We start from the raw sequence: 144179 nt of genomic DNA, 5'->3' as shown, positions 1-144179 counted from the left end.
CCTCCCCATAATTTACTGACGTGTTTCCAGGGAGCGATTTTTTTTTTGTTGTTTTTTTTTTTTTTTTACTAAGTAATTAATGTGTTTTAAAATGTAGCGAAGTACAATACTTCAAACAAAATATACTTAAGTAAAAGTAAAATTACAGATTTAAAAAATTACTTTAAAAAGTATTAGTACACAAAAAAGCTACTCAATTACAGTAACGCGAGTAAATGTAATTCGTTACTTTCCACCTCTGGTGGTAATGCAACACTAACAGTCACAACAGGAAAAAGCAGAGGAAGCACCAATCCAAAACAACAATGGCGAGTTCAGACTGCTTGTTTTAAATCAGCAGTGTGGAAAAGTTTGGGGTTTCTAGAGATGCATTGGTCGACCGGCTGTAAATCGGAACCATTTTTTTGTGTTATTTTGGCCGATCTCTATTACAGAATTGCACACAAACTGCATTGTCATAATTTCCCAAAATTGTATTTGTGTGGAATTTATTATGAAGTCTGTAAAGAGGAGAAAGTACTGTACCAGGCAGATCAAGCTCACTGTTTGTGATGCTTGAAATACAGGAAGACAAATATGTGAGGGTTTATATGAATGTATCTCTGAGAGGAACTGACCATCTCCAGAAATGTTTTAATGGTATTTTATTTTCCTCTTACCTCCATATAATGCCCAAAGACAGAACCGTTACACCCCTAGTGTTTACAGTGTGTGTGTGTGTGTGTGTGTGTGTGTGTGTGTGTGTGTGTGTGTTCACTAATCACTGCTGTGTGTGTGCACTAGGATGGGTTATATGCAGAGCACAAATTCCGAGTATGTGTCATCATACACCATACACCTTGTGGGTGGTCGACAACTAAGCTGCACTAAAATACCAACTGCTTTATGCAAATAATCTACACGTTTTGTCCTTGTGTTCAAAAACATTTGTGATGAAGATCAGCAAGACTATACATATTCTTGCAATTAAAATGCTTCATTACCTCAAGGTAATTTTTCATTTCATGTATTTTCCTGCTGTGTTGATAAAACTGTTATGAATCCTGTTGGTCACAACATCTACGGTCCAGTGAGTGTCACTGAGTATTAGGCAATAAAAGCAAACCCTGATCAATAATTCCAATTTAATGAAACTGTATATGCGTCAGCACCATATGGATTTTTGCTTTATAGTCCAGACCTAGAGGTCATCGTGAGACAATAAGGGTCTAGTTGTCACGCCGAGGAACGCGGATTGAAGTCCAGACTCTCCTCCCAGGAGCTGATTTTGATGAGCTGTCAATGGATGCGGTGCAATGAAGCACCACAGAAATCTATGCTTGATGACACATTAATGTTATTATCTCCCTGTCACACTAAACAAGCCATTCACAGGAGCGGAGGAAAAAATTACAAGCACACTGAGGTAGCTCATTGCCTGCCCTTGCCCGTTACCTTAATAATAAGGTATTGATTGGATTTGCACAGACGGAGTTAAAGGTTCAAGATCAGGAAAAAAAATGGAACATGCCATTTAGAGAGTAAAATGGCTATTAAGAAAAGCACACTTACTCTTGGGGTTTACAATGGTGCACATAAATGTCACTCCAGGTTACGGCTGCAAAACGCTTTGTTTTCTATATATGTACCATGGTAAATGGGAATCTAGGGCAGGGAAAAAAAGTGGAAGAAGCAATAAAATTGTTCATTATAGGAATGGACCTTGTCACTGCAAATGGATATTTAATTTGCTTTTGTAGGTAGGTGTGTGTCAAGGTTTTGCTGGTTGGTATGGCCCAGTTAGCACATGCTGGTCAATGTTGTAACCACCATCTGGCTTCAAAAACACGTTTCTCAACCAATACCCTAATTCAGATCAAATAATTGCAAGCAAATATATTATGCTAATAATAAGTTTTTTCCTACACCAAAAAAGAAATAAATAAATAAATAAAATCGCCGCCTTGGAATGATAAGGTTCTATCTGCAATTAGGAGCAGTTTTGAGATATTGAGCTTCAAAGATTTTGCATTCCATATAGCAAAAGTGATATGGGGAACAAGTCTCTAAATGTATTCTAAATGTACAATATCAAAATCCTCTTAGATTTGTAATGGGGATTTTTGTAACAGGTCAAATGCAGATAGAACCTTCTATTTTCTGCTTGGAATTATAAGGTTCTATCTTGCAAAACATTAATTGAAGCAACTATTTTCAAGAAATACAAACTTATAATTACTTGTAAGTTTTACTTATAATTTTTTAAAACATAAAATTAGTGTTGTAACAATGTGTTGATGTTTATAAGAAAGGTAAATTGAATGTTTTTTCTGAAATATTTCATATTTTAGAACAAAAAAATTTTTTCTTGTTCAAGTGAAGCTTAAAAGGCAATGTTAAATATTTTGTCCAGTGCAGATTTTAATTTTATTCAGGAATATGGTGGGTAATTAAACACATCATTGCAGGAACCGTTTAAGCAACTGTGATACATGTGACAAGGACTTTGGGATCTGTCACTCTAGTGATCAGTATGGCCAAGATAACATTTATTGTTGTAATTAAGACCTCATCAATTAAAATGTTGACCATTTGACCTGAAAGGCTTAATATTGTAAAATGTAAGAAATTTTAAGACTTTAAACTGCAAGAAAACATAATGCTTTAGCAAAGCTGTTTGACAAAGTTTAAATATGTGAATGTAGCACCAATCATTAGCGTAAAACTCTCCTGATATTTTAATAACAATTGCAAAAGAATAAAATAAAGCCTATTACGTTACCTATTTAAACTATTTTAAGGATTCAATTTGAGCAGATGATTTTACTATCACTGTCATTGTCAGAGCGCACTTATTCAGCATCTGGCTCATGTTCGTGATCTCAAGCAAAACTCTCCTGATATTTATAAAGAACAAGTAAATAAGGAATAACAGTATACAAATTACAATCTTACGTGCAGGTATATTTCAATAGACAGTTTTGTATGTACAGGTAAATTATGTGCAAATTTGAAGTGTAGACTAAGTGTGTGTGGTAGATAAATAAGTGTGCGAGTGAATAAATAGTGTTGTGTGTTCCACAATAATTGTCAAGTGCTCATTAGATGGATTGCCTGAGGGAAGAAACTGGCCATTCTGGTGCACATGGCTCTGTAGCGTCGACTAGGTGGCAACAGTTCAAGGAGAGAGTGTGCTGGATGTGTAGGGTCCAGGGTGATTTTGCCAGCCCTTTTGCTCATTCTGGATGAGTACAGTTTTTGGAGATGGGGAGGGTTGTACCAATGATTCGCTCAGCAGTCCGGACTACTCTTCTGAGGTCAGATAGCTGAGCTGAACCAGACAGTTATTGAAGTGCAGAGAACAGATTCAGTGACAGCAGAGGAGAACTGTTTCAGCAGCTCCTGTGGCAGGTTGAACTTCCTCAGCTGGCGAACGAAGTACAACCTCTGCTGGTCCTCTTTAACAATAGAGTCAATGTGAATGTCCCATTTCAGGTCTTGAGAGAAAGTGGTGCTCAGGAATCTGAATGAATCCACTGAAGTCACAGTGCTGTCCATGATGGTGAGTGAGGGGAGTGCAGGGGGGTTTCTTCTGAAGTCCACGATCATTTCCACAGTTTTGAGCGTGTTAAGCTACAGGGTGTTAAGACTGCACCAGACAGCCAGTTCTTTAAACTCCTGTTTAATCTCCTGTTAAACAGCCACCATCAAATGACTGTGACACTTATATTTCATTGCATACAGTTATTGCTTTGCAGTAAAGCCATTCAAGTCAGTTAAATTTTTGCTGATGATATTTTGTTTATGCCTGTGGTAATTATGAATGAAACATCACATCGCCATTGTCTATGGAACAGTGACACTCTGAGGAATAAAGGTGAATTGCATTTATTGAGTCATCAGATATTTAATTATTGTTGCATAGAAAATATACACTTACACTATTAGATAGGCCTACCTCAGTCACTAGCAACACAATTCACTTTTTACAAAAATAAAACATAATTTTTTTATTATCTCTTCTTTATTATGGTTACTTTTCTTAAATTAGCCATATTTTAGCCGGGGAAGTCGTGGACTAATGGTTAGAGAGTCGGACTCGCAATTGAAAGGTTGTGCGTTCGAGTCTCGGGCCAGCAGGAATTGTGGGTGGGGGGAGTGCATGTACAGTTCTCTCTCCACCTTCAATACCACGACTTAGGTGCCCTTGAGCAAGGCATTGAACCCCCAACTGCTCCCCGGGCGCCGCAGCATAAATGGCTGCCCACTGCTCCGGGTGTGTGTTCACAGTTTGTGTGTTTGTTCACTGCTCTGTGTGTGTGTGAACTTTGGATGGGTTAAATGCAGAGCACGAATTCTGAGTATGGGTAACCTGAATGTCACTTCACTTCACTTTAATTACCTATGCAACCTTCAAATGCGACCTCCAGAGGACGCAGCCAATCGTTCCTGCTGTCACATGAAGTCTAGTGACATGACAAAAAAGCTGATCCTGATTGGTCCTGTGTGCATTCAAAGTGCTGATTGGCTCGTAGCTAGACCAACTGGAACCAAGTTAGAGTTTGAAGAGAGAACCTTTTCGTTTTTCAAATAAAAAATCCTAAAATGTACAACACTTAAAAAAAAAGATAATTATATACGTTTTTATTAATAAATAATTATTTTTTACTGTATGTGTTCTTCCTGTCCAGGGATCCTGTTCCACTCAAGCAATGTTCTACACTGCACTTTTCCCTAAATGGGACGGGAGAAGCCAGGAATTAGCACAGTCACATTCACACTCATCAAGTGGCTTTGTGTGATATTTCTGGAGGATGGTAAGAAGGGTAAATCACTTAGGCTAATGTAAGTACAGTGGGCGAGAGAAAGTAGGAGAGCTAGAGAGGAAGATTTCAAGCCTGAAAAATAATCACAAACTTGAAGCAGTAACACCACAATGACCCAGCAATAGCCTTCCCCCATACCTCATATTTATTCATCAGATATTGCTTTATGATCTTTCTATGGAAAACTCAAACATCTTTCAAATTCTTTCCTTGCTTCACGAACCAATCCGGCCATTTGAGTGTGTGTTTTTGCGAGTGAGTTTCCCCCGAAAAGCCATTTTGATCTATACCCACTTTTGTTCCTAATCGATGATCTTATTATTTTTGATGCACTCCCCTTACTGCCTGGAGTGATTTAGCTGATAAATACAAGTCCCTATATCAGTCACTCTTGCGCTCTGATCAATCTTTGTTCTGCTATTTGAGAGAGAAAAGCTTTAAACGTGGATATAATTTTGTTACACCAAAGAGACTCATGGATGCAGGAAAATCTTTGTTCTAGTAGATTTCAGACCAAACAAAGACTGCTAGAGGATTGAAATATTTGAAGCGTTTTTAGAAATTGGTTTCCATGGCCATTTGTACTGCCTGTTGTTTGTAGGCAGGACAGATAAGGCTTTGCAGTCTTTTAATAAGTTTTTTTTCTGTCATTTTTCCAGACTTGCCCAAATATTGGACTGTCAGTGCAGTATATCAACATTATTAATGAGCCGTTTTCTCTTGGGTAAAAACAAACTGTGTACTTGCCAACTATGATTGTCATTGAAGTATAAACGAGATACAGACTAGCTAGACTAAACAAAGGATGTACTGTAATCTTTTAAGGTATATTTTATTCTGCGGTGGCTTGTTTCCATTTCCAAATTTTACTTAGCTAACAATCACCAACCCGTAGGAAACCTTTACAGGTTTAATGTCTGTGAAGGTAATAGTTTATTCCGGGAAGATTGATTTTTAAAGTGGGTCTAACATCACAAGTAAAAACTCACACTAATGCATCTCATTAGGAATTCGAAGGCGTTGTTGTCCTCAGGCGGCAGGCTGGACTGCCAGCCATCTTGGCGAATCTCATTTTAGATTTATGTAAATATTTATCAAACCACTGATTTAATCACAGAGAAGCATACTGAAATGCAGCACTCACCCATTATCTTGTAAATCTTGCTGCACACTTCTGCTTTTTCTCTATAACTGCACACTGTAATGAGATGATGGCTGCCTGAAGTAATAATCTCCCAGCACGCTGAGTGGCCACGTGCATCCTCAAACGCTTTTTTTTTTTTTTTACAGCACTTGTCCCTGGCTGTCACATCTTATCCTGTATATCACATATCTAAGGAACAGAATTATTGGCTCAACAACTTTAAGTATTAAGTGTTAAAAAGAGGAATGGTTTAAAGCTGGTTTATACTGAAACATACAGTATACATAGATGTATGAAGAATGAACAAATTAGAAATTCAGAAGACCAATAAAAAAAATAAAAAAAAAATAAATAAACTTTTTAGCCTTCTGGAAAGTATGTTCATTTACTGTACATATACTCAATACTTGGTAGGGGTTCCTTTTTCTTTAATCACTGCCTCAATTCGGCGTGGCATGGAGGTGATCTGTTTGTGGCACTGCTGAGGTGGTATGGAAGCCAAGGTTTCTTTAATTTTTACTTGAGATGCACCTGTATATTATTTCATCTTATTTAGTTTTTTTAATAAAATAATAAAACAAAATAAATAAATAAAGACGCTATGATTTAAAGCACCATTAAGCTTTTGACTTTGTTATTAAGGTTATATTTAGAGTATTTTTACTTCAAACAGTATGGCATTTGAATGCATAGTACCTTTTTGATACATTTTCTGTTTTAAAGTATGTTGAAGTGCTTTGAGCATGTAAATGTTTTGAGTCTAAGGTTGACATGCGTAATGCAGAAGCTGGCATATAGCATGACATATAGCAGACACATCCCAACCCCAGACAACTTTCCCTGTCAAGCTTAAATCAAACTCCAACAGGCAGGTGAGATGACCTTTTAATGTCAATTCTTGATCATTTGTCGAACCTTGCTGACAAATTAGAAATGCGAAAGGTCGATCAGGCTAGGGTGGAAATTAAGAGGAACTCAAAAGGCTGTTTTTTTCAATGTTTGTTAATCAAAGCTCAAGTAAACTTCTTTTTATCACACACATAAAATAGGATACATCCAAAGTAGCACTCAGTAGCACAAATGGATCACTGAATCTTGGGTAAAGTCACATTGCATTGAGTTGAGCAAAGGAAGGTTATTAGTGAATTTTACTTTGAAGTTTGATGAGGTGACATCTCCAGATCCATCACTGGAGATGTTAAATATATAAATAAACATATATTCTTGAATTTAAATTTCTTAGAGCATCCTGACCAAAAATATACCACAAATTACTTTTGATTGTGCACCAAGCATACTGAGCATAAACAGCAAAATGTGTCTTGCTTTTAATTGCAACAACTAAACAGGAGACATTACCAATTCAAATGGCCAGACTATAGCGGCAGTAAATTAGCTTATAGCTTTGGCACCTTCCAAACATATTGACTCCTGAGCAGTGTGAGGTCTGAATAAGGGCTCCCATAATTGTGCGTGACACCAAATTTACATTTACGACCTCAATCCGATATAAATCCTCATATCTCCAGATTAGATTCATATTATGTCAGGCCAGAGTGCAATAAAGAGTCGATCAAAGGGTCGAACAAGCTGCATCAAGATCTAATGATTTATTATAAAGACCGAAGTGGTTTTTGCTGATGCCAATTTGTGAATGATCAACTGACACAACTCATTCTTGTAGCTAACTCCCTGCAGAACACCGAGGTGCAGCAATGATGTTTATAAAGCATTGATGTGCTCAGAGAAGATGCAGACCCTATAACTAATTCCATAAGAATCTAGTGGCTGATTTATGCTGTTGATAAAATAGAGCTATAAATTAGATAAGCCAGGTAATTTTCTTAGAAGGGTATTTCACAATAACAGCATATTGGTTCATTACGGTGTAAAGTATCAGGGGAGATATTACAGAGATGAGCTGAGAATATAATGTGCAAAAATCTATGCCAAAATCCCCCTGGCAAAATTGTTGTGAAAATCACCCCACTGTATCCATAATGCTTTTTATAGAATAGACCACAGTGTATGAGCATTTGTCCCATCCTGTTACCCAAAGACCAAAAGACAGCCATGCAATTGTGTGTTGAATTGAAACCTTTTAAAATTTTGATTCAATTTCTGAATTGAGGTAGCAATTACAGGATGCAGAATTGTAATTCAAATTTGAATGTAAGGAAGTAGAATTCAAATGCGTTGAAATACAAAGAAGTCTGTATGATTCATGAGATAGATAGATAGATAGATAGATAGATAGATAGATAGATAGATAGATAGATAGATAGATAGATAGATAGATAGATAGATAGATAGATAGATAGATAGATAGATAGATAGATAGATAGATAGATGGGTAGATAGATAGATGGGTAGTTAGATTGACAAATCGAATTGATGAATAAATACTGTAGAGGTAGATAGACACAACCAGATAGATAGACAGTTTTATAGATAAAAGGATGGATGGTTAAATAGGATTTGACAATTCCTTTTCCAGATTCTAAATCAACCTCCTGTGGGGTGTAGCCAATTCTGCATGTTGTTTATTGTGGAATGGTTGGGTGGCAGCATTGTGGCTGCTTACTGTGGATCTGTAATCCTTCCTAATGGCTATGAAGGCCAAACTCTGTCACATATTAATCGTCGGGCTGGATAAAAGGGGAAGAATTGGGGTGGGGGGCACATTTGGGATGATTTATGGCAATGTCAGGCAGATTGTAGTGCCTGCATGCTTGAGGTTGTGCCATGTAATGGAGCGTCATTAGCGAGTCGTGTGTTTGCTGTGGACGGCGCCAAGGCCTGGGCACAGGGCTCAAGACCACTGATTAGATATGCAGAAAGAGAACTGTGACTTCCTGAGGGGAAGGCACTCGATGTGTGGTCAAACGAAAATGAATTTAACAGGATCTAATGGGGTTTGAGCCCTTTCTTTCCCTCCCTTAAAGCCAATGGCATAGCTAATATAGCAGGAAGACGAGCGGTTCACAGAATGGAGGCTGAAGGGAGCATGGTAGGGATTCTGGGAGCTCTGGGTTCAGCGTCGCAACACGTGCCGTTTCTGGAACGAAGGCTCATAACATTCAGTAGAGTAAGGCTTTCGTCTGCCTCGATAGAACCACAGCATGAGTTATTGCCTTGAGTTTAGCTGATGCCAGTGTCATGCTGTTTAACGTGCAGGGCATGACAAGGCAGCCAAACTGCTCCGCATTACTGACTGCTGCCTCTACGAGACCTTGGTGAGACATTAACAGTATGGAAGTGGTATAATTGCCAACACTGCATATGGACAAGCAGAATGGACTCACCTTGAAAATGTTTTACAGCCAAATGGGGAATGAACCCTGGCAAGTGTACTTTAGTTCCCCAGTGAGGTGTTTAGCTTCTTTATGGAACACACATATGGCGTAATGGTACAGTGTTTGGTTTAACTTGTCATTAATGAGGAGGTCATCTTGTTTGATGGCCGAGGTCCACGTCAGAACAATGTTATTGATTCATATGAGAGCACTGCTGCTGTTGATAGAGCTTTGCTGCCAGAGACTTTTATTGCTTCTGCACAAAAAAAGGATGATGACAGCAAGACGAGGCATTAGGATGGTATTTTTTCTGAGAGGAAGATTGTTTGTATTTGTTTGACAGGAGCAACAGTTTCCTCTGTAATCATGGCTGTTGCCATGCAATTTCCGAGCCATTCTGGCTGGTCTGGATGGAGAGAAGTATCAAAACTCCTATTGTGAATGGCACTCCCTAATGACCATCAACATTGCAGTTGTTCTGTTTTCTCTTTCCCTATCTCTTCTTTTATTTTTTCCCCTTTGCCACCTGTTTGCAGAGATTTGTATGCAGTAATAATTATATATTATTAGGGATGCACCGATAGGTTTTTTAGGGCCAATACCAATAACAATTTTAACAAACACTTATTGGCCGATGCCGATACCGATATTTTGGCATTGAAATAGATCATTATATTACACAAAAAGAGTATTTTGATCATGTTTTAAATCAGGAAAGTTCAAAAACACCTGCATTAAATTATACTAGCAGTTTTATTGCTGCATCATCAAATAATTTTTAATGAACATGGATTGGATCCATTTAACATTCAGCAGTCCTACAAAAATACAACAGAACAAAGACACATATTAAATAAACAGTGCTTTTTAGGTAGGTTTAACAGTTTTAAGGTACAGAAATAAAGTCAACAAATGTAAAATAATACATAAATATACATATAAATTAAATGCATATCCTTCTTTATTCTAACAGACTTTATGATTAATATTTTAATTTGTTTTTGTATACATTTTCATATTTTTTGTAAGTATACATATTCAGAAAATATTTAGAATATTTTAATATTCTGAATATTTCAGAAATATTTAAATATTCTAAAATATACTGCATTTCGTTGCCTTGTACCTTACATGTGCAATGACAATAAAGTTGAATCTAATCTAATCTGTATGAGATCTCCTTTACTAAGGCGAGACTCTTATTTTGACAGGTTTTGTAATTAAAGCAGGCAGTTCTTCAGATTTAAAGTTTGTCAGCTTATTAAGCACCCCCTAAAAAGGCATGAGATCTGTATATATTTGTTTACTGTTAGTAAAGTGTTTTGTGCAATTCGCTGTGATTATAATAATGAAACGGAGAGCGAGAGTTTAATGTGCACTTCTCATGCTGTGTTTTGTTTAGCTCTAATGAAGATTTTTTGGGGGGAGTGAAAAAGGACGCAATAAACTTAATAAAACATCAGTAAAAGTTTGGTCATCATTCAGTTGAGGTCCGCTATACTTATTACAATAAAAAAAAGTTTAGTCAAGAATAGTGTGCCATCTTTTGTTATTTGATTAGAATTAAAGAGCAGACAGCAATGCTAGGATTATGCAACAGACATTATACACCTCAGTACCTTCACGCAGTTAATTAATAAACCATTGGCTTGTTATATCTGTTTTTTTCCCTTATATAGCCGATATGCCGATGGTTGTAAATTGAGGAAAAATCGGCCGATAAATATCAGCGGCCGATACATCGGTGCATCCCTATATATTATACCCAGTGGTGGCTGGTGAAAAAAATTTTAGTTAGGGCACCACACAACAGACAGCAAGCCTCACAGAGGAACGTGCGTGGTCGGTGCTAACCTGCTTGAATACGTTCAAGGGTCTTGAACTTTTTCAGAGGCTCCAGGGGCATATGGTGGCTGTGACGGCACTTACACCACTCGGCCTGTTACATATGAGACCGCTCCAGCACTGGCTTTATGGCCAAGTCCCGAGGTGGGCGTGGAAGCGTGGCGGAACTCACCGGATCCAAGTTACACCGGCCTGTCGCCACACCCTCACCCTGTGGTCAGATCTTGCATTTCTCCGGGCAGGGGTGCCCCTAGAGCAGATCTCCAGGCATGCTGTGGTTTACACGGATGCCTCCACCACCGGCTGGGGGGCCACGTACGACGGGCATGCAGTCTCAGGGGTTTGGACAGGCCCACAGCTGCAGTAGCACATCAATTGCCTAGAGTTGTTAGCAGTGCACCTTGCCTTGAACCGTCTCAAAGGTCTCTTACGAGGCAAGCATGTGCTGGTCTGAATGGACAACACGGCAACCGTTGCGTACATCAACCGACAAGGTGGTCTGTGCTCCCGTCACATGTCACAACTCGCCCGCCACCTCCTCCTTTGGAGTCAGAATGTTCTGAGGTTACTTTGTGCCGATGACATTCCGGGCCTGCTCAACCGTACAGCCAACGAGCTGTCTCGAGCAATGCTCCCTGACCTAAGGTACTCTCGGCATGGACGCACTGGCACTTAGCTGGCCGCGGGGCCTACGCAAGTATGCGTTTCCGCCAGTGAGCCTTCTCACACAGACACTGTGCAAAGTCCGGGAGGACGAGGAGCAAGTCTTGCTAGTGGTGCCGTATTGGCCCACTCAGACCTGGTTCCCCGAACTAGTGCTCCTCGCGACAGCCCCTCTTTGGCCAATTCCTCTGAGGAGGGATCTACTGACTCAGAGACGGGGCACCATTTGGCCCCCACGTCCAGACCTTTGGAAACTCCATGTTTGGTCCCTGGATGGGACGCGGAGGTTCTAGGTGACCTACCCCCAGAGGTAGTGAACACCATCACTTCGGCAAGAGCACCGTCTACAAGACACGCTTATGCCTTGAAGTGGAACCTGTTCGTCGAATGATGTACTTCTAGCCGAGAAGACCCCCGAAGATGCCCGATTGCGGTCGTGCTTCCTTTCTGCAGCAAAGGCTGGATAGAAGGCTGTCTCCCTACACCCTCAGAAGTCCAGGTTGCCGCTCTTGCTGCGTACTATGACCCCGTGAATGGAAAGTCTTTGGGTAAGCATGACCTCATCGTCATCGGGAGGTTAAATCCTTCCCGGCCACCCTTTGTACCCTCTTGGGACCTGACTCTAGTGCTTAAATCACTACAGCAGGGCACATTCGAGCCTTTGCATTCAGCTGAGCTAAAGTTTCTTTAATTGAAAACTCTGCTCCTGCTAGCACTGGCCTCCATCAAGAGGGTAGGGGACCTGCATGCATTTTCGGTCGACGATTCGTGCCTTGAGTTTGGGCCGGCTGACTCCCAGGTAATCCTGAGGCCCCGGCCTGGCTACTTGCCCAAGGTTCCCACTACACCCTTCAAAGACCAAGTGGTGAACCTGCAAGCGCTGCCCCTGGAGGCTTTGCTCTGTCCCGTCCAAGCATTGAGATGCTACGTAGACCGGATACAAAGCCTCTGGACCTCAGACCAGCTCTTTGTCTGCTACGGAGGCCGGCAGAAGCGGAGAGCCGTCTCTAAGCAGAGGATGGCCCACTGGATTGTGGATGCCATAGCCCTGGCTTATAGGGCTCAGAATGTGCCCTGCCCATTCAGGTTGCGAGCTCACTTAACTAGAAGTGTTTCATTCACAGTATTCTTTGACCTCCAACTAAATTGCTACATTGTTTTAATCACAGTATAAGGATGCATGTAAATGTAGCCATTGACACACCCCTGACCAAAGATTTGTGGACATTTAGATATTATAGAAACAATTGCTGGGGTGCATGTTAATGTCTGTTGTGTCTGTTGAGTACTGTCAGGTGCGAGTAGTACAGTTATTCTATAATGAGCACAGCAGACACAGTGAGCTAAGATCTGGAAAAGCATGTGGGGGTGGGGTGAAAATGGTCACCTTGATTTGCACCTCTTGCACTCTGCCTAGCAGTGAACTCATCCGAGATGTCAATTCTGTCTTCAGAAGCTCTGGAAACTGTCCATGTGTAGCAACACACCAAAGATATTTGCATGCATAAAAATACACACACATTGGCATGTTTGTTTTTCTGGAACACTGCCATGTTTGCAGAGCATGAATAAATAAATCTGTGCAGTCATGAATATGCAAAGGATGAATTGTGGGATCCTCTTCTGACTCGATCCACTTGATGGAGTCAAGATCATAAAAAGGTGTCATTGCCTCTCACTTAAAAGGTCAATGTTAATACTCAAGGCCCAGGTCACTGCAGCCGATGAATCTCATCTTTATAAGTCCAAGCTCTCTCTAGTTTTGCATTTTAATCAGTATCATTGTGTTAAATGAGAAAGTTCACATCTCCAGCTTGAACGCTATGTGCATGCAGTTCTCTGGACAGACTGGCTTTAAGCAAAAGTCTTTTTTTTTTTTTTGGCATATCCAAAGCAAATTTGTTTAAAATAATTGATCATAAATGCACTGCATCGTATTTTTCATCTAGATTAAGAAATGGATTTTTGTTTCAAAGTGGAAACTCTGATATGATAGTTTGCCTTGAAATGGGATTTAAAATGCAATTACTAAATAACTACTTTTTATTCTATGGGATACCTACAACAGCAAAAGAACCAAAACCCCCCAAAATATTTACCAAGCAAATAAATATAACCCACAATAGGATAAAACGACAAACTATTTCCATGTTTTCCTGACGAAATATCTACAAATAAGTTTTTCTCCTGCTGTTTTGCATTCAAATGCAAACACATAAGAATACTATCTAGCACTATAATAGTATGTAATTGTAATAGGAGAGGGGGTCCCAAAACATTATTTAGCCTATGTCACAATAAGAGGTAAATCCGGCCCTGGCAAAGATATATTTTCACTCGCTTTCTGAGCACTGGAGAGTTTCACTCATCATCTTTACAGCACTCTTCCCATTGATATTAAAGGTTGTGCAGCGTATTTGACATGCCGTAGTCTCTAGCGTGTAGGCGGATGACTACTTGTCACTTGGCTGAAAGAGCTTTGTGTTTCTCACACACATGCAAAGACAGAGAAAGCGGGAGAGTTTTGCATACCACAAAGAATTTACACGATATAAATTATATGTTTGTTGTTTTTTTCCAGTCAAAATGACTGAGTTTGGAATTATTCAGCTTTGAAGAACAAGCAGAAGGCACTGCCGGTTTCTTTGGTAATGGGCGGGGCTAATGCCCAAGCAGCTGTCCTATTAACTACTACTTATAATGGCAGTGAATGGTGGTCAAGATTCAGTACTAGGGCCGCTACTCTTCACGCTTTATATGTTACCCTTGGGAGATATCATCAGGAAACATGGTGTTAGCTTTCACTGTTATGCTGATGATACTCAGCTCTATATTTCTTCGCGGCCTGGTGAAACACACCAATTTGAAAAACTAATGGAATGCATAGTCGATATAAAAAACTGGATGACGAGTAATTTCTTACTGCTAAATTCTGAAAAAACTTAATTATAGGACCTAAAAACTCTGCATGTAACCTAGAACACTATCTAAGTCTTGATGGCTGCTCTGTCAATTCTTTGTCATCAGTTAGGAACCTAGGTGTGCTATTTGATCGCAATCTTTCCTTAGAAAGCCACGTTTCTAGCATTTCTAAAACTGCATTTTTCAATCTCAAAAATATATCTAAATTACGGTCTATGCTCAAAATGTCAAATGCAGAAATGTTAATCCATGCATTTATGACCTCAAGGTTAGATTATTGTAATGCTTTATTGGGTGGTTGTTCTGCACGCTTAGTAAACAAACTACAGCTAGTCCAAAATGCAGCAGCAAGAGTTCTTACCGGTCCTGTCAACACTGCACTGGCTCCCTATCAAACATCGTATAGATTTTAAAATATTGCTTATTACTTATAAAGCCCTGAATGGTTTAGCACCTCAGTATTTGAATGAATGAACTTTTACATTATAATCCTCTACGTCCGCTCTGTTCTCAAAACTCAGGCAATTTGATAATACCCAGAATATCAAAATCAACTGCGGGCGGCAGATCCTTTTCCTGTTTGGCGCCTTAACTCTGGAATAACCTACCTAACATTGTTCGGGAGGCAGACACACTCTTGCTGTTTAAATCTAGATTAAAGACCCATCTCTTTAACCTGGCTTACACATAACATACGAATATGCTTTTAATATTCAAATCCATTAAAGGATTTTTAGGCTGCATTAATTAGGTAAACCGGAACCGGGAACACTTCCCATAACACCCGATGTACTTGCTACATAATTAGAAGAATGGCATCTTCGCTAATATTAGTCTGTTTCTCTCTTATTCCGAGGTCACCGTAGCCACCAGATCCAGTCTGTATCCAGATCAGAGGGTCACTGCAGTCACCCAGATCCAGTACGTATCCAGACCAAATGGTGGATCAGAACCTAGAAAGGACCTCTTTACATCCCTGAAAGACAGTGGAGACCAGGACAACTAGAACCCCAGATACAGATCCCCTGTAAAGACCTTGTCTCAGACGACCACCAGGACAAGACCACAAGAAACAGATGATTCTTCTGCACAATCTGACTTTGCTGCAGCCTGGAATTGAACTACTGGTTTCGTCTGGTCAGAGGAGAACTGGTCCCCCAACTGAGCCTGGTTTCTCCCCAAGGTTTTTTTCTCCATTCTGTCACCGATGGCGTTTCGGTTCCTTGCCGCCGTCGCCTCTGGCTTGTTTAGTTGGGGTCACTTCATCTACAGCGATATCATTGACTTGATTGCAAATAAATGCACAGACACTATTTAAACTGAACAGAGATAAAATCACTGAATTCAATGATGAACTGCCTTTAACTGTCATTTTGCATTATTGACACACTGTTTTCCTAATGAATGTTGGTCAGTTGCTTTGACGCAATGTATTTTGTTTAAAGCGCTATATAAATAAAGGTGACTTGACTTGACTTGCATGCTAAATTAGAAGAAAAATAGTAATAAAACACAAATTTTGAGTAATGCTATTCAGTTTATTTGTCAAGAATTTTTTATTCAACAGTTGAAACAGAGATGTTAATTCCACGACGACAGGCCCATCTGTGCTACTGCACTTTGACACTTCTCAAACACACACAAATGCATAGACGAAAAAGCGATTTAATTCCCTTTGAACCCGGATGCTCCTCTAAGAGGGACTAGACCTGATTAACGATTAACACATCAAAGAACTAAAAAATTCACAAATGCAATCCACAAAAGTAAATAAACAATGCTACATACACACACACACACACACGCATAAACAGACATTGTCCACAGACACATGCACAGAAAATTTACTTCAACAAACCGCCTGTGGAAATGAGATTCTTTTCATGGCTTAAGAGCTTCTCCCAAATTTTGCACATTTAATCAGAGCAGGAGAAATGCTAGGCAGAACATCAGTGGACTGATTCAACAAAGCACAGCATATAATCGCTCTAAAAAGTTCAAGGCCAACTGAGAGAATAGTGCTTTGAGGCAATGACATTGACGTCCATCCTATTGAGAAATTGGCCAGAGGACATTTACAGGCAGCCAAGTCTGGTAATTCTAAAACCACCACAAGCAATAAAAGCATGACTAGAAGCCCACTGCACATCTTCCTCATCCTCTTTTGTCAGAAACACTGGTTTCTGTAATCTTTTAACCACTACAAGCATAGGATTTCAGACAATTCCAATGAGGTATGGCTTTATATAATTGGTATTAGCTACACAACAGCCAATAAAAGACTAGATTAAATTATATTGAGAGAGTTGTCCATTTCACAGATTTTAAAAGGTATAAGAAGCATTTAAGAGATGAAATCTGTTCCACTCAGAATGGACTGTTTTAGTATTGCTTGCTTTCTCTGTATGATTGATCGAGGGGAAAAAAATGAATTAAGCCAACACAATTAAACAGAAATTCTCTGGGCTGTATTCAGCCACTTTGATATTCAATCATGGAGTAAAATTGTTTCTGCCACTCACATATTGATTTAATTGTCTCATCTACTGTGTTAATTAACCAGACTTGACAGCCAAGACTGGTGCCCACCGTTCAAGGTTACCACCCTGAGAAAAGAGCTAAAAAGGAACAGCTGCACAAGAGCAAAACTAAAGCGACACATGGGATGCAATGTAACACTATGCGCATTCAAGCTTTGAATAAAGACTCAATACAAAAATATTACATTACATTTTAAATTATGTTAAAGAAAAATCAGTTTTAATTTTGAATTGTAATAATGTTTCAGAATATTTTAGTTTTTACTGTATGTTTTAGCCTACTGTTTTTAATTAAGTAAACGCAGCCTTGGTGAACAAAAGACTTCTTTCAAAAACATTTACAGCTAAAACATTTCCCACAGCCTTTTAATGGCTTATGTGTGTGTATATTACAATTTTTTTTTTTAATCAGATCTATCATTGAATCAATTGATCAATGGAAAGAACCTACATGTGGATATATGCGCATATATGAAACCAATATGCAGTGTATATGCACATATATGCTGCATATATGCACATATATGATAATATATATGCTGCATATATGCGCATATATGCTGCATACATGCATATATATACTGCATATATGCTGCATGTATGCATATATATGCCACATATAGGCAAAATTGAGGTGCATATATGTGCATATACAGGAAACATAGGTCTCCTGTATTGCTTCTTCATATCCACATATAAGCCCTATACATACAAGATATGTCTTCTATATAGCTAATGGCAGGATCTGGTCATTTTGTAGCTCATATCTCATTTTTGACTGTCATACATGATGCCTAGCTCATATTTTCTATTATCAAGGCAAAAACAAATTATGCAAGAACTTATGTATGTGCGAACACGTGAAATTGGTATCACATGTAATTGGCATGTTATGGAATTTAACTATGGCAATATATTAACATGATGTACAGAGCCGGACAGTTACGGAGTACATTTACTTGAGTACCGTACTTATTAAGTACAATTTTGACGGATCTGTACTTTACTCGAGTATCATTTTTGGGGAGTACTCATGACTTTACTCAAGTACATTTGAGAGGCAAATATTGTACTCCTTACTCCGCTACATTTCTATCCATAACCATAAGTACCCGTTACTTCTTCGGCCCATTCCACACGGAGACGGAGCTTACCCCCGATCTTTTTTTTCCCTCGTCTCAAGAAATATCCGCGTCCACAGATAATTACTTTGTTTTTAAATATTTCATTTTCAAATTGTTTGAAGGTGTATTGAAGTCTGAAAATAATTTACATTTTAATACATTCCCTATTACTTTGTTCTTACAGTTTTTGTCCCCAATATATAAGTCTCCAATCTTTAACTCAGGCAATTTAACAGACACACTTGAATACGTAAGAGTGTTTTGTATTAATTGTTTTAAAGCAAGAGGGATGGCTTTACACAAAGTATTAAATTCTCTAAAGGAACATTTTATTTCAAACTTCTCCATGAATGAATTATGTTGAATAATTTGCCCAGTTCCGTCTAAAAGGTCTATAAAATATACTGTAAAACATTTTTCTCATACCACTCTTGTTTGAATACTGTCTTTCTATTTATTGTAATGGTTCTGTTATTCCACAAGGTAGAACCATGCGGAGTAAAATTTTGTGTGAATAACATTTTCCAATAAAACAAAACCTGTTTTTTGAAAGCTTAATTGGCAATTTGGAAACCTCAAAATCACATTTCAACAAAAATTCTAACCCTCCAATTTCCTTGAATACATACTTTGGTATCTGAAACCACATTGAGTTTGGCTGTGCTAAATACATTTTAATCCAATTCATTTTAAGAACTCCAACCGTTGATTCAAATTCAGTGGCTTTTAGACCTCCATTTTTATATTCTTTAATCATCTGAGATTTTTTAATATAATGAGTTTTGTTTTTCCATATAAAATTAAACACAATAGAGTTAACCTTTTTTATCAGTTGAGGAGAAACATAAAGGAAGTAGCATGGGTAAATTAGTTTAGATATGCCTTCTGCTTTAGTCAAGAGGATTCTGCCCATAATAGACAGATCTCTCATAAGCCAATGATTAAGGGATTTTTTCATACTGTCAATTCTTTCATCAATGTTTACTAATTCTCGCGTTTGTATTTCCTTAGACATTATTAAACCTAAGTATTTCACTTCAGATTTAACAGGAATGGATTCTATATTATCTTCATTACATGAAAACAAAGGAAAAAGTTCACATTTTTTTAAATTTAGGCATAAGCCTGAAGCTCTTGAAAATACTGAAATAATGTTCAGGGCTTTTTTAACTATAGATTTATCTTTTAAAAATATTACTGTGTCATCAGCAAATTGACTAATTCGATATTCGTAATCAGAAATGGTTATTCCTTTTAACTGGGGATGGTTGACAACTAAATTAGCTAACATTTGAGTGCATAATATAAAAATTTTTGGAGAGATAGGACATCCTTGTCTAATTCCACGCAGAATATCAATTCTAGGTGTCATACCTGGATTAAGGGATATATAACTATAAATATTGTTATAAAACATTTTAATAACCTTGCAAAACCCTTCCCCAAACCCAAACATTCTAAGTGTTGTAAATATAAATTCATGCTCCACCGTATCGAATGCTTTAAAAAAATCTATAAATAAAATTAAGCTCTCTGATTGTATCAATGATTGATATCCAGATTATTGATATCTAGATTAGTCTAATATGGTTTTGAATATATCTTTCTTTAATGAATGCTGATTGATACTCCTCTACCAGTTTCCCAAGAACCTTTTTGAGACGATTAAGGGCAATAATTTATAATCTGTACATAATAAAGTTATTGGTCTCCAATTATCTAATAATATCAACGGTTTATTGGGTTTAGGTAGCAAGGTTATCAAACCTGTTTTCATAGTAGGTGACAAGCTTCCTTCCTGAATGCATTCTAAAAATGCATTATATAATAATTTCCGAATATCTTTCCAAAAATGTTTTAAGAATTCAGTAGTTAATCCATCTATAACTGGTGATTTATTATTATTCATCGGTTTTAAAGCTACATCCATTTCTTCTAAAGTCAACTCATCATCAATTAAGAATTTATCTTCTTCATTCAGTTTACGTATTTTATCTCTTATAATCGCAAATAATCAATCAATCAGCTTTTTTGTAATTAGATTTATAAATGTTAGAATAGAAAAGCAAAATTTCATTTTGAATTTCTTTTTGATCACCTGTTATAGTTTCATTAATCTTAAGCTTACACATGTTTTTCTTTGTTTGTCTTTGTTTTTCCAGGCCGAAAAAATATGATGAACTTTTTTCTCCTTTTTCAATCCACCACGCCCTTGATCAAATATAAGCGCCATTTGCTTTTTCTGAGTACAACTCATCTAGTTGAGATTGCAGTGACTTTAATTTTGCAGAATCTTCTGGTGATTCTTGTGTATTAACTGCCAATGAGTTTATTTCTCCAATCAGTTCCCTTTGTTTCTGTTTCCTCCTCACTGATAAATGTTTGCCTAAATCAACTGCTATTTGTTTAACCCTAAATTTAAATCATTCCCATTTATTTATGTTAGACATGTCTAGATTTTCAATCTCCTCGATAAGAGTCAACACCTTATCATAAAATCTATCATTCTTTAACAAGTCATTATTAAACTTCCAAATATTAGGAGAAATATCAGGTTTCTTAAAACTTGATAAGGACAGAGTAACCATACAGTGATCTGTAAGTGGGGCAGCTGTTATTTCACATTATGTGACAATTTTACATAGATCACAAGAAATAAGCCAATCATCTAATCTCGAACATTGACCATTTCCTGAGGAGTTAAACCATGTATACTGAGTGCTGTTTGGGTTAGATACCCTCCAGTAATCAACAACATTGACAGTTTTACAAAAATTCAACAGTATCATTATACACAGAATGTGGACCTCTTTGAGGTCTTCTATCTAGCCATAAATCAGGGACTATATTAAACTCACCTCCTATTATCACATTTTCTGCATTATACTTTTTTTTCCATTCATTTACCAATTTACCAAGTTTCTCAAACATTTCTCTATTAGTCACTTTGTTATTATAACCATAAATACAGAGTAATATATAACATTTGTCACGGCCGGGATCCAATGAGGCACGGAGATAGAACCAATAGCAGGTAAATCATTTATCAAAGGGTAATCCACAGGGGTAAACAGTCCAGGCAGGGTCAAAACCAGAATATCCAAACAAAACATAAACTAAACAAGAAGACAAGGCAAGGGCACGAACTGACGGACATGAATAAACAACGACTCCGTGACACATACTAAGACAGACCGGGTTATATACACAAGGAGAGACAAGCGCTAATGGGAAACTGACAGGGTGATAGGTAATTAGTGACAGCTGGGTGCAATAATTAAGCAGGGACGTGAGGAATGTGATTAATGAAGTGAAAGACACCGTGGAAAGAGGACATCTAGTGGACACCCAGGGAGCACAACCCAGACACTGTGACAATACCCCCCCTCTACGGAGCGGCTCCCAGACGCTCCACGACAAGACACAACACAGAGACAAGGAGGGAGGCGGACAGTTGGAGGCTCAGGGGGAGGAAAAGAGGGCCAGAAAAAAAAATCATGGGGAACAGATACCAGAAGTGCTCACAGAGGGGAACAGGCAGAAAACAAGAAACACAAAACATAAGTCCATAAGGACATCACGTGGTGCCCACCAGGGCGGAACAGAAGACCACCACAAACGTGTGATCAGGGCGGAAGCCCCCCCAGGGCGGAGCAGAAGACCACCACAACCGTGTGGTCGAGGCCGGAGTCCCCCAGGGCGGAGCGGAAGACCACCACACCCCTGTGGTCAAGGCGGAAGCCCCCCAGGGCGGAGCAGAAGACCACCACAACCTTGTGGTCGAGGCCAGAGTTCCCCAGGGCGGAGCAGAAGACCACCACCACCATGTGGTCAGGGCGGAAGGCCCCCAGGACGGAGCAGAAGACCACCACCCCCCTGTGGTCAAAGCGGAAGCCCTCCAGGGTGGAGCAGAAGACCACCACATCCCTGTGGTCGATGCACAAAGCCCCCAGGGCGGATCAGAAGCCCACCACTTCCGTGCGGCCGGATCAACGGGAGGACGAGACTCTGGTAATTCCATGGTGTCTCTACTGGACTCCAGAAGATCGGTGCTGGCCTGACACTGCTCATGAAGATCATTGGTGACTTGAATTTGCTCATGAAGATCAATGGTGACTTGCCTTTGTTCATGAAGATCAGAGGTGACTTGACTCAGTCCTTGAAGATCACCGGTGACTTGACTCAGTCCTTGAAGATCACCGGTGACTTGACTTGACTCTGAAAGGTCAACGGTGACTTGACTTGGCTCTGAAAGGTCAATGGTGACTAGCCCTGACTCTGGAGGATCAGCGGTGACTAGCCCTGACTCTGGAGGGTTAACAGTGACTAGACTTGACTCTGGAGGGTCATCTGGAACCTGACTCGACTCTGGAGGGTCATCAATGACTAGCCCTGACTCTGGAAGGTCATCGGTGACTAGCCCTGACTCTGGAAGGTCATCGGTGACTAGCCCTGACTCTGGAAGGTCATCGGTGACTAGCCCTGACTCTGGAAGGTCATCGGTGACTAGCCCTGACTCTGGAAGGTCATCGGTGACTAGCCCTGACTCTGGAGGGTCATCGGTGACTAGCCCTGACTCTGGAAGGTCATCGGTGACTAGCCCTGACTCTGGAGGGTCATCGGTGACTAGCCCTGACTCTGGAGGGTCATCGGTGACTAGCCCTGACTCTGGAGGGTCATCGGTGACTAGCCCTGACTCTGGAGAGTTCCCTGGCAACTGACTCGACTCTGGAGAGTTCCCTGGCAACTGACTCGACTCTGGAGAGTTCTCTGGCACCTGACTCGACTCTGGAGAGTTCCCTGGCACCTGACTCGACTCTGGGGAGTTCACAGGCACCTGACTCGACTCTGGGGAGTTCACAGGCACCTGACTCGACTCTGGGGAGTTCACAGGCACCTGACTCGACTCTGGGGAGTTCACAGGCACCTGACTCGACTCTGGGGAGTTCACAGGCACCTGACTCGACTCTGGGGAGTTCACAGGCACCTGACTCGACTCTGTGACTGACTCTGGGGAGTTCACAGGCACCTGACTCGACTCTGGGGAGTTCACAGGCACCTGACTCGACTCTGGGGAGTTCACAGGCACCTGACTCGACTCTGGGGAGTTCACAGGCACCTGACTCGACTCTGGGGAGTTCACAGGCACCTGACTCGACTCTGGAGGGTCAACTGGCACCTGAATCGACTCCGGAGGGTCAGCTGAGACTCTCATCCTGTGCAGCAGCGCTGGGCAAGCAGCCATCTAGGGCCATGACTCTGGACAGGTGGCCATCTTGTACTGTGGCGCTGGACCAGTGGCCAATTTGGCCATTGGCGCTGGGTTAGCGGCCATCTTGTGCAGTGGCGCTGGACTGACGGCCATCTTGTGCTGTGGCGCTGGACTGACGGCCATCTTGTGCTGTGGCGCTGGACTGACGGCCATCTGGTGCTGTGGCGCTAGGCTGACGGCCATCTTGGGTTGTGGAGCTGAACCGGTGGCCAATTTGGGCATTGGCGCTGGGCTGGCGGCCATCTTGGGCTGTGGCGCTGGAACGGTGGCCAATTTGGGCATTGGCGCTGGGTTAGTGGCCATCTTGTGCTGTGGCGCTTGGCTGGTAGCCATCCTGGGCAGTGGTGCTGGACTGACGGCCATCTTGGGTTGTGGCGCTTGGCTGGTTGCCATCCTGGGCAGTGGTGCTGGGCTGACGACCACCCCGCCGGAAGAGACAGAAGTGGCTGGGGCATCCCACCGAAACCGATGCTGCAGGTAGCGCACGAATTCCCAGAATTCCAGTGTCTCTAACTGCGCCATCTCCTCCTGAGACACTGGATCATCCAGCCCGCCATTAAAATAGTCCTTGAGGGCCGCATCGTTGTAGCCCATGCCCTCGGCCAGGGACCAGAACACCTGAGCCAGGGCACCCACTTCATTGCCCTCATGGCGGAGGGCGATCAACCGAAGGTACTTGGTTCGCCGCTCCACCATCTTGGCTGGGGAACGGAAAAATGACATACCGCTGGTTCCTAGTGTGACGGAGTAGTTCTGTCACGGCCGGGATCCAATGAGGCACGGAGATAGAACCAATAGCAGGTAAATCATTTATTAAAGGGTAATCCACAGGGGTAAACAGTCCAGGCAGGGTCAAAACCAGAATATCCAAACAAAACATAAACTAAACAAGAAGACAAGGCAAGGGCACGAACTGACGGACATGAATAAACAACGACTCCGTGACACATACTAAGACAGACCGGGTTATATACACAAAGAGAGACAAGCGCTAATGGGAAACTGACAGGGTTTGATGATAGGTAATTAGTGACAGCTGGGTGCAATAATTAAGCAGGGACGTGAGGAATGTGATTAATGAAGTGAAAGACACCGTGGAAAGAGGACATCTAGTGGACACCCAGGGAGCACAACCCAGACACTGTGACAACATTTGTCGTGTATTTCTACTGTTATCATTAACCAGTGGCCTTCTGCGTCCCCTTTATGAACAATTACAAAGCCTTCAAATCTGTTAAATAATACCATCACTCCGGCCGAATGTGAAGATCCATGTGCAAACAAGGCTAAATCACCCCACTGAACTTTCCAGAGAATTTCCAGAGTCTCTTGTAAGAAAACACAGCTTGCCTTTTGTTCCTTGCAAAATAAAAAAATAGCTTTACGCTTAACACTGTTTTTTAACCCCCTAGCATTCAAAGATAGAAAAGAAATAGACATAAATTAAATTATATGTATAACGTTCTCAACTCTCAGCACACACTCAGTATACACAGGAGTGAGCATGTTGTCCTTAACTCTATAACCAAACCAAACAAACTGAACATGTAGTATTGCTTTTAGTTAAACACCATTCTTAATCAGTTTTAACAGATTATTTCCATCTAGTATGCGGCAATCCTGAATACTTTAACGAGTCTACGTGTTAGTTACCTTGTGAACCTCAGTCACGGGTCAACTCTGAGTCCATCAATAAGTGCATAGCCTTCTTTTAGGAAAGCTCTCTTCCCATTTTTTTTCTGGCTTCTTGCACTTTTGGCCATAACTTAGCACGAGCTTCGAGATCTTCCTTTGAAAAGTCTTCTTTAAATTGAATGTTAATGTCTTTACACACCCTTGACTCTCTTGATTTTTTCCACACTTCATCACGCACAGTCCTCATTGCAAACTGGATGATCACTGGCCTGGGTAACTTATTAGTACCAGCGTCGTTTCTTTTTCCTAAGCGATGTACGGTATCTACCGATTACCGGAGCTTCTCCACTGACCACGGAATCACCCGGGGTTAGAATTCCGATCACCGTTTCTCTTGGGTCTTCATTTTCCTTTTCTGGAAGACCGATCAGTCTGAGATCCCATCTTCTTTTGTACCTGGCATGCTCTAAACACTGCTGTCTCAATGAGAGGTTCTCTTTCCTCGAGTCTGCTGCTTCCTTTTTCAGTTCACCAATGTCTTTATTCTTTTTAACTGCGTGAGCATTTTCCTCCATTGTCTTTTCAATGATTTTCAGTCTCTGATCCTGCTCGTCGAATCTCTTAATTAGAGTTTGAATTGCATCAAAAATCACTTCATTTCTTATTTCGTCTGTTTGTTTAACTTTGTCTTTAGCCTTTGATCTTACTTTCTTAGGATTTGGGCTGCGCAGAGGTGTATGATCATGTCTTCATTTTCTTCTTCATCACATGCCTCTGCAAGAGCATTTAAGTTGTAGTCATGCTCCACTAGCCCTTGATCTAATGTTACTTGGTTGGTGTTTGCCATCGTTTACTATTGGTTGGTTTTTTTATGTCAAAGATAACAATTTTAGGACGATTTTAAGCTACTTCCCTCAGAGCCTGCATAAACACAACCGTTCACTCCGTCATCTTGGAAATCTGATAAACTGATAAACCTTGCGCGTGGTACACAAACGAACATGGAACAATACATTTATTAATCCGTGTTAATGTTAGTTAATAAAAAATACAATCGTTCAGTGTTTGTTCATGTTTTTGTTTCTGTTACATGATGTAGTGGTGTTTGACTAGGGGCGAGACGTGGGCTGATGACGTTATATTTTCAGAAAATGTACGGATTCGCCATCCAGACGAAATGCAAAGGCGGTGTTTTCAAATATATCCACTCTGGGACCTGGTTTCAAAACATTGGTGTAATGATAAAAACCTTCATATTCATCCGGAAGAAGGAGGCGGGAACCGGCGGACAATCAAATGAAACTTTAATAATAAAAATCAACACAAAACAGCGCATCAGCCCCTCACGGACGATTGATGTGCATAAAATGAAACCAAAACACAACTAAAAGCCCAGGCCTGGTCCTCTCTCGTCCTTCACTGTCGTCGCTCTAGTTTTATATCCTTCCATCTCCTCTGTGGGACTCAAGACCGGTGGTGGGTCGCAGGTGTAGCGGATTTCCCAATCACTCCACCAGCCTCACTCGTGTTCCCACATCCCTCACATACCCCCATCACCCCTCGCAGGCCGGGGGGTACCCTCGAGACTGCGCTCCACTCCCCCCCCCCCTCCCTCCGGGGGGGACCGCTCATGGGGACCTGCGGGAACCTGGGGGTAGGACAGACGAGGCGAGAGAAACGGAGATGGAAGGAGGAGCGACAGAGACGAGAGAAGGGAGAGAGGAAAAAATAAAAAAAATTCCGGTTCCCAGACGCACTGCTGCTCGGCCCTCCACCGGCTGGGTGATCTCCTCCGCGGTGCCTGGCGGTGGCACTGGACGGCCCTCGGCGGACGGCACAACACTCCTCCGCCGCCCGGTGGACGGCGACGGCTCCTCCGGTATTGGGCAGCCGGCAAGCGTCCCCCGTTCCCTGCTCCTCTGGATTCCTTCACGGAGGCAGCAGGCTCCGGCCCCCTGGCGAACAGCGCCGACTCCTCCGCTCCCTCACGGACGGCAGCCGTCCCTCCATATCGTGGGCGGTCGGCAGTGAGCTCGCCCGTCCCCGGCAACTCGCTCCAGTTCCAGCTCCAACTCGGATTTCCCAATCACTCCACCGGCCTCACTCGTGTTCCCACATCCCTCGGTCCCGCCCCACTCGTCACAATCGGTTTCACTCTTCCAAAAAACGCCAGATCCGTGTGGACGAAAATGCTTGTCCGCTAAAAAATTTGTGCGCTGAAAAATAAAAGGAAAAAATACAAATCTCGGACACCCTATCAAACGTCATTGGATAGTGCAGGGAGGAAGAGGAGGAGGAGGCGGCGGAGGAGGAGGAGGAGGAGGAGGATGAGGCGCGTCATGACAGACCTTCAAAGAATAATAAATAATTTTTTTTTTCTGTTCAGCTTTTTGTCTTATTTTTGTTCTTGTACTATTTGATTGTTCTTGTAAATACATAATGTACATTTCTATATTTTGGACTTTTATTTATGTTGCCTAGCAGATTTTTTGTCTTATTTTTGTTCTTGTACTATATTTTTTGTTTTGTACTATTTGATTGATCTTGAGTAAATAAATGATGTACATTTCTACATTGTGGACTTTTATTTATGTTGCCTAGCAGCCATGGATTTAAATTTTACTATTTTGGGTGAAGATATAGGTGCATATATACGTGCATATATGTACCTATATAGGTATATGTATGCACATATATATGTGTACATATATGTGTAAATATATGTGTGCATATATTTACATATAATATAGGAAAACGGCCCATTTTATATATGTCACATATATTAAAAACCTATATCAAAACCTATATTGAAACATATATGTTTATATAGGTTTTTTCCATGTGGGCAGATGTGGCAGATTTTTAAAACATGAAACCTTAATGGTGCTTCTGCATCTATATTAAAGCTTGAATTATAATGAAGTTATATAGGTTTGAAACGACACAAAAATAAGTAAATAATGACTATTTCTTCAGCTTGCTTGGTTGTTCTTGTTTAGGCCATTTTCCACATCACTGATTAGGATAAGTGTAGTGAATCGGATCTCCAGTCTGGATCCTTACTGAGCATTCCACTTTAATCTTTCATCTATTTTTCCAAAGTGTCTTGTGTATAGTCTTTTTTAATTTTTTGACCCCGTCAGAGAAACAAGGCTGCAAGGCCCAGAATGTAAAGAAAGACAGTAGCATAGCATTTTTAAGTAGTTCATGTGATTTCGAATTTGTTTGGACTGGGCCGTTCTACCTGTTGTTTTTCTGGCTGTTCATGCATGCCTGACATTTGCCGCCCTGTTACTGAAAATATTATTGGAAAGCTAATGGCTCTGTGACATAGAGGGGTCAGGGGGACACAGGACAAGTGGCCCTAGACCCACATGAGAATAACAAGAACATCTGGAGTCACTTGGAGCCTGTGCAGTGCATGTGTATATCAGATCAAAGAAATGCATGTGAAAGATGTATAGAGTGAAATGATAAATAGGAAAATTTGAATCTTCCACTGAGCTATATTTTGATGCATGTGGCTTTGACCCTGGGAATAAACTTTGTTCCGAGCACATACAGTATGCACACACACAAGCACAAACATCTGTTTTAATTGCTCTTCCTTCTAATTGAGACTGTGGAGAAATTAAATTAGCCATATTCTGCATGCTAAGTGCCTGTGCCGCTCCACAAAAACAAAGGTTTCCAAAAACAAAGGTTCACTCTTCATTCACCGCAAACGGGTCCTACTATTGAGGTAAGGCTGATGACTTCTCAGTGCTAACAGGTTTGCACCAGCTCTCCACATATCATTGACATGTTAGTCATGAGCGGAGTTGCGTGTGTACTTTTTCACCCCACCTCTTATTACCCATGTCTATTCGGCTGCTACTCTAAACCTTTCATTGACTGAAGTGCCAATTTCAGCTCCGAATATATCATCCTCCACTTCTGCAGACATGGCTCGGCTAAATTCAGATATCAGAACAGATGATAATACACAGAGGACTTGTTATATATGGAGTGTAAATGCACTTGTGATGTTACCCGAAGTGACGCAGGGTAAAATCTGATGAAATATTTATTCAATAGAGAGCACATAACATCTTTGGCTTCTCTTGGCTGGCAAACCCAGACCACTCTATGTAAAAGTTACTGCCTTTTTCTAATTTTTTATTTTTATTTATTTATTAAAAACAATTTTGTCATAAAGGTTTTATAGGTATAACGAAATTAAAAACAAGCTGTAATGACTGCGTCTCTCAGCATGATTGAAACTCCATGAAAGTTTAAAGGGGTTTCTTGGCATGTCACAGTAGCCCACTTGCATGCTGACTCCTAAATAACTTCTTTCTCCAAAACAAACACAAACCGGTGCTCACAAATATACAGAAGTGCTTGGAAGTGACTAACTAAAAGTACCAGCAATTAAAAATTGACTTGGTTTAACATTGGAAAATGTTTATTCATTCTAGTGAATCTGTCCATTTGATTGGTTCATGAAAGAATATACAGTTTTTCCCTCAGTTTTGTATAATTTCTGTTCCCTGTACAGTATTTTTCTTCAGAGCCCAACACATGACATGCAGAAGAAAAAAATAGGTACCATGGACATGAATTGAGAAGTTGTTTCCACAACTTATTAATTTGTTCCCTGATTTGAGTTAAATTGTGGCTGGGTTATTCTATTCATTCCCTTGTTTTATTTAACAGAGGAATGAATTAGTACAAAATAGCCACAATTTAACTAAAATCAGTGAACATGGCAACAAATTATTAATTTGTGGTCATAATTGTCACAGCCACGCCATCATCTTCACTCGCTCCACCCTCTCGTTCACTCTCCCCTGAATTCTAATCACCCTCACCTGGCCATCTCATCATCTCATACCCTTTATAAACCACTCTCACTCACCAGTCATCGTCTGGCCTCGTCAATACCACTGACAACAGACTCACCCGCGCTACTCACCTCAAGAGAAAACCACTTACCTTCAGAAGCCTTCATTCCCGTTCGTCAGCCGTCAGCCTACCGTCCTCCTTCTGAGAACCTTACCGCACTCTTCCTCCAGCTCCTAAACCAGAGACTTGGGTTACCTCTCAGTTAAGTCACAGTGAACTATATCATCTACTTCATTACTCCCCTTTGCATCCCGGTTCTGCTGCACTTGTAAAAATAAATCTCATTTCTACTCACCACCTGTCTGCCTCTTGTGATTACCTGACAATAATATAGGTTTGTTTGTTTGTTTGTTCATGTCATTGGCAGTGCTTCATAGGAAAGTACTGTACATTCATATAATTTCATTTATATATATTTTTATATGTGCATGTCTTGTGCAGAACTCTGTACTTTCCTGTCGCATCTCCACTATCTTATCAAACACCAATTAATACAGTGTGAAAAAGCCAATAAATAAAAATGTGAATTTCCATGCAAGAAAAATGCACCTATAAAATTTTATTATACAGATAATAAATAAAAATAATATAATTAATAAATCAAAATAAATATATACTTGTGATCCTCATTTGAAAGCCACTTTGTATAAGCATCTGGCAAATTAGCATATATGTATTACATTTTTGCATTACATTTTATATTAGCCTATTTCTGCAAAAAGTTTTTTAAAAAATGTAACAAAACTGGCAAAAAATAAAGGTATTGTGGGGAAACCTTGAGATAAAATTCAAAACAATGCAATATTGCAATATTATCGAGACTGATATTGTAATTTGCTGCCTTCAAGTGCACCTGGAAGTTTCTACTTCCAAGATGGACATGAATTATTACAGTACGACATGTACGACATGTATTAGACTTTAAAACACAACATGGAATTGGAAAACAGATCCAACTCTATTTAAAGGCTGCATTACCATTGCAAGTATTGTCTGTGTGCAAAGGATTGTGGGAAATCATGGGATCAAATTAGAAATGCATCAAAGTCAACATGATCCTCAAAGATGCTATCAGATGCTGTGTGTGTGCGACACATCTGTGTAAATGCATGTGTGTCTGATTAGACTGAGATGAATGTATTACCCCTAATGAAAGTTAATTGTTACTGTTATGTCAGAAAATGTTTCTTGATTAGCTATGTTGCGAGGGGTTCAACCCCACTTCAGTGGAACAGATCTCATCTCATCATTTAGTCGATTCCTCAACACAACCTGATTCCACCCACTGCAGACCAGCACTACGGTAGGCAAGAGAGAGACAGAGAGACAGCCAACACTGAGGTAGAGTTAGGCCTCCTTGAAATCCACAGTTTTACATCAGGGCACCATGCAAGAAAGGCAGAAGGCAGAAAAGCCCCTTCCACATACCAACTTATCCATCTTTTTGCATGCATAACATGATTTACACAAGTATGACACAGTCTTGGATCAGCATAATTTCTTTGTCCTACAACATCTCTGTAAACCAGTCATAGATCTAACTGGCTGCAGTACTGCTATTAAAATATTACTTTTTAATTTGCATAGCTTCATTAACCTGCGTTTATTTTTATTTATTTTTACTGAAAATCCACATATGAAATCCATTCCTGATTTGACATAAAACAGGATGCCCTCTGTTACGCTGTTTAGTGCATAAATGGCAAGAAGAAAAAATTTTTACACTTTGACCATTTCATGTGTTCTATTGTCCTTTAGTGTTATATGATCAATATTTAGTTAAATTCAGTCCCATAGTTACAATCACAACGCATCATACACTGGCTGATTTTATTTATTTGGCATGTATAGACATGTACATGGACAAATGTGATTCAACAGGCTTTCCTTATGATCATGTAGCTGCCTGTTTTTCATTCAAAAGAATAATAAATTTGCAGTGAATCTTTACTTTCTGTCAGATCTTTTAAATTAACTGCAAAACAGGTCCGAATTATTTGCTTAATTATTTGGTTAATAGCTCACCAAAGGGGAATAATAACAGTGAATGACTTGAAGTTTAGTCTTTTCTTCAAACAAAACTCAGAAGACTTGAAATATAATGCACAAGCTGCATAGGCCATTTTAAAGATGCTTTAATGTTGTTTTGTGTCCTTTTTGAAGTGTTAATTACCAAGAACTAGGTTTTTAATTGGCTTGAAATAGTTGTTTGGTTTAACAGCACTTCAAATTTCTCTTTAATTTTTCTACACCCTTATCCACATTTTGTACTGCAGTGTAGCATCTTTTTTTTATATTACCTATGTGTACTAGATCTACTGTACACAAACTGATGATCATCAGGTTTAAATCAGATAATTAGCAGACAAATCTTCTCAATCTCTCATTCCTGCATACACACATAAAAATAAAAGCTAAAAGAGCATCGTACAGTGGCTACCCAGTGATTTCTCCTTGTCCAGCCACAGCTTTCTGATTATGTCTGCACATGGAAGATGCTTGTTTGGATTGGGTCGTCTTTCCCACACAAAAGGAAGGACGCTCTCCACAACACCATCTACTAATATAACAGGGGAAATGAAAGGATCATACGGAAGTTCTAAGCGGCCATGCATTATAATTTTTTTTCCTTTTTGTTTTCTCGTTATAACGACTTAATTTTCTCGTTATCTCGACATAACGAAAGTCGTTTTCTCGTTATAACGACATGACAGTTTTACTGTTGCTATAGTAACGAACTCAATTTTGACAGGCATCTGATGGACAACCATGCAGGCGCTCTTACTGTAGCATATATTTCAGCAAATTTTGCTTCACCTAGGTAATAACGTCTACAATACTGAACATAAATAAAGGCTGATCAATCACTGTTGATTTTTCCAGAGACAGTACACCAAACGTTTTGTTTTTGTAATTAACATGTTTAAATGGCAACACCGCGAACACAGAAGGAGTGCCTTCAGAAGGATGCAGAACTATTCTAAGATCTTGAGCTGCTTGGATTAAACTCACTTTTAATTTTCCATTTATTTGAAATAAAATTATATATAATTTGTAATTTTTATTAGTCATTATATGCTGCGGCAGATATCATGTGCGTTACAAGCTTCTGTTAGAAAAGATCGTTCATGTGCAGTGTATGTGTGTGTGTGCAGGAAAAAAACGATTAAAACATTATAGAACAAAACTGAATTAAATTAGCCTATGCATTTTACATATACATCACATTTCTCATCAATATGGTTAACAATAAAGATTAATAATAAGGAAAAAAAGCACATCACAAATAGCCTACATTGTTAAATCCTGTCCTACTGTAGATACACAGAACATTTCCGCTTATTAACTACCTAATCATGTGCCTAAAAGAAGCACAAATGAAGATATAGGTGCAAACAGAATACAGTGACATCAACCTTGGTTTTGATAAGCAGATATTTTATGACCCAGAACGCGTTGGTGAAACTCATGCATCTAGCATGAACTTAATACACAAAATAATCATGTTGATTAAAGCATTTAACATTTATGAATTAATTAAATGTCAGTAATGAACAAGACTGCACAAATTATAGTGATATATAGTGTTATAATGAGAAAACGACTTTCGTTATGTCGAGATAACGAGAAAACAAAAAGGAAAAAAATAATAAAGCATGGCCGCTTAGAACTTCCATAGGATCATGAATATGGAGAAAGTAAGAAAAACAGAAGAATGAAAGCGTAATATGAAGTGACACATCAGTGGTGGGCACCGAGAGAAATGGCGTGCCACTGTGGGGGAAGGGGGTAAAATATTCAAATGCTCCTTTGTTTGTGCCCTCTGAATGTGGCATAAGCAAAAAAGCCACTCATACACTCATCAGTCTGGAAATTTAAATGCCCGCAGCCAAACCCGAGCATCGAGCATGAGCGATAAGCACAACATCTGCTTGCTGTCTCCTTTGTATGTGATATCAGCTGTGGAGAAACCCTTTCTGTCCGAGGCAAGCAGCTTCTCAGATCCCTTTTTGGAAATTAAGCTTACCCTGACTAGTTTCTCTCTTATGAATATTTAATCAGGCTTTTATTATAATAGCAATAACTATGTAAAAAAAAAAAACATGATAGAAATTCAGGCTTAGGGGTGCAAAGTCCTCAACAATGTTGGTTATCAACTGATTTACTTCAAGACCTGAGTTTTTGAGTTGACATCAAATTGCAACTCAACATAGTGTTACGCAGTCTGGTCTCTGTTTACCTGGGTGTCCACTCGTGGGCTCACTTCCCCTTAGGCACCTCACCGTAGGCACTACAATTCCCACTAGCCTTGTCCCTTCATCACAGTAATTGCACTCCTGTTAATTGCACCAGGTGCCTTCACTTATTAGTCATTATCCTCCCTATATTAACCAGTCTTTTCCTGTTGTCTGCATGGAGTCCTTCCCTTCCGTTTTCTGCCATACCCAGTCTTCTCGTCTCCCGAGTTCCTGTTCCTCTTTCCGTTCCTGTTCCCTTCCTGTTCCTTCCTTGTTTGTTTGTTTATTTGGATTGTTTCTGGTTTTGACCCTGGCTTGTTTGGATTATGATTTGGATTACCCCAATAAAGGACATACTGCAATTGGATCTCTCTCTCCCTGTGTTTCACTGGGTCATGAACGTCACAGAAGGACTCCATCTACTAAGATCCAGCAGTATGTTTTTTGATGTTTACTCCCCAGCCACCGAGCGGGATGGAAAGAGTGGTTTTGAGGGAACCCGCCTGGTCGTTTTTCGTGGGACCAGGGGAGGTCGCAGAGGAGTGAGTTGTCGAGAGGAGGTCCGGCATCGCTCTCCACCATGGCCCCCCTTCGACCCTGGGCTCGTGAGGGACGGATCGGAGCCCCCGTCTCACCATTGCGGACGGAGAGGGTAGAGGAGGCGCACATCTGCCGAGTCAGCGCCGCTGCCCAGGATGGCCGCCAGCCCAGCGCCACTGCCCATGATGGCCGCAAGTCCAGCGCCACTGCACAAGATGGCCGCCAGCCCAGCGCCACGAGGTAAGATGGACACCAGCCCAGCACCACAGCACAAGGTGGTCGACAGTCCAGCGCCACGATGCAATATGGCCGCCAGCCCAGCGTCACGACGCAAGATGGCCGCCAGCTCAGTGCCACAGCACAAGATGGCCGCAAGCCCAGCACCACTGCCCAGGATGGCCGCCGGCCCAGCGCCACTGCCCAAAATGGCCATCGGTCCAGTGCCACGGCCCAAAATGGCCGCCAGTCCAGAATCATGGCACAACATGACTGCTTGTCCAGTGCCTCTGCACTGAATGACAGCCAGAGTTGACCCTCCAGAGTCGAGTCAGGTGCTCAGTGACCCTCCAGAGTCAGGGCTAGTCACCGTTGACCCTCCAGAGTCGAGTCAGGTGCTCGTGGACCCTCCAGAGTCGAGTCAGGTGCTCGTGGACCCTCAAGAGTCGAGTCAGGTTCCCGTGGACCCTCCAGAGTCGAGTCAGGTTCCCGTTGACCCTCCAGAGTCGAGTCAGGTTCCCGTTGATCCTCCAGAGTCGAGTCAGGTTCCCGTTGACCCTCCAGAGTCAAGTCAGGTTCCCGTTGACCCTCCAGAGTCGAGTCAGGTTCCCGAGGACCCTCCAGAGTCGAGTCAGGTTCCCGTGGACCCTCCAGAGTCGAGTCAGGTTCCCGTGGACCCTCCAGAGTCGAGTCAGGTTCCCGTGGACCCTCCAGAGTCGAGTCAGGTGCTCGTGGACCCTACAGAGTCAGGGCTAGTCACCGTGGACCCTCCAGAGTCAGAGCTAGTCACCGTTGACCCTCCAGAGTCAGGGCTAGTCACCGTTGACCCTCCATAGTCAGGGCTAGTCACCGTTGACACTCCGGAGTCAAGCCAAGTCACCGGTGAAATTCATGGACAAAGGCAAGTCACCAATGATCTTCATGGGCAAGGTCAAGTCACCAGTGTTCTTCATGGGCAAGGTCAAGTCACCGACTATCTTCATGGGCAAAGGCAAGTCACCATTGATCTAGATGAACAAATGCAAGTCACCAAAGATCTTCATGAACAAATGCAAGTCACCAATGATCTTAATGAGCAGAGTCAGGCCACCAACGATCTTCATGAGCAGAGTCAAGTCAGCATTGATCTTCTGGAATCCAGTCTAAACACCATGGGATTACCAGAGTCTCTCCACGTCTCTGTGGAACTACCAGAGCCTCCCCACGTCTCTGCTGAACTAACAGAGCCTTTCCACGCCTCTGCTGAACTACCAGAGCCTCTCCAAGTCTCTGCTGAACTACTAGAGCCTTTCCTCATCTCGGCTGAACTACCAGAGTCTTTTCTCGCCTCTGCGGAACTTCCAGTGCCTCGTCACGTCTCAGCTGAACTCTCTGAGTGCTCGACTGATCCTGTCGTGGCCACGGAGGCTACCCTCAACTTGTTCATATTCTCTGTTTCAGACTTGCCTAAACAGACTTGCTCTCCTGTTAATTCGATCCCACTGTGGTGGTCTTCTGCGCCGCCCTGGTGGGCTTCTGTCCAGACCGCACAGATGCGCTGGTCTTCTGCTCCGCCCTGGGGGGCTTCTGTCTCGACCGCACAGATGTGGTGGTCTTCTGCTCCGCCCTGGTGGGCTTCTGTCTCGACCACACGGATGTGGTAGTCTTCGGCGCCGCCCTGGTGGGCTTCTGTCTCGACCACACGGATGTGGTGGTCTTCTGCTCCGCCCTGGTGGGCTTCTGTCTCGACCACACGGATGTGGTGGTCTTCTGCTCTGCCCTGGTGGGCTTCTGTCTCGACCACACGGATGTGGTGGTCTTCTGCTCCGGCCTGGTGGGCTTCACGTTATGTCCTTCCTGGACTTGTGTTTGTTGTTGTTTTTTTTTTCTTGTTTTCATTTTTGTTTCTCTTCTGTCTGTTTCCATCTGTGAACCTGGCCCTGCGTCCCTCCCCCTGATCCTCCACCGGTCCACCTCCCTCCTGGGTTCCTTGTCTTTGTCTTTCTCTCTGTTTCCCTCTTAGGACCTGGCCCTCCGTCCCTCCCCCTGATCCTCCGCCGGTCCACCTCCCTCCTGGGCTCCTTGTTTTTGTGTTTGCACTGTTTCCCCATTTTACCTGGTCCTCTTGTCTCTGTTTCCCCATTTTACCTGGCCCTCCGTCCCTCCCCCTGGTCCTCCGCCGCTCCACCTCCCTCCTGGTCTCTTTGTGTCTTTGGTTTCTTCTTGGGTTTGGGTGGAGCATCTGGTTGCTGCTCCGTGGCACGCTGTCTGGTCTCTATTTCCCTGGGTGTCCAGTAGTGGGCTCACTTCCCCTTAGGCACCTCACCGTAGACACTACAATTCTCACTAGCCTTGTCCCTTCATCACAGTAATTGCACTCCTGTTAATTGCACCAGGTGCCTTCACTTATTAGTCATTAGCCTCCCTATATTAACCAGTCTATTCATGTTGTCTGCATGGAGTCCTTACCTTCCGTTTCCTGCCGTACCCAGTCTTCTCGTCTCCCGAGTTCCTCGCATTCCGAGTTCCTGTTCCCCTTTCTGTTCCTGTTCCCTTCCTGTTCCTTCCTTGTTTGTTTATTTGGATTGTTTCTGGTTTTGACCCTGGCTTGTTTGGATTACGATTTGGATTACCCCAATAAAGGACATACTGCAATTGGATCTCTCTCTCACTGTGTTTCACTGGGTCACGAACGTCACACATAGTTTCAAAATTGTGCAAAATGTCCTTAAACTCATATTCAAATATTGAAATATTTGAATATGAAAAACTCAACATATTGAAATTTATTAATTTCACCTAGAACTAGGCTCTTAAAAATAAAGGTTCTTTGCTGGCATCTATGGCTCCATGAAGAACCTTTAACATCCATTACGCCAAAAGTATATTTAGATTTTTAAAAAGTTCTTCCAACTATGAAAAAAAAAGATATATATTTTATTTTTAAGAACTCGACAGAAAGGATCTTTTAATAACCACATTTTTTTTTCTTTTTTAGCACTTCTTTTTACTCTCCAGCAAAAAACTAAAAATAAAATAAAATTGGGCCAGAATTGAAAATTACTGGTCTAAAGTTTTAAAGTCTAAAGTTTTTCTTTTTAAGTAAGTACACTTTCAATAAACAAGACTGAGTACTGAAACAAACAAAATGTGGATAGGAGAAGCATAGAAAAATGCAGTGGACATGACTGACAAACAAACATCATGTCATTTGATCTGTGAAATAGTGAAATCCATGCAATCGTTAAAACATTCAAGGGAGTCGGGACCAATGAATTCCAATATATCTTCAGTTTATATTCCCAAGAGTTTTCAATAAAAAATGGAAAGAATAAATAATCACATATTAAGTTGGCTAACAACTGTGTTAATCACAGAGGGCTGCATCCCTTTAATTAAAATGGTTTGCAATTATCAAGGCAGGAATGGTGTAGGTTCATCCATAATAATATCTTAAGGGTAGTTTTGCTTTTATTTAGAAGAGACTTGTTTATTTATAAGTCACACCAAGAATGTTTTTAAGTGCGGACGTTTTTGTGATCTCTGGTGAAGGAGTGGATGCCGAGTTGCCATATTTAATCAAATATGGCCACTATTAATCAAGTTTTGGCAAGAGTGAAATGTGTAACCTTATGTGCGCTTATGAGATATTAAAGAATCCTGTTCTACCCTGTATTTCTTTTCCTCAAGATTAATGTCCACATATTATGTGTGTGTATCCAACCGTGATGATAAGACACTCGCCAGTGCTAGAAAGCCTTGAATTTTAGATAAGTTCTCTGTGTATGTGTGTTAGTATCTGTCTGTACAGGGAGAAGCTCAGACAGTCCCAGGACAAACGATCAACTGCCAGTGTCCAGCGTATCAGATATACGTCTTTGGAGAGTTTATCTAGGTTTTGGAACCAATCAGAATTTTGTTGACTTATGACTGTCAGGGTATAACTGTGGTTGATTTTGAGTTGTACGGGGGGCGGCCTACGAACTCCGTCGAGAGTATTGAAGCTGACTTCTGCTGATGAAATTGCAAACTATTTTCTTCAAGTAAAATTATTATTATTAATTGAACTCATCTCTGACTCCTGGTCTTCATTGCGACATATCTGGTCCTTGGGTTTTAACTGTAAATTCCCCTACACTGGCAACAGAGTGCCTTTTTGTAGTGGGGAAAGTCTGTAATCATCCATATGGGTGCTGCCAGTCACAAAAATGGTGTGTTTGCTACAATAGTAAGGGCTTCCCTTTATCTACCAAAAGAATACGGTGTCTGATCTGATGCCAGAGTTGTGTGGTGCACAGGGGGAGTGCGAGAGAGAGCAAAAGCAAGATCCAGTTTCCCTTTATCCGCTCATTTTTATCTAAAAGCCTGTCTCTCCCCACATTCTGGTTAGCAGTGGTTGTTTCGCGCTCTGAGGTTTCAGTGAAGGTCGATAAATGGAGCTACTTTAACACTAGTCATTGAAAGAACCAGGGAGAAAACACTGAAAACATAAAAGCTACCCATTCATTTATGAACACAAAAGATAAATCACTCCACAGTTTCCATGTACGTGTTTGTGTTTTATGTGCATGCATGCTTTGTGAGAGAAACCAGCAGGGTCACCACCTCCGGGTGTCGAATCCCTTTAAGCATGCAACTAAATTCACTGGCCATACAACCTGCATTTGCTGCACAATAGAGATGTTTAGACAAAGATGAATGTAGGGTGGCAAATTTCAGCTATTTGTTATTCTTGATTACAGGCACCCACTGGTGCTAATTGGCTTCTTTCTTTCATTTTTTGCTACTAATACGAAGGCATTTTGCCCCTCAGGAAGCCAGAGGCACTCCAGAGACCATTGTTGTTCTATTCAATTTAAGTTTCCTCTCAAGTCTGCTAAAACATCCCGAGTTGTCCATGACTTAAGCCCTTACTGGTGACTTCCTTATTGTCAGCATTTGCTGGATAACTTTTTGATACCAAGCACCTCCAACATATGATGATTTTTATAATAACAGTTACATTTACATTTAATCATTTAGCAGACACTTTTATTCAATGCAAATTACAAATGAGAACAATAGAAGCAGTCAGGTAAACAGGAGAACAACAACAGTATACAAGTGCCATGACAAGTCTCAGTTTGTCTAGTACAGAATGCATTGCCAGGTTTTTTTTTTTTTTATCACACATAATATTTAAATTATGTGTGTTTATGTTATAGTTATGTTTATGTTATATGTGTGTATAAATATTATGTGTTAATATTTAAAAGACACGTTTACAATAGGGATGCACCAAATTAAAAATTCTGGTCGATATGCATGATTGAAGAAAGGCTGATACTAAAAGTCTCCACTTGTCTGAAAACAAATTCTACAAAAGACTGAAACTAACATCAATTATTTTTAATTCTCCAAGTGAATTTATGCATCACAACATTATAATGTACAACCTTTTTATTTTTTAAGTTTTGGCATGATTACAACACTTGTAATTAAATTAAAAGTGTTTTTAAATATTAACTTTAAGTGTGGTTAGATTATAGCAAAGTAATCTACTTGAAAAATAGTGGAACTGGGCATAAAAAAATGATATTGCAGATACTGGCAACAAATACAAACATATGTTTGAAGGAGGAAATGAGAAATGAACACTTGAACACAATGAAGCCAACAACCATATGGCTTTTATATCATGCCGTTCAAAAATAAGGATATCAGTCAAATAAAATAGCTGTAATTAATCTCACAGTTTCAAGCCAGTCTTTAGAAAGCAAAAATAAATTATATATATATATATATATTTGGTATGTGTCAAGATATTATTTAAATGTTTTATGCATTAACTTCAGTTTTTTGAGGACCCGGACCCCAGTTTGAAAAGTCTTGGCCTCGATAAATGGATGATGGGATTTTTAGTGATTCCATCCTGACCCCTCGACTCTACACAGTTCATATCAAAGCCATTTAGTCCTACCTGATAGCATCTCTCACTTGCTTACACAGCACATGACAATCTTGCTTGAATGAGCGGCAACACTTTGGGGACCTTTTGCACCTCCGTCCGCAGCCCCTTCCACTCAGTGGCCACCAGCAATTAATCAGGTGCATTGAGCACAATAAAAATAAATGAGAAAGAAGAAGAAGGTGAGGCATTTACAGGGCCACTCCTGCTCAGCAAAAGCTCATAATTTTTATTGACTCTGCTTTTAACTGCCTCGCGACTGTCTTGCAGAAACTGCATTTCTTTATTGGCTTTAAACTATCTATAAAAAGCAGTGGAGCCAAAGCAACTGCATATCTGCTGAATAAATCATGCATGCACACATCACACACACATATACAAAATTGGAAATGGACATAAGCGCCAAGAGCAAAAAGTAAACCAATTGTCTCAGAGAGTCTGAGGAACATGGTGCCTTAAGGTATGACAGACTGGTACTGTATCATTTATCTAAATCAGTTGTGGGATTAGGTAGAAATATGTTTGTGTCATTTCAGTGAGCCAAGCTAGGAGATTTTGCAACATATGATGTTGAACATTCATCAAATTTTACCCATCAGGTGGAGATATACAGAAACAAAAGCAATATCCTACAGTGCAATCTGTCAGAATCAATGTGCAATCAATCAGGGCATGGACAGCAATATATTTATATGTACAGTGCTCTATATGTATACAGACCACTGACCTGGTGTCATTTAGTCCAACACTGTGAGTGAGTGATATCTCTGTAATCCAGAGATCAGCTCTATGAAGCCCCTGAGACAATGGGCGGCTCTGGTGTCCTCTGGGATTAGGTGTGAAGCTCACATAACCAACACAATGGCCTCTTATTGACTCCCGTGTTTGTCAGAAAGGTTTGTGACCCACCAAAGCATAATTTACAGGGGTGATACAGGAAGTCTTGGACCAAAATGGCCATAGATAATATCGATGACCGGATCTTTTTTTTACTTGGCGCTCCCTCGTTCTTTGTGGGAATTGATTGCATGGTTCATTAACCGAATGAGTGGTGCTACAGGACGTTGAATAAGGCAGAAGCTTGAGTAATGTGCTCGTGAAATATGAGTGAAAATGCGTTTGAGGGTACAGTTAAGTAGACATTAAATACACACTGGAACTGCAGTGGACCAATGATAATAGGAGGCTCCTGTCTGTTTAGATAGAGATATAAAAGGGAATCATGATGGAGAGGAATAAAGGTCTGAGATTGTGTTTGATTTACTCAACTTCAGGCCAATCTGTGCATGTGTCTGTCTGTGTTGGGACTGAATAGAGGGCAATATTTCATTATGACCATCCCATATCCCATACTACCTACTTTTTGAGAAAACATCATAAAGAGAATAAATAATGTCTTATCATGAAAAGTGCCAAAAAGTATCAATAGGAGGTATGGTTATTATTAGCTTAACATATGAACAATTCAGTAGTCAATAGTAGGGCTTTACCATGATATAAAAATAAGATATGTGTGTGGTCATGGTGGCAAGTAATGGGGACATCACTGAGGGTCAACCTTGGTGCAATGTTTGTCCTTTTAAAGAAAGGACAAGGAGACAAACTGCTGAAATCACTGAACATATCTTCTTTGGTGTGTGTATGTGAGGTTAAATGCCATCAAATCCTTACAATCAGACAACTAATAAAGCCGCTCGCAGGTGTCTCGAAATAAATGGAAAAACACATCCAGCTGCATGTGATTATACCAGACGTGTGATGTGTGCTGAAATATAATACACTCCTAAATATAATAGAGCGCAACCACTTACCTTTGTGGAAGTTATGCTTTTGGAAGTATTGTTTTCCGTTCCTTTTCTCCATAGTGATCTAAAAGAGTGAGAACATTTCTGTGCCATGAACCAAACTGACCAGCAGTGAGATGAATCGCAACATTACAAACAATAAAATATGTTGTAAGATTTTGTAATAGTTGGTTCTTTTGCTCACCAAGGCTACATTTATTTGAATATTTGACTAAAAAATAAACAGTAATATTGTGAAATATTATTGCAACTTAAAATATCAATTTCTATTGTAATATATTTTAAACTGTGATTTATTCCTGCTGATTTGTCTCATGAGACATTTCTTATTATCCCCAATGTTCAAAACAGTTGTGCTGCTTAATATTTGTGGAAATGGTGATAAGTCAGGATTCTTTGATGACATTCAAAACAACAGCATTTATTTGAAATAGAAATTATTTACTACATTTTAAAATAATTTACTTTCACTGTTGATCAATTAATAAAAAATGTACTTTCTGAATAAAAGTACCAGTTTCTGAAAAAAAAGATCTTACTGATTCCAAACGTTTAATAAAATAATATATAAATCTAAATATTAATATACAGAATTTGTGTTTAGTTATAGTTATTTTTAAGAATAAATAGCAATGTACTATAGTTCTAATGTAGAAGATACAATTTGGCTATTATATATATATATATATATATATATATATATATACACACACACTATGGTGCTTTGGGATTATCATGAATAAAAGTCAACATTGCTTTCACAAGTAATAAAACAGTAAACTGTCCTGGAATAACAATAGGCCTATACATGGGCTTGGCTCATTAATCAGACAATATTTGAGAAATGTATTTTATTATTATTATATTTAATATACTGTATATGTGTGTGTGTGTGTGTGTGTGTGTGTGTGTGTGTGTATATATATATATATATAAGCTTGTATACTATCGATTCATAACCTCAGGGCTCAAGGTAGATTGGTCTTGTAATGTTTATGGAGAATCATTAACAACCAATTTCTCTATTGAGAAAATTAATAGGATTTTTCTTCCAGAATCCTGCATTGGCATTACAGCACAGCAACACAAACACACACTCCCCCATTTCCAAAACACACATATTTATCCATACATAACCTCAATTACTGAGGTCAAAAGAGGAATGAAGCCAGGTCTTTGGCACACTGAAGTAGAACACAGGAACATTGAGGCATTTGATTAGGCATTAAGAGTGTGTGAGAGAGAGAGTGTGTGCGTAAAAGACAGGAAAGACGATGAATGGCAGTCAGGGCAATTTAGCACTGACCTCTTTCCCACAAGGAGACTAAAGCCTAGCGCTAATGAGCTAGTCAAGACAAACTTATGTACATTCATACTTACAAAGCGCGTACAGGCAGGAAGTCACCCTCAGAATGAAGTTGAATCCTTGCCATCAAACCCGGGGTACTAGGAACCTTGTTGAGCCACATCTTTATTTAAAACACTTTGAATGACAAAAGAGAGAGTTTAGTTCATCCAGGCACACAATGTATTAAAGACTGGATTACTCCAACTTCCTGCTTGCAAAAAAAAAGACAAAAACACAGTTTTTATTTAAGAACTGCTTTGCTGAGATGCATTGTGTATTTCAAACAACACACTAAGGTACTACAATGTCTTGACATTTCATTAAATGGGCTCCTCTGTTCTCTATAGCTGGTCTAAGCTGACAATATTGGCGACACAGTGCCATCTATTGGTGAGAGAAAGCTGAAAGTTGGAACAGGTTTCCTCTTATCTTCTCTTTTACGAGTTTATAGAGAACAAGTCTACAAGTTTAAAGCCTAATGGGATAGTTCAAACAAAAAAAAAGGAGAGTTTTGTGAAAAAGAAGACATGCTGAAGAACAGTTAAACAATTTTTGTACAAATGTAACAACTACTCCACTTAACTTTCATTGTATGGACCAAAAACTCTGAGACATTTTCAAAAGATCTTCTTTTGAGTTCCACAGAATAATGAACGTCATACGTTTTAAACAACATGAGGGTAACTAAATTGTCCAAATTAGCTTTTTTATGGTGAACTATACATTTAAGAACACAAACTCACATCTTTGTGATCGTCAGTTTACCAAGAAGAATGAAACATTAATTTAGACCAACAGCAGAGGAACCCAACAAGTGATCAAGACATGAAGTAGCTTGGCTAAAGCTCCTCAATGGAAACAAGGTTGCTGGTTTGATTCCTACAAGAAGCAACTAATTGCACTCTTTTACAAGCCTCTTAACATCATTTTACTCTAAAGAGTTAAGTGTACTGTAAGTTGCTTTGCATAAAACAGTCTGAAAAGTGAGTATTTAAGAGGGAAGCACACATGCATGAAAATAGCACACAGTTTGAATCTGACTGCTTAGTAGAGAGACCACTGTATCCTTTAGCTTAGCTTTTGAAGATATATCATTTTGGGAGGTCACTGAAAATCGATGTTGACTGCACAGTGTAATCATCGCCGCAAATGCCATTAGCATATCTTAGCATGGATTGAGTTGTCTGGCTGGCGGGCAGAGGGGGGAGGAGTGATTAGGGATTGATTGTTCTGGCTGGAGAGGCTCCGGGATCGGAGGACGGTATGGGAGAATGTTAATGAAGGCTGAATTGGAGCCCACTGCCCCCCGCTTCTTTAATTACCTGAGCATATCTACATCTCCAGGGGGCCCAAGCCTGCTCACAGTGTGTCCGTTGGTGTCCGATAAACATGAGCGAGTGTGTGCGTTTGACTCAGGCTCTGATTCGAGGGTTAAGACTCCTACTTTCTAGATGCTCTCCCCTCCCACACTTCCTTAATGCGGAGTGCCTATAAACTCCCTTTCTTTAATGACTAGTTGGTCTGCAGAGTTTGGATAGTCTCGACCAATGTGCCTCTGGCTGCATTAAATACTGGGCAAACTGGAGTTGTTTATGTCCCTCCCTTTATTCATGAAATCTGCTATACAAACAGACAGTGTCTCCATCTGCTATGGACCACCAGCACTTCCCCATGATGCTTCAGTTTGGAATTGGCGTAGGTACGCGCCACAGACATTTATTAATATTCATTGGATCTCATCTGCCTGTTATAATCTCTGAAGCAGAGTTAGAAAACTAATCACATAACGTGCTCTCAGTGTTAAGACCCATGGAAGTGGAAGTGAAAAAAAAAAAAAAAAGTGAAAGGGACAGTGAAGTGATGCTCATTTTATGTAATGTTATATTATAATTTCTTGAAAAAACAGACAAAAGTAAAACAGCAAAAATCATAAAGAGCACTCTCGAAGACCCTTGTGTGTGTGTCTAGAGCAATAAAAAAACATAATATAATAATTTGACCTTTTTATGACAAGGCAAGGTTCATTGAATGTTGCCAAGCGGTAGTGCAATTTCCCACAAACTTATCATTGATTAATTATATTTGTAGAAATAAATACATAAATTATTTATCATATTTATCATATTTAAAAAGCGTATTATAAAAATAGTCATTTAGATGTGTATACTCAAATGTATTCAAAGTGCAACAAAAAATATTTTTATTGATCATTGCACCCCATGACATTTTTACATTCAATACATTTTAAATGTTGAAAAAAAAAACACATGAAACCAGCATAAATACAAATGTTACAATTCTAGGAACATGGCGCAGCTATATTACAAATGTATTAATTTGATCATAGACATTCTTATGCCAATAACCCAGGTATCGTGATAAATGCAGTTGAAACACCCCTAACAACATGATGTCTTTGGAGATGCATTGTGGGAACAGACTGAGACAACCTTCTTAAGGACATGCTTTAATTGTTGTCTTCTGCCTTATGCATGCATGCTCTTGGCAACTGCATTTTTATTTAGTTCATATAATGTGTAACTGGCATTTGTCACATTTGATTAGCTCTAGCCATTTGCTTGACAGGTGCTATGTCCATCATTGTACACACCTCCACTGATTTAAGACACAAAGCATGAAATCCAACAGACATCCCCAAAGAACACAAGCTACTGCTAATGCTAATATCCTCTTACAAGCACAGCTGGACATTTGAATTTGGCCCGGTTTACTAAGAGTTCACCCAGCCAAGCTATCAAAGCAAGGACAGCCAGCATACCACCACCAATGAAGGGCAGCCTGCCCATAATTAAAGAAGGTCCCAGCAGACATTCCCAAGCCAAACTTACTCCCCTTTGAACACTGAGACATCAGCCATTCCGAGACCGGTGCCTCCTGTTGTCTGGGAGGCATTGGATGGTGGCAGATGCAATGGTTAACTGTAATTAGCGAGCTCCATGTCCTTGAGATGTGGATGTTTCTTTCCAATAGTCCCCAACAAATCACATGCACTGAACAACTCATAAACACTGGCCAAAAATCTTGCACCATCTTGCATGGTTTCCAATTGCCTGGTATGTTTCTTTTCCGCATCCCCCAGGCTATGACAGAATTACTTAAACCAATCTGTCCAATTTCTCTCTCCTGTTTCTCAAAATAGCATTTCGCACCATTCCAGATGGATCGGTATCTTTGAAAGAGGTGATAATATAGAAAATATGAAATTGGAAAAGAATCTGTTGTCTGAGCATTCACACACTGAGGTTTTCCACTAGGATACAATTTCTCTGCCAAGGCCTGCAATGCTGCTGTGATAGAGGCAATATTGCTGTCTGTGTGTTGATCTCCTACTCCCTGCTGTTTAAGACTCTAGGATAATCAGGATGTACGTAGTATGGTGGCACATAGGTTGTACTTATGGTGGTGTGAACATACTGGTTTCAACTCAAAAGTACAATGTGAAAAGAGACAAGCAAGGGGAGAAAGGTGAAATCAAAATCGGTTCAGAACAGCAGGATTGTTCACCATTTAGAAATTAATTGAGAATGCCTGGTAAATTTTAACTCACTTCAGGAATTTGAATTTTCAAGTCAGATGTACATAGAGTTAAATTTAATTGAAATTCAAAGAAATTCTACAGAGAGCTCAACACAAGGAAAGAAAAAAAACTTGCAAATAGAAAAAACACCAAACATTGAGAAACCACCACTTTGAAAACAAATGCGCTACGAATACTAACAACACATCCAAATATAGAAATGAGCTGCAAATATGCACAATGCGACCAAATAAAAAAGAAACAGTCTGCAAATAAAAAAATGCAATGCAAAAACTCCAAATACCAGGGGTGGACTCACCCATTAGGCAAAAGTAGTCAACTGCTTTTGGCCCCCTAAAGCCAGGGGCCCCCTGAAATGCTTTAATAAAGAGGATGTAAACGACTTCAGAGGTTGGAAGGAAGAGGACGAGGGGTCGGCTTTACTGCTGACAATTTTAATCTCAAAAATATAAAACAAAGACGGTTCCTCTCGCACCATAAACAGAAAACTCCGTCCTGTGCAGCTTTGGCAATCACGCTCGTCAGCAGCGGGTCTCTCTCGTTCTACTCCTGTTTCTCCTGGCGTTAAATACTCTCTCCACGCCAATTACTGAAACAAGAGACAGGTGTTGATTATTTCCGTTCAGCCCGCTCACTCACCGTTCGTCTCCCAATTCTCTCTCCGGCTGCAGACTTCGCTAAACCACGCCTCCACCTCCACAGAGAAGTTGCACATTAAGCGCTGACACATGAATGGTTGCTATTTACGGTGTTTATTACCATGAAAAGTGTCCGAGTCCATGGCGCCTGCAGGTGTATGGCTGTACACACTGTGATTACCATGAGCACTCAGACTGACCTCCGATTTGCCCTGCAAACATTTCAGCCATGCCATTTATTATTAGGGTGGCCATATGGTCCGGGGCTGGACTCGATGAGGGCCGGGTGGCCGGGATCTAGGGAGAGGGACATGGCGAGAGAGAGAAGGTGTGGGAAGAGAGAGAGGTAGAGGGTAGGGGTTCGCCGACCCCTGGGCACGCCACCATGTGGTCCTCCGCCAGATGGATGGCCGAGTCCAGCGACGTGGGGCGGTGGCACTGGACCCACTCGGCCGTCTTCTTGGGTAGGCGAGCGACGAACTGCTCCAGCACCACCAGGTCGTCGAAGACCAGGAGGTTCGCCACCGGGAGCTGTTGCGCGGCCACCTGAGCTTCGCCGGAGAGCAGGAGGATGAGGCGCACCGGCCACTGTTTGCGGGGCCACCCACACGCCTCCGCCGATTTCTGGAACAGCTCAAGGAACGCTTCCGGATCATCCTGGGGCGCCATCTTGTGCATTGGCAGATGCATGGGCGCGGCGGGTGGCCCAGCGGCCTCGGCGCGAACCTCCCGATCGATCCAGCTCCGGAACCTCTCGCGGTCCTCCTGCTGGGCCTGGACGATGGCCTGGAACCGCCTCTCCTGGTTGGTCCTCAATTCCAGCAGTGCCTGGTGTTGTTCACGGTGCAGGACTGCGAGGGAGGCGATGATGTCCGCAAGCGGCGTGGCTTTGCATGGCAGCAGGGGCGGTCCTTCTTCCTTCCCGGGTGCCGGCACCAGTGTAAACGACTTCAGAGGTTGTAAGGAAGAGGACGAGGGGTCGGCTTTACTGCTGACAATTTTAATCTCAAAAATATAAAACAAAGACGGTGCCTCTCGCACCATAAACAGAAAACTCCGTCCTGTGCAGCTTTGGCAATCACGCTCGTCAGCAGCGGGTCTCTCTCGTTCTACTCCTGTTTCTCCTGGCGTTAAATACTCTCTCCACGCCAATTACTGAAACAAGAGACAGGTGTTGATTATTTCCGTTCAGCCCGCTCACTCACCGTTCGTCTCCCAATTCTCTCTCCGGCTGCAGACTTCGCTAAACCACGCCTCCACCTCCACAGAGGAGTTGCACATTAAGCGCTATTTACGGTGTTTATTACCATGACAAGTGTCCGAGTCCATGGCGCCTGCAGGTGTATGGCTGTACACACTGTAATTACCATGAGCACTCAGACTGACCTCCGATTTGCCCTGCAAACATTTCAGCTGTTATTATAGGCCTGTGTGGGTCCCATATTTCTGTCGACTGAATCAGCCATGCCATTTATTATTAGGGTGGCCATATGGTCCATTCATACGGGACACGTCCCGGCCAGGATTTTAATATTGCCTAAAACATCCAAAGCAGTTTGACCAATAACATGCAGGTATTGTTCATAAATGACCAATTGCGGGGCTGCGCATGAGAAGGTGAGAACTACAGGGAACGATCAAAGCAATGCAAAGCACGTATTTGTTTGGTCATTTGACTTGAATCGTTGCTGCACACCGATCAAAAAAAGACACCAAAGGAGGTTCACGAGAGCGAATCGAAAGCATTAGGAGCTGTCTGCTCTGCTCTCTATAGCTCATGAATGTCACACAACATGGATACTTTAGGTAATATTAAAATCCTGGCCGAGACATGTCCCGTATGAACGGCGCATGTGGCCACCCTATTTATTATGAATTTATCAGTCTTTTGCATACCAGGGTCCTCTCTCATCCTTCACTGTCGTAACTCCTCTTTTTATCCTTCCGGAGCTCCTCCGTGGGGCTCGAGACTGGTGAGAGGCGCAGGTGTCACTCATTTCCAATTAATCCACCTGCCCCGACCCGTTTCCACGGCTCTCGGCCCGGCCCCACTCGTCACACATTTAAACTAACATTGTGATTTGCTTTAACTGTTTTATATCTATAGATTTTATTTTAGGCAAGTCATGATGATTTGAGAAGGCTAAATTGATCCAACATATAGACTATGATCAATTCACTGTCTGCGACTGGCTGTTTAAAAAAAAAAAAAAAAAAACTCAAAGCTCCAAACATTTTTCTAAATTTATTTGCCATTTAACATGTACATGAAAAATGTAGAAACATTGGACACAACTATGGGGCACCATTGTGCTGCAGCAAGCATCAAAACAAAAAAGGAACCTCAAGGTTGATCTAAAAAAATGTGTGGAAATGTATAGAACCCCAGTACTATATTTTGCCTGGGGTCCCCAGTTCACTAAATCCACCCCTGCCAAATACAGAAACACTATGTAAATACGCACAGACCACAACAGAATGTGTAAGGGTACCGCAACAAGACGTTTATTAATATCTGCTCTAAAAAATAGGATTTTGCCACATTAACCATAGTTTAACTATGCTATTTGTAACTTGCTACACTTTATTGTATTTGATCATGTCGTGTGTATTTGCAAAGCTTTTCTGTATTTGGTTGTATTGCAAGAATTTGCAGCACGTTTCTGTATTTGGTTGAGTTGTGAGTATTTGTGATTCTTTATTTGGTTTTGTTGTGAGTTTTTGCAGTGCATTTCTGTATTTGGTTGTATAGCGAGTTTTGGCAGTGCATTTCTGAATTTGGTTGAGTTGTGAGTATTTGTGTTTCCGTATTTTGTTGTGTTGTGAGTATTTGTGTTTCTGTATTTGGTTGTGTTGTGAGTTTTTGCAGTGCATTTCTGTATTTGGTTGAGTTGTGAGTATTTGTGTTTCTGTATTTGGTTGAGTTGTGAGTATTTGTGTTTCTGTATTTGGTTGTGTTCTGAGTTTTTGCAGTGCATTTCTGTATTTGGTTGAGTTGTGAGTATTTGTGTTTCTGTATTTGGTTGAGTTGTGAGTATTTGTGTTTCTGTATTTGGTTGAGTTGTGAATTTGTGTTTCTGTATTTGCTTGAGTTGTGAGTATTTATGTTTCTGTATTTGATTGTGTTGTGAGTTTTTGCAGTGCATTTCTGTATTTGGTTGTATTGCGAGTATTTACTGCACGTTTCTGTATTTGGTTGTGTTGTGAGTATTTGCAGCATGTGTTGTCAAACTGATGATGTTTTCTTAATTAGCTGGTGTCTTTTCTATATGCATATGCTTTCTTAAGTTGCAGCACGTAGAGCTCACTTGGACATTGTACAATTCATATAATTATAACTGAAAAGTCTTACTACAAATCTAACTTTGTCAAGACAAACTTGAATATTGGATTGACAGTTGTATTTGAAATGTTAAAAAGTCATTACTACAGTAAATACTATGCAAGCAGAACAATCTTTAACTTGACAAACTTGGAATATAGAAAAGTTTTTTAAAAGCTTTATTTGTAAAGTTATAGTAGTTAGAAAGGTTTATTCTAGCATCAAGCATTCTTAAATAGGTAATGTAAATATATGTAAATACACCTGCCAAGAACCAAATGTGAGCAAAAATTGCCTTTGATAAGTAAAGAAAAAAAATCTCCTAAGTAAATAAATTAAAATAAAATCATGCAAAATACAATATCATGGCTGGTTGAAAATATAATATAATATAATATAATATAATATAATATAATATAATATAATATAATATAATATAATATAATATAATATAATATAATATAATATAATATAATATAATATAATATAATATAATATAATTTTTGTTACCATTAGTACATGTAGTAAAATTTTGGACCATGAATACATGCCATTGGCATATATTTATGCACTTTGACCAACGGTAACTGGTACAACAAGTCCATCAGTGACATAACATTTCTGAGAAGCACAACTGATCAGGTTCTTGACTGAAATCCAACTTCATGACGTTTGTATCTTCATGAAGATACAACTCTGACATCTGAACTACAGTAACCTCTTTTAACTAGCCTGTGCCTATTAATCCAATAAATAGCTGAGGCTGTGGACAGTAATAAAGAGATGGGGCTGCTAAAGCATTGGAGAAATGTGTGTTTCTCCTCGTCAGATCATCCAGTGCATAACTCAAAGTGATGACCAAAACCAGTTCCAGAAATCAAAGTCTTCATTCAGCTTTCCAATCCTCTGACTGAAACTGTTTGAGTGGCTCGGAGAGACTTCAAAGTGGAAGGAAAAGGGAGGGGTTTTTAATTTCAGATAAGGTCCCCTGAGCTGAATGTGAACTGCTGGAACTCAAAAATGTCCTAATCGACGTGACCAGATGAATTGTGGAGTGAAGAACTCATCTCCAGAGCCCTCATCTCCTGGTCTCTTTTTGCTCTATAATCTGTATAATCAAAACAGGACTGAGTGCCTTCAGCAGAAAGAGAAGAAGAAAAACACAGCTACTCTCACTGAAACGCAGGCTGCTGAGAGACTTAAAAATTCTTATGTAAGGAAATACACATTTGTGTTGTTGAGCTGGAGTAGCATCAGGTTCATTGGTTTACTGTAATGCTGCTATCATTGTTGAGCCTGGATAAATCTCTTGTAAAGCAACCAGTATTTTCTGATTTACTTGGTTACCACGTTTTTTTTTTTTTTTTTTAGATAAGAATTAGATTATTGAATTTCAATTACAGGGAAAAGTCCATAAGTGTGTATATTTAAAATAGAATTGCCAGTATTACTTTTTAAAAATCAATTACTTAAAGTTATAATAACACTCATAGGGCAAAGAAGCAAGAATCATTTGAGTTGATTTGCAAATGTAATGCACTGCATTCACATCAAGTGCATATTAATTTATACGCCTACAGTACTTGAATGCAATAGCAGTTGACAGAGCATAATATGATTCATTAGGCCTTTCCATGTGCTCAATTATGCTATCTACTAGTAAAAATGTTTCCCCCAATTACCCTCCAAATATTGAAGAATTAAGTTTACTGTTCCACTTGATAAGTTTTACAGCTCACCTGAATGTTTCAACAAAACATATATGATTCTTACATGATTTATTCATCATGATAATCTTCATAAATGAACGAAACTTCTGTGAATTCTGAAGCCTAAATACAATTGCCAGAAGTGATGCAGATTATAAAGGGGGAGGGGAGTCGTGGCCTAGTGGTTAGAGAGTTTGACTCCCAACCCTAGGGTTGTGGGTTCGAATCTCGGGCCTGCAATACCACGACTTAGGTGCCCTTGAGCAAGGCATTGAACCCCCAACTGCTCCCCGGGTGCCGCAGCATAAATGGCTGCCCACTGCTCTGGGTGTGTGTTCACAGTGTGTGTGTGTGTGTTCACTAATCTGTGTGTGTGCACTTTGGATGGCATAAATGCAGAGCACAAATTCTGAGTATGGGTCACCATACTTGGCTGAATGTCACGTCACTTTCACTTTAAATGAACTGGACCACGATTACATGACCAACTCTTTTAGTCTATATTTAAAAACATTTTCCCTGAAAGTCTGAGTTTGAATAGTTTGCAAGACTGTGATTATGAACATAGTAAGACTCTGAAAATGAACTAGTGAACTAGCTTGATGTTGTTTAATGCCACAGGCTTCTTCAGTCCAATTTAGCTACTTGTTAGCAACCACATGTTTTCAAGACAAGTAAAAGCCTTAAATTATGGACACAGTTCACTGCCCAAGTATAAATTGGTATTGGTGTGTCTCATATGTATACTGTAAAAAGTAGTAACAATTGTTAACAAGCTATTTCTACCTGATTTAAATAATATTTAATCAGCAATGCTCTACCACTTGAGCTACAGGAACACTATATATATATACTTCATATAGATGGTACTGTTTTTAGGTTACCAATTCTTTCAGTGTATATCAGTTAAAACATGACTGAAACACAGTCATGATTTACTCCCATTACCCTGATTTCACTCTGTATGTAAAATACTTGTACTGGCGTTCTGGCAGTCTGTTTGCATTTGGATGTCAAAAGCAACCTGACAGTTTCATAAAATTTCATGGAAACACAATTCCCCTGCATTGTCAGGTTGTTATAATAATCTCATTTTTATTGTTTATTTTGAGACTGCGCCACGACACAACACCAACCATAGGGAGGAAAATTTGGAGGGCTCTCCTTACAATAACAGCAGCTCAGTGTGAGAGTGTAGTGAGCAGATCAGCTAAGGGGTTTTCTGTGCAGAATAGAACTAATCCTCCTCCCTGAAGCATTGACCAAGAGTAAAACAAAGAAATTACTCTGAGCTGATTCAGCTAGCTGCAGTGCTGGGAGTAAAAAAAAAAAAACAACTCAAATATAAAAAAATGCTACTGCAAAACAAACTATTAACTAACATAGAGGGTAATAGAAACCATGTGAGTAGGCACAGACCTGACGATTTGAATTAGAGAGGGGTAAAGACTCTTTAACAACATCTCTGTATTTACCATTTTCCCTCTCTTAGCGGTGCTTATCTTAAACAATAAAACAATGCAAACCGGCGTGTGCCTATTTCTTGTCTCCATGAGACAAGAAATTAACTGAAGACACTGTGTCCTTGCCTGCCTGGAAATCTCAGACATCATTCATTGTAAAGATAACAAACAAACAAAAAATCTGTTTACAAAAGGACAAAAATGCTGCACATTAAAATAGCCCAAGCTCAAGATTTTAGAAATTAGTGTGTCCACACAAATGTTTGAGCTGAATGGATTCTGAATGCAACTTAGTATTTGAAAATTATGTAGGTTTTTTTCTGAAATGCAGTGCATAAATCACCTACTTGTTAATCAGTCCAATGATTGTGCTCTAAGCTTAAAAATAATCTTCTACAGTTTAACTAAAATGAAAAAATATATCAAAAAATGTAAATGAAAATGCATAGTTATCACTGCTGTCAAGATCAGATCGAATTTTGGTGGATTATCAAAGTCATATAAATATAAATATGCTGGGAGTTAATCTTATTTAACCTTTTCAAAAATTTGTGAAGTAAAAGCATAGATCTTATGCTATTCTACCCTCCAAGCACTTGTTTTCTGCTCTCTTTCCATTGCTGAAGGCCTCTGAGTTTGTTTTTGCAGTAACAAAGTGTGGTAAAGCAGGCCCACAGCAATCATAGTCCAGCGGTCTTTGGCCCCTTCCATGGCGTAAATTCATGCCTCATCTTTCAAAGCGGTTGTTCACACTTCAGAGGAGTTAGACAAGCTCCTGGAGGCTCTGGGATACCGCAGAATCCACAAGCATGAAAATAAGAGTACATGCAGACAAGCTGAATGGTTATGAACAGAAGGGCAGTGGTATGAGGGGAAAAAAATCTTTTCAAGCTGATCCGGTCTTTGTTTATTTCACGCGTGGCGGTGCTCTTCATGACCTCTCAGCAATCTAGACGATCTCGGTGGAGAATCTTTTATGTTCTCACAGTGTAGCCAGAATGCATTTACATATATTTGCCAGTTTGCTCTCAGGATTGTTTAAATTCAGTGAATGCTATGTCAGTGTTTTATGCCATTTAGTTCATGAGTGTTAGCTTTGAGGTCATTTATATGCCAGTGAACTCCTAACTATGACTATTTATTTTTATTTTATTTTTATTTCTACTGTATACACAAATGAACAGTCTCTCTTATCCAGTAAACAAAGACCAAAATATTGATGACTTATCATGCACTACACAGTTTTTTTGTCCAATTAAATGCTTTCAACAATGACAATGACCCTCCCTATGAAGCCAGCTCCAACTGATTAGCAAATAGCAAATCATAGCTCACGATTATCAAGTATGTCAAGTTTCTTTCTTTCATTCTTTCTTTCATTCTTTCTTTCATTCTTTCTTTCTTTCTTTCTTTCTTTCTTTCTTTCTTTCTTTCTTTCTTTCTTTCTTTCTGTCTTTCTTTCTTTCTTTCTTTCTTTTTCTTTCCTTCTTTACTTATCTGTGTAGCTTGTGTGGTGCTTCACATAAAAATTAAAGCCTGATAGATATTTTTAAAAAGCCCCTTTGATATGTTCCATCATATTGTACTGTTTCCCCAAGTAATTTTTATGTGGTTGTTGAGCACTCAAATGCATAAATGCTAAAAAATTAAGACAGCTAATGCATTTTAAGCACTAAAATTAGTGGGTGGAACAATTACTAATAATAATCAGACAATAAAAAACATTTTTTTGTGCATCTAGTAGCATAGAGGTCATGTTAGTCAACTGTATGTGCTAGTGTTTTCAAATGTTGTCAAAGCTGACAAATGTCATACAGTATTTACCAGATATACAGATTTAAATTTTACAGTCTTCTGCCTCTGGGAAAACAGAGCAAAAACACTGATGACACATCTTGCACTCAGTGGCATATGCAGTACAAAGGAAACACATCAATACATGATGAAAAATGTCTCAGGTTACAAATGCAACCTTTGTTCCCTGCGAACAGGGAACGAGAGAATACGTCATCGACGTTATGGGGAACGCCTCAGGCGTGACAGGTGTCTGAAATCAAATATCAACTCACAGCAATCATGTTGACTGGCGACAGCTGTGAATCATCAGCTTGAATGATGAGCGTGCGACCTGGATATATAAAAAGGGCGCCTTGAAACCATGACAATATCCTTTCGTCTGAAGGGACTGTTTGGCAGGCAGACCCCGAGGCATGGCTGGGAGACGTATTGTCTCGTTCCCTGTTCTCAGGGAACAAAGGTTACATTTGTAACCTGAGACGTTCCCTTTCGAAGGGAACTTCGACAATATGCCATCGACGTTATGGGGAACGAAATACCCATGCCGCCATGCTAAAGGGAGTGCATGCCCAATGGCAGTGATAACTGTCAGAACCAGCAATTCAATGAACGCTAGAACCACTCACACTCAGGTCACACTGGGCTGTCAGTGACAGCACTCCCTACGGTCATAGCCCAAGCTATATGATACCACAGAAAACCTCCATAAACATAGTTTAGTGAAAGGTCTACCTGGGCCTGGTCAAGGGCCTAGGACCACAACTTCAACTTCTTAGAAGGGATCCCTTCTAGGGAATGTGGCTAGGGAACCCGAGGGAACCCCAGCCAGTCACTATTCAGGGGAACATGCCACCTGAAATGCCACCAGGCAGGCCTGACCTGGTGTCACTACATAAGACACTACAGTCTGGCCACTTCCTGTCTGTCCGAAGACAGAGCCTCTGGACACTTGCCTTTAGGAAGGCATCCAACCCGAGGAACTGTGGAGCAGGCAGTGAACCACTCGGCCCGGATCTCAGAGACGGGATATCCTGGAGAGTATGACTCAGCATAGTGCTTTACAACCCTTGCCAGCGAGGGGAGTTTCTCTACTCGATCCACGGATCTACCCAGTGTTTGTGTATTAAAACACTGAGGAGGCCTGTGAGGGCCTAAGGACTGATCTTACTGGGAGGCCTCATGAGAGGCCTACGACCGACTCACCAGACTCAGGAGACCGCATACTCATATTGACCCTCGGTGAGGGGAGCATAAGATCTACCTGGTAGGCAACCAGGCTGTAGCAGGATAAAGAGGGTCCAGGAGGGAACCCGTAGCAGAGAATAAAAACTTGAGTCGAGCCAGGGCGCAAGCTCACCTTTGGTAGCTGCCTGATAAGGACTGCTAAACTGAAAGTAAGCGGCCACTAGCTTACAAACCCCCAGCATCACTGTGAAACTACTCTCAGGGAGACCTGGAGAGGCCTACTACCTGACAACCACAGTATGTGGGAGCTCACCTTCAGAGAGGCCTGGTGAAGCCTACTACCTGATAACCACAATATGTGGGAGTTCACCTACAGAGAGGCCTAGATAGGCCTACTACCTGTTACCAGATAACCACCTTAAGTGGAAACTCAAAGTATGAAAACCATGACATGAAGGAGCTTACTTTCAGGGAGGCCTGGAAGGGCCTACTACCTGAAAACCATAGCTGATAGTGATAGCCTTATGAGGCCTACTACCTGAGGCCCAAAAAAGCGGGAATTCAACTTCAGGGAGGCCTGTGGGGCCTGCCACCTAGTAACCACAGTTTGTGGGATTTAACCCTCAGGGAGGCCTAGTAAAGCCTACTACCTGACCACCACAAAATGTGGGAGCCCGCCTTCAGGGAGGCGTGAAGAGGCCTACTACCTGAAACAGTCTAATCAGCTGGATGTGACTGCTGCTGGGGACTCGCCTAACAGGGAGGCCTGGTCGAGCCTACTAGCTGATAGCGAGTCTATTCTGCTACTTTAACGAACACTGCTGGAACCATACTATTAAAAAACTTTTCCTATAATTTTGTCCTAGTGTATGTTCCACAATGTTGTGACCCACCTCAGAGGAGGCCTGTTAAGGCCTACTACTCGACAGTGAGCCCGAACTACCAGGGCCAACCACCGAAGGTGAGCTGGACTAGGAGCCCTATTTGGGGGCTATCTGGTCAAGGAGGCCTGCTGGGGCCTACTACCTAACCGTGCAGCCTTCGCAGCAGAAAGCTGTTACTACAGCATCCTGGTACCTAATCACATTGCCAAAGGCAGTGTACTCAGCAAAAAGCAATACCCTTATAGCAGGGGAGTACAACATACGCCATTCTGCCTAGTGGAGGCCCCATTGGGGGCCTACCTACTAAATGCATAGGCGTCAGCCCATGGCAATGCTCTGGCTTCAAGGGAGCGGAGTTCAAAAACTGGAATGAAATGTAGTTTAGAACTCCCTGCTCAACCGGAGCCATCGTGGTGTGAGGTAGATAAATACAGGGCTGAGAATGGACTGCTCAAAACTACCCTGAGTTAGCGGGGGAGTAACAACCATATGCCCCTGCAATGTTAGACAGGGAGCTGGCCTGCAAGTGGCTCCAAAGGGTGACAGGGATTTGTCCTGCGCCCAGCCTAGGGGAGCGGGGGGCTAAATTGCAAGCCAACCCACTTCAACCCATCGGTCGAGCGATTAGCTCAACGTGCTGAGTGGAGCCAGCTCTAGAGGTCCAAACATCTCTGTTCGGCAGGGTCTGACGAACTGTCACTTCGCAGAGCGAAAGATGGCCTAACCCTGCCAGACTGATCCTACCTCAGCTACCACCCTGCATTACTCTATCACCCCTGAATGCAGAGAAAGGGGCGGGCCTTGGCCAACAACTCCCATTTAACGGAGGAGGCTGAAATCTAGGGGAGGAAGCCTAACACATAATGAATGTGGCAGCTATACTTAGCAAAACGCCTCCAATATCCCTAGCATAGCCTAGGCCAGCTACAGAGGCGGCCCGGGTGAGGGCCCACCTACAAGCATAGATCTACCTGAGGGCTCGGAGGAGCCACAGCCTACTTAATTGAGAGGCTGTGAAACACTCAACCTACTGAAACCTTACAGAGCTCAGGGGAGCGATTACTCAGGATACCAATGTCACAAACCGATAGGCAGGACATCTATCTGAAGATCTATCTGAATCGCCAGCGTCAGTCTAAACCTAAAGCAAAAAAGCTCTCCTTTTTTCTTTTTTTTTTTTTTTAGGAAGACCAACTATTCTACCCCTGGGTGGCTAATAGCCCTGAGGCTAAACAGAAATGAGCGGTGGCCCACCACGCATATAAAATGTTATGACAGGAAGGCCATCACATACTCAGCACGGAAGCCAAATCTTCTTTGAGCTTCTCCCTAATTCGTTCTAGCCACCAACTGGGGGAGGCTTCAGGGCCCTAAAGTCCAATACTTTAATTGCTCCTCTAAGAATGACCCCCTAGGTCTATACAGGGAACAAGGTCTGTAGAGAAATACAAATCAGTGTTAGTTATACACACAGAATTTTTTAAAAACCAATAAGTTCACCTGCGGCTTGCGGAGTGAAGACTCGCCAGAGAGTTCTTAATGAACCTGGGGTCCACCACTTTTGCATGCCTAAAAGAGGCACTTACATCAACCAGTTGCTACGGTGGGCCATCAGAACATAGTTCTCATCATAAGGCCCATCCCCAGGGCTGGTGTAACGTAAACGCCTGGGGAGTCAAGAAGAGGGAGAGGGCTGGTAGAAAAGGCCCTCCAGGGACATCAAACCGTACTTCCACTGAGCGTTGCTGCGCTTGTGCTGAATGACCTCCTTTAAGTCCCTCTTCTTGCGTGAGGCTCGCCTCCTCTGCGTCCTACTCCTCCATGGAGGGGGCGCATGAGAGGCGACACTAGACCTCTGGTCCTGTCTATGGTCCTCAGACCAAGACAGACCAGGTCCTCCCGGATCTCAGCTGTATAAAGGTCTTAAATGCAGTTGAGCGAGCCTTCGCCTCCCTAAACTTTCCAACCACCGCCTCAACGGAGTTGCCAAAAAGTTTAGCAGGCGAAACTGGTGACTCAAGGAGAAAGGATTTTTCTTTCTCCCCGATATCAGCCAAGTTGGGACACAGATGCCTCTCCGTGGCCACCATCGCCGCCATCGATCGGCCGATCGCGGCAGCAGTCTGTTTAGTGGCCCGGAGAGACAAATCTGTGGTCCGGCGCAACTCAGCGACTGCCTCAGCGGACAGCCCCGCCCCCTGGTCGAGATCCTGCAGCAGGTCAGCTTGGTAGGCTTGGAGCACTGCCATGGTATGAAGGGCAGCACCAGCCTGACCTGCTGCCGTGTACGCTCTGCCATTCAAGCAAGCCGTGGCTTTAAGGGGCTTGGATGGCAGAGTCGGAGCTTTTAGTGTCGACACCCACCCAGATACGAAATAGTTCGCAAACGTCTTGTCAATGGGCGGCATTGACACATAACCATACTCCCCGATCCCCTCAACATCAGCAAAATTACCCCGCTGATGTCGAAGAATACGGGCAGAGTACGGTTTCTTCCATGCCCTCTCGATCTCTGAATGGAGATCAGGAAGGAATGGAAGGCTCTGCTGAGCTGGTGGTCTATGTTCAGGGAGAACGATGTTCATCGGCACGAGCGGGACCCGATCCGCGAGGACCAGATGCTGAATTCTCTTCCCTTTAGAAGAGAGCCCGACGAGAGCGGAGCGTTCTCATAGGAAAACGCTCACAATTTGCACAGGACGCTCCCTCAAGAGCATCCTGTGCGTGCTCTTCACCCAAACAGTACACACACATATCGTGAGTGTCACCCGGCGACAAATATCTTGGGCACGGGTCAACACATTTCACAACATTTTTAGGACTTGCCTTAGATGTGCGTTTCATTTTCGCTGTAAGCAGACGTTTAAATCAGACAAAACAGTCCCTGAAGACGAAAAGGATATTGTCATGGTCAAAGGCGCCCTTTTTATATATCCAGGTCGCACGCTCATCATTCAAGCTGATGATTCACGGCTGTCGCCGGTCAGCATGATTGCTGTGAGTTGATATTTGATTTCAGACACCTGTCACGCCTGAGGCGTTCCCCATAACGTCGATGACGTATTGTCGAAGTTCCCTTCGAAAGGGATCTGCATGATCTCATTGGGCTTTCCGCCGCATTCCACATCATTAAAATTTTAGATGGAAGCAACAGTTCTAAGCTTTTTTACTTCACAAGACATTAATAGATGGACTGGAGTTGTGTTGATTACTTTATTACATAAAGTAATCACATACATTTATTATATCATTATTATGATGTTTTATCAGCTTTTTAAACTCTCATTCTGATGGCACCCATTCACTCCAGAGGATCCATTGGTGAGCAAGTGATGCAATGCAACATTTCTCCAAATAGGTCCAAATAAAGAAATAAACTTCTACATGCAGCACTTTATTTATTTATTTTTTGGGGTGAAGTATTTTTTAACTATATAGAGAGAGACTCTTTGGAATGCCTCTCGACCAATCAAATTTAATAACCAGTACTAAATGTTGTAAAGGTAAGACAAAACTTTATTATTATCATTATTACAGTGAATTTCAACAATATGTAAAAACCGTTCTTCAACCTGTTGTTCATCAGGTGTGTTCTCTCTTTCTCTCTCTCTCTCTCTCTCTCTCTCTCTCTCTCTCTCTCTCTGTCACTATTACTTTTGGTGTCTCACACACACACACATACACAAGCATATCTCTTGATTCATGTCAGCCCCCAACTATTATTCACATCTGATACTACAAATAAGAGCATTTTGACATCCCCACGGTCTCTCCAATGCCTTCACTCCCCCACAGTGCCATTCTCATTCCTCTCTCTCCCTCTTTTAAAGTCCTTGCCATTTTTCTTGATTTGGTCTCAGGCTCTTTACATTCCTGTCAGTTCAATCGTGATGTCTAAGGTGTCATTTTGCAAATAAATGTGGACATTCCTTCAAGCTTTAAAGTTACTCATAATGGGTTGAAAAAAGAAAATAAAACAAATCATACTGTCAGCACAAGTAATTTTAAAAGGCCAGTTTCAGCTGTGAAATATAATGGTGCGAGATTGCATCTTAAATCTTTGCTCACATGGGTATTATTTTTCAAAACCTTACAATCATAACATTACTTTTCCCTAATTGCCTATCAAATGAGCATGGCATAGCAGTGCCCCTGAGGTCCCTACAGAGAACGCTTTGATTTGATTTCAAGGAGATTTGTTGGCTGGATTCAGTGGGCTACTGAAAGAGGATTAAAGAGGTTATTTTAGGATTAAAACAGGCTTGTCATTTAATTTTCTTTCTCTGAGGCAAATGAGATCAAGCAACATTGCCCAGGAAGGTCTAACTCTTTTACATATTAAGTGCGCATTTTGCCTATTTACATGGCTGAGTGGCACAAGGCAGTACTTATCCCAGTGTAAGATTTGGCATTCAACCCAGAAGATCTCAAAGGTGCAAACAAGCTTGTAAAAGTCATGAACATGTGATAATAAATTTGTCCTGTGTACTTAATACAACCGAAGTCAGGGTATTTTCATTTAAATCTTTTAAAATAAATTGTTTACAATAATATAAATCAGTATTAGTGAGAGAAAAATTTGTGAGAGGAACAGAGATAATATATAAACAGCCAATTTTTTTTTTTTAGCCTTGTTTTATTTTTTTAAATGTTCCCTAAATAAACTAAAAAAAAATATTGTGGTCTGTAGAACCTATGAAACAAATATTGTAGGTTGGTCTGTTTTTTTTCTGTTCTTTTATGTAAAGCTTTATTTTGACATTTTGAATATATGAAAAAACTAAAAAGTTAAAAAAAAATTAATAATTACACACAACTACACATAAACTACACACCATGTTTTCATAACTTTTTTAAAATTATTTTACATGTGTTTTTCATATGTTTTAGAATAATATAAGTATAATGACATAATGGGTGATGAATAATAATAATGTAATATTACATTAATATAAAAATGATAAACTATAATAAAACATCAAAACTACATACCTTTACATTTACATTTAAAAACAACATGAATCCAATACCCAATAGTTTGTTGAATCTTTTCAGGTTCAGGTGTGGTCAGTGTTATTTTCATAACATTGAGTTAAAGTTTAAGTAATTTATGAATTAATGATGTGTGAATTAATAATATTTTGTCACTTTTATAAGTCTCTTTATAGTTCTAGTTTTAGTTAACTGTAATAACCCTCAGATAGGAGATTCCTACCCAGTTAAACTACTTCATCTTTTTTTGTCAATTATAAATGCTGTGATGTCTTTGATCTGGACTAGTTCGGTATTTTCTGCATTTTTCAATGTCAGTTGAGACATGCATATTTGGCTTGGCCAGTCAGCTGTGAATATCTTGTGTCTTTCCTCAAAAGCTGAAAGTGGCTCTGAGAACAAGGACGCTTCTGTGACTGAGGACTACACTCACCTCAAGTCTAAATTAAAAACCAAAATGATTAGTCCTTAAAAGAGATTAGAATGAAAGACGAAGCTCCCAACCACCACCAGATTGATCTGGGACGCAGTAACACTGACAGACAGCATGGGTCTTTTAATGAGACACTCCTTACTGGTAAATATTCATATTTATTTGCATTTATTCTCTTGGCAGATGCTTCTTACCAAACTGAAGCTGATGACATTTCCGTGGCAGGTAGATCAGGATGAAAACAGAAAACAGAAACAGTGCCAATAAAAACATTTACAGGAGGGTTGAGCAAAAGCTTATTATAGAAACAAATGATGAACAATATATCTCCACAGAGAACAGCATCTGTAAGAGAAAACATTCTGCTGTTACTCTTCTGATTCTATCAAACAGCTAGTTCAGACAGACCTTCTTTTTCTATCCAGCAGCTCAAAGCATTGAAAGTCCCGATAGACCACATGACAAAAACTCAAAATCCCAAAGTTTTATCCTGTCAGCATGTCTGGAGCAACAGAGACTTGCACAGCATGTGTGCCTCCTATCTGTCATAAATCACAATAAAAAGAGCTTTTTCCCCATGATAAACAACGACGGATATGTTTCTTTTTAATTGTTTAGGACCACAGAAATTTTTTTGATGACTTGTCAGTCCCAACAACATTGTCTGCTTTTACATCAAAACTTGGATTTCTTAAAAAGTTTGGACAGCTCAACAGTGTCAGTTTATCTGAAAAAAAATAAAATAAAAAATAAATAAATAAAACCCCGGTAAAACCTTGAACCAACCATCTATAGATACAATTACATAAATCTGCAGCATTTTAAAATGATTTAATAAGAAACTCTTTAATTATAACAATTTTGGCAAATAAGTGAGGAAAGTGATAGATAGGGCTGGGCGATAAACAATATCATACCAGGATTTTGATCAAATTTAAGTCAATAGCAACGATAGGATCTGAACAATTTAACTCAATATGGATTAATCTAACAACCTATCAAATAAATGTGACAACTGCCACGTTTTTCTGAGTGTCTCTGTGTGAGGGATTGGTTTAGTTTCATCTACTACACAAACTCATGCTCACAGTCTTTTCAGTGTCTGCCGTCTCAATATGAGGACATAAAAGTTTGGTTTAAGTTGAAGAAATTATGAAATATTTGACTATTTTATAATAAAATGTACATCTCCAAGAATTAATATTGTTCTCATTTTTTTAAGAATCATACAACCCAGATACAACCCAATTTTTCATCTATGTTTTATTTTATAAACCTTGGTTGTGCATCATCTTATTTGACCAAAAATAAAAATCCAATGTTTTGTGGTAAATTAATTGTTACATTTTAATTTTATTACATTTTAAAAGATTGATTAAATTGTTAAAGTTAAATTAAACATTATTTCTGCTGATACATTTGTCATAAGATCAAAATGTCAATCATAAAATGCAGAATCCAGAAAAATAAAATGAAAAAACAAAGGTATTGGGGGCGGGGGGTGATTTCATGGGGACCTAAATTAAATTTAGCTTACTCTGTGGAGTTCAACTGTTGAAAAACAAGTTACGTTTAAATTTGTTCTCAAGGTCTAAAATGTGAAAAGCATTTCCTTCACCAAATGAATATTGTGATATTGTATGGCATGGGTAAAAATATTGTAATAAAATTGTTGGCTATATCACCTAGCCTTAGTGGGTTTTGGAAGGAAAAATAGAAAGGTCCTTTTACCATGTTGTACTTGAAATATGCCATATTTATTTGTCTCTGCTCCCAATACCTTACATTTGTGACCCTACGAGACGTAAGTGGCCCGGCTGTTGATTAATTTTACAGTAATGCTAGGTAATATTTCTTTGAGTTTTTGAGATGTCAGAGATGTATGATGAAGGAGATTAAATAATTGCCAGAAGAATCAGAGGTCTTTCAAAAATACTTGACCCTCTATTTACAACCATTCAACTCCTCCTTTGCGCACTGATTGCACTTGTTAAGTGCACTCCTTTCCTTATTAATAAGCAGATCGGCATGGCCTCAAATGACGATCCAAGAGAACGGTCAAGGCCTGAGACACAAACAGCTTCCTTCCCTCTCCAGTGTGCCATAGAAACAGAGCAAATCTATCATTACTGTGACATCACCGCATCCTGCCTGCATTCAAACTGATGATGGCCTTCATAGAGAGCTCAGATGGAAGTTTTATTCAAATTATATGCCATGCACAGAGGGGAATCAGCCATGAGGAGAAATTTTAGATAGTTGAAATGTGGACCTTTGTGAAAGTTGATTAAATGAAGCTTCTCTTTATAAATGAGTATAAAAGCACAGTCTCGCACTTTACACCCGTATATATCTACAGACAGTGGGGTCTAAAAGTCTTAGACCACATGAAAAGATCTGTGATTAAAACACTAATTTAAACCTTATTATCATTATTATTATTACTGTATTTTTTTTATCATATTTCTAAATTATATTTTACTATAATTATTATTATGTATTAAGTGTTATATAATTTAATTTAATCTAAAAAAGTTAATGGATTTGGACAAATTTAAGAGCAAAGGAAAATTACAGTGTGAAATAATAATAATAAAAGAAAAGCAAAACCTCAGACCCCACAGCATGCATAAAGCTTTGATTTCCATTCTCTCCTAATTGTGACCAATAGGTGGTGCATCCCAGAGGTCCACTTTCAGCCCAAACACATTTGTAATAGCCATCACTGCCTGTATTTAACAGCACTGCTGTGATGACTGTGAATAAGTGTAATAAGTTATTTAAGTTTCTTAGTGCATAGAAAAGCCAATTAATCTCCTCTTATTCAGTTCATCGATTGCATTAAGTGATAAGTCTGAAAAAGCCATTTCAGAAACTAATGCTGACACTGGCTGTTGGCTCATCACATCTTAAAACTGCTTAATGGTCTTTTAGTATATCACTAAATACATAGTGAATGACATCTGTCTTGATTGTCTGTCATGGATGGATCGATAAACCCTTGGAGATTCTGTTCTAGTTCTCGGCCTCAAATTTCATGTGTACCTTTATATTACAGTACATGTGGTCGGGGAGAGGTTTTATTGCCCATTTTAATCAGTCTCTCCATTTAAATTAGACTGTGAAACTATTTTAGACACTGCAGATTAAAAACTCCTGTTTGGCATCAACCAAATACACAGATTAAGATTATTTCATAACAGAGTAATACTGGACAAACAAGGCAGCTGAAATGTAAAGATATTTGAATTGAGTTGAATTTTCAACTTTTAACTAAAAAAATTGACTTTTTTAATATGCCAACATTCAAATTAGTTTAAATAGTGAGAAATGTGAAGGTTTTATAGCCCAAACAGACAAATGATAGACAGACAGAGGGAGAGAGAGAGAGAGAGAGAGAGACTCTGTGATATTTTGTCCCTTAAGAGGAACTCAATTATTTACCTGCTGTTGTGGGGGTTTGTTGAGACCCTCATGAAGTTGCTGAGACTGTCTGCTCTGGAAGTGTGTGCTCTCTAATGATGGCAGGACAGCATGAGAGTCTGACAGCTAGGCACACCTGCGCCAGGCTCACATGATGCCAATTCTGACTCTTTATGAGCTGATTGAGGGCACTTCAGGTTGTTAAAAGGGTTCAAGCATAAACACCCACCAAATTTTAGCTCAATTCATTGCTTTTTCTCAGTTGTACTTTTCTCTGTCTCACGAATCAGCCTCCAGACACCTGGCTTGTTAACTTCACAGCAAGAACATTCCTTGTTTAATGTAACTTCTTAAAAAATGAGCTACTATTTGAATTAATCATTGTGGTCCTTGGGTTGGAATACATCCAGAGCCACTTATATCTGCACCCTTTCATTGAGTCTATTCTTTCTGAACACTTTTCTCCGCTACTCATTCATTCCATTGAAGCTTTAATAACGTGTTTAATTTTACCAGGTGTGTGTCATGATAAATGTGAATGTTTCTCATCTATAGCTGCACCAGTTAATTATTTCCACTAATTATAATACTGCTACTTTGCAGAAGGAAAATCGCTACTTTCCTTTATGTCTTTGACTCTGTGTGCTCTCGTTTTCCACAGTGTGGACCAGAATTAGCTATAAAAAGATATCAAATTAGCATGTGAAATATTGCTTTGCACAAAACAAAATCCACTGAAAATCATATTTTTTCCCCATAAAATACATTGTCAAGCATTAATATGTTTTATCTCATCAGTTTTTTTTTTCTAAAATGTTCAATTCACACAAAAAAAAAACTCAAGCTATTGAATTAATAAGCCATTGTTAAATTATTACACAATACCATTATTAATTTATACAACAAAATTCAGTTGTGAATATGTATTAAATTACATCATTATGAACAATCAGTCAGTCAATAAAACAATAAGTAGGGGTCAACTGATGCAAATTAAATGTTTATCAAATATTTGATATTTGTTAAAGTAAATGTTTATGTTGAGTGCAATTGAAAGAGGAGAAAATGTTATAGCGTTTGCCTTTCTGTTACTACTAATACAAAAGTAATTTCTATAACACTTTTTTTGTATTCCTATTAAGTTCTGTCTAGCAATTTATTATACAGAACTGTTAAAAAAAGACGTAGTCTAGTTTTGACAGAATTCAAACGTCTGCAAGAGGTGTGAATCAATTTAGCCCAACTTTACCATTTCTCTTCAACTTTATCAGACACCTCCACAAAGTGCTGTAAAATGTACTTTCTTAGAGACAGCTTGCATTCACAGTTTGTTGACATCTACTAAAGTTGATTTTAATTTCGCTATATTACCTCTGAGAGATACTCTGTCATATGAGGTTAAACTAACCATAATGAAGTCTACAGACAGGCAATTTGCCAAGCCACAGTTTAAATTGCTTCTAATTCTACAGAAGGATGCGAGACAAATCAAACTTTATAGACATTATGAGAAAGAGAGGCGTTTTCCTTAAGTCAAACTTTGCTGAGTAGCTTTTAATCAAAAGAAAGAAGCACATGTAAATTGAATAAAACGTTATCTAAGAACCAGAAAGTGGAGGTGGAATTTATGGTACATTATGTTGCTCTGATAAACAGACTTGATCTGAAATTTAGCCCACATATGTCGTTCATCAACCATTGCTCAAACTCCTCTCTCCTACTCCTCACTTCAAACCAGCTTGGAACACTGGCCAAACTGATTTTATGCAAAGTTCAACAAAACACTGGAGACTTTCGTAGTGGTGAGAAGCACTTTTCATTCATCAGGCATTGCATTTTCATTTTTGCTTTTCATACTTCAAACGCAAATACAAAAAAAAATAGAATTCTTAAAAAATCTGTCGTTATGTACCCAGGCATGAGTTCTAGAGGGTTTTGTGCTGTATCACATAAAACACTTAAATTATTTTTCTCTCTATGAAGTATTTTATTTCTTCTGCTCTGTTGGAATTGTATTATTATAATATAAGAGCTTTTATTCCTAGTGTAGTTTTATACTAATAATGACACATTCTGCATGAAAATTAATAATGATGAAAATGACAGATCTTCAATAATATGTGTGTCCAGTTCTTCATTTATGATTTTCTCTCTGCTTTTTAAAGTCGGGAATGCAGATTGAATGTTGCATCTAATCGTAATGGCGGATAATAAACTATTCTGATGTTTGCATATTTGCCTTTTAAAACCAAAGAGTTTCTGCATTGTTCATCTGCAGACATTCAGATGCACATCACAGCAGATCTCCAGCCTACAATATCCCAAATCTGCCACGAGTGGAAGACGAGAACAAAGTTAGCACACAAAGCCTTAATAAATAGTCTAGCATTGGTCCTGGAAACCAGAATTTTTTAATATAGTCAATTACTACACTACACTATTTCCTCATCCATTGCTTTGCTTCATTTTTGTTTTATTAATTCCAATCTTAACCATGTTTGGTCACTTCTGCCAGGGATGACAGTAATCCCTGGTCACTTCTGCCAGGGATGACAGTAATTGAAGGTCCAGAAGCGAGATATAAAGATGAAGTTCGGTGTTCAGTGGTCCAGATAGGTTGCCCTAGTGGCAAAGACTATCTCCCCACTGCCTCTTCACAATTTCCTTATCTTCATTTAACCTTGAATCAGAAGATAGAAGCCCTCGTATGTGGTCTTAGCCCCCGATAGACACAATTTATTATCTTTTCGCTTTTCATGCACTTTCATATTTTCCATCATTTCTTCTCTTCTCTCCAAAAATAAATTCAACTCAAACCCCAGGCTCAGTGTTTCTCATTTTGGACAGTAAATTCAGAATTTGTTCAGAAAGCTATCGCTTAATCTAATGTTAAAAAGTGTGTGGAATGTGTTGAAAGAGCAGAGGATGGATGAGGCCGTTCAGTTTTGATGGGATTCTTAGATCATTAAATTGTGCTGGATTTCATTGGGTGAGAGGGACTGAACTCATCTCCCTTTCATCTGCTACCATCCTCGCCTTTGATATTCGCCCCCAACATGAGAGTTTAAAATAGACTCTTGTAATTTAGCTGGAAATTATGGAAATGACATTTAATTTAAGTAAAAGTTACGTTTTAAGTTTTGAATCAATTCTGAGTTTGTCATAGTTTAGTGCAGTGGTTCTCAGCTGGTTTTTCCAAGACCCAGATTTAAAGACCCAGATCAGCTAGCGACCAAATAACAACAACTTCTCCTTAAAATTGCAAATTAAGAATTTTATCAGAAACTGCTTGTACAGTACATAATGTTATATTCTATAAGTCTTTTTGTTTGTTTGTTTTTTAATTTCTTAAAGTTACAAAAAAATTGTGGCTTATGCTCTAAAGTAAAATATTTACAACAACAATTTTAAAATGTTTTGCTATTTAATAAAATTATATTTAATATTAATACCTAAATGTTTTTGAATTATTTAAATATATTGCTTTATAGCACGAACTCTCAGCACCTGCAGTCCTTTTACGTGTTGCAAAACATAAAAAAGTAAACTTAAGCAAACGTATCTTATATCAGCCGGTTGCCATGGCAACATTTCTCATTTTCATTAGGTTTAACATGATGTACTAAAATAACTTAATAAAAGTTACAACTATTGAAAAATTACAAAAACACACAAAATGACTAAATAAAATGAAAACTGTAAAAAATGAATATAACAAACTATGAATGTACATATGAATGTAAATTATAATCTATACTACAACTGTAACTAACTAATATATTAATGATACCGTTTCAATAAAATACAGATAAGTGCACAGAATTCCCAACAAATGAAAAATTACCAAAAAATAATTAAAAAATTGAATTACTCACTGAAATGCAAAAATTTAATTGTAAAAGATTCTGGAGATACATGGATCCCAGATTCAAATCCCAATAACTCTTAGTTATTGTTAGTTATTAAGGCTCGGTATGTTTCCAGGTGGGTAAGCTAAAATCCAAATCCTACAGGGTTTCTTACTCTTATGCTTAAAACACCTTGTTATTCAAGCTACCATGGCCAATCAGAGTCAAAATGTGTAGTGTTTTTACACTGACCTCTACAAAGGCAGTGCTGAAGCATTTTTTAATGTGATCACTCGCCGTCCCTGCCCTGTCCTCCTGCCCTTCTATTTGTGTCCCATCTTGCTTGCCAATCATCTTTCCATTAGTATTCATTTATCTCTTTATAGCTTACTCCCTCTTGGCCTCAGGGAGGTCTCGCTCCCATCTTCCTCTCATTGTTTTTATCTGCCCACATCGACATGCTTGGCAACCTGCCACTCCACCACATCTCTCTCTCAACAACACACACACTAAAAGCTCATAAATTCATGGTCTGCTTGCACAGGGATGCACAAACACAGACTAATACACTCCCACCATATAAAGGTATATACTGTAATTGGCATGTGTCATCCATATATTTTATTTATTTTGCTGTGACTTTATTTTGCTAACTCGTGTTCATGTGCTTTAATTGGGCTTCAGCTTTATGTGCTTTAATTGTTATTTGCCAAATGGCACTGATTACAGTATTCCTTTGATTACACAGATGATGGCGAGATTGTTCAAATGGCATCCTGGCCTGTTGCACAGCACGGTTTGATGAATAGAAATCACATTTCAGTTGAGTTCTCATTTGAATTAAATGATTGCAAAACATCCTTTTCGTCCCTAAAAATTAGCTGCCATGTGACAAAGATGTTTTCAAGATGATTGTTTTTGGGCAGCGCACCTGGCTTCAATCAGACTAATCAAACAGCCCCCGGATGTTAAAGTTCGTTTTCTGTCTTTGTGCTTCAGTTGGGTGTAAAACTAGCCGTCTTGAGGATTCACTTTTTTCCAATCTGCAAGTGACAGCCTTATTCCTGATTTATGGCTTCTGCTCAAGTAGAAAAAAAGTGAAGAAGAAGAACAGAAGGACAATTAAACAGATCAGACTGAGTACATTTCACTGAAGTTGTTGTCTTGCTGCTTAAAAGGCAAGAGTTTGCACAAGAAATTATGAACCACTCGATGTTCACAGGTGACAAAACTTTATGAAAAATAGACAATTTATGCAAAACTAGGAAAATGTGCATTATGCCTGTGTATACCTTTATTTTAAAATAAAACTACTATACAGCAATAGTCATACAACCTCTAATGTGCAGGGTAGATATTTCCTGTCATAAATGGCCCACAATCATAACACACATTAAATTTTAGCTAAATATTGTCAATTGGAAAATACAGGTTCATGCAAGATGCTAACTATATTACGTTTTAGGAAATTGGTGGCTAAATTGTACAGTCTCATTTGTACCTTTTCAAATGATCTGCTTTCATTAGTTCTTAAAAGAAGTACATTATATGAATGCATAACAAATCACCACGTAAAACCCACAGATTCTCACAAGCCCTGACTATGAATTTATTTTAAAGTATTTTCTATATCGGGTTATCTGTTCTCCTTAAAATAATAAATGACAAAATAAATGGGATTGTTAACAGATACCTTACTTCACAAATTATAGATCTTTTTGACCCCAACCTGAGTTGAAACTTTTCAAATTTGTCTCTGTAGTCCCCTACACTCATTATATACACACAAACAAGACTCTGCATAAGAAAACATCAGACATGCAATATGATGATGCACTCAAGATTCATTATATGTGACTACATGTAGAGTGATTATACATGGCTTCTGCTGTGAGTTTGATGGAGACCCATTTTCATTGGGGAGAAACACAGTGTAAATCGAGTGTGCAGAGCAAATTAAAAAGTGCCTTCTCGTGCCGGCTGACACTGCAGTGAGAGGATAAAATGTAAAGCGGACCCTGGAGCGCTTGGCAACGCTGCAATAGAGGTGTCAAACACGCTTATGAGAGAGTTTTACTGCATCTCTAGCCCCCACAGTCAATACAGACAGACACTAAAGGATTCACCAGCTTGTGTTCCTATTGTGCCTCAGTGGGACTTGGCTGTCAATTCTTCAGAGATATAAATATACATTCACAAAAGTGCAACAAGAAGTGGCCCCTGCTCACTCTTCGGTAGGCTCATCAGATGAAGACGTAGCTGGTTGGAAATACTTTAGGTGGTTGAGTCCACAACATACCTAAAATCACTTCATTACCGCTGTATCAAACTTTTCAGCTACACAGTGATCTATTCCTTGCGAAGTGTCCTCCAGCTGTTTCAAATGAAGAAGAAGCAGTAACAACCGCAGCCTTTTTATGTGTGATTTACATTCAGTGCAAAATGGTTATAAATAAAATTATTATATATGATTATAAAATTGTTAATTATACAACTAATAACATCTTTTTATTTTAATTTTTTTTCTAGTTGTGCTTTAAAAAAAGACCAGATGGAGGGGCCAAAGTACCTAAGTAAATGAATGTTCTATGACCTAAAAAAAATTAAAATAATATATAATATATATATATATATATATATATATATATATATATATATATATATATATATATATATATATATATATATATATATATATATATATATATATATATATATATATATATATATATATATAATTATAATTATAAGTCATGTTTTTTATTTTTCATGTTTTTTAAAAAATTTTACACAGTGAGTGTGATTCATATATATATATATAATTATAATTATAAGTCATGTTTTTTATTTTTCATGTTTTTTAAAAAAAATTACACAGTGAGTGTGATTTAGTGGAGAATGGACAGAAATGCCAATTTTTCATGAGTACATGTATACAAATGATGATGAATTAATATTTCTATAAAATGTATAGATTTTTATAAATGCGTATTTTTGGACATAAAATGTCAAATGGATTTTATTTACTAGACCATTTTCTAAACATCATTAATCAGCAATAAATGTCCAGTGTTATAATGTTCACACCTGACATTATATAATTGCTGTAACTTTGCGATTGTAAATTATCTTCGAAATATTGAATTTTGAGTCTTAGACCTTTTAAATTATCTTTTTGTATCTATTTATAATGATACATTTCACAGTTAAAACATTAATTAAATGCATTTTTAAGAGTATAACAAAGTGCACTAGATCATAGTAGCCTGTATGCATTTAATTCAACCTTTAGCACTCAAATAATTTATTTATTTTCTACCTAATTTTTACCCATTATTTCAATAATGATTTGCCAACTAAAACAATACAGACAGCACACACAAACAATACACACAAGCCCTATAGTTTGTGTTCCACAAAGTCGTTTCATTCTTTCTCAGTAAGTTAACTTCAGGTCACACTCAGCACAGAATGGAAGAAACTGATTTTTATACTCAGCACAGCTCTGGATAGCTTATAGCACCCAGAGGCAGGGGGAACTAATACAGTGTGACCCTAAAGTCATGTATACATTCACCAGAGGAATTAAAGAAACTACCCAAGAGTGAGAGCGGTCACATTGCCAGGGAGATTAGCACAGTGGGCTTTATGTGTGCATCAGTGTAAGCATGAAGATGGCAAAATAAATAAATAAAAGCCGCAAAATGGAACATGATTTGGTGTTAAATCTGTAAAAATGAAATGCTAATGCCTGCTCTATCTCTCTACCTTCCTGTCTCTGTTTTTTATTCATACCTTCCTCTAAAAGCTGGGCTTGTTTGCCCTGCTGGGATCATTTCAAAGTATAATTTATTTGTAATGAAGCCGGGAAGCTTTTATATGGCACTGTGAGTTGAAACCAGGGAACAGTGAAGAGAAACACCACATTTCTGTACTACATGCAATGTGTTTACATTTCTCTGCCCACCTCAAGACACATGCTATACCTATTCATTTGTAAAGAAAAATATGGTGAAGGTGAAGGGAAATAGTATACTATAGAATATGCTATTCATGTCATAAAGATTAACTTCATATGGAAAAATATCAGACATTCACATTTTGAATAGTTTGTTTAGTCTAGATTGTATATTAGCTAGACCTGCTTGAAAGAAATGCAGTTTTTAAGATTTCTGATACTATTGCTGTTTTATTGATGATGATGTACTTTACACCTGCAAATATTCTTTGAGAAAGAGTCAAAGCACAGATCACCGACTATTGCATGCCATATTGGCTTTTCTGTAGGAAGAAGAAATGTGTTTTCTCTCTTTTCAGTCAGCACATTATGTGTTTTCATTTCACAGCTGTCATGTTTTGAACTGATTCAGAGCTGTTAGGATTAAGATGAATGCATTTTGATAATTCATAATCCGGTAATGAGACTGGGCAACAGGGCAGAACGCATCTGTCATGTAGGTTTCTCATATTTAACCACTTCCTCTTAGATAGGGTGAAAAAATGTGCCAGAAAATGTAGCTCTCAATCTAAGGGCCCACATACTCTGAACAGACTCTATACGCACGCTGAGGCCCAAAATATCCACAGCCTCCTCAAGACATTCCACATCCACGTTCGGCTGACTCATTCAGGGAAATTAACATGAATAACTATAATTGAGAATGCTATTTTCACTGTTATTCTTTGCTTTAAAAAGCTCAGCACAGGTTTCAAAAACTGTAAATAAGATGCATGTGTTTTATTCACCTAGAATTTTAAAAGAAGTGTATTTTCTTACCAACATGATAAAAATAGGTGATAGAAAAGAACAAAAAAAGATTGTATTTTTGTATTTTATTTTATTGAAGTTTTTATTTTATTGAAGTGTCAAGAGCTTTTAAAACAATTGTGTTAAAGTCAACAAGAAACAATATTCACAAATCATTTTATTTCCAAATTATGACATATTTCAGATTGAAACAGCAAATTAAACCATGAAAACTTAGGGATACTCATTAGGTACTATAGCTATTATCAGATTATTTTAGAATTTTGTAATTTATCAGTAATTGTCAGTTATTATTATATTAGATATTTAAATGTTGGTGTTCTTTTTTTATTTAAATTAGCTTTGCTGCTTACAAGCTAATCTTTAAAAACCTTAATAATTTAATAACATTGTTCGTATATTTAGCAATTCTCAAAATATAAATTTTTCAGTATGAAAAATAGTCTAAATAAACTTTAAAAAAGTCTAAATAAACTTTTTAATGGTTTTATTTTTTTGTATTTTAGTTCATTTTTATTTAGACGGAAATAGTTTTGCATTTTAATATTGCACCTTTTATTGATTTTAGTATCAGTACATTCCTAAAAAGTAATAAGTAGTAAAAAGTTGTCAGATCATCAAAATGTGTCTGGATATGTACCTACAGGAAATGCAGGTACAAGACATTCTCTTCATGCCAATGTGATATAAATAGGTGATAGAAAAGAACAAAAAAGATTGCTCACAGTATAAATGTCAAGAACAGTATTTATTCAATATGTGGTTGTGCATTTAGTAAAAAAGGTGAATTATGATTTCATGTTTCAGTCATCTTTTCCAGCTGTTTTGATCTTAAATTGCTCTCATTCTTCCTGCAGACTGCATAGAGCGATGACAAAACATCTCAGTCTTTTGCTTGCCGTTTTGGTCATTGACAATAAAACATTAAACACTGAAGAGGAGCTGAAGGAAACTGGGTTTGGATATCCACCTCCCTGACACGGACTTGCCCTAATTAAGTGGTATGTGTAAACATGCATCAACAATAATATGGTGGCTCTATGTAACCCTGTGGCTGGAGAGTTTGGGTTCCATGTGTCCCTGCTCCCTCAGCTGAAGGACAAACGCATATACTGTACAGTCCTTCACCATAGGAAACCTTCAATACCGAAACTCTAAGATCTTCCCTATGAAGTGAGGAAATATTATGATCCACATAGTCATTGTGTTCCTTGTAGCTCAATTGGTAGAGCATTTTTTTTATTTAATTGTGAAGCTCAATAGTAACAAGAACATAATTGAGGAGATCTACATATCAGAGCACTATAATACTCTCAAGACTTTTCAGTTAGGAGCCTCTTTCATCAGTGACTTAAGATGGTGCCAGAACTCAATGCAGAGGGTTTTTCCAATAATCTCTCAAAACATTTTTACATAAGATGTTCCCCACAGCTGAGCTCATTTGCACTTTCAGTTTACTAGAGATTTTGTTAACGCCAGCTTTCACTTTTGGGTTTTTCTTCTGTACTAGCCCACTTTATTCCACCTCCTATTTTCATTCTCTCCATCACATACCACAACACAATTTTAGTAACTTTCTCCATGAAGCTTAATGTGGACTTTAGACCTGGGTTTACCTTTTCAGCAACGTGACTAATTGTTGCCTACATTTGGTTGTACCTATAAATATGGTTTTTAAAGGTGAAGTGTGCAGTTTCTTCTGCCCCATCAATATGTAGCCCGACCTCTTTTTGTATGTTTGGATATACACTGAAAAATATGATATGAATAAACTAACAGCATTTTAAACATAAGCAAATTTACATAATAATAAAAAGTGACATATTATATCATACATATATTTTTGTGCCCCTATCCTGATCACTTCTCAACCATATAAAAAAATGTTATAGGCAGATTGACATACAATGGCAATAAGTTTAGTTACCAAAAAATTGTAGAGTTTTTCAAACATTTAGTAAGAGGAAAAACTGTCTCAACCTCACTACTGTACAACACATTAACTATAGAGTTGTGAGTGGACATTTGATATCAATCAAGGGATATAAATGTGAACATTACATTAACACATTATTAATGTAATGTGTCTATAATTTAAAGTACATTAAGAGTTAAGATACGTTAAGATAACAAACTCCAAATCTTCTTCTTTATCATAAGAAATCTAATATTAACTGTCAAAACACATCACAGCTCATATATTTGACAAAATCTTTATAACTTTTACTAGCACAACAGACAAGCGAATGACACGCTTAATTGCCTGGCGGTTATTTAAGTATTTTATTGTGTTATGATTAGATGTAGTGCTGTATGAAGGGCATTATTTGCATAAATACATTACAGTTGAAGAAGACGTAAATGGACAAGACAAGTCATTCTAGGGGACCTTTCAACTGCTGTCTATGTTTGAAGCACTAATGTACATGAAATATGTTTTTTTTTTTTTTTTTTAATTGTAGAATCAAATGATGTATATCTGTATACAGTTTGTCATATTAATCACTTTATTCACTTTAAAGACTTTTTTATTATTTTATTTACAGTCGATGTAAATTGTAAATCCTTCTTTTATTTTTATAGCCTTTTGTTGTTCCAAACAACCGTGCAACTTATTCCAGACCTTCTGAATCCATATGATAGCTTTGTATGATAAATTTAAGTTGTTATTTGAATTTTTTATCAGCCCACCTTCTTTAAAAGTTTGCTACAGCCTACCTGTCAATGACTCACATACAAATGAAAGGGAATTTAATGAGAAGCGAAGATCATAGAATTAGATCTAATGTTTCACTCAGTCTGTCCAGGGCAAAAAGCTGACATTTTTGGGGCTTTTTTCCTGTCACCCCTTTCTTTTTTTCTTCTTCTTTTTTTTCTCCATTTTTCTGTGCAGTTATATGGGGAAGTCAGGAGCACTTTGACGGAATTCTAAAGCAGCAGAAAGAACAGATGTCTTGGGATGATTAATGTGCCTCTCTTCCTCTCCTCTGAAGAGCAGTGCGTCTGTGCCTCTTGCACCCTCCTCTCCAGAGTTACTGTGCAGAGTCCCTCCCTCCCGTCCCCCACGTCAGGGCCACCCTCTCGCTCTTAACCGAGGGATGGTGGGACTGTGAGCTGGTCAATGGGGAGACATGATAATGTGTCATCTGAAAATCCAGTGCTCGTGAAACTTCGAGGGCAAGATAGCTCAGTGGAGACCAGGTTTTAGGTGAAGGGCCTCTGAGAGATGAAGTGATTCTGTGAAGATAATGAGCAGTACTGAATATTTCAGTTCTATTTTCTCATTGTATGCTGTTTTGAGAGAGTGTGGACGTCTTTGTGATGGTTTTGAGATACAACCCGAATTCCGGAAAAGTTGGGACGTTTTTTAAATTTTAATAAAATGAAAACTAAAGGAATTTCAAATCACATGAGCCAATATTTTATTCACAATAGAACATAGATAACGTAGCAAATGTTTAAACTGAGAAATTTTACACTTTTATCCACTTAATTAGCTCATTTAAAATTTAATGCCTGCTACAGGTCTCAAAAAAGTTGGCACGGGGGCAACAAATGGCTAAAAACGCAAGCAGTTTTGAAAAGATTCAGCTGGGAGAACATCTAGTTAATTGATATCAGGTCTGTAACATGATTAGCTATAAAAGCTTTGTCTTAGAGAAGCAGAGTCTCTCAGAAGTAAAGATGGGCAGAGGCTCTCCAATCTGTGAAAGACTGCGTAAAAAAGTTGTGGAAAACTTTAAAAACAATGTTCCTCAACGTCAAATTGCAAAGGCTTTGCAAAGCTCATCATCTACAGTGCATAACATCATCAAAAGATTCAGAGAAACTGGAGAAATCTCTGTGCGTAAGGGACAAGGCCGGAGACCTTTATTGGATGCCCGTGGTCTTCGGGCTCTCAGACGACACTGCATCACTCATCGGCATGATTGTGTCAATGACATTACTAAATGGGCCCAGGAATACTTTCAGAAACCACTGTCGGTAAACACAATCCGCCATGCCATCAGCAGATGCCAACTAAAGCTCTATCATGCAAAAAGGAAGCCATATGTGAACATGGTCCAGAAGCCCCGTCGTGTCCTGTGGGCCAAGGCTCATTTAAAATGGACTATTTCAAAGTGGAATAGTGTTTTATGGTCAGACGAGTCCAAATTTGACATTCTTGTTGGAAATCACGGACGCCGTGTCCTCCGGGCTAAAGAGGAGGGAGACCTTCCAGCATGTTATCAGCGTTCAGTTCAAAAGCCAGCATCTCTGATGGAATGGGGTGCATAAGTGCATACGGTATGGGCAGCTTGCATGTTTTGGAAGGCTCTGTGAATGCTGAAAGGTATATAAAGGTTTTAGAGCAACATATGCTTCCCTCCAAACAACGTCTATTTCAGGGAAGGCCTTGTTTATTTCAGCAGGACAATGCAAAACCACATACTGCAGCTATAACAACAGCATGGCTTCGTCGTAGAAGAGTCCGGGTGCTAACCTGGCCTGCCTGCAGTCCAGATCTTTCACCTATAGAGAACATTTGGCGCATCATTAAATGAAAAATACGTCAAAGACGACCACGAACTCTTCAGCAGCCGGAAATCTATATAAGGCAAGAATGGGACCAAATTCCAACAGCAAAACTCCAGCAACTCATAGCCTCAATGCCCAGACGTCTTCAAACTGTTTTGAAAAGAAAAGGAGATGCTACACCATGGTAAACATGCCCCGTCCCAACTATTTTGAGACCTGTAGCAGAAATCAAAATTGAAATGAGCTCATTTTGTGCATAAAATTGTAAACTTTCTCAGTTTAAACATTTGCTATGTTATCTATGTTCTATTGTGAATAAAATATTGGCTCATGTGATTTGAAAGTCTTTTAGTTTTCATTTTATTCAAATTTAAAAAAACGTCCCAACTTTTCCGGAATTCGGGTTGTAGATATTTTTGGTGATCAATGGGCTTTGGTCAGTTAAGGAGTAGTTTGGAGGGCAGGTTTGTATGCTCAAGGGATTACACCTAAATCCCATAGAAAGAGAAGGGCAGAAAGATGAACAGAAGCCAAGTGTGACTGTGGTTATTTCTAGTGGTGAGGGTTGTCGCAGCCGAAAACACTCCCATAGAGCAATCCTGCCCCCTTCTGGAACATGTTGGAACTGTATCTGAAAACAGCAGTATGTCTGACCTGCCAGAATAAAACAGCTTGTGAAAAGCACCCAGATGACGTACAGTACAACTTCTGATGAAACTCTGAAGTGTGCATCCAGTGAACGCTTTTCTATCATATGAGGCCATAGGAGAGGATTTGTGAATGACAGTGAAGTGACAAAATTAATGCTGGTAGGCACATGACCTACATTAAATTCATGTTAAATATTACATGCCTTCATAACAGTAACAAAGTAATTAGTGATTTAAAAAAAGTAGTATGCAATTTAGATTTTTTTTTCTCACACCAATTAGTTTTTATGTATAGAAAAATACACAGTTTACACTGTGCAAAAATGAATCTTATAAATATGTCTAAAATATTATTTGGTAAATATTTAGTTTCTATTCATTTTATTATGTTATTATGCTGTATCCTTATTTCTTTCTTTTTATTTATTTAATTATTTTACAATAATTATTTTCATTTACTCGTGTATTTAATTTAAATTTACACTGTTTACTCTTTAAACTTTTCCTTGGACCACCACGTTCTTGCATCCCCTGGGGTCCCTGACCTCAGTTTGAAAACGTTGCCTTAGACAGCTTCTTATTAAATTGTAACCATTTGATGAAGGAAGAGAGCTGGTATTAAATATTAATGCTTAAATTTTGTATTATATAGAAATGCAATAGCAAGTGCTCTTAAACATGACTTCAGACATCTCTGGATATTAAAATGTAAGGTTCTCCCTGCCCAGTCTTCATAATCCTCCATTTATTCTACTATATCTCCCAAAACTCTTGGTTTTTTATCAACTGATGTTATGACAGGTCAGCCAAATTGAACAGAAGGGCCTGAAACTTACTGAAATGTAGATCATGAATCACACTTATAGATAATATGAGTCTATTCAGGAAGGAATTACAGTGAAGAAGCTCTACAAGTGTGTGTGTGTGTGTGTGTGTGTGTGTGTGTGTGTGTGTGTGTGTGTGTGTGTGTGTGTGTGTGTGTGTGTTCTCTGTTTCAAGACCTGATCAGACACACCCACTCATGCTATCATAAACAGCTTCTACGCCTCCTCTCTGTGGCAGAAATGGAAATGAGCCTGAGGCAACGAGCCCAGAAAGCTGGTGATGAAGCGGGCTGCCAGACTTGAGTTTCAGGAGGCAGTAGTAATTGATCGGCCGGGAAAAGAGCACGAGTGAAGAAATGATGTCTGAGAGACTGTCTAATGGGCTTCATCTCTTCTCACACGTGCAGGCTCATTTTTCTTCACCATCTCTCTATCTATCTAAACCACATTTAAAGAGGAATCTATGTTTATATCCTTTTTTTTTTTAAATCGAGACTGGAGAGGAAATTAATTGACTATGACTTATTATTTTCAAAGTATTTTACAATGATTTAAAAATATAAATACATTAATAATCTAATAAATGTAAAATATTTAAATTTTAAAATTATTAATATTTGCTATAAATTATCCTCACATGAATAACAAAATAGATAGCAGTGTTATTTTAGTATTATTGAGTTACTATTTTAGTTTTTATTACTGTTTTGAAGCTATTTTATTTTATTTTAAGTTTTTATTTTTATATTTTCTGTTTAATTTTAGTTAAATATTTTGTAATTTTTTGTATTTTATGTATTTTTTATAGTTTTTTAATATAAATTATATTACAAATAATTAAAAAAAAGTATATATATATATATATATATATATACAGTACGGAGCAAAAGTTTGGACACACCTTCTCATTCAAAGAGTTTTCTTTATTTTCATGACTATGAAAATTGTAGAGTCACACTGAAGGCATCAAGGGCTATTTGACCAAGAAGGAGAGTGATGGGGTGCTGCGCCAGATGACCTGGCCTCCACAGTCACCGGACCTGAACCCAATCGAGATGGTTTAGGGGTGAGCTGGACCGCAGACAGAAGGCAAAAGGGACAACAAGTGCTAAGCATCTCTCGGGGAACTCCTTCAAGACTGTTGGAAGACCATTTCAGGTGACTACCTCTTGAAACTCATCAAGAGAATGCCAAGAGTGTGCAAAGCAGTAATCAAAGCAAAAGGTGGCTACTTTGAAGAACCTAGAATATGACATATTTTCAATTGTTTCACACTTTTTTGTTATGTATATAATTCCATATATAATTCCACATGTGTTAATTCATAGTTGTGATGCCTTCAGTGTGAATCTACAATTTTCAAAGTCATGAAAATAAAGAAAAGTCTTTGAATGAAAAGGTGTGTCCAAACTTTTGGTCTGTACTGTGCATATATATATATAGTTAACATTTATTTTATTTATGTTTTAGTTTCAGTTAGTTTTATGTAACTATAATAATAATAATAATAATTTGCCTGTTTCTACTATAAGTCTATTTTAACAGATAATAACTCTTTGTTACAATTATTTCTCTGAAAACATTTAAGTATATCAGGACCACAAATTTCATGTACTTCGTTAGAAGGATGGAACTTTATGTCACTATAGAATCTAAAGAACTGGTTATCAATCTGATGGAAGTATTCAAAGTTACCTGACAAAATAAACTCAGAGACATTGCAATCTCCAAAACAGCTGAGCCTGACGAAATGTTTCCCATGTGGCTTTTAAATGTATAAGGATGGCAAAGGACGGTCAATGTCAGTGTACTGTATGATGCTGAAATACAACTGAAGGTCAGTCCAATTATCTGTAATGGAGCCCCTCCTTTGCGAGATGCCCACCGCTCCAAAATATTAACAGTCCCTTGCATGAATATGAATTACAGTGAGGGTGGGTTGGACAGGGTGATCCTGTCCAGCTCCTGTCAGAGCGCACACAAGCATCACAATGTCAAGTCAACGGGAGAGGACACTGTCTCCATTAAGTTATAGGGTGCGTTTGGTGGACGATGGGGCGCATTTACATGAGAAATGAGAGAGGAGGGAAGCATTCTAATCACATCCTAATCACTCGTTCACTTATCTCATTCAGACAGAGTGAGATAGAGCTCTGATGACACCAGGGTCATGATTAGAATGCATTAAGCATTCATTTAGAAAAATCAGAGACAGAGATGTGTGCGAATCACACTCTTATATGCTAGTTTTTCTATTTTCCCGGCAGTGATTTGCTGATTGTCCCATTCGGGCACCCATCAGGGGGCTAATGCAACAGAAATGACAAGGCAAATGATGTTCGATAAATGGGGGAATTTTATTTAAGGATTTTATAATTTCACTCTCTTAAAGGGATACTCCACCCTAAAATGAAAATTTTGTCATTAATCACTTAACCCCATGTCCCATTGACCCCCCCAAAATTAAAAAGCCTTTGTTAAAAATATTATTAATTATTCATTTAAATTATATTTACATTATGACTGATAAGTAAAATAGATATTGATAATGTTTTGGTTGTTTAGTATTAGGTTTTAATATGTACACTTTAAGTACTAATATGCACCTTAAAGGTACCCTTTAGGTACAAATATGTACCTTTTGAAAAGGTACTGCCCCAGTGACAGATGTTGTACCTTTATAAGTTGCCCCTTATGCATGTGCCTTTCTTTTGGCCTCTTTGCTATATCTTTGCTTTTTTATATACAAATGTAAAAAAAATTGTGAATTTATAATAGTAATTTTAATTTGTAAATAAAAATATTTGTAATTTTAATTAAATATTTGTATTTAATTTATTTTTTCGTTTTTTAGTTGATTAAAAACCTGTTAAAACTGAATAACTACCACTTTAAAAAATAAATAAATAAAAATAAAACATAAATAATACATTTAATTTAATTTTATTTAGGGATTAAAAAAATTATGAAGACCCAAGACTCTTAAGGGGAGACACTAAGTTTGAGATTTTGGGCTTTTTGATTTTCCATACAGTGTTTTTCAGACTAGTGGAAAAAAACATTTTCTTAATTATGGAGTGACAAAAATTAAAAACTCTGTAAAAGCTTTTTTTATAATATGTCAAATATGTCTAATATGTCAAAAAATGTAAACAAGAATTTTGAAAATAACATCATCCAGTGTTTTGATTTTTGTCCCAGAAATGTATGCAATTAGTACATATTTCTAAACCTAACATTTCAGAAAACTTGTAATACAAAAAAAAATGTTTGCAATTATCAATGTAATAAATTGGCTGGGTAAGGAAGGCGATGACTAATCATTCGGTTCGTAAATTCTTTACCCTATTGAACTGCGTGTCTTGCCTTAAACGTATCATCCAGTAATGAGCCATTTTCGCCAACATGGCAACACCAAACAACAATATAACAAAAATGTTTTTTCACTTTCTTCAATAACAGCTTGTTTGTTTATAATACAGCCCAACCAAACTTTTCTGTCTCTCTTCCAGACATTTTCTCGTTTAGGTTGTGTATCAAGTTTATCAGATTTAACTTTTATTTATTTGTTCGAAAGCCATTGTTCTTGAAATAGCACTAATGCTAATATATTTGTCTCACAGTGAATTATGTCTCTTAGACTGACTAAAGTGGAGCTAGATCAGTTCTTGAAAGAGATATTGTTGACAGTCTCTACTATTGACAGTTTACTGTTTTAATTACGTTTACTGTATACTGGCATTTGGTATAAAATCCTTTGGGAAGTTGATGCTTCTTTTAGTATGGCATGCAATATTCCATCTAAGATTATTTTAAACATGTTTATATTGCAAATTACTGTATAAATCTTCTATATACTGTGCATTAATTGAAAGACAACATGCAGTAAATATTGTTGAGGTCAGTATTCCAGTTAAACTTTATGCTGTTGTGTGTTTATTTACTTTTTTTCCAGTCTGTCACTGATGACTCTGTCGATTTGGGCACCAGCGTCAGGCGCCCTAGTGTTCTTGACAGCTTGGGAAAAGCACCTGTCAAGCCACTGAAGAAGGTCTCAGCATCTGTGCCCTGGTGGCAGGATGATAATGACATTGAAGAGGGACCAGGTGAGTGCTGGTGTTACCTGGGTCAAAAAGGATTGAAGAATTCTCCAGCTAAAGCTTTAGCATAAACTTTGGTCTGGGTTTGAAACCCAAAAGATTACAGTTCATGCCTTGCAAAGTTTCTGAGATCCACTAACAACTTTTTGCCTTTGAGCAAGTCTCCTTATTCCAGATTTCCAGGGATGCATGCTCTTCTTGTGTGGTTTATTGTGAGTATGTTTTAGTGGGAAGGTGTCAATACAAAAGTGTCTAACAATAATACTGAGGGTTTAAGCAACAAAAATTGTAATTTAGCATTTGTCCATTTGAGGGCAGCAAGCACAAAGCAGTAGACAAAATAATTTATGCAAAATCAGCTGAAGATTCAGATGTGTCATCAGGGATCCCCAAATGCAGCTATGAACTGCACTGCATTTGTTTCTAAAGGACTTGTTCAATTGATTAATTTTAGCAGCAAAGTTTTCTGAATAGAATAGTTAATTAGATCTGTTTATGTTGTTGACTTACATACAGGGTATTATATAACTCAAAATTCTACATATGAACTGATGCATGTGTTTTTTTTTAATATGTTTAGACCTGATATAATCTTCACCTGATGTTAGTCATCTTGGCAGCCTAATTGCTTCAGCGATGGTGGAGTTGCTGTTTTCTCATTATTCTCGGCTCTTAACAGGCTTGTTTTGTTTTTTGGGGGATTTGGGATTCCCAGCGCCTTTGCATTTGCTTGCATGTTAAATTAACTTTGAATTTAATCATTTAGCAGATGTTTATATCTAAACTGACTTACAAATGAGGAACATAAAGCAATTTATCATAGGTGCTATCAACACCTAACACAAAATATTGTTGGAAAGTATATTGAATGTCACAAGGGCATTTATATCTAAACAACAGTAAATCAGCGTGGCATAATAGAAAAATACCTAAACTAATTATTCTACATTGTTCTGCCATCAATTCCCCCAATTCCAGTGACTGAGGTGTTTTTTACTACATGAACACATTACTTGTTTCTTATTAATTATAAATTATTCGGTTATCCTGAATTTAAGAGGTATAGAAATGAGTCCTGATATTTTGATGCTCAGCTATATATTGCTTTGTATTTCCTCCCAATGCATCTAGTTTTAAGTTTTGTATACACAATGTTCTGTCTCAGCAGTAAACAGCAAGTATTGTCTGATAAATAGCAATTTTTAGTTTTAGTTCACTTTTCCTTTGACTTCTGAAGTGCTGTTCACAGTGTAATTTGCTGCTATTACTGTTCAGCGTTTCAATGGATGAAAAAGTCTGTCCCACAGGGACATCAAGCTGTAGTAATCCTCTCTTTCTTTGTATCTGACATAACAAATCATCTGTCACCTGTCTGTGCTTTTTCTTTTTTTATCCTGCTTTTCTCTTTTTTCATCACTTCTGCAGAAAAAGCCACTAAATGCCATTTAAGTGGACACTTAGGTGGAATCCAGACAGAGAAAAAGCCCTCAACTGCATACATTTTATTAATCATAAAACAATTATGTACCTTAAGGTGAAGTGTGTAATTTTTGTCCCAAATAACATAATTGCAATTAATATACTACACACTTCACCCTTTTACCAACCACAGTATACTTGGATATACCATTAGATTTCTAATGGATGTCAATGTGTGTCCTGTATTTTATTCACACTTGAAAACAACTAATCTAGATTAACTAGCTAAAGCCTCAAGTGTCATTTTGATTTTACTGAGCATTGCATGACTTTTTAAGTCTTATCTGGTGGTGTCTACCTGTTTTACGAACTTCTTTCGTGTTTGTTTTTTCTTCCTTTGTTCGACCCCTATAAACCATAGTCCTTAATTAGCCCACCCCTAAACCTCGTAGCAAAGCCCTTGATAGGGTGAATCAGAGGTCATCCCCCAACATACGTCCTGAACATGATGCAGTAGATGAGAAGAGGCTATCACCTGATCGTAGCTACTCTTTAGAAGAACAGAGGATCTCAGAGGAAGACCCTCGCTGTGCACCAACTCCAGCGCCTCATAACTATTCCAGTACATCAGAACACAAGAGTCCCATTCACACTGGTTCTGATGAGTTGTCTGTCTGTAGAAAGCAATGCTAGTGATTCAGTCAACAGATAAGATGGTATCTTTTGGTGTCTTTAGATTGTTATTTAGATTTTTAACATGTTTTGTGGAGGTGTACTTAACATTGTTGTTGTTGTTGTTTTTTTTATTCATAATTTAGTCAAATGCATCATTCTGTGCAATAATAAAGCACAGCTGACCAGAGGTGTTGTTTTGGTTATATGTAATTGTAGCTGCAGTGTTTACAGCACCAGTTTTTGCTGTAAACATATCCTTCGAATTTTGCCTGTTTGTAGAACATGTACTGTGCCAGTTAGTAATTTCTCTGAAGTCTAGTTAATTGAATATGTGCTGCTCAGAATGATAATGTACCACGCAGAGGGCCAGTATATCAAACAGCGGATTTAGCCATAATAATGTTCTTCTATTTTTAAAGAAGTCTGTTAAACTGTGTAGACATTCTTTTGTATGTTTTGGCCATTTGGAATTCTCCGAAATGCACGTCACTGAATAGCATCTATTTAGTGGCTAGTGATACAAAAGGCTGTTCTGGATAGTTTGACTTATCTGAAGTGTAACGAAAAGACAACAACTTTTATGGTACCTGTATGTTGCACTTTTTGCCAGGCAAGTCTTAACATGGAACCCGCAGGGCAAGCAGAAAAGAGGCAGAAACACATGGCGCCGAGAACTGGAGGCAGATATAAAGACCATGAATATTACCTGGAACCAAATAGAGAAGATAGCCCAGGACAGAGACTCTTGGAGATCCCTTATCGGCGGCCTATGTCCCAAAAGGTAAGTAAGTAAGCACTTTTTAAACAAAGCCTGGTGTGGATAAATGGCCTATTTAATACTTACAACATGTTTCCTTGACTCGTAGGGATGTCATTAACTGGAAAGTCCTTCCTGAAGTCTCTGAGGAAGACTCCATCCATTAAGTGGATGAAGAACAGCCGAAGGAGCTATTCTTGGAGGATGAAGGGAATAGAGACCAAGTCATATTTAGTAGAGACAGTCTTGAGACTGAAGGTAAGTCAAACTTTGTTTGAACTGCACCATCTGTAATTGCTGCTTTAAAGATTCTGTGTTGATGTCTGGTATGGTACCAAGTGTATGTGCTCTAGGGCTGGACACATTGGATGAGGATGAGAATGCCAGGTTTTTATTCAACCTGAAGAAAGATGGGACTTAAAGCATAATGAATTGCATGGATGCTTTTAGTGAAGGAGTATTTGCATATGTCCCTTCTTTAGATTTAGTTTTACTGTGTTCTTTTCAGAGGAGAAGAAATGGATTCAATACATGAGGAAGAACAGAGAAAGAATAAAGACTCTGCTGGTAAGAGCATAGAGAATAAGAATTTGAAAGGGTTGTGTTTTGTTGTTATTGCTTTCTAAAGCATTAAAACACCTGTATATTGCTTCTATGTCAGCATCTCCTGCACATAGTGAAGATTTTGAGAAATAGGCCAGTGAGAAAAGTGAAGAGGTGCTTCAAGAGAAGGTGAATATAAATTTTCAATGCACTTAATGTGCCCTGCCTTAAAAACTGGTGAATTCAATAATGCATGGGAAAAAAATGCAGGTCTATCTGTATTTTGCATCACATGCTGGATGAAAAATATACTGAGTTAATATTAAGCAATATTTAAAGAGTGCTGAACAGTTAATTAAAATATAAACAAAACCAATATTTTTAAGTATGACAAAATTGCTTTTACAACGATAAAACTTGCAAAAGAATACAATTTAATGGTGCCATAAGTAAATTTTTGCACATTATTATTTATAGATTTTTTGTTTTTACAGTTAACAGTAGTCTCCTTTGTTCTTAACTAATTTCATTTATTTTTAAGTTGATATATATATATATATATGTATATATATATATATATATATATATATATATTGTGACGCTAACAATGGAGGACAGGAGGCAGATGCAAGTAAAGATAGTTTATTGACAGGAGGTGTGATGGATGAATGCTGGTGAGTGACGCAGGAACCACGATGGCAGCACAGACAGGTGAGTAGGTGATTTGAGTGCGTTGGTAGCGATGACGGTGGTGGTAGATCGGTGATCCGTGGTGATAATCCGTGAGTGACTGTGATAATCCAAAGGAGACCGAAACAGGAAACAGGGCAAGGACAGGAACACAGGAGCACGAACAGACATCAACACAAGGACCTCAAACAACGATCTGACAAACAGGAGACGAAAGACAGGGCGTTAAATAGGCGGTTGGAATGAGATGCACCTGCCGCTGATTAGGCGATCAGTGGCAACACCCACATGAACCAATCAACATGACATAACATGACTACAGCTGGAGACGGTGCATTCACGAACCGTGACAGTACCCCTCCTCCTAAGGACGCCTCCTGGCGTCCCCAGAATCTCTTACCTGTCGATTGTAATCATCGATAAGGGAGTGATCCAGGATGTCCCTAGCAGGTACCCAACTTCTCTCCTCCGGACCGTAACCCTCCCAGTCCACCAAGTACTGAAATACGCGTCCCCTCCTTCTAGAGTCCAGAATTCGATTTACCAAATAGGTGGTCTCCCCATCTATGAGACGCGGCGGGGGAGGAACCGGGGTAGGCGGATTAATGGCAGAATGAAATACGGGCTTAATTTTGGACACATGAAAGGCGGGATGAATTCTCCTGTACGTAGGAGGGAGTTTAAGGCGGACTGCCACCGGACTAATGATTTTGGTGACAATAAATGGGCCAATAAATTTGGGAGCCAATTTATTAGATACGGACCGGAGAGGAATATTCTTGGTAGAAAGCCACACCTTTTGACCCACGACGTATACGGGAGGCCTAGACCGGTGGCGATCGGCCTTGGCCTTGGTGCGCGCCCCCACTTGGAGTAGAGTCTCACGGGCTCTGGTCCAAGTGCGGTGGCACCTCTGGACGAAGGCGTGAGCGGAGGGGACCGCAACTTTGGGTTCCATACTGGGAAAAATAGGTGGCTGGTAACCTACACTACACTCAAAAGGAGATAGGCCCGTAGCTGATACTGGTAAGGTATTGTGGGCGTACTCCACCATAGACAATTGTTGGCTCCAGGAGGAAGGATTCTTGGAGACCAAACATCGCAACACCCTTTCCAAATCTTGGTTGGCTCTCTCGGTTTGACCATTGCTCTGGGGGTGAAACCCTGAGGACAGACTTACAGTCGCTCCCAGTAGTCTACAGAATTCTCGCCAAAATTTAGCCACAAATTGGGGTCCCCTGTCGGAAACCACGTCTATTGGGAGGCCATGTAAACGAAAGACGTGGTCTACGACGGTCAACGCTGTCTCCTTGGCTGAGGGTAATTTGGGCAAGGGAATAAAGTGGGCCGCCTTCAAGAACCGGTCCACCACGGTTAAAACTACCGTGTTGCCCTGGGAGGGCGGGAGGGCGGTAATAAAATCTAGAGCGATGTGGGACCAGGGTCTCGAAGGAACCGGCAGCGGTTGGAGTAACCCATCAGGGGGCCGATTGGAAGTCTTACCAGTGGCACAAACCGAGCAAGCCAAAACAAAACTGTGAATGTTGCGAGCCATAAGTGGCCACCAGAATCGTTGCTTGACTAAAAATCTAGTACGGTTAACCCCTGGATGGCAAGCTACATTCGAGCAATGTCCCCACTGGATAACGTTGGACCTTAATCCCTCCGGCACAAATAAACGGTTCGGTGGGCACCCGGGCGGAGGCGTTACCCCTTCTAAGGCCATTCTGACCTTCGATTCGATCTCCCATGTGAGAGTGGAGACCACTAATGTCTCAGGAAAAATACACTCGGGAGTGGACGGGCGTTCGGAATGGTCAAAAATACGCGACAAAGAATCGGGTTTGATATTTTTGGAACCCGGGCGGTACGAGATAGTAAAGTCAAAACGTCCGAAAAAAAGTGCCCACCGAGCCTGCCTGGAGTTCAACCTCTTGGCGGTGCTAATGTACTCTTAATTCTTGTGGTCAGTCCATACTATAAAAGGAACCCCCGATCCCTCTAACCAGTGTCGCCATTCCTCCAATGCCATCTTAACTGCCAACAATTCTCGGTTACCAATATCGTAATTTCGTTCTGCCGGAGATAAACGATATGAAAAATACGCGCAAGGGTGGACCTTGTCGTCTAAGGGAGAACGTTGAGATAACACCGCTCCTACCCCCACCTCTGATGCGTCGACCTCCACCACGAACTGACGTGTAGGGTCAGGGGTAATCAGAATAGGGGCTGAAATGAAACGGCTCTTCAGTTTGGCAAACACAGCCTCAGCTGTGTCTGACCACCTGAACGCAGTCTTGGCGGAGGTCAAGGCGGTCAGAGGTGCGGCTAGTTGGCTGAAGTTGCGAATGAAACGCAGGTAGAAGTTAGCGAACCCCAGAAACCTCTGTAGGGCCTTACGGGAATCTGGGCTTGGCCATTCTACCACAGCCTTAACCTTCTCGGGATCCATGCGTATTCCCTCAGTCGACATGATATACCCCAAAAATGGAATTGACTGTGCATGAAATTCGCATTTCTCCGCCTTGACAAAAAGCCCATTCTCTAGCAACCTCTGAAGCACTCGTTGGACGTGCTGCACATGTTCCTGGAGAGAAGAAGAAAAAATCAATATGTCGTCCAGGTAGACATAAATGAACTGATCGATCATATCTTGCAGCACGTCGTTGACGAGTGCCTGGAAGACCACTGGGGAGTTGGAGAGCCCGAAGGGCATAACCAAGTATTCAAAGTGCCCTCTGGGGGTGTTAAAAGCGGTCTTCCATTCATCCCCCTCCCTGATCCGAACCAAATGATACGCATTGCGTAAGTCCAGTTTTGTGAAAATTGACGCTCCCAGCAACCTCTCGAAGGAAATATATTTCTCCATAGCCTCCCTCTCTGGAACAGAAAGTGAATAGAGTTTGCCCTTAGGCAGAGACTTACCTGATAGTAAATCTATGGCACAGTCGTAAGGACGATGCGGAGGAAGAGAAGCAGCCCGAGACTTACTGAACACTTCCTTCAGATGGAGGTACTCAGCGGGCACGTTAGACAAATCCACCGCCTCCTCCTGCAACACAGACACAGACGGACAGGCAGACACTAGACAAGACTCATGACACCTTTTACACCAAGACAAAACGGAGTTAGAGAGCCAGTCAATGCTAGGGTTGTGGAGGAGGAGCCAAGGGTGTCCGAGGACAATGGGTGGCAGGGGAAAGTCAAGGATGTGAAAAGAGATGGTCTCGGAGTGATTGCCAGAGGTGATGAGTGTAATGTTTTCAGTGATGTATGATATGGTGGGAAGTTGCTGACCAGTGAGGGCGTGAACCGTGATGTGGTGCGGAAGAGGTCTGAGGGGAATGTGGAGCTTGTGGGCTAATGTGCTGTCCATGAAGTTACCTTCTGCCCCAGAATCCAGTAGTGCCTGACAGTGATGTGTCTGTGCTAACCACCGCAGCCATACCGAGAGGAGCGTAGAAGATGATGGTGATGATGATGATGATGATGAGGTCTTCTCGGCGGAGATCCCACCCGATAGTAGCCTCATACGTACTACCGGGCCTGGCCTTTTACCGGACAGGCATGGGCTTGATGTCCGGCTCCCCCGCAGTAAAGGCAAAGGCCCAGGGACCTCCGCCTCTCCTTCTCCTCCCGGGAAAGCCGAGCTCGCCCTACCTGCATGGGCTCGTGATCGTAGACGGGGCTGGCCACGTCCCCGCCGTTGAACCTCACGTCTGCCGGTCCCCTGGATGGGGTGTTGAGTAGCCCCCTCCTCTCCATCCGTGCCAGACGTGCATCGACCCGAAGGGCCAGCTCAATAAGTCCATTGAGCGACGGGGGAAGGTCCAGGGCGTAGATCTCCCTCTGGACGCGGTCAGCCAGCCCATGCAGGAACATGTCCCACTGCGCCTCCTCGTTCCAATGGCACTCCGCCGCCAGGGTCCGGAACTCGATGGAATAGTCCGAGACGGATCTCTCGTGCTGGCGTAACTCAGCCAGCCTCCTGGCCGCCTCCCGTCCTGCGGCGGCCCGATCAAAGACCCGTCTCATCTCGGCGGAGAGCGCCTGGAACGAGGCGCAGCATGGGTCCTGGTTCTCCCACACCACTGTTCCCCACAATGCCGCCCTCCCAGAGAGCAGGGTCAGAACAAAGGCCACCTTGGCCCTCTCACTGGCGAAAGTTCTAGGCTGGAGGGCAAAATGCATATCACAACGGTTAAGGAAATCTCTACAATAGTCGGGCTCACCCGAGTACGCTTCCGGAATCGGGAGGCGTGGTTCCGGCTGGGAGGGGGCCTCCGATGGTGCTGGTGGAACAGGCGGTGTGAGTGGCGCAGTGGGAGCTCGTAATAGCTGGAACTGTTGGGTGAGCTCGGAGACCTGCGTCACTAAAGCCTGAACCGCTCGACCAGTGTCGTTAAGTGTCCGCTACTGGGAGTCCATCCTCCGAACACTGGCGCTGAGGAAATCTACGAGGGAGGAAGGTTGATTACTCGCTGCCTCCATGTTGGTCAGATCGTTCTGTGATGCTAAAAATGGAGGACAGGAGGCAGATGCAAGTAATACGTGCAAAATACGTGCAAGTTGGAATGAGATGCACCTGCCGCTGATCAGGCGATCAGTGGCAACACCCACATGAACCAATCAACATGACATAACATGACTACAGCTGGAGACGGTGCATTCACGAACCATGACATATATATATATACACACATTTATAGAAAGAAAGAAAGAAAGAAAGAAAGAAAGAAAGAAAGAAAGAAAGAAAGAACAAATGCAATTATCTCAGTTGGAGAGATAATTGCATTTGTTCTTTCTTTCTTTCTTTCTTTCTTTCTTAATTTGGCACTATACAAATCAATAGTAATTGACCACGAAATTAATAGTACATTTGACAAATGCTTACAATGCCAAAAGATGAATACTCAAGTCATAATAGTGGCCTAGTGGCCTAAAAGGCTGTTTAATTCTACATTGGATCAGTCTCATTGGGGGCTGCTGGGGACTTTTGTGGAAAAAAATAACTATGGGTGATATTTATTACTATTTTTATTACTGCATTTAAAGTATTAGGGAGAGAAAAAATATATATATATAGCACATGCTATTTTGAATTTCAGGTCCAGGTTTTAGGATTCAAATATTCAAACTAATTTGGACACCTTAAAAGGTGTGCCCTAACCCTAAACCTGTAAAAAATTAACATAAATATCTAAGACCCTAATTTTAACCATTTCCTGGTCTTCTTCTTTTCAGAAACCTGAAAGACATGAGATGCTGGTCAAAGGTAAACAGCAGATTACAATTTAAATGTATAATGTTTTAAATGTTCAAATCAGGAGGTGAAATGCTGTTCTTACTGTATTCTATGTAATAGAATTCTATGGATAGAGCATTGCCTTTGCAGTTCCCAGTGTGGCAACTAGGAAAGAAAAGTGACCCAACACCAAGCAAACAGAGACAACTGCACTGGAACCTACAGGTTTGAGAACCTGTTTATATTGTTAAAGGGGTGGTTCGGGATTTTTGACATCGGTCCTCATTTTTAAGTCAGCCTGGTTGTTATTCATCAGTGGAGACATTTTTTTTTAAAAATGATCCAGTCTTTATATTTGGATAGATAGCCGATGCTAGGCTAGCGCGAGTCAATGGGTATATGTTAGCCAGCCATTAAAAACCGTTTTACCCGCTCCACAGTGCACCAAACGCAAATCAATTATAACACTAGACTATCAATGCAAATGTCCGTTGATGGAATAATGTTAGAAATCAAACTTACCTTTCATCACATTGCATTAGTTATAATTTGTTCCCTGTAATCATAAGCCTTGTCGACAGCAGCAGCGGAGTGATATTGATTACCTAGGCAACCGAGTGAGCCGGTCCACACATGATGCAAGTGTATTTACCTGCCGCTGGCACACTGATCATTACTAACCGGAGCAAAGTAAAATTCCGCAGCGGCTGAGAAACTAGTTCCTTTAGGATCATTGAGATGAAAGGTAAGTTTGATTTCTAACATTATTCTCTCAACGGACATTTGCATAGATAGTCTAGTGTTATAATTGATTTGCGTTTGGTGCACTGTGGAGTGGGTAAAACGGTTTTTAATGGCTGGCTAACATATACCCATTGACTCGCGCTAGCCTAGCATCGGCCAACTATCCAAATATAAGGACTGGATAATTTTAAAAAAAAAATGTCTCCACTGATGAATAACAACCAGGCTGACCTAAAAATGAGGTCCGATGTCAAAAATCCCGAACCACCCCTTTAAAGTAAACTTCCAACAAGTGATTTGACACATTCTCTCCTCCATATCTTTAAAGTTCAATGGTATGTTCAGAGTGGAGGGAGTGGGAATGGGAGTGAGACTGAGACGCTGCAGGAGGCGTCAGGCAGCTCAGCAGCTCAGCAGGGGAGTGTGAGGACAAACAAGCGGAGGGTAGCAGGACTCCTCTCTCTCTCTCTTTACACTTCACCTGTCTCCATAGTGGAGTCAGGTCAGACTCAGCACCTAGCTCATTGTTGCCAGTCACTATGGGCATGTCTGCGCTTTAAACCTTTTGATTTGCAGCTTTTCCACCACAAATGTTTCCAGTTGTGCTTGAAACTGAAGAATGTGAGGTTTTTAGCACTGGCCTTATTTGTGGCATAAGTCCTGGTAGCTGGCTCTAAACAAATCGATTTTGGGTGAGGATGTCACAACGACTATTTTTCCTGAAATCTCGCTATATTCTGTTAGTGGTCTGTCACTGAATGTAGGGGGTGACAGAGTAAACTACTACCTCTGGCATTTCTTTCTTATTTCCTCTCACATGTTTTGTTGTGCCTCGCTTTGGTTGCAAATCCATGTAAAGCTTGCCAAAGTAAGAACAGAAGTTGTGTTCTTTTTGTAAATATTTAGCGCAAATGAGCTATAAATTATGGCATTATTAAGATCAGCACCATTAGAAGCACTATTTCTAAATTTAAGATCACATTAATACTTTTATTCAGAAAGGAAAGCATTTCATTGATCTAAAAGTGAGAGTAAAGTATAAAGATTTATAACATCATCCAATTTTTTATTATAAGATATAATAACTTCATCCCTGCTATGACTCTTTCTCATTTTGTTAGTTATTTGAAGGGGTCATATGATGTGATTTCAATTAAATTTTTCCTTTCTCTTTGGAGGGTTACAAGCTTTTGGTACATAAAGAAGATCTTTAAAGTTGCAAAACCTAAAGTCTCAAACCCAAAGAGATATTCTTTATAAAAGTTAAGACTCATCCACGCCCCCCTTAAACAGCTCATTTAAACATGCCACCACATGCCTACGTCACGATGTGGGAAGATTTGCATAACGCCAACCAAATGTTCACGCAAAGAAACAATGCATAACCTTTGATTCCCGCTGTTGCCATCGCGCCATGTCGTGGAGACACTGTTTTGTGTTTGGTCTTCCAAAAGATGACACAACTAGAAATCAGTGGTTAAGTTGTATTTACAACACTGTTTCAGAACAGTTCAACCCAAATATTCAGATGTGTGCTGCACATTTTATGGAGGACTGTTTCCTGATCCTGGGAGAGAAGACTACAATGCCGACGCTTCTGACTCACATCCTGTAAGTTTACATATGTTAAGGATTTGCCTCTAATGATTCAAACGCGAGTTTTGAGCAGTGTAGAGTAACGCTTGTTGTTTGTCATTTCTCCAATCACAAATGCAGACATGGTTTTATGTTTACACAGCGCGATGCATGCAACGTGTAATAACACAGTATAAATCATTATATTCCGTAATTATGTCCCCACTGGATGCAACAAATGCCTCGTTTGTAATGGGTTTTATTGTTTTTGTCTTGTAGCGCCTGTGTTCTGACTGCGACACGAATCACAGTATAGCAAGGGTTGTAACATTTTCGTCACACGCTCGAGCTGTTCTGCCAAACACAACGCACTGGATAGCTGGCCAATCAGTGTACACCTCGCTTTTTTTAGAATGATGAGCTTTGTAAAAATCAACGTGTTTCAGAAAGGCGGGGCATAGAAACAATAATGTACAGTATGTGGAAAATAATGTGTTTTTTTACCTTAAACCACATGAACAAATTTCATTACACCAAATACACCAAATAATGTTCTTTTAAGCAACATCATATGACTCCTTTATGTAAGTTTAGGTGAACTCCAAACAAAAGCTTACAATTTCACCATGGATGAGAGTCAAAATCTGTGATTAATGGCTTTGCATTTGCTTTGCATTTGAACAACATGATAGTATATCAGTGCTTCAGTGTAAGAGACAGCTTAATAGTTACTACCAAGGCCCAGAGAGTCATGGCCATGCACTCCAAAGCCCTATGATTCTAAATAAAGCCTACAACGGAAAACTGGCTAGAGTGTGACTTCAGCCATAGTGACATTTTTGGTCACCAGGGTCTTGTCACTCATTTATGTAACCCCGATTTACCCACTGCTGAGGAATTGATGCGGGCGATTGGACCATACTCTGTATTCACACATGGCTTCTCTCTCTAGCCCTTAGTTACCTTCACACACTATGAGTCATATATTCTCATTTCAGCAGCTTTAGAACTATTTGTCTTACAGTGAGGCGTTGCCTCAAGGCAGTGAGAATCATAGTCCATTAAGGATGACTTCAGACGAAATCCCTTTCAGTTTTGCTAATGAGGGCTGTGGAGGGGGAAATGCAGCTAGTCTTAAAGGAGAGAAACATCCAGCCTCTCTTCAATACACTCAGAAGAGCATCACTGAGGAGATCAAATGGCTGATGCAGGAACACGACAGCTCCTCTGTGGAACTACCTCCTGTCAAACCCAAGAAGCACCTGGTTAGAGACACTGCTATTATGAGTCATTTGCTTCATGAATTTAATCCATAAATTAGATCCTGTAATTTCTGGGGTTTTGAGAAATGAAAATAGAAAAATAGATGCACCTACTCTGCAAAGTAAATGACGTATAATTTAACTACTTGGTTTCTTTATTCACATCAAATTTAATAATCACATTAATGAAGATTATAATGGAATATTAACCTCTCTTTCTCAGGTTCCTGCCAGAACCAACATGCTGCTAAATCCCCATCTCCTCAAACACAGAGGAAAGCTCAGAACCGGCCTCCTAAAAAGACTCAAAGGCAGTCAAACAGTCAAAGGTACCTGGGTTAACTTCACCAAAACTGTCATGTTCAACCCCAAAATTAAAAGATAGATAAAAATAATATAAATAATATGTGAAATTACTTTTATATTTTTATTATCATTTATTTTATAAAATTGTATTACATTTTCATGACAGGTGACATAACTTAAATAAAAAAAAAAATTAAAAAAAAATATAATCCTTGTTAATTAAATGCAAACATTTATATATATAAGTATAGGGCTGTCAGTCAGTTAGCAATTTTAATTACGTCAAATTTAGATGCATTAATAAATTCAATCACCAAAATAAATAAGATAATTATTCAATTATTACATCAATTATTATATATTACAGTAATGAGAATTAGGGGGGGGGGAATAATCTAAAAGATAATCTAATAAATAATCTCAAATGTTATGAAAATTTAATGAAAAAATTATATTAAATGGATTTTCTTTTTTCTTGAAATTTTTTGGGTAAAGATGACTGTTAAATTCACAGCCATATTTGCTTGCTTGGTAATAAATGGTCCTCTTTACTTTTTTGCACGTATTACAGGTTAAGACACAAGTTTAAGACTAAGCAGTGAACTGGCTGCATCCTTGCAGTCCTTTGTTACATTCCTACAGCATCAGGTTGAAGCCAGCAGTCTACAGAATAACATCACTCCTCGAGCAGACAGGATCACACCCGAAGCAGTGACAGGAATCAGAGCATTGGATCAAATCCCCAGGTTCACTAACTTCCTGTTCTGTTTGTCTGTCAGCATCAGGTGATTCAAGCGAAGATGGATGGTGGTTTGACCGTTCATCGCTGGTGCGCTTCCTTCTGCAGCTCGCACAAAAAGAGAGAGCTGCATCTAAGGGAAGAACAATTATGAGAGGAGCAAAAGCAAGACCTTGCAGCCCTCAGACAGGAGAACTATGTGTTAAAGAGCAAGGTGAGCCCCTGTTTATCTGTAAAACTTACATAATATATTCAGAAATGTAAAAAAAAAAAAAAAAGATAAGAAAGTTTTGTTTTTTTGAGGGATAATTTTCCTAGGCTCTACATCACCGGTGGGTAATTTTGTGTGTTCAGACTTTATACGACCCTAGGGAGCTGTCCGTTTAACTACTTTATAATTGCTGATGACAGAGAACTTAAAAAACACTCAAGTTCATCTATTTTCATGGCCTATTTATCCAGCCTTAAAGCACATATGAACTTATTTCTTGTTAAAAGTCAATTCCTCTCCTTTATGTGAATGTGGGGAAAATTGTATGTTTGCCACAATAAGTGCGTTTGGTAAAAAGGAAAGTATCTCCTTGCGGGTGTATGCTTTGATAAAGCAATCATTACGTCTACAGTAAACATATATATGTGGCTGCTCTGCCTATGGTGTGTGTGTGTTCGCTGCTCTGTGTGTGTGCATTTGGATGGGTTAAATGCAGAGCACAAATTCAGAGTATGGGTCACCACGTCACTTCACTTTATTTGGTAGTGTTTTTGTTGCACTAGCAAATAATGACCCTCACTAAATGCAGCCTTGGATTCATCAGTTAATTAACTTAAAACAGGACATGGGGGCATGCAGCATTTTATTGCCCCATCTGGTGAAGTATGTTGACAATAATTATTGTCAACATACTGTAATTAAATATTATAGTGTTGTTGTCAAATGGTACCATAAATGTATTTAAGGGACAAATGGGCCTGGAGTAACCTGAGGTTAAGGGCACAATGGTGATGATTCACAGCTCACTCCTTACTGAGTCACTACACCATGTGACCTTAACATGTTAAATAAACAACTAGTCATTTTTTTATCTAATCAGGCTTATTTAAGATAATCATAATCATTATTTACTTTAATTGTTCACTTTACAGTATTGTAATTCAGAATAAAAAAAAACTTAAAGCATGAACTTAAAGGCCATTTTCCCCACAACCTTGGCATTGCTAGTGCATTACTCTACTGTTTAAGATACAGAAATGCCCTTTCTAATGCAGTAGTGCATTATGTAAATGCTCCATATACTTTACAAATTATCTGTCTTGGGAGGTTTTATGAATATGATCCGAGAGAACAACAAGCTGTTTTTTGCCAGGTTACCAGCTTCAAAGGAGGTGATGAAATTGTTCCTCCAGATTTAGAATAAGGAGAGTATAAATATTTTCAACTTTCTTTGTGTGTAATAAACCTGACATTTTTTACTGACATAAACAAAAAAAAATACACTTAAATCATTAATCATAATTATTTTCATTACAGTTAGCTGCCATAGTGAAATAATTGTGATATACAGCCATATTAACCTGTAACAAAAAAAAAAATTTTCACTACAAAAACAGTTAATGACTGGTTGTTTTGTAAGCAGTTAATTTACATGAACCTGTCTAAACGAACCGGCTTAATGAATTGGACTTACCAAAGCTATTTGAGATTGACTGAGAGGAAGACAGCATATCTGTAGCAATGTAGCAAAAAAAAAAAAAAAAAAAAAAAGCGTTGAATAGAAAAAAAAAATCATGTAACCACTTTGAAAAATACATTTTAGTTAGTAGTGTTGGTATTTAGTTACTGCATCCAGTAAACTTTGCAGACTCTGCCTAAAATCTGAGCAAACAATCCTCTGTCATTCATCCCAGTTCTGAACTGTTAAATGCTAATTCTATAGCTACACCATGCTGAGGAGGCCAGTAACAAATGAAAGTGAAGTTTTGGTGAAGCTTGGGACCCTGCGACTTAAGTGAAACTCAAGCTGATAGAGAAAGAGATGAAGAACAAGGAGATTCTGATTCAGGGTTACCATCAGGTAAGTCACTCTCTCTATCTCTGCTCATTTTTTCACATCCATCAGAATGAAGCATGCTGAAACAAGGCCCTTATGACATGCATTCATTATATATAGGTTTCATTTTCTTATCCCTTTTCCTGGATTTTTCTTATGGTGAGGTCTTACAAATGTCAGTGAATGGTACAATACAAAACTCAGTAGTCTTTCATTTTTTTGATCATTTTATGGCATTTCAGTATAATGAGGCATGTAATTAAACACACTTCTTTTAAAATGACACTATTACCTCTATTACTAGAATTTAGAATAACGATGATCATTACTTCTCTCATTTCCTGTAATTACAGAAGAACTCATGGCCTTTCCAGAAACCAAATCCAATTAATTCTTATCTGGAACTATATTCAGTGTAATACATGCACTGAATATATTTGCATTTTGGTCATTAGTATTCATATGCTCCAAATAGGTTCGGAGCAAAAACACATCTGAAACTTCTTTCTGATGATTTTAACAATAAAGGAGAATGAGAAGCTTTATCTGCAAGTGAAAGTGCTCCAAGCTCAAAGCAAACAAAACGAGGAGGATTTGTTCATGGAGAACCAGAGGCGTCTCACTGAGCTGGCCTTCACCAGGTCAGTGCTCTAAAAGTGTGTTGGTAGAGTGATATAATACATATCAAAGCGGGGTTTTACTATTCATGCTGTTCTTTGCAGCAGCCGTTACAAAAGCAATGCATACTCATTTCCCAAGGACCGACTGAACATGAAGAGCATTCAAAGAACCATCGGAGGGAGAAGCATTTCTGACCAAAGCTTCAACATTGCACAGTTGACCAGTCAGGTACAAGCCGCCCAGGTAACTAATTTACAGTACATAATATTATCAGTTCTGTTCCCGAAATCTAATAAGCTGCATTATAAATGCACTCATCTCCTGATACAAACGTTTTTGTGTGTAGAAAAAGGAGGAGCAACTGCAAGACAAGATCCGCTGGCTAAAACAAGCCCTGCATGTAGACATGGAGATGGTGAGGAAAGGGCGGGACTCTACATCAGGTAGAACTTCAGTTTTGGAAGTGTTATGCGGTAGTCCATTTTCAGTAATGTAATTGTCATCTTGATGGCAACAATCATCTGGATTTATCTGCCAGGTGATAAAGGTTTCGAACTAAAGATGCTCCAGGAGAAACATCGGGAGGAAGTCACAGAGCTGAAGAAGAGACTGTAGTGGTATGCTGAGAACCAGGAACTACTAGACAAAGATGCAGCCAGACTCTGAACTGCCACCACTGAGAAGGTGGCAAAGCTCAAAATGCAGGTCAGCAGGAGGGCCAATGAGCAACAAAGAAAGGCAAAAGAGAGAGCGGGCGAAGCTAAAAGAATCCAGACCTGGAACGACAGGTCAGACACAGCCTCTCCACATATTTTTGTTGTCTCATTCTGCAGGTACTGCTAATTCAGGGCACGTTCTTTTTGTGCTCTATTTCCTGAGAGGTGGAATTATCCAACCGTGTCTGTGAGTAACAGACCATCTGCCTGGATAGTCAGTTTTCCAAGCACTTTCTGCTTGCCACATCCTCTTCATTTTACAACTCCTTTCTTTGACAGATATGGATCATCTGGATGACTAAATTAGTAGCTTTGTATACAACTGGCTAAATGGTTAGTGTACTCTCACTATTCTCTTTGAGTCATGTTGTTCATGTAGGTTTCGAGTCTGGCTTGCAACATTTCCCAAACCATTCAAATGTTCCTGTTTCTGTCTACTGTATCTATCCAATAATAAAATAATACTAAAAATAATCATGAATGGATTTCACTCATGTTCCCATTTCCTGTCTCAACTCAAACAGATGGAAGAGCTCTTGAGACGCAGTCATCCAAACTCCCTACCATCCCTGATCTTGCCGCTTCATCTACCGGCACAGAAGATAATGGATGAGATGTTTGTCCCCCAACTGCCCCTCATTCCAACCAGACAGCAGCTCTGTGGAGAGACATGTCCATCAATTGGTGGCGGAGCTAGAAGGCTGCAATGAAGCAGCCACACGCAGGCTCAGAACAATGGAACAACAGTATCACAGAATCAAAGTACTCATTTCAGTATTCAGTATTGAATAGAGCAAAAGGAATTTAGTTTAAAAGCGCTGACTGTTCAGTCAATAGTACAATATAGGATCAAAACAAGTTTGAACTATTGGGACATGGTGCCCCAGAGCCCACGGACTGAAGTACACTGTTTTCGTTCTTAATTAGTAATGGAAAAAAACACTCAAACTACTTCTCTTTTTTTCCAAGAATGTTTTTTACCAGAGCTCACAGGTGGATCAATCTATTTCCGGCAAATAAGTTTGCAGAGAAAATTAGGTTTCTATTTAAGTCCCAAGTGGACAGGGCTTTGAGTGTGCTGTAAGAATGGCATCATTTCTCTAATTTCTAAACCCCGCTGTTTGCCCATATGAATGGTGGAAATAGAAACTGCCATGAGAACGGCATATAAGACTTGGCGATAAATTGAATAATTACTATGTATCTGCTGATTTACTCTACTGTTCAAAGGTTCAGGGACATTACAATTTTTTTAAGGCTTTCTTTATTTATTTCAGACCCTTAGGTCCATATCACAAAAATACAGTAAATTTTCTTACAGTTCCTTACAGTGAAGGACGAGAGAAGCCCTCTCTCGTCCTTCACTGTCGTCGCTCCAGTTTTATATCCTTTCATCTCCTCTGTGGGACTCAAGACCGGTGGTGGTTCGCAGGTGTAGCGGATTTCCCAATCACTCCACCGGCCTCACTCGTGTTCCCACATCCCTCGGCCCCGCCCCACTCGTCACAACTATACATACACTTCAGTTCAAAAGGTTTGGTTTAGTAAGACTTTTTAAAAAGTAAAAATAAATGCTATTATTTGCTGTTATTGAACTTTCTGATAATTTGTGACACTGGACAGTGGAGTAATGGCTGCTGAAATTTCAGCTTTGCCATCACAGCAATAAATAACATATCAAAACATACAACATTTTACAATATTACTGTATTTTAGGTAAATAAATGCAGCCTTGATTCACATAAGGGATTTCTGTAAAAAAAACTTAAAATTCTGACTGACCCTAAACTTCTTAATGTGTACTTTTACAGTATCTTATAGTTTCACAGACATGGACTGTAAACAGTAAGCGCACGTCTTGTTTTCTGGTGCTGTACAGTATATATAGTTGTTTATAATGGATCTCAAAGGCAGTCTGTTGATTGACAACCTCTGCACTATGATCGAGTACACTGCTGTCATGTGCCGTTTCCAGGTGATTGCAGACACAAGGCAGGTGGTAGAACAGGAGCAGCCGGGTGAGGTGGAGCGCTGGAAGAGACTCGTTCAAGGCAGGGCTAAAGAGCTAGAAGTCTTCAGACTGCAGCTGGACTCCATACTGGACGTGCTCCGAGAACTCTAGAGACAGGATGTAGTCATTCCCGTCCATGAACACAGCCACACATACCTGCCCCTCCGATCCTGAGCTGTGTTTGCGTCACTCTGAAGAGTCCAGGATGTGCGCATACATATTTCTATGACTCTGGCTAGCAGAATTCCTGTGACAGCACTAATCATTGTTCGGCTAATTTTGTGGAAATATTTATAATTATGTATTGTAAAGATTATTTAATTATTGTCAAGGAACATGCAGGGTGTATAACATCAAATTTGGTGTAAGTAATTGCAGCATATTTTCAAATGTTATTTTGTATTAAAGTGAATTATTATTTGGACATTAGGTCCTGTTTTTCTGCTCCGTTGATTTTACACCATCCGCTTGAGCAGAATCCAGAAAACCTGAACAAACAGCAGTAAAATTGTTGTTGATACACCCCCCACATAAGAGTTATAAAAAATGTTGGACTAAGAAGCTCAACCTAAAAGTACGTTTACACAACAAATACTGCAGACGTCATGATTTATTGCTCGCCTTAGTGCTGGGCTCAAAGGACATGGTCTGAATGCTAATAAACTACTAAAAGAACATAAATTACGTGAGTGGCTGGAGATGGTGCTGCTGTGTTGTGTGATTGATAAGAGCTGACCAGCATGCAACAATGTTTATAAACACCAAGAGTCCTGACATAATATAATTTATTTGAGCACATAGTATACGTTTGAGGAGAGTTCATGGAGTATAATGCATTTTAAGTGGCAAATTTACTTACATTTGTATAATCACAAAATAGAAAGTCTATTAGTGATTAGTGATGATTATGGGTAATGTAGTAATAATAATAATGTCCTGAGTGTTAAAACATTGTATGGGATCAACAAAATTCCACACTATAAACTACAATAGTATTTTAAACCTTTTTTTATATATATTTTCTGAAGAGATAAGTGGTGCTTTCTCATTCTAAATATATCTCCTGAGTTTTCTCAGGACTGTTCTGGACTCTACATATGGTCCATCAATGTACGTCTATTTGGCTTTTCACCTGTCAAATGTCAGATCAAAAAGTAATAACACAAGCTTTCATTGAGATTTATTCTTAGGGTTAGAGATTTATATGAAAGTTTCACCACAGGAAGATTTGCACTCAATTTTATTGGCATAAAGGTGTTCAAATAAACATGAGACAGAACTGAATATTTGATTGCTCTGGCAGTTCAGGCAGCTGTACTTAGACAATTAAAGAGAGTTAGTATGCAAGTATACTGCAGATATTCTGCGGAAAGCCACTGATTCAGCTTTCAAGTGCAGACAGCAAACTATTTTCTACTCAGACATTTGCTCACACAACAGGCCTAGAGAACCAGGCAGTGCAATACCAAATTGCTGCAATTTTGCCATTAGGCTACATAAGTGCAATGCTGGATTTGAAAAAAAAAAAACATCTTCCAACTGCACATCAAGAGATTTTTTTTAATCATGCTGATAGTAGAAATGAAGTATGTCATCAAGATATACTTCCTACAACCAGAAACAACATCCTTGATTTCATTTTTGTAGTTTTTTCTTTAAATATTTAGCTTTTTCTAAACACAGGCTTCCCAACAGTCTTTCAGCTTGCTGTCACTGCTGTCAAGAACACATTGGCCAAATACCATTCGTGCAATCCCATCTTTTTTTATCTTTAAGACTGACATCATGCATCACTGTAGACCCCAGATGTCAGAAAATAGCTCAGCCTTAAAGCTCACACTGCAGAAGCAGAGCTTTTAAAGCAAAACACCACCACTCTTCATTTTTAGAGATCAAGGGCTGAGTCGAAGACAATAATGATGCCATGATGAGTGCATAAAGGCCATCTTCAAACTGGAGGTTTAGTCAATGATATGATGGGTACAGCGTGGACGGTCCTCCTCCATTATGATCGGTGGATCACCCAGTAGTAAATCTTCATCCCCCAATGCAGAGCTTAGTTCTGAGTTCACAAAGTTGGGGATATTAAAATGCGCCAGGAGCGCCGCTTCTCTTTCTGCTCTGGTCTCCATGACCATGCTTTGCACGACTAGCCCCACCGTTTCCACCTGGTCTCTGGAGGTGCTGCTGCCCGTACATCCGTGGCCAGCACCAGCAGTGGCCCTGCCTCCTTCTCGCTCTTCTTCATTAATGTAACACTGAAAAAAAGACCGGGATTCTTCCAGCAATGGGCGAGAGAGACCCGTCCGGGCATCCACCTCACATCGGCGACCGAGACCCTCGGCGCAGCTTGTGAGACGTATTCGCTTCTCGTAAGGCTCCGCAGCCCTGTGGGATTGAGACAGGAGTGTTGAACTCAAAACCTCATCAGCAGGTTTAAACAGCTTTATTTCCCTTTTCTAACAGAGGTGAAATGAGCACCGCTGCTTCTGGTGTGTGGGAGTACCCTCATCTTATATTCCTTCCTCCATCTGTGTGTGTGTATGTGTGTGTGAGACATATTCCTATCCTCTCCTTTCAATGATCTTGAGTGTAAGAGGTTTCTGCTGGTCTGTGTTAATGGATGACTCACATCTATAGAGCAGTTTAATTAAAAGAGCACTAAACAGACTGTCAGCCCGGCCCCTGAGATACGCACCTGCTCCATTAGACCAGAGGATGGGGACTAATAGTGCTTTACTAATATAACTGAGTGTAATTATATACAATAAACAATAAACGCCCTTAAAATTATTTGTCCAATACATTTGAATGTACAAAGAGGGCATTACTGAAGACTAATTTGCTTTTAAATTAATTCTGGCTAGCTACCAGAACACAGAGAGAGATAATTGGTGTTTTTGTGCATGTGCATGCATATTGGGTGCATTTGTGCACATTAATAAACATGAGCTTGATTATAGAAGTGCCTATTTTTTATGAAGGTTAAAGTTGCCAGACTTTTCATATTGATTGGACCAAGATTTCAGACTGTTGTTGGTTTAATCAAAGTTTCCTGAAAAGATTCTTTGTTGGTCTAAAGGAGTGTTAAATCAGAGACACCGACCTAGCAGAGAACTAATGAGAGTGAGGGAAGACGCAAACACGCACAAACACTCACACACAGTGCTCTCTCTGAAGCTAAGAATAATGAGACATCTAGGTGGCCAAAGCGCAGGCAGCGGGAAACTGAAAAACCATGCTGAAACACTGGCTCAATACAGTACATTGTGATTGTGGTGCAGATGTGAGAGAGGTGAACTAACCTATTGGGAATTTACACTGTCTGTACTTTAGTTTAGTCTGTTCTGTCCTTGTTACAAAGCCTGATAAAAAACTGGTATTTCACAGATTTTAGAATATATACTTACTCTGGGTGTGGAGCTCCTGTTTTGGTCAGAAGAGTCAGAACAAAAAACATAAAAATAACAAAAACTGCTAGACCCACCCAAAAGCCGATCACAATGGAATCTGCAGGAAGAAACAAAACTGAGTGATGTAAAAATGCAACAGAATTTTTTTTGAGAATTTTTGCTGTTTCTACTCACAGCACATAATAGACAATGATGAAAATTTTTATGAAAATATATAAAAAAATGTATGTGTAAATATAATAGTTTATAGCTACACTGTACTGTATATATTATGACATTGAAACAGCACTGTTATCATGCAATATGCAACCTTGTCAGTTAAAAATCTATAAACAAATACATATATATATATATATATATATATATATATATATATATATATATATATATATATATATATATATATATATATATATATAGCATGCTAGAGATGAAAATGCTGTTTCAGTGTCTTAATATATACAGTGTAGCTATAAACTATTATATTTACGCATACATTTTTAAATATATTTTCATAAAAATTAGCATGATTGTCTATTACCGTGCTGTGTGCAGGATAAACTTTTGTATGTAAGTATGCTTCTTATAGTATTTTACCATTGTCCCACAGTTAACAAAAAGATGACAAATTGGATAAAACACATCAAGCTATAATGGATTAAATGCAGCAAACAGACTTACATCGATGTGCTTTGAGTCCCTCAAAAGACACTGGATCTTCGTCGTCGTAGTATTCGTAGCTCCATTCATAATTGTGATTTGGCATACTAGTGCTGTTTAAATGCTGGAACCTCGGCATCTTAAATCACAGATCAAAACTGATAACAGGGGAAAGAAACATCACAGTTTCTGACAGAAGCCGGTGCGCGCGGTCCACGCAACACAATCATCTGCTGCATTAAGAGCTGAGAATACAAGCGGCTGTTTTAACACCGACACTGCCAATGAATTAATCCTTATCCTGCGATCATCTCACGTCTGCGTGCTCCAAGGCAAAAGACAAAGACACAGATGTGGTGTAGGTGGGCGTTCTGTAAGTATCACGGTTACTCGTGAGGTCTCCAGTGGTCTCGAGAGAATGCACTGAATATATAATGAGATCACGCATCTCTCACACTCATCCATCAGCTCGCGTGTGAATGGAGAAATTTCACGAGCCTCTTTCAATAATAAACAGTTTTTTTTGTTTGTTTGTTTTTTACATTTATAATATAAGCTTAGCATTTGTCACACTTTTTAATCATTTTCGGTAGCCTATAGCATAGTTTTTATTGTATTTTTTTATTTTATTTAATTTTTTATTTCTACTCTGTGGGCACTTACAGTCTTGGTTGGAAAGACAAAATCTATTGCATTTACACTAATATTGTATTTTGAAAGAATACAGTTCATTGAGCATACTTTAGTTTGTGGCAACATGCCCCGTTGTGTTACACTATCCATTCAGTTTTTATCGCAAAAGAAAGCTATTGTATCTGAATGTGCGAAATCAGTGTACCTTAAAAATAGAAAATTATTAAAACGGACTTCCGATTCATGGCCGCCATAGTTAGAATAATAACAAAGTGCAAAACTATTTGCGCTACGAATTAGTGTGTTCATAATAAAAATACACGAAATAATTGGTTAGGATACTGTAGCCTACGCTAAAAATAACCGGTAACGAAATGACACCGGAAGTGACACATTCACGTTACAAATAGACTTGCCTGCTCTTGTCTAAAATTAAAAAACAAGTGAATGTGGGCTAAGTTAATTGCCACAAACAAGATGGATGTGGAGTTGGCACAGTTAAACTATTTTAGGCGTTTCAGCAACATTTGCTTTAAAGAAATATCAAACAGGAAAAGCAATTAATATGGTAAATTAAATATCAAATGCTTGTTTGTTTGTTTGTTTGTTGTATTAATTGCAAAAGAACAAGACATTAGGCTAATTAAAATTCATTTTCTAAACACTTGACAACTTTTTTTGCATAGGCTAATGACAAGTTTCAGATTTCAAACACTAGTGTCAATACCAACATATTTTAACTGGATAACGAACGCTTCATCTCTTTAATTTGAGTGGGTTAGTTATTGATTGTATAGACTGTCTTATGTTGTTGAGACAAGAACTACAGAATATTGCAGCATGCTCAGGAAACGGAAACTGTCAGATATGTTAGTGCCTACCCACATGGAAAAAACCTATATAAACATATATGTTTCAATATAGGTTTTGATATAGGTTTTTAATATATGTGACATATATAAAATTGGCCGTTTTCCTATATTATATGTACATATATGTACACATATATGTACACACACACACATATATATATATATATATATATACACACACACACATATATGTTCATATATGCACACATATATTTACACATGTGTACATATATGTACACATATATATATGTGCATACATATACCTATATAGGTACATATATGCACGTATATATGTACCTATATGTTCACCTACAGTATAATAGTAAAATTAAAATCCATAGCAGCTAGGCAACATAAATAAAAGTCCAAAATGTAGAAATGTACATTATTTATTTACTCAAGATCAATCAAATAGGACAAAACAAAAAATATGAGCTAGACATCATGTATGACAGTCAAAAATGAGATATGAGCTACAAAAAGACCAGATCCTGCCATTAGCTATATAGAAGACATATCTTTTATATATAGGGCTTATATGTGGATATGAAGAAGCAATACAGGAGACCTATATTTCCTGTATATGCACATATATGCACCCTAATTTACCTATATGTGGCATATATGCAGCATATATGCAGTATATATATACACGCATATATGCAACATATATGCAGTATATATATGGCATATATGCAGTATATATGCGCATATATGCAGCATATATGCGCATATATGCAGCATATATATATTATCATATATGTGCATATATGCAGCATATATGTGCATATACACTGCATATAGGTTTCATATATGTGCATATATCCACATATAGGTTCTTTCCATGTGGGTATTTGTGCAACATGCACAGATGCTTAATGAGGAGCTTCAGCCCTGGGACTTGTCTCACAGTAAATGAGACACATGTTATTTATGATGCATGCTAATTAAAGCAGCATGTCTGACTAGTTTCATCTGTAAAAAAGGTCAGAGGTCAGATTTTTAGTTTTATTTAATAATCTGCACCAATAATCAATAATGATTGGAGTTAATAAACTAATTATCTGATCTAATAAAATAAACTTTTAACAGAAATATTTAAAAAATAAAATGTATTTTATTTCAGCTAGTTGACAAGATTTCTCATTTCATTTAGTTTTCTTAATAAAATAACTAAAACTAAAAAATTAATGAAAACTAAAGACATTTAAAATAAACAGGAACTATGATACTAAAATAACCCTGCTATTCAGTGCTTTTAGCCTAATCATTTTTGTAATATGTTTTCTAATAGTTTGTTTATTTGCTTATTTGAATCAGTTATTATTATTTATTTCTTATATTAGTACCTCATTACGAATTTATAAAATATATAATGAACAAGATGCTCATCAGACATGCCAAGCTGAGAAAGCAATTAGGAAAAATTACTACCATATACTGAAACTTTTATTTATTTATTTTTTGAAAAAGTGTGAAAGATGGTTACAGTTTCATGAAAGCTTCCCACATAATAATCTTTGGATAATTAATAGACCCAATAAAGCATCTAAACCAGCATAAAATATGTGATCATTTCAAATAATCACATAAAAAGTTCAACTGCCTTGAACAACACATACATTTAGCAGAAATATCAAAGCTCCAGACTTTAATCAAGTGAAAATGTCAGTATTGATGTCACTGTGTGCAAAGAAAGAGGATGTTCCGGTCCTCTCCGATGACATCAGCAGCTCAGTATCTTTGAAATATAAAACATGCATGAAATGAGTGTAGCACTGTTATCTGACATGTAACACAATAATAAAGTATCACACTGCTGTAGTTAATATGATATACTAACAGTGCAGAACAGTGTACTCAATAGAGATTTCATCAACCCCTGTGATAGACAGCTGACTAAATATAGATTTATGCAAGAACAATGCATTTCTATGAGAATCACTCCAGGCTGTGGATGTACTGTAAACCATCATAGAGGAAAGATGAATGAGAGCCAGTGAAATGTTACTTGGTGAACTTTTAAAGCTTGTGGCTATTTGTTTCAACTCACTTTTGTTTGGTCCATTGTTGACTTTCATTTTCATGTTTGCTGGCAGATGTGCAGCACCAGCAATCCTGCTAATATTCCGTAGAGTCTGTACACTGACACCAAATCCTGTAAAGCAGCAAGAGTTCATTAAGACGTCAGTATAGATATTTTCTCCCAGTCAAATGTTGAGAAAGTTTGGTTTTTGATTTGCTGTTTGGCCTGCAGCGTTCTTGGTAAAACAAAGCCAAACAAATGCTTGTTCAAAAGATGTTCCTTGAAGTTTCTACAGACCCAGTTTTGCTTTAGGCAAATCTGGGCATCTTTCCTGTCATCGTTTCTTTTGTGTGTCTGCTCAATTATTCATTCCTTTATTTTATGCCATGAGGGCTTTTTGTAATCAAATGTCTGTGGATAACACAATAGAGAGTTTATGCCACTGTACTGTATTCCCTTGATTGGAGAAATCTTTGGACTCATAAACACTGCCATCTGAAATCGAAAAAAGCCATAAAAAACAATTACATTTATGATAATAAACATACTTTACTATTATTTGCAACCAATTTTATTTTGGTAGCACTACACATTTTTTAGGGAACAATGGAGTAATTTTATGCCTCAGGAATTAAGTGGATTGTAAAAACTAAGTGTTACATTCCAGAATCGAGCCAGAGCATTTTAATAGCTATGGCTATTGGTTAACATTATCCATTTTACATGAATCTCTGGAATACTCAACTCTGAATGGTCAAAAATAGCATCATTCAATGTTCATGTATTTCTTCATATTCATATTATTCCATTGTTAAGTTGTTTGTCAGACCATCCATCCAGTATGTTATGTATCTTGTCACACCACAGACTGACACTTTCAGATTGTATTTAAAATGACCTCTGAAGACTTCAGGACTGCTGTTTGGCATATGTGCTCACCGGTGCTCAAGAATCACATGGTAACTTACTGTACAAATAGTATTCGAATGTAGCATTGTAGTCGAAATCTGGGGTTGGTTTCACATCTTCATAATCTTCATCGCCTAATGTGGTACCTGAGAAGATTTGACAAACACATTTCTCTTTTATTGATCATCAAAAGAGCTTTATAGTTTTTATACAACAGTAACCACTATTTGCAAGTGATAATGTACAGTTAACCAACCATTATTGCAAAAAAAAAAAAAAACTTTTCTCTGAATCAGTTGAATGGGTGTGAAATACTATTATAGTTTTTATATTAGTTTTTCTTTATTTTCTGTTACAATTTTAATTAAAAGTTTTAGTGTTTTTATATGAAGTGGAGTTTTTTTATTTTTATTAATATGTCTATATTGTTTTTATAAATTTGATATTTCAGGTTTAGTTTTAGCTGTTTTACTTTCTTGATTCAACAGTCATATATTTCTTAATGACATGTCAGTTCTCACACATATTTAAATACAGAATGCCAAGATTGACTAGGCAACCATGAAATAAAAAAAAAATTTTAAATACATCCTTGAATTGTGTTAATGCCATTATAACTTTTTTAAGTAAAACTATTTGGCTGTTGGGTAACTATTATTTATTGTGTTGATATCATCTTTAGCTTAAGCCAAGAATATAGCAGTTATGATTTCTCTATTCTCCAGCCTCCCAAGAAATGATACACTCAAAGAGAAGAAACGGCCAGAGGACTGAGTCAAAGATTTACAGGAAAGCACCCTGTGGAGTCTGTATTTTATGGGTCAGCAACTGTTTTAGCCTTAGAGCTGAAAATCAAATGGACCTTACAATTTGTATGGACTTTTCTGTTTGAATCAACTTCTGTGGCCTTCTAATCTGAACATTCTTTCTTTCATGCATTGGTACTTTCCTATTTTATTTCAGCAAAGCGTCTATGAAGCGTGCCATTGCAAGCCCACTGTGTCAGATTCTCAGGTGAACTGGACGTTCACATGGTCCAGTAGAAAAGACCTCCTCATAGAATCTGTCCCACCAGAAAAAAATTAGACAGGCCTTGGCAAACTCTGTCATTTTGGCAGGCTCATTTGCCTTAATTTTACAACAGGCAGAAACATGATCTAGATGTGCTCTAACCTTCAGCTAAGATTGAAGAACCATTTTTTCCCTCCTGAAATATCCTTTCATCCCTCTTTTTTGTTTTATTTTGTAATTGAGACACACTACCTTGGGCTATAGTTTGTTGAGTGAAAGATGAAGCCAGTACAGATATGTTTCTTCATGTTTTCTCGGTTAAATCACAGGCCCTGCAATACACTGAAAGAGTTGTCATTGCAAAACTCACCCCCGATTCACCTTAAGCAGTGCTTAAGAACAGGATGTGCCAAGAACGGGGCTAAAGCATTCTCAAATTCTTGCGTGATTCTTTGAAGATGAAGATAACGGTTGCAATATTGCGGTGGAAATTCCCTGCAAATGTCATCTATGTGAACAATGCCAGTCATGCCCCTCCATCACAGATAAGGACCAAAGCTGGCTCATTTCTGTCACCCTTCAGATGGGCATCAGCACAAGCAAAACACATTTCTGTCACATCAGAAACAAGATGTCTTAAATTATTACTTCAAAGAATTCTCAAACGGCTACATTTATTTGATTAAAAATACAGTAAAAAGAGAAATATTGTGATATATTATTACAATATAAAATATCTTACTACTATCTTAATATATTTTAAAATCGAATTTATCCCTGTGATGGAAAAGCTGAATTTTCAGCAGCCATTTCTACAATCGTCAATGTCACATGATCCTTCAGAAATTGCTCAAATATGCTAATTGGTGCTCAAGAAACATTTCCTATTATTATCAATGTTGAAACCAGTTGTGCTGATTCAGAATTTTGTGAAAACCATGATAAATATTTTTTATTAATACAAAGTTTAAAGAAAAGGTCATTTTTTAAGGTAATTAATTAATTTATATTTCAACGACTGTGTCCTAAAAAATCAAAGTAAGCACATCAATGTTCCTGAAATGTGATATTTCTCAGTAATAACTGAGACACAGTATTGTTCTCTTACCGCTTGTTGTCAGTCACCCTATCACATTTTGTTCCTCAAATTGTCAAGAGAAGCTGTAAAACAGCATAAAAGCATTCTGACATTTATTTGGTGGCCTACTTTTCTGCTAAATAAACCCAAGTAAGCTTAAGGCAAATCCATTCTCAAAAGAAAACAAATATAGTTGAAGAACTATGAAGGGAAAACCATTTCCAAGACATAAAATATAAGGCATGAAATATGTTGCTGTGCAGAAGAAATGTATAGACATAATGGCATCCTATGACATGTGTGAAGGTCCTCTAGCTCTGTGACAGCTTAAGGGGAACAGTTTTGTACTTACCCCAGTTCAGGGGCAGCAGTAAAGCCCCAGTGACCCAGAGAGAGAGCAGCCGTGTGAACATGCTGGAGGAGACAGAACAACTGACTGTGGTCCTGACTATGTGTCTGACTATCTTTATATGAGCACATGCTGAAGTGAAGGGTGGGACACATGACTGGGGAGGGCTTGAAAAGGTTTCGGGAAAACTTGTGATAGCATTGCTAGATTGGTCATTCATTTTCAGTTGCGTAACATTTCCAGCCAAAAGTCCATCGCTTCAGGTTTCATGCTCTTTATTGTTCTTTAAAAGTCTCTGGAGCTTTTTTTTTTTTTACCAGTCATGTGTAAACTTGCGAAAGCATTGCTAAACTGGTCATTCATTTTCAGTTGTGTAACATTTCATGCCCAAAAGTACTGTATTAGCCTTTTTAATTTAGTGATTATTTAAAGCTGTTTGCAGGTTCAAATACTTTGCATTAATTTCATTTTTATGCTCTGTAATTTTCTTTAAAAGTCACTGGAGCTTTTTTAAAAGAATATGAAACCATGAGGTTTACACACTGACAAATCCAAACACGATCTAGCCGTCTACCGGTAGTTTCATCTTGGCATTTTTCACTTGATTTAAATGAGCTTTCACACTTTCATGGACTGAATGTTCTTAACATAAACATCAGACTCGCTTGAATGAAATGAAAACAAAGGATCCTAGGAAGATGAGAAGGCTCTAATCAGATGGTTTTTTAGCAAATATATTACTTTGTGAGGATTGTTTTCACAGTCTCACATAAGATAACTACTTCTAAGGCCATTTCTGTTTTTCTTTTCTTTTTTTTCTACTCTGTTTCTAGAATGTTTCCCGTGTATTTTTAACATAAGAAGATGGGGTAATTTTTCTCATTGTCAGTTTCGTCCACATCTCTGTTTAATTTTCCAAATACTATATAAATATTTGGATGCAATGTTGTTTTTGCACTTCAAGTTTCGTAGCTGTGAGCATTTGTGGTAAACCTTTTGGCCAGCGTCATCCGAGAAATTAGAATGGACAAGTTCTGACAAATATCTTGAAGTCACCACTTTCCCTTGCCAACATCAACTTCAGGTTGTGATTGATTTTATTTTAATAATGCAAAAATAAAAAAATTCCAGCCTGCTGACTGAACAGATTTCATATGGTCCATTTTGTTCCAAGTACATTAATCCCCAGGACAGGGTGATGTTATGAAAGGTATTCAAAATCAGTGTTCAATGTGCTAATCAAAAACAATCAGGTCTAACACCAGGGACATGCGGTCAGGGTAGGCAGGGTAGGCAGTGCCTCACCAAAGGAAATGTTGACATTACATTTATTAATTCCAAGAGCTTTATTAATTCACCACATTATTAATTGCATTAATTTTATTCCAAATATTATTTTTTGTAACAAAAATGTTCAGGAATACACATAATATACTCATTTTGCCATTGTTTGCTCCTAAAAACCGTTGTTTCATGCAGGAAATTCAAAAGCCATGGCCATTGAGGCAGAGGTGAGCGGTGCCTCTTTGGTCCATAGAACGTAGTTTATGTAGATTTGCGCATGCGCAGTCAGTTCTCATGCTGTCTTGAATTATCAACATTGAGGCAGAGACCGAGCTTGCTTCATGTCACGTGATCTACTCGCTCTCACTCAATCCGCGCGCTTCCCGAATACTAGTATACTTGCGTGTCGGTGTGTGCGCCTAGCAGTTTGTAGGAGCGAATAAGCTGTTTTTGTACTTTAAAGCTGTACTGCTGACGCAATGTTTTCTGACTGTAGCCTGGTGCGCCGTCACCAGACCAAAAGTGTGTGTGTGTGCGCGCCGTGGCTGTCTGTGCGCGTTTGCGCATTTTGATGGAGTGACTAGGCTGCCGCGCCGCCTCCTTCTCTGTGTCCCGCACAAAACATTTGTTTGTTGTATAAGTCATAAGATAGATGTGTCCATTAATTTGATTATTATATTTGATTGTGCATTAGCCTCACATGACTGACTTTGCTGAATGCAGGCAGATCTGATGATGCCTAAAATGAACTTGGGTTGCTAAATTAACTGAATGAATATATGAACATATATTCCACACATTGATAGGTCACAGCCTACCCATGACAAGATTTCACCGCACGTTGCTGTCTAACACCATAGGCCCTGGAACATTCAGGTTCAAACTAAATCGAGGCCTGTGTCGGGGTTGAATCTTTCCACAAGATGACGCCAAATAGCCTTCTACAATTTCATGCCTTTCAGAACCAAATGTCTTATAAACACACAGACTCATATTAAGGACCTCACGAGAAAACAAGCTTACAAATTTTTTTTTTTTTTTTTTGAGAATGTAAAAATGCAGAAAGTTTTCTGTGAGGGGTAGGTTTAAGTTTAAGTATGTATGATAGAATATAAGGTTTGTACAGCATTAAAATATATATATATATATATATATATATATATATATATATATATATATATATATATATATATATATATATATATATATATATATATATATATATATATATTATGCCTGTGTGTGTGAGCGCATGTGTGGTATTGTTGAGGTTTTCGTAAATAGCCTACAACTGTTTATGGTAATCATTCATTGGACACACACCATTGGTTTATTTTCCTGTTTTAATTCAATAGGCAAATTACAGCTAATTATTTTTAGCATTACATAGCCTATGTACACAAAAACACCATAAACATTACAGATAACATCTGACATACCACTTAATTTATCCTAAAAACTAATCCTGTGCCACTGATGTGTTGCAAATCGGGTGATTTTATGTCAAAGTTTTGTCTCAGTCAATAAATGCCCTCTGTAGAAAAAAATATTTCCATTAATCAGAACATCAATCCTCTTGTTTGATATTACATAAGGAGTAATGTTTATAGTGCTGCCTCAATCAGTAGCAATCTACCTATAGGCCGTATTTATAAAATCTCTCCAAAGCACATGATAGTCATACTATAAAAGATGAATATGTATGGTGAGGAATACATCTTTTATACATCTTTCCCCTCGTTTTACATTAGGCTATACAAATACAGAAGAAAGACAATGGATAAAGCATATTACATGTCTCCTAGTGTCAACATCAGGACTGCAGAACTGACTCCTCCCCCTCAGTTTCCATCAGCAAATCATTCTGTCGTACAGAGGTCACAGGTTAGTGGACAACTGTCCAGATTGGAGCTTTCCAGATCACAAATTATTTCTTTATAGATTCATGTAATTATAAACATCCTCAAATGTGGACAAAAAAGCTTTAAAACATTACTTGGACTTTATCTCCTTTCTGTTAAGTGTGTGTTGATGCCCCCATCAGTCCCCCTGTAGTGTCTTATGGGAACATATGGACAAGCTCAACAGCTGTGGGGTTTCGCCCTACTGGACCTTTGAGATGAATTATTGTTTGGTACCATTGTATCCCTTACCATGGAAGTTGCCATGGAAACCCTTCTCACCACTTTAAGAGTGCTGGTTTTGGTTGTGAAAAGGTTTTTATACTATTAGTTTTTATACTATTTATTTGTTCATTCATTTTTTACTAAGCATCTTGGTACTATTAATGATTGATAACTGAAGATTTTTATACTATAATCAGAAAAAATCAGATCTGTCTCTCTGTTGTAAATCTAATGTAATAGCTGTGTTTTTTTAGAACATGTTAACTGGTTATTAGCTGGTCCAAGCTGGTTTTTGGAACATGCTGGGTGGTCAGCCAACCAATAACAGCTAATGACCAGTTTAGACCAACTAGAAACTAGCTAGTCACTACCATGTTTAAAAAAAAATAAATAAAAAAAAAAAACAGTTTAAGCTGGATATTACAACAGTAAACTGCTTTCATAAACCAATAACATTTACAATTCTTTGCAGAAGCAAAACTTGCGTCAGTATGGCATGAGATATGATCACACTTGTCTGAGACAGTCTTATTATAATAGTATAGAGATACTATTGTAGTTTTTATTAATATTTTAATAATTTTTTTGTTTTTAATAATTTTAGTTTTAGTAATCAAAAATTACTCAAGTAATTAATTCATTTGATTTCAGTTGAAGTTATTTTAGTACTCCTAATCATTACTGATCACCATTGTATATGTATGTATGTATGTATGCACCAGGAGCTCTTAAAAAACAGAACAAATTCCTTGTGTGGAATAAAAACCTAATTTTAATTCTGATCTGATTCTGATTAAACTAAACAAAATTGTGAACTAGCCTGGGTTTTTTCTTTTTCTTTTTTTTATGTTTTCAACTATAATATCTCATGTCTGAGATAAAGCACTCATGGAGACCATCCTACAGCTACAGGGACTGTGATTAGGAAGAGCCTGGTAACGCCTTCTCACTTCTGTGGGGTGTGAAGAATGCACACCCCTTGACACAGTCCTAACTAGGTGAAATGTTCCTGTCATGGCAACACACCCTATATGGCTCATATATAGCTAATCCGTGGCTTCTACTGTCACTTGTCTGTCAGTCTTAGGTTTCAAGCCACATGTGGTTTGGCGCACACAGCACCTGCTAAGTTTTGTTCTGTTCTTATAATTAGTATATATGTACAAGTTGGGTTTTTCTTGTTTATTGCTTTATTTAACTGTAAACGTGTAAACCACACAAGAACTGTGGTCATAATTAGTAATTTAATCAAATTATTAATATTGAAAAAATGATATTCATTTTCAATATTTCATTTTTATGTAATATATAATTATTTTTTACATTTTAGATCATATCTAGGCTGGTTTGAATACAAGAATAATTATCAATAATCAATTTAGAGATATAATAATATGTATGTTGAGTGAATTTATAGCATATAGTGTGATAGACCGATATGTTAACAAGGGATATTGTTCTGATAAACAATTCTGGTTAATTTGCCCATGTGATTTTAAGTATTTTTAGATAAATTTAAGATTTTGTAAATTAAGCATATGTAATTTAATGAGACAGACAAAATGTTCTACATTTTGTAGTTCAGATATGAACACTCAGAATTCAGGGATGTTAAATGAGGATCACTTTAATTGCACAAGTGGTTGTGTCTCAAGTACATCAAGTGATTAGCAAGAGAAGAAAAGACATTTGAGTATCTAAGTTGTTTACCAGCAGCTTGTAACTAACTGTCCATCTGAGAGATTGTGTTTGTGAGGATAATGGAATCGAAAAATTCCAAAAACATTCAGGTTTTCATCAGTATTAATGTGCATGTCTCTAACTTAAACCTTCAAATAGCCAGACTCTGCAAAATCAATTGTTTGTTCCTTTCTGATTGCATAAGACTTTTTTCCCAGTGGCATTCTAGCACTGACTCACTAAATTCAACATCCCTATGCAAAATTACTAGTCTGACCACAATCACACAGTCAAAAGCTAAATGAGAGATTACCCTCTTCATTCACATTTTATCAAAGGTCTGTAGAAGTTCAGAAAAATAGCGACAACAGGTGAACAATCTTATGGCATACATAAATAATTTGAAAAAGCATGAAGGAAACATCAGCTCACGTGGTTTGTGATGTCAACTTAAAGTAAACGACAATGTGTCCTAAATGACTTATGTATGACTATCAAACTACAGGAATAAATTGGCTCGGTTTCTGTTATTTGTGATAAGACCTGTGTGTTAGGAAAGATGTCAGGATTGGTTTTGATGTAATTTAATATGACACTAATATGATCCTGGCTACATGACAGATGCGTGGGTAATTAGATTCACCTACCGCTGGCACTGTCAGAAAAAAATCAGATCATAACACAGCCAGCTGACCAAACAAAACCAGTTCAGAAAAGATCACATGACATTGCTCTGATTGAGATAAGAGTTGTACAAGGTAAAGAAAACCTTTGGCATCTGTGCAGCGATAATATGATAAGAATATAACTTAAAATGTGAGGCTAGTGAATAAAAACAATTATTTAACTGTATAAAAAAAAGCTAATTACCTAATTACCTGTGCTTTATTACCTTTGGAAGCGGAAATTTACAGTTATTTTTAATGACACGATTCTAGAAGCAAGGAATGTCCGGTTGAGTTGTGTTTCCAGGGAAGTGGTTTTCTAAGTCAAACATTACTCTACAAGTCTTTCTCTACAAAAAAGCACTTTACAATAAAATGTACAAAAAGTATAACACTGTTTATAATCAAGTTTTCATAACAGAACAGGTTGACCTGTGCCCATAGAATTGTGCAAACACATTATTTAGCTACAAACTGTAAAACAAGGTGTTTTACACTGGCAAGACGTACCATTTGGTCGTTTTAACGCTATACCGTAGTGCACGCTGCCAATAAATCCTGATACCTGTGGATTATTTCAAGTTTATAGGTGGGGGAATCTCAGTAAACTTGTCTGGGTCACATTTTACACCAAAATAAAAAAATAAGTATTAGAAATTATATATTGCATAAAGGAAATGAATTAAACGGGACTATTGTTATTTTAATTTTTTTATGAAAGTGGTATGCACTGGTAATTTACTCTATTCAGATTTTTTTGTAAAGTAGTACAATAAAATTATATTTAAAATTATTTTTTAACATTATGTGTCCGCATAAATTTAATACAGGATGGGTAATTGTGCTTAATTTTCATAAAAATAAAGAAAATTAAATTATTTTCTAAATTACAATAGAAATAAGCTTCCTTTACTCGAGGCAAAATACAGTTTCTTTCTTTTCTCACAGAAATTTTGATGTGAAATATGACTCATGTCCATGTTCTTGACCGTTTTCTTGAGTTTCACCCGTGCAATCTTGCATAGTTCCCCAGAGCCAAAATTCCTGCGAAGCAAAGCGCAAGCAAAATAAAATCCTGCTTTAAAAGCTTCTTTTGAGGTGCAGGCAACTTGCAGGCAAAAATTTTGGACGATTAAAATATACAAGCATTCAGAGTCTTTAAAGAGTTTGAAAAGAAGGTTGCATGTGCCCTTTTGAAAATACACTAAGGCAGCTTTTGATTTTGAGAGAAACCAACATTTTGGAAATACCACTTAGGTGTAAAGATTTGGAGCTACACGACCAATGTTTCCCTGCCTACAGTAGATTGTCTGTTCTGCCTCTTAGGTTTAAAAAGATGGCTTGCCAGTGTCACTCTCGTTTTACAGCATTCTCCATAGTGCAAATGTGTAATTATTATTAATAGTTTCCTTTACTGCATGGAGTCTAGTCTTTAATGGCAGCTGTTTCGTCCTCCACTTTCCACAGCAACACTGGCACCAGATGTCATATGTGTTCATGTTCATGGCTTTGTTCACAAATAGAGCCCATAAAGACCACGCTGTACTATCCATGATCATTCCTCCAATCGCCTTTGGCTGCACCCTGATAGCATCTTATTATGAGCTTGGTTTGTGTTAAAAGCAGAACAAGTGTGCTGGGAATTATTATTATTATTATTATTATTATTATTACGTACAAAAATTACCCAGGGAATATAATAGACCTAGGGGTCAGCAATCGTTTTGAAACTTAGCTCCTCCAGTGTATTATGAAACAGAAAGAAAACATTCACATTGTGACAGGCTGGTGATGATAACAACATCACCCTGTCTTACCCTGATGGGCCGCTCAATGGCTCGGTGCTTTTACTCTCCCTGTCGACATTACTGTGAATTGATAACGGAGGGTACAACGCAACAGCTTGTGTTTGGTAAAACCACCAGCACCTCGTATTTCTGTTCTGTTGCTGATATTAGGGAGTGGAAGAAACTAGATTTGCTCTTTAACAAATCACATATACACATATAGCTCATGTTATTCATTTTTTGTTGATTACAGGGATAAAAAAACAGTCAACAGGAAGAGTGCATTGAAAAATGATGCAATGGAGGACTTTCTGTAGTCTCACATCATGCTTTTCCGGTGATTTGCTTGTTGCGGGTTTTTTAGTTTGTCGTTCTGTGGAGGACTGAGTGTGACAGAAGTGGCGGAGTCAAGCTGCTTGTATAAAGCTCTGAGTTCTTTTACTTCCTCCAGCACGTCACGAGCCTGTCCCCAAGTGGACGCCGCCTCTTCCAGAAGCCTCTCCGCCTCCATCCGCTGACCCTCCGGCCTGGAGCTCTTCCCAGCCGGTGAGCCCTTCCCTGTGCCCTGCGCCCGTACCTCCATTAGCAGTTCTTGAGTTCTTTCTAGCTTCTGGGTGATGAGGTCCTGTAGCTGGCTGATGGGCTGCACAGGCGCTGAAGTTGAGCAGTGAGGGAGGGCTCGTGTCTCACAGTGCGTGAGGATCTCATCCATGGAAGCACAGCGGTTCTTGTCGGATGTAGGCATTTTTTTGCGGAGCTGCAGCGTACTATGGTTCTCCAACCAGTCGAAGGCACTCTCGCTTTTCCTCGGCAGACTCTGGGACTTAACAGAGGTCTCATTACAGGTTGAGAGCTTTGAGGTGTCTGTGATGGAGCGCTGGGTATCTGGGGTATGCTGAGAAACATCTTTATCGAGGGTATCCTCATGAGAGACCTGCTCCTGTGCAGAAGGGACGTCTTCTTCCTGGATGAGGTCAAGTGTCAGCATGCCATCTGAGTTTGTGGTGGAAGCCTAAAAAGTGTAGGAAGATTTAGACCAAAGTCTTTCTGCACGGTAAATGCAAAAATCTTAAAGTGTGCTTTAAAAAAAAAGGCTCAACAATAAGGATGTAAAATTATCCACCTGATCAACATAGATGAGGTAACTTAATATTTCAACACTGAATTGTCATGGTAGTAGGGCTGGGATAAACGATTATTTTTTAAACGATTAATCTAGCAATTATTTTTCGATGCATCGATTAATCTAACGATTAATTTTTCAGACCGATTTGATTTCGATTATCTCCCCATTAATTGACTACTAACAATTTATACATGTTGATTTACATATCTGAATGAAAAAAAAAACATAAATTCCTTAACATTGCAATATATGTTTATTGCTCTTAAAATTACAAAATAAAAGACTGACTAAGAATGCATTACTTTGCACTTGTATAGAGATAGCATTCAATAAAACCTTGAAGCCTTGAAAACACATAGCTCACTGAAACAAGCTTACTGAACACATAGGGCCTAGCTTACTGAAAAAAAGTTCTTCTTTCAGATGAAAATAACAACAACTTGATGTCTAGCATTCAATAAAAAAGGTCACCCCAAAAATACTTGTTTAGAGCAATTGAAAGAATACAGTATGTAAATGTAAACTTGAGGGCTTTAAGCTAATACAGAGAGTGCTTTTACAAAAAAAAAAAAAAATTAACAGTGGGAGCCAGCAGCCTGTCATGGAGAAAAAAAATCTCCGAATGCTCCACGTGAAACTATGGCGTTCCGCCCTTTTTCTATCGTGTCTAATGATTTTGGTTAATATGCACAAGGGAGGGAGAGAGCAAGAAGCGCTCGTGTAGTTTGAAGACTGTGAGTGCGTGAGCGCGCGTGAAACTTTGGTGTTTCGCCCTTTTTCTATTGTGTTTAATGATTTTGATTAATATGCACAAGGGAGGGAGAGAGCAAGAAGCGCTCGTGTTGTTTGAAGACTGTGAGTGCGCGCACAGCCGGGGCTCTCTCTCGTACGCGCCCTGTCACTGTCACTCACCGATCAAATAAGGCTTTGACAGCCGCCAAAAAAAAGATCAATGCAGAAAAACCCCTGGATTGGTTATATAACGTTGGATAGAAAATGTTGATCCGGCCATCGCGTATATTAAGCGCATATAAGGAAAACGTTTTGCAAACGTTTTTTAGAGAAATAAAAACAGGTCGACGAATCGATGCGCATATTTTGCGTCGACGTATTTTTTGCGTCGACGTCATCGATGACCTCGACGCGTTGTCCCAGCCCTACATGGTAGCATTACTAAAAATTTATTTAAAAATTACAAACTTCAGTAGTGGACTCGCCTGACCTAAACAGCAGAAAAATCTTTATCGTTGGGCCCTAAATTGTCTTAAAACAAAGTATGAAGGAGAAAGTATTTTATCAGTAATACTGATAGACTATGCCTTAAAGGACTTAAAATGACATTCACATTAAATGAGATGATATTCAGAGCAAATGGACTCCTTACCACAGCCATGAGGTGCCCGCGGGTGGGCAGACGGCGAGTGTGGGGTATCTTAGCTCTGTCACGCGTCGGATGGGCCAACAAGCTGTCCTCTTCCACTGTCACCTAAAGGGGTCGGACAAAGAGCACTGGAATGAAGCCCAACTGAACAAATCAGTAACATGGAACCTAGCAGCAGCTACATGTTTCACGCAAGCCTGCAAGAGGAGTGCTGGTATATTGACTGACTAATCAATGGGTCTGTTTATTATTAGTATATGATGTACAAATAATGACACGAGCAGTTCGGCAGAGTGGATGAATGATGAGTTCTGGGTAGTACAAAGGAGGAGGGAATGATCTGAGAATTGATTCAACTGAATCAAGTGTGTAAGCACAGCCTGTTGTATAAAAGAAAACTTATGCTGTAAATGCTACAGTCATAGACTTGGTGTTCTGAGATGGCTTTTGTTTGTTGGCCAAGGAGTGTATGGCTAGTCTTACTGTGTTTGGTCAGGGTTTATGGACTAAAGGAGGGGTGGTAAACAACAAAACAAAATATTGGTTTAAAAGATGATCATTTTTGACAAACTGATTTAACTTTATATGATATAGAACAGGGATTCCCAAAGTGTGGTGAGCTGCCACCAGGGGGTGCGCGAGAGGAAAAACGTAATGGCGGTCTGTTTTTTTAAGTGGGATTTTTCCATACAATAAAAAACATGAACAGTAAACATTTCCTTTGTAATCACTTTTATTTTAAATAAAAAGCTATAATTTATTAGTTTTCGATGCTGTCTTCTACGCACTCTTCTTCTTTTATGTACTGCAGGCTAGGCTATATGCGTGCCAACTCGTTTCATTCATTCCATAATATATATTATAAATATGCTTAACTAGCTGAAATCATGGAAACTGTCAAGTGGGACATACGATAAAGTTGTTAGTCAGGAGGAGAGGGACCAAGAGAGAGTGAGGATTTGACTTGACGCGCGACATTGCAGAAAATGTGCGTTCACAAATGTAGCCTATGCTGATCCAAATATGGAAAGCACTTTCTAATTTAAGGATGATTGATGAGTTGCGAGGTTGCGAAGCTTCATTTTCGCTCAGTCTGAGTTTTAGAGTTTCATAGCAGAGCTGCGTGACAACGCTGCAACAAATCACGTGAGTCGCAAGCTCGCAACTGTGTGGGCGTATCTCCTCAAAGTGGGTGTTGTAAACTCAGCTCTGAAAAACTTGTCTGCAATAGGAGTGCAAATGTAATGTAATGTAATAAGTTTCGCCTCTTCGAACCTCAGTTTTCAGAGTTTCAAAACTTTTTTTCACCTATTGGCACACCAGTTTTCAGATCACTATTTACAAGGTTTCAAATCTTGAAAACAAACTATACACTGGGAGAACAGTGACAAATTCGAAACTCTGAAAAAATTATTGCACAACACCATTAAAAAGAGTGTTGCACTTCTGAAGAGGGAAAACTCAAAAACAAAATAATGTTTGAAGAGATTTTATTTTTTACCACTTTGCAAGCCTGCAAATCTCTGTTTTCAGAGTTTCAAAACTTTTTTTCACACATTCGCACACCAGTTTTCAGATCACCATTTACAAGGTTTCAAACCTGGAAAACAATCTAATACAGTGGGAGAACAGTGACAAATTTGAAACTCTGAAAAATTCTTTGCACAACATCGTAAAAATTTTTTTGCAGTTCTGAAGAAGGAAATCTCAAAAACAACATGTTTGCAGATATATTTTTATTTTTTTACATTTTGCAAGCTTGCAAATCTTATTTTTCGATCTTGCAAAACTTTTTTTGTAAGATTTTGAGTTTTCGAACACTTAGTTTCAACCTTTCAGAACTTTATTTTCAGTTTTGAATCATGGCAGGATTTAAATCCCATAGGTTGGGAACGGCTGATATAGAATTTAATTTATTAATGGTGGAGAAGATCCGTTCCAATCTCTTGATTCTAAGTATTAAAATGTTGTATGTTACTCATATTTCTTTGTTTGTGCTACAGTCAGGAATTATCTACTGCTAAGAAAGCACATAGTTAACCTTTAGAACACTATGCCAATCATCTAGCAACACCATGGTGACTGCTTCATGTTCCCTACCGCTACCCTACTTGTGGTGGTGTGTTTCAGACAAGTAAGCTGAGAATATGTAAAGATCTAGTATGTATTTGTACATGGTGTTGTTTGTGGCTAGTGAATGCATATATTTTTCAGCTTTTAGTCACTAAACCTGCCTACACATTTCTGATCCTTGTAACATGCAGCAGTGCTTGGCAACAGATAAGGAGCACATTGACGAACAATTATTTGCAAAACAAAACCATGCAAATCAGAAAAAGAATATGGCCGATATTGAGTCTTAAAATGCCAAGATTGTTTGTTTTCTTTGATGGAAAATTGTGCAACAGAACTGTAGAATACCAATTGTCTCTATAGATGTTGGTGAGACAGTGGCCAATCTTGGTGTGCAACTTGTTTCTCTGTCACTTCCACAATCATTCAAATTAATTGAAGCATACCTGTTGACATTAGTGAAATAATCCCAAATTAATCATTATAGAATCAAATAGAATTAAAAGCTAGATCTTTGTGAACAGAAACATTCAAAAATGCTTTGTGGAGTCCTTGTCTACTGAGAGTTATTTTTGTAAAGACATTTCTTTAGCTGAACAGCAGTACAATCTATTGAACATACTGTATTGAACGTTTCTGTATTTCCTGTCAGAACTGAAATATGGCGCTTCCCTGACTAAGGTCTAGTGGAATTGAATTGACTTTGAATCAATACCAAGCCTTAAAAAAAAGAACTATATGCAAATGCAAAAATCCCTATTTATCGTTATTTGTTCTTTCTTCTTTAGCAATATTTATTTAATGATTTAATCCATATTTGAAGACTAAGTTTTATCATTTGTTAATATGTAATATTTTTAAATAAAAGAGTGTCTTCAATAGCATTTTAGGTTTTGTCATAGTATTGATAATTGTGAAACTGTACAAGTGTTTGTACGAACTACTGAATTGTTGACAATCCTGGAAAGAACAATATGACAGTACCATTCTCTCATTTTAAACTGATATAGTGAATAGCTATATCGAGTACTGACTCTTCTGTTTCCTCTCCTGTTGAGTGGTATGAGCGATCTTGCCTATTTAACTAGATGTAGGCAATGAATCACACCACAATGACATTTGAAACGGAAGGCACGCGGTCTCTCTGGATTATTTAAATATATATCAAGGACATTGGGTGACCTGTTTGGGGAAGTCGAGGCCTAGAGGTTAGAGAATTTGACTCCTAACCCTAGGGTTGTGTGTGTGTGTGTGTGTGTGTTCACTGCTCTGTGTGTGTGCACTTTGGATGGGTTAAATGCAGAGCAAAAATTCTGAGTATGGGTCACCATACTTGGCTGAATGTCATGTCACTTTCTTCTTCTTTTTCTGTTCCCCACAACATGTCAAGTATTGATCTGGAGGACTCAGATAGCACGGATGGTTAGGTCAGATTTAATCTTGTTCATTATCAGAAGCTGAAGGTGTAGATAGTCTCTGATCTGGCTGCTTTAACGCTGAAAGTCGTGACTGCCATCTATTTTTGGTGGAGTGATTCATTTTCTCCCACTGTGTGCCGAGCGTGATTATAGACCCGCTTTTAAATTGAGCAAATCCCTTCACAAACAAACTGTGAAAAGGCCAGGGAATGTGAGGGCAGGAAACTTTGTGATTAGAAGTTTTTTTATAAAAGGGGCTTCTCCAAGGACCTGCAAATGACAAATCGTTTTTTTACATTTCACATTTTTTGATGAAATTGGAGCGGTGCTTGCCTATGCTAATTACTGCTGGGTTGTTGTGGGAGGTTGTCTCAGCGTTGTTATGCGGTTGATAAGTTTTCATTTTTTTAAATGTTGCTATGCAGTTTCTAGGGTGTGTTGGATGGTTGCTAGGTGAATGCACACTGACCCAAGTCAGAAAAAACATCCAACCAACATGCTAGGATGCTGTGTGGTTGAAAAGGTATTTAGAGTGCTTTTAACAGATTACTATGTGTTTGCTAAGATGATTTGACCCTATGTTCAGAAACATACTTGATGGAAGTGTATGATTGCCTGGTTAATACATTGCTAACTTGCAGTCTGGTTGTAAATAATTAATAGCAAGCAGCACTGGTAAATGCAAAAATATGGAAATGTCTAGCTTACCTCATCCAATATGTGATTCTTGGCCCTGGTGATGGCTGCATTTAAAGCATTGATCCATGACTCCTTCTCTTCTGGACTGACAGCCAAAAACACCAGATTTGGGACCTACATGTGGCGGATGAGAGAAAATGTAATTTAGTGTGCTGTTTGAAACGTTCATTTATCCAAGTACAAGCGTATAAGCCAGTGGAGGTTATAGAGCAAACATAGTCTGATGTATGACCAGTGTTGCCCTGAACCCTGCTGGCTTTTCATTTCACACCTACACAAGTGGTGAAAAGTCCTTCAGTCTTGTTCTAGGCAGACACAAACATGTAGTAAGCCAAGCATAAATAAGCAGGTACGGCCATAAGGCTCTGTCTATGGACAGCTGATGCAACAACAGAGTGAGGCAGAAACCACCATATTAGGTAAGAAAACTGCAAGCCTTCCAAACAGTCTGCTGAAGCCCTTCTGTTGATGCTGCAGCTGTGTAGATAAGACTCTGCTATGCGCCCTATGCTACGTATTTGTACTGTTGTTGATGAATCACTTTATCCAATAAAGGAGAAATATCGTGGGAAACAGAAATACACCTTGTCAGTCTAATTACTGCAGTCTGTATTTAACTATTTGGGCTCAAAGCTATTTATTTTTTTAAAGACATTAATACTTTTATTCCGTAAGAATGCATTCAGTTGATCAAAAGTGACAGCAAATACACTTGTAACATTTTTATCAACTTTCTATTCATCAAAGAATTCTGGAAAAACAAATAATCATTTCCAGTCCACAAAGAATATTAAACCATTTTCAACATTGATAATAATAAGAAATGTTTCTTGAACACCAAATCAGCCTATTAGAATCATTTTGGAAGGATCGTGTGAAACTGAAGAGTTTTGTTCGATGCAAAACTTCCACATGCTGGTATGTGGTTGCTGAGGCATTGTGAGATTTTGAAGATGTTCAAAATGTTTTTAGTGTGTTGCTAAGAGTTTGGGGTTGCTAGGGTGTTTGGTTAGTTGCTAGGTGAAATGCTTTTAACAGCAAAAATAGCTTTGTTAATTCAGTTGGTGAATTAGTTTTGTTAATCTTTGTTGGTGTCGGAAGGGCAGAAAATGTCATTTAAAACAAACTGGGTGCAAGAAAACTTGACTAGCTTCATAGGTGGATCTCAAGGGGAAAATATAATGCTACAAATATGGTTTCTGTAAGGCTTTTGGGTTCTTTGGTAATTCAAATTTGGTTAGGGAAGCATGTTTTTAAAGGTGCAGAAAAAAGGCAGGGAACAGAAAAGCAGAAAGATGGTGATTTTCATGAGGTCATGTATTAGGGTGGCTCCCCTGTTGAGCTGCATGTGGAACAGCTGTTGTATGTGGGGCAGAGGGACTTATTAACCATGTAGTGCTGTTTTTCTGTGTTTGGGAGGGAGAGTGGCTGCTGCTGGATTTTCCTAAGACCCTCCATGTTAGTTTCCTGTGGATTAACCCCTTGTCTCAGTGTTGGATTTTAAAGGATTGGTCAGACGTAACCCCTAATGTTTCATCAGAAATCCTACAAATGTGCTGTAGAGTCTAGACAACCAGAAAAGCTTTAAATCTACATATAACTAATGCAGACTTCTAAAAGGACTGATACTGATTTAAAAAATGCATTTCTGGAGAGGTGAGAATTATATTTTAAAACATTTCATTTTCCACCAAACATAATTGCAAAAATGATTTGTTTCTCTTTAGATTTCCCCATACTCGCACAATACATTGAGCCATTTTGAAAACGCCTTGTAAATTGTACTGATTTTTAATTGAAGTGGCAAAATTTAGAATTTTATGTAAGGAAGCAGAGTTAAAATGAATTTAATTTTTTTTATTTGTATATTTTTTTTTAAATAGAAAAGCAAAGACTTTGAATGCTGCCTTTGAAAAAAATCAAGCTCTGAAAAAATTCAAGAAGCCTTTATGTTTGTAGGCTTATGGATGGATAGAGAGATATTTAACCTATAGTATCTGGATTAATTGAAGACAGTATTAAAATCAGATACTTCACCTTTAAGAAACAAGGAGCCTCAACAAAATTGTTGAGATGTACTATCTGTCTTGGTCTAAAGGATGAAGGATATTTGTGGCGGCCTGTGGTGAGCTGGTGAAAGCAATAAGCTAAGCCATTCTTACTGAAAGCCAATTACTCAGGATAGGATGACTACAGAGGTCGGTCCAAGTTTGTGCTAAGAGACCAGCATGCAAACTATGCTAGAGTACGATTTATTGTTTAATATTGTCTTAGACTTGAGACTTAAAGGGTTAGTTCACCCAAAAATGAAAATTATGTCATTAATGACCCTTATGTCCTTCCAAACCCGTAAGACCTCTGTTCATCTTCGGAACACAGTTTAAGATATTTTAGATTTAGTCCGAGAGCTTTCTATCCCTCCATTGAAACTGTGTGTACGGTATACTGGAACGACATAAGGGTCATTAATGACATCATTTTCATTTTTGGGTGAACTAACATTCATTTTTAGTTCATCCAAAGATGAAAATGATGTCATTAATGACCCTTATGTCGTTCCAAACCAGTAAGACCTCTGTTCATCTTCGGAACACAGTTTAAGATATTTTAGATTTAGTCCGGGAGCTTTCTGTCCCTCCATTGAAACTGTGTGTACGGTATACTGTCCATGTCCAGAAAGGTAATAAAAACATCATCAAAGTAGTCCATGTGACATCAAAGGGTCAGTTAGAATTTGTTGAAGCATCGAAAATACATTTTGGTCCAAAAATAACAAAAACTATGACTTTATTCAGCATTGTCTTCTCTTCCGGGTCTGTTGTGAGTGCGTTCACTGCATTGTAGTGATGTCTGGTTCACGAACGAATCATTCGATTTAACCGGTTCACCAAATCGAACTGAATCGTTTGAAACAGTTCGGGCATCCAATAAGCATTAATCCACAAATGACTTAAGCTGTTAACATTTTTAATGTGGCTGACACTCCCTCTGAGTAAAAACAAACCAATATCCTGGAGTAATTCATGTATTCAAACAGTACACTGACTGAACCGCTGTGAAGAGAGAACTGAAGATGAACACAGAGCCGAACCAGATAACGAACGAAAGATTGACTCGTTCTCGAGTCAAGAACCGGTTGCATCGGTTTTCGGATCACCAGTAGTAATGGGAAGTTCGGTTCTTTTCCGCAAACCGGTTCTTTCGGACAGTCCGATTCAATAAACCGGTTGAAAAAAAACTATTACCGGACTAAACCAGACTAAATCTAAAATATCTTAAACTGTTCCGTAGATGAACGGAGGTCTTATGGGTTTGGAACGACATGAGGGTGCGTCATTGATTACATAATTTTCATTTTTTGGTGAACTAACCCTTAAATGGCTGCATTCACAAAGTCAGTGTTTGGTATAGAAAATAGTGTTCACAAACAGGTGTGACTCTTTGAATTGTCCTGTTCAGATTACAGAAGCAGTTTGAATAATGTTTGTATGAACAAATAACCAGTCAAGACCCCTTTTTAATTATTTCTTTTCTTATTATTTCCTTTTGCTCTAATATGTTTGAATGCATGAAGTGAAACAGACTTTGAGTTGTGCAACAGGTGATCATTGTCTTACAGCATGACTGCAATCTGACTAATGAAGCATGCCAGCAGTTCTCTAGTGTGAGACCTAAAGCCATTAGCTATTATCCTCTGCTGTGAAACCCAACTTCCTGTACAGACTGACCGTGTTGCCTGGCTGCCGTGAACGCAGAAGCGTGAACTTGCTGTGATTCTTTTTGCTCCTGCTTTTGGCCTTGCGAAGTTCTTCAGATCTCTCGTAGTCGGTGAGATCCACCACCTCCTGGATTTTCTTCTCATCTTTGACCTGTAGAAAGTATAGATTTGGTTTTATTACTGTGCTTTAAATTGGTTTAAAATTGATAACACACATCTCAATATTTATGTATATGTTCTGAAATAAATTAAAGGGGTAATTTTAGTAGTTTTAAAATGTTTAATGTAATGACTAAAACTATTGATTAATACTAGTAATAGTTTATTTAATCATTAATCATCATAATAGTTGTTGTGATTATTATTTAAATCAGTAATAATAATATTTTTGTACTTTCATAATATAATATTAATAATACATGTATAATTGTACATTTCTGAAAACTGACTCAGATCCCAAACAGGTTTCAGAAGTCTTCAAGAAATAAATATAAATATGAATTTGCTTAATTATTCCAAACAAAGGCTAATTTAAAATGAGTGTTTTTACTGCCCAGTGTGTCCAGAATTTTCCATTTCAGCCAAGAATTGTCATTTAGGTGCATCAATACTCAAAAAGTGTTTCTATTATGGCAGAAACACTTGGCATAATAGATGGCAGAAGAAAACCTTTTAACCCAGATTCACAGTGAACACCATGGTTTGATTTGCTATCACCTGCCAAACGTTTTCATTAAGTCACAATCTATTTACATTAGCGCTCTACTAAAGACAAAAATGCTGGCTATGCATGCAAGCACACATCTTGTTGTGTTCTGTACTACAGAGTCGCTCTACAGTGCAGTATTTAAGAGATTGGCATCACACCCAGTGCACAGTGGGGTGCCACAACAGGGAATGGCTGTACAAATAGTACATCTACTGTTCCAGCAGTACAATGGCAACAATTAACTGGCAATCTGATCCAATCCTTTTTTCCAGGAGAGGATAGTCAGGGCACAGTATACAGTATTTGCACTCAACACTGGACACTGAGAACTCAATACAATTAGATTCAAGAAAATAATGAAGTATGCTGTTATGACTTATAATGCACTATATAATGAATGAAAATTAGGCATTTAAGTGAGGTAAAAATCATCTGAATTAAAAAATAATAATAAAGTGTGTGATGATAACACATTAAAGCTTTAGATATTTATTTCACTGTCATTACTTGTAAAGTGACCCTGACATATCTGACAACAAATCTGGCACAGTCAAAGTAATCTGTAATCTGAGAACATGCAGAAAAAAATACTTTTGAATGAATGTAAACTACACCACTACTTTTTTATAGTTATGCTCTAATTGTATATGAACATGTGCTCAATTTTGGATTTCATAACATTTAAAAAGCCTTTTTAAAACAGAACTGAAAGATGCTCAAGCAAAAAGCCAGTTTTTACCTTTTTAACTGCAAATAAAGGGCATTGTCTATATTTAATTTTGTGTACATTAAGCTTTAAACAGACACATTTTGCAGAGGAGATGCACACACACACACATGCACACACACACAGTGTGAATAGTCAAAAATAGTATCTTAAACAATGAAAAGAAAGCTAGAGAAAATCGTTTGCCAAAGCATTGTCTCTCAACAGAAACTGTGAAGGGACAAAGAACTACTACTGTGATCATTAGTGCACAGTTTTGCCGGTCTGCCTGATTTGTACTCTGTAATCAAGATACTTTCTGTTATCTAACTAAAGCTGTCTGGAGCTGTAAACAATATTTTTGTTGTGTGTGAGGTTACAGAAATGTTCCAGGTTCAGAAAACTTAAGCTGTAAGAAAGAAATCGGCTAAATCCAGAGAAAAAGTGGATGATTAACAAATTTACTGCTCAAATTATGCCATTTTTATACTAAAGAAGTTAAAGTCGAAATGCTCTAATTTCTCCTTTTTCCTTGGAGTTCCATTGTTATTATTATTTTTATTTTTTGTAATATATCTATATATTAATACATTTGGGGTCAGCAGCCATTACTCTGTCCTCTGTGTCATATAAGTCAGCATTATTTTTGACCCCATGGCAGCAGTTTAAAGCTCAACTTGTATTAGCCTGAAAAAAAAAATCCTTTAAGGTTTGCTGGTTTTTGTTCACATTTTCTTGTTGCTCAAATGCACAGTTTCCAGTGTGTATTCATATTAATGTTATTCAACACAACTGTATTATGGAGAATTTCCTGTTCAAGTGTCCTTTTGTTTCAGTTTGAAGCCAGGTGAATCATTTAGAGACAAGCAGACATAGTTTCATGTTTCACTGTCTTTCAAAGGGCTGGTCAAGTTCTGTATGAAAGGAAATTTCACTATTCAAATTTATATTTGCTTTCTCTATTAACCCGTCTATCCTTTCATAAACGTCCATTAGGGTCACACATTGCAGTTGAGAGGGTGTATGAGAGAGGAATTTGAAATGAATACTCCTCTGCAATGTGTCCCTTCTGCCCACATTTGAAAAAATCACTGCAAAGTGTTTAAGTAGAAATCTGTGAATGATACAACCAATGCTGCTTTATGATGTGAAAGCTGCCGGAGACATCTTGTAGGGTTAAATACAGCAAGTTTGCTTGCTCAGGTGAGGGAAGAAAGGGTGAGCCGCTTCATGTAGGGTGTTGACAAGTTGACATCCGCAGTTACAAACCTACTGAAGACAATTTGAAGGTGTCTCCTCTTTGACTTCTAGCACAGTGGTTTAAAACAGGTTTTGCTTTACAAGTGGTGCTTTTGGACATCAAGTTGTGGCCAAACACAGTGCTAAAAATGTATTCATATCACCGCAAGCCACATTCAACAAAACTACAAGGCCTTTGACCATAACAACAAAAGATATGGGAACTGTTTTTGCCTTCTTTCCTGGCCTTTTTGCTAGAGCTGCACGATTATGACAATTATGACAAAAATCATAATTGTTGATTATTCCCTTGAAATTGTAATTGCGTGTCTGCCTATGCGTGTTCTCAGCAGCAGGCGTGTGAGGCATCTTCTTCTTCTTGCTTTATGGCGGATCGCACACTTATAAGTCCATTACCTCCACCTATTTCTCAAGTGGACCATTGACACTATCTACAATCTCGATTAGAAATGTCAACTGTCCACTTGAGAGATAGGTGGCGCTAATCTACTTATAAGTCTGTGATCCACCATAAAGCAAAAGAAGAATAAGATGCCTCACACGCCTGCTCCTGAGGAGGACACATTCAGGAGAGTTCTAACAGCTTGGACATTGCGTGAATCAGAGGTAAAAAACGATATAAATACTGTTCAGTTTCTTGCACAGACTGATCGTTTTGTGTCTTTACACATCAATGTATTGTCACAAGCCACAGGGTTTAATTTTTTTTTTTAGCCGTGATTCCCATCCACTTACATTATAAGACTGATAGACTGCAAAAGTTTGAGTTAAAAATCTTGGTTTGTGTTCTACTCTAGAAACAAAGTCACCTACCAAAGTCATCTCAGATGCCCTGGGGGGAAGCAGATAAACATCAAATTTTCATTTTTGCGTGAACTATCCCTTTAAGAACCACTGTTGTAGAGTTTATCATTTCAGTTCAACAAGCTTCTCATTTTGAGCTTCCTGATGCTATTTTGCTGTTCCAGAGTATAACAGCCCACAACTTGCTGGAATTTCTCCCTTCCGTCCTTTTAAATTCTTTCAAACAACTTGCAATTGCAGTAATAATCATCTGGCACAGTGTGACCAAGATCCCTTTTGATACTTTGTGGAACAAAAGAAAACACATAAAGAAACCAGAAGGAGAAGAAATGGTTTGATGACTATACAAGGCATTGCAACCTCTGTTGATCTCGCTTTCCAGCAAGTGAGTCACAGCTGTGCCAAGCCCTGACGTGTGAAATGATTCATCCATCAATTTCATTTGCTCTTCTTGTGTTAATGTAGGTGGACGACTGCACCCCACCACCCAAGAGAACGATGCCGGCAATTGAAAAAAGAAAAAATCACATGTCTTTCCTTGCATTTTTGTACATGTATGACATATAATATATACAGTAAAGTCTGTAGACATGTTACTTTTACTATTGCACTGCATGATCTCATTTTATGACATTTTCCATTTGCACCAGTTCACAACGCTAGAATAATTCAGCACATCTGACATCTGCAGATCTCTTTATTGAGAAATGCAATACATATGTACCAATATGACAAGTAAACTGGAGTGAGATCAATGGGACGCATAAACTAATTCAAGCACTTGACTGATTATGATGTGAAAAAAAATGAAGGTGATATAATGGAGTGTTCATATGAAACTGGCAAAACTACATTTCATTTGTTACATCTGTTTCTGTTTAGTGTGGATACTGATTGCGAATCGCCCACATGGAAGGACTATGATTTCAGTGCTAGAAAGGCAAACCAGATGAGCAAATGGGAAAAGAACATTGTAAAGAGGAAGTATCGAGCCTAGAATAAGCTGTGGTTATTAGATCAATGTCTACCTTCTCACATATGACTCCAAAAAGCAGAAGAGCAATATAATATACTTTCAAAGTAGATGAAGACCAGAGCTTCCTTATTTGGGCCTGAGAGGGCAAGACGACACAGAGAGACAGCTCTTATCTTCTTCTATTTTCATGTTGAAGTTCTGGTAGATGCCATTTAGGGACAAAAAAGACAGAAGAATACAACTGATTAAATTTTTTTCAAGCATTCATGAGAGAACACTCTCCTAGAATAAGTGTGTGAATGTGAAGATAGTCCTGGGCAAGTGGGAAAAAGTTTTTCTACTATCTATGGACTCTCCCTACATCTGCCACATCAGCGGCCAGGAATCTGACCCCGAACAACACTCCCATGACATCTGCTCATGTGAGCTGTTCTGGAAGAGTTTTACAGGACATATTCTCAGTTTACTGCCACCCTTCAGTCTACTATCATCTGACACAAATATGTTAATTTGATTCAAGCAGAATCACATTCAATGAATGGCCAGTGGGTTATCAGTGGCGCTCGCTATAGCCAGTGCTCATACTTTAGCCTGTACTCTGCACTGCAGATACTTCAGAATGTGCAGTTTGGTAAAGAGAGGTGTGCTTATACTTTTAAACTAGGTAGATGATGGTATTTTTTGGCAAAAACTAGTTTCCATAATACATTTTTGAAAATAGTCTTTAATTAATCCTTTTTTATGCTTTCTGACACTGTTGAAGCTTGAAAGCCTTAGTTCCTATTCACTGAAACTGCAGTCAGCACAATTTTTCAAATATTCTCCTTTTGTGTTTCTGCAGATGAAAGTCATGTGCGTTTGGAACAATATCAAGGTGAGTAAATGATGAAAGCATTTCAATATGGGGGTGACTGTGTAAAAAATATTTTAAAAAGAATCTGTAAAGTTTAAGCCCAGATCCCTGATGTTGTAGAACTACATTAAACCCCTCAAGCTAGGATCTTCAGACCACTAAGTAAATATAGGTATCATTTTGGCATTCATCTATTAGGAAACGTGATACCAAAACAACAGCATCGGATCATTAAAATCTGTTGTCTGTCTAGACAGCTGGAGAGAAACATCTAGACGACAGCATGATGAAACCTCAGTCTGTTAAGCACTAAAAGGGTCAATCCTCCCTCTGAGCTGTGAGCCAGAGCCCATATGCTGCCTCGGCATTGTTTGATCTGATGCTGAGCACAGCAAACACTCTTCTGCGTGACCATGACTCAACCTCAATCCTGCTTTCCTTCCCTTCTTCCTCCCACACTGCAGTAAATCAGCCTCACTCCTGAATAAAGGCCCTTTATTTTCCTATTCCTTCATGCATACTAAACTTGTTTAACCTCTTTTTAAACCTTTTTTTTTATCCAGAAGTGAAGGGAACCACAATGTCAGGCACATGCTTGACAGTATGTGTTGCATTGGACTTGGAAATGATAGTCTGCCAAGTGAATGTTTACATGTTTATCTCATCATGTTTGGAATTTCAGCATATCCGCCTCTAATTCAAGAACAATGTCTGCAACAGAATAAAGGTGTTAACACTGAAAAACGCAGCTCTGTGTACCACAGCAAGCCTGACCTGAGCAGAGCAGGATAAAAAAAGGATAGTTTATTTATTTACTCATTGAGTTTTCTTTTGTGTAAAAAAATCCAAAATGCAGTTTTTTCATAAAATGAAGAAGAATAATGAGTTGTATGGACTACTTTTATAATATCTTTTGAAGCTTTTTTTTTTTGTTTATCCTTTTTGGAGATTGACCCTCCCTGGTTTTCATCTACTTTCATTCTCTCAAAACTTCTTTCCAATGAAGAAAAAGTCATGTGGATTTTGAAAGACATGACATAAGTAAATGATGACAGAATTTGTATTTTTGGCTTAGGCCTAACTTTTTTTTTTTTTTGGCTGTCATCATTTACTTAAATCATTTCTTTTGAAACCAATAACTATGTATAATCAGGGCAATAAATAGTGCGTATGTTACACATAAGATAAGATGCATTGCTTAATTTATTTATTTGTATTTTTTAAATGAATTGTCATTGAACAGTTATACACCTGAAAGTTATGTAATAAGTAATCAGAAAACAATAACAGGTTATATATTTTTTTTCAGACGTTTTTGGACACTGGACATGTACCCTTATATTGCCTTTGCCTTTACACAACTGGAACGCATTACTTCCTTTCTCACACTGAAGGCATTACTGAATATCATTGCAAGCATGTTACACAAGTAGCATCTCATCAATCGAATGATAATGTGGAGAAAAGCATTAAAAGAAAAAAAAAGGGTTGTCCAAAACTAACCTCTTTTTCAGAAATGTAGAGTTGCTCTCCTTTCAGAATAACAAATCTGCTTTTCCAAATTTCCCTGAAAATTCCTTTGCCACAGAACTTGCGAATCCAGCCAGTTTTGTCGGGCTGCATGGGCTGTTGATTGGTGTCCTGAGGTCCCTGAAAAAACAAAGACATGCTTGTGGGACTTCAGCTTTCCAGTTGGTTATGATCTAATTTAATGTGTTTCAAAGCCTTAACAGCATTTCTAGGCCTTTGTAGGTCTATGATGCTGTCGAGGAAGGCAGTTCACTAGGTTTTGAGACACAATCGTAGTTTCTTGAGCGGGGGAGAGACATTGGGATCTTGCAGTTTGAACTGAGTGTGATAAGAAAAGGCTTTGTACATGCAAAATAATAACAAGAAAAAAATATTTCTACTATGCTGATCTCACAGACAGAGTGGGCAATATCCATAATCTGTTTATTATTCAGAAAAAGACTTTCCTCAGTTATTTATGCATGTAATCTTCATATTCTGTATGAAACATGGCAATTCTTCGCCTGCTAGTCTAGACAGGAAATATTGGAAGTCCCATTTATAATGCTTTTTATTCATTTTGGACAGTAATTTAATCGTCTCATTAATACTGCATGTTAAGTGTTCAGCTTGTAGTCCCAGAAGATAAATAGATTTTTTCAAACCATGCCTTCCCTTGAGAGTTTCCTTTTGGGTTTTTAGAATTTATGTTTTAGATGAATAAAAATTGTTAGAAAATGTGTATAAGAAGTTACAGTCTGAATTAAAAAGAATAAAAAAAATCTGTTTAATATAGGCCTAGTCATATGACAGCAGTCTTATTCAGTTTTCTAGAAACTGTAATACTGGCTTCTTTTTATAGTACTTAGGTTCTGTTTATTTTTGATGTGATATGAAAATAAATCAAGGCAAACTTTTTCAGTTGTACCTTGCCGTTACTCGTGTGAATAAAACATGCGTATAAAATAAAGTCAGCATTAGGCTACGGTACTCCTTTCATTATTTTGAGCCTGGTCAACTACTCCCAAATGAAGGCGTGCGAAATAATATCACGTCGACTTATAAATGTACAGCTAGAATAAAATAATTGTAATTCGTGTACTGCATTGGTGCGTTGGAAATGTTTTAGTAAATAAAGAAGAGTGTACATGCTGCAGAGTTTCATACTTCATTGTGCGCGAAGGCTCGCGGCGCTCCTCTCTGACAAAAGAGTGGACTTGATGTCTTACCCACTTTGTTGAACCGTTCTTCTTCATGACTCAATAAAACGGCTTCTTCCCGGCTCTCCCTCCGTTAAATCCAGATCCTTTCGTGCCACAGTGTGTTGTCTCCAACGAAACAAAATCCTGGAGTGAAACTCTACACCCAAAGAAAGCTCGGTGTTGAATGAGGCGGTCCTCCGTTTGTTTCTTACGCCTGCCTCCTCTTGTCTAATTTACTTCCATTCAGTGTCCTCCAGATCCGCGCAGCGCAGATTATCATCCAATGGCTTCTTCTTTGTGGTCACACAGACAGATCGAAGAAATGTGCTCTTTAGAGCAGCAAATAAGTCTGTGCTGGTGCCATCATCATCATCTTTACCATTGTGTCGTAGGGGCTGATGTCCTGCCCTCATGTGTGTCTCATGTGGAGTTCTGTGAGCTGGAGAACTTAAGACTGTATGGTCCCTCTCTCTTTGTCCTCCACAGCTCCACCTATGGACACCACAATGATGTCACTGGGGGGGGGGGGGGGGGGGGGGGTATTTGCTATCATTTTACATTGTCTAACAGTATTTGGCTATATTATTAGCTAAAATATTATAATATAGCATAATATCATAATTTTATAATAAAAATATTAATAATGTGCAATTAAAAATGAATTACACTAAGTACATGTAGTTGAACAACAGTGTCAAAAATGAACCTTTTTACTAGGGAGCAATATTTGCCCCCTGGATTTGTAGAATGAATTAAAAAAAAAATGTGACACTGTGGTTTATGATTAAAATAAATTCTCAGTATAAGCAGTTAGGGTTGGTACACAGCAATAGGCTATATTTTGATGCATGAATAATGAATGACTAGTCTTGTACTGTTTTCAGAGATATTTAGCAGTATCATTTAGTAGTGCTGTAAAATATAAATTAACTAGTTTTATAATCAATTACTATTTAGTTAGACTGAATCAACTTTACTGTATTCAGTTTCCCTTTCCAGAAGTAATATTTAATGTCAGGTGAAATAGAAATAGCATCTGAAGGCTGAATGATTTCAGTTTTTACAGTTTAATATTATATTATTATATGTTTATAAATACATATATTTTATATTAAATGATAAATATATTACATTTATATTACATTTATTCATTTAGCAAACGCTTTTATCCAAAGCGACTTACAAAGGAGGACAGTGGAAGCGATCAAAAACAACAAGAGCAATGATATATAAGTGCTATAATAAGTCTCAGTTAGCTCAACAAAGTACACGTAGCATGGGCTTTTAAGTAATAAAAAGAAAACGGATAGAATAGAAAAAGAATAGAGCAAGCTAGTGTGTATATATATATATATATATATATATATATATATATATATATATATATATATATATATATATATATATACAGTACAGACCAAAAGTTTGGAAACATTACTATTTTTTATGTTTTTGAAAGAAGTTTCTTCTGCTCATCAAGCCTACATTTATTTGATCAAAAATACAGAAAAAAAAATATTAATAATAATAGTTTTCTATTTGAATATACTTAAAAAAAATAATTTATTCCTGTGATGCAAAG

The 144179-nt window shown here is 38.6% G+C and overlaps 2 protein-coding genes and 4 long non-coding RNA genes across 6 annotated transcripts; 4 read left to right on the top strand and 2 right to left on the bottom strand.

Annotated features, from left to right (window-relative positions):
• The first annotated feature begins 95793 nt into the window (after positions 1-95793).
• LOC132103267 (uncharacterized) lies at positions 95794-99357 on the top strand. The gene is made up of 3 exons (XR_009423357.1): positions 95794-95873; positions 96721-96875; positions 99123-99357. It is a non-coding gene; the product is annotated as an uncharacterized LOC132103267 (long non-coding RNA).
• Positions 99358-99478: 121 nt separating this feature from the next.
• On the top strand, positions 99479-101878 carry LOC132103268 (uncharacterized). Its single transcript, XR_009423358.1, has 3 exons — positions 99479-99558; positions 100107-100488; positions 101639-101878. It is a non-coding gene; the product is annotated as an uncharacterized LOC132103268 (long non-coding RNA).
• A 147-nt stretch (positions 101879-102025) lies between these two features.
• LOC132103265 (uncharacterized) lies at positions 102026-104898 on the top strand. Its single transcript, XR_009423355.1, has 4 exons — positions 102026-102346; positions 102798-103166; positions 103290-103386; positions 103482-104898. It is a non-coding gene; the product is annotated as an uncharacterized LOC132103265 (long non-coding RNA).
• Positions 104899-105422: 524 nt separating this feature from the next.
• On the top strand, positions 105423-106094 carry LOC132103266 (uncharacterized). The gene is made up of 2 exons (XR_009423356.1): positions 105423-105703; positions 105788-106094. It is a non-coding gene; the product is annotated as an uncharacterized LOC132103266 (long non-coding RNA).
• Positions 106095-106894: 800 nt separating this feature from the next.
• On the bottom strand, positions 106895-110223 carry LOC132103688 (melanocortin-2 receptor accessory protein 2A-like). Its single transcript, XM_059508783.1, has 3 exons — positions 109765-110223; positions 109081-109180; positions 106895-108058 (listed from the first exon to the last, which is right to left on the bottom strand). Exons 1-3 carry the CDS (start codon positions 109880-109882, stop codon positions 107632-107634), a joined length of 645 nt encoding a protein of 214 aa, XP_059364766.1. The 5' UTR covers positions 109883-110223; the 3' UTR covers positions 106895-107631.
• A 14158-nt stretch (positions 110224-124381) lies between these two features.
• Positions 124382-143049, bottom strand: LOC132103264 (pleckstrin homology domain-containing family O member 1-like). The gene is made up of 6 exons (XM_059508219.1): positions 142625-143049; positions 141390-141536; positions 134589-134729; positions 130870-130974; positions 126674-126775; positions 124382-125175 (listed from the first exon to the last, which is right to left on the bottom strand). Exons 1-6 carry the CDS (start codon positions 142649-142651, stop codon positions 124483-124485), a joined length of 1215 nt encoding a protein of 404 aa, XP_059364202.1. The 5' UTR covers positions 142652-143049; the 3' UTR covers positions 124382-124482.
• Positions 143050-144179: the final 1130 nt, after the last annotated feature.

This window comes from Carassius carassius, chromosome 24 (genome assembly GCF_963082965.1).
Source record: "Carassius carassius chromosome 24, fCarCar2.1, whole genome shotgun sequence".
Taxonomy (NCBI): domain Eukaryota; kingdom Metazoa; phylum Chordata; class Actinopteri; order Cypriniformes; family Cyprinidae; genus Carassius; species Carassius carassius.
This window is presented reverse-complemented; position numbering and strand designations above follow the sequence as displayed.

Excerpts from the sequence above, each read along its gene's own strand:
- LOC132103688 (XM_059508783.1), bottom strand. The coding sequence starts at position 109,882 with ATGCCGAGGTTCCAGCATTTAAACAGCACTAGTATGCCAAATCACAAT. Across the intron at positions 109,181-109,764 it reads GGGACTCAAAGCACATCGAT|ATTCCATTGTGATCGGCTTT; the intron begins GTAAGTCTGTTT and ends TTCTTCCTGCAG. Across the intron at positions 108,059-109,080 it reads ACAGGAGCTCCACACCCAGA|GGCTGCGGAGCCTTACGAGA; the intron begins GTAAGTATATAT and ends TCAATCCCACAG.
- LOC132103264 (XM_059508219.1), bottom strand. The coding sequence starts at position 142,651 with ATGAAGAAGAACGGTTCAACAAAGTGG. Across the intron at positions 141,537-142,624 it reads AGAACGGTTCAACAAAGTGG|GGACCTCAGGACACCAATCA; the intron begins GTAAGACATCAA and ends TTGTTTTTTCAG. Across the intron at positions 126,776-130,869 it reads AGAATCACATATTGGATGAG|GTGACAGTGGAAGAGGACAG; the intron begins GTAAGCTAGACA and ends CGACCCCTTTAG.